This window comes from Myxine glutinosa, chromosome 8 (assembly GCF_964187855.1).
Source record: "Myxine glutinosa chromosome 8, kmMyxGlut1.1, whole genome shotgun sequence".
NCBI classification, from domain to species: Eukaryota; Metazoa; Chordata; class Myxini; order Myxiniformes; family Myxinidae; genus Myxine; species Myxine glutinosa.
In genome coordinates this window covers 29425876-29559085 of record NC_136268.1, presented here as the reverse complement: position 1 = coordinate 29559085, position 133210 = coordinate 29425876, and the positions used below count along the sequence as shown (strand labels likewise).

General features: G+C 46.4%; 4 protein-coding genes across 16 annotated transcripts in view; 2 read left to right on the top strand and 2 right to left on the bottom strand.

The window, feature by feature from the left end:
• Positions 1–12792: 12792 nt before the first annotated feature.
• Positions 12793–64234, top strand: ATIC (5-aminoimidazole-4-carboxamide ribonucleotide formyltransferase/IMP cyclohydrolase). Its single transcript, XM_068124173.2, has 16 exons — positions 12793–12854; positions 30658–30784; positions 31668–31744; positions 34547–34613; positions 35543–35631; positions 35989–36140; positions 38619–38775; positions 38875–39000; positions 39202–39306; positions 43625–43710; positions 49432–49521; positions 49612–49737; positions 52429–52521; positions 58147–58320; positions 58602–58757; positions 63702–64234. The coding sequence occupies exons 1-16, from the start codon at positions 12845–12847 to the stop codon at positions 63819–63821; spliced, it is 1755 nt and encodes a 584-aa protein (XP_067980274.1). The 5' UTR covers positions 12793–12844; the 3' UTR covers positions 63822–64234.
• Positions 64235–68880: 4646 nt separating this feature from the next.
• On the bottom strand, positions 68881–82082 carry LOC137432337 (centriolar satellite-associated tubulin polyglutamylase complex regulator 1). 2 transcript variants are annotated; one of them, XM_078783068.1, is made up of 8 exons: positions 81669–82082; positions 80960–81062; positions 70801–70931; positions 70434–70518; positions 70095–70180; positions 69727–69988; positions 69509–69618; positions 68881–69323 (listed from the first exon to the last, which is right to left on the bottom strand). In XM_078783068.1, the coding sequence occupies exons 1-8, from the start codon at positions 81709–81711 to the stop codon at positions 69250–69252; spliced, it is 894 nt and encodes a 297-aa protein (XP_078639194.1). In that variant the 5' UTR covers positions 81712–82082; the 3' UTR covers positions 68881–69249. The 2 variants fall into 2 exon arrangements, with proteins under 2 accessions (XP_078639194.1, XP_078639195.1); XM_078783069.1 differs by lacking the exons at positions 80960–81062; positions 81669–82082 and adding an exon at positions 80285–80448 and having other exon boundaries at positions 69111–69323.
• A 1332-nt stretch (positions 82083–83414) lies between these two features.
• Positions 83415–121039, top strand: LOC137432342 (EF-hand calcium-binding domain-containing protein 4A). Of its 12 annotated transcripts, XM_078783058.1 has the most exons (13): positions 83430–83510; positions 88304–88652; positions 89849–89981; positions 92260–92409; positions 99296–99386; positions 99501–99569; positions 100597–100787; positions 106829–106903; positions 110267–110333; positions 117261–119140; positions 119217–119242; positions 119413–119450; positions 119485–121039. In XM_078783058.1, exons 2-10 carry the CDS (start codon positions 88424–88426, stop codon positions 117309–117311), a joined length of 1056 nt encoding a protein of 351 aa, XP_078639184.1. In that variant the 5' UTR covers positions 83430–83510; positions 88304–88423; the 3' UTR covers positions 117312–119140; positions 119217–119242; positions 119413–119450; positions 119485–121039. The 12 variants fall into 12 exon arrangements, with proteins under 12 accessions (XP_078639188.1, XP_078639184.1, XP_078639190.1 ...); XM_078783064.1 differs by lacking the exon at positions 119217–119242 and having other exon boundaries at positions 119349–119418; positions 119571–121039; XM_078783062.1 differs by lacking the exons at positions 119217–119242; positions 119413–119450 and having other exon boundaries at positions 83415–83485; positions 119469–121039.
• Positions 121040–123259: 2220 nt separating this feature from the next.
• Positions 123260–133210, bottom strand: part of RPS13 (ribosomal protein S13) — an 11268-nt gene continuing 1317 nt past the window's right edge. Inside the window, exons 2-6 of the mRNA XM_068124183.2 lie at positions 125412–125460; positions 124131–124209; positions 123731–123900; positions 123542–123642; positions 123260–123389 (exon numbers count right to left, since the gene is read on the bottom strand). Coding sequence (XP_067980284.1) covers positions 123356–123389; positions 123542–123642; positions 123731–123900; positions 124131–124209; positions 125412–125460 — 433 coding nt within the window. The 3' untranslated portion in view covers positions 123260–123355. The remainder of the gene's footprint in view (positions 123390–123541; positions 123643–123730; positions 123901–124130; positions 124210–125411; positions 125461–133210) is intronic.

Here is a 133210-nt window from a genome sequence, read left to right as displayed (position 1 = left end):
TGTTGTATTTTCTCTTCCAATGTATCCTGAGATGACGCTCAAGAAATTTCATCTTGATGGGATGAACTTTTGTACTTGTCGAATTATGACATCATAGTGGAGGCACCTATGACATTACCATTAACACATGTTAATCCCCATTGAGAGTTCTTTACAATGAGCCGTATCTCAATTTTTTATTTCTTGTATACAAGATCGAGGCTCGTGTAAGAGCTAACATTAATCCCCCACAAAAAAAAATTGACAAACAAAACATACAATAAAGGGAGCGGGAGACAAGATGGGGAGAGAGAGAGGGAAGCACACAAGCACAACAGCAGAGAACAGGGACATCGGGAGATCTGTGGGCGGGAGAGGGCTTGAGGGGAGGAAGCATGGGAAGGCGTTTGAGGTATAAATGGACACTGCTAGAACTTCCAGGAAAGGATTTGGTATTTCAAAAAAGTGGATCTGGGGTGAATTAACGGGGGTCGAAGAGATCAAGGTTTTGGATGGGGGAAGATAAGAGATGGTGGTGAACAGCTGTTTTAAAGACCTGGAGGGAGGAGTGGTATTGAAGAGAGTGAGGGAGTTTGTTCCAGTGGCGGGAGAAAAGAGGAATGAAAGAGTGAAGGTGAATAGAGAGTGTTGATTTTGGCAGTTTAACCATAAGAGGATTGCAGGCAGATCTTGTGCGACATGTAGGAATATTTCGGGGACAGAGCACAGAGAGAGCTGGGGGAGCAAGGCCGGATAGGAGTCGGTCGAAAACAAAAAGACCACCAACCTGCCTGCGATGAGTGAGTGAAGCCCTCGGAGTTAGCTTCATCGCGGGAGACACCAATGATTCTGAAAGCTTTGGTTTCAACAGCGTGAAGACGAGCCAGGCGTGAGGCGGGAGCACCAGCCCAGAGGGGGGAGCAGTATTCCATTGAGCTGCAGAGGAAAGCCTTGGATGTGGGGAGGAGCTCAGGTGTGCCAAGGAAGGACTTCGTTCGACGGAGGATGCCCAGTCGGCGACTGGCTTTGGAGGCCAGCTTGGAAATGTGGTTTTCACAGGAAAGATCATGGTAGATAGTGAGACCCGAAAGCTTGAATGGCAGAACTTTTTAAAGAGGATTGTTCAGAAAGTAGATGGGAGGGTTGTCCAGACAGTCTTTTTCGGAGAGACATCGTAAGAGTGTGAGATTTGTCAGGATTGAAAGACATGTTCCACTTGTTTGACCAGTCTGATTTTGTCCAGGTCTGGAGAGAGAGAGAGAGAGAGGAGGCTGCAGACTGCTGATCTGAGGGATGAGGAATGGAGCAGCAGAGAGTGGAGTCATCAGCAAAGAGGTAGAGAGGATTTTCCAGAGAGTCGGAGAGATCATTGATGAAGACCAGAAAAAAGCACAGGGCCCAGAACACTGCCTTGGGGAACTCTAGCCTGAACAGGAAGGGGAGATGAGAGAAATCCATTCAGGGCCACACGCTGACTACGACCAGAGAGGAAGTCCGCAAGCCATGCATGGAGATTTCCATGGATACCATAGGAGGAGAGTTTGGTGAGTAGAGTGGGGTGCCAGACCGTATTGAAGGCACGTGATATGTCAAGGGAGACAACTCTGATTTCCTGTTCGGCATTGAGGACCTCCATCCATTGTTGAGACCGCAGAAGGAGCATGTCCAGAGTAGAGTGACCTGGTCTGAAACCAAATTGATGATCAGAGATCAAGCCATTGGAGAAGAGGAAGGATTTGATGTCAGAAGCGATGATGGAATCCATGAATTTTCTGATTATTGAGAGCAGGCTGATTGGTCTGTTGTTCCAAGGATCTGTTTTTGCACTTCCTTGTGTAAAGCGGTAATATTGGCTGATTTCCAAGCAGATGGCAGATGACCTTGAGCAAAAGAGAGGGTGAAGAGAACAGAGAGAGGGAGTGAAAGAGCGGAAGAGCAGGATTTTTGGACCTTTGGGCTCATGCCGTCTGGTCCAGTTGCAGAATCAGAGTCGAGGTTTGACAGAAACTTCTCCACCTTGTCAGGAGAGAAGGACACAGAGTCCAGGAACAGGTGGGTTCGACTGGGTAAGGTGGGTACAGAGACGGATGGATGGGTTTGGGACACAAGATTTTGAGGCAAACACAGAGTTGAGGCATTCGGCTTTGTCACGTGAGGTGTCAACTGTGTAGCCATTTGAGGTAAGGGAGGGGATGGAGGGGGAACAAACAGGTTTAAGGGTTTGAACTATTTACATGAGATGTTATAACTCGCGGCTGAAACTCACGAGATGTTTTAACATTTCGTTTAATTTTGAAGACCATTAGACATGGCCGGACTAAAACACCCATGGGGCCTGGGCCTGCATCTCTAAAGGCCCCTTTCCTTTCCCTTGATCCTTGCACAATGTACATGCATGCACAGTGTGATCTCAACATACTCTAGAACTCCGAGAAACCATCTCTGATGGATTGAAACATTTACAATACCACCTTGTCGCTTAATATTTAAACCTACAGCTTCATGGGGTTTCGCCCTCTGACACTTGACCCCTACAACGAGCGCTGCCCCTGCACCCCACAAGGGAGCTTACGGTGACCCCATTTAGGGGGTAGTGACGGGGGAGAGGTTAGTGAAGGGGGAGGGGGTGAAGTGTGGTGCTGCGCACACACAACTTGCTTACCAAAGAGGTAGGCCACAACGCGTTTGTTAAAACAAAAGTCTGAAGGAACTGCGCTCCAACGCGAGTCGAAAGAATTGACGCGACCAAAGACGGAATTCGTCCGAGTTGCTTTATTGAAACAAAACAGCTCAGGTATTCTGACAAGCCCGTTTATCGGGCAGCAATATATATACACATTTATGTCGGGAAGTTTGCCCGGCAAAAGCTATACCGGGCATGCCCAGGTGTCAAGGGCGAGCCTTGGAAAGGCGAGTCTGGACCTGCCCGGGCGTGTTTGGCTGCGGCCTGGCAAGTCGAGGCTGGGCGTGCCCGGGCGCTCTGGGCGAGCCCTGGAAAGGCGATAGCGGGCATGCCCGGATGCTCTGGGCGAGCCCTGGAAAGGCGATAGCGGGCATGCCCGGACGCTCTGGGCGAGCCCTGGAAAGGCGATAGCGGGCATGCCCGGACGCTCTGGGCGAGCCCTGGAAAGGCGATAGCGGGCATGCCCGGACGCTCTGGGCGAGCCCTGGAAAGGCGAGAGCGGGCATGCCCGGGAAAGACGAGACCGGGCGTGCCCGGGAGGTTCGGGCGTGCCCGGGAACAGTGAGTCCGGGCATGCCCGGGAGAGGCGCGTCTGGCCGTGTTCTGGCCGGTGCAAGGCGATTGTGTGCATCCAGCGGGAACCGCTACACACGCCCCTCCAGAATCGACCTGCACCGGCAGGGTAAATTTAAGGGGGGTCCGGATGACCCAGCCGAAGCGACCCCTGGAGGGTCGTGGGGAGGGGTCCGACGTGGTGGTGGGTGGTCGAGCGGGGGGAACTGTGGACGGGGGGCGGCCTCGCCGCGGAGGAAGGGCCAACCGTGGTGGTCGGTCGACGTCCATGTGCGCCGGTTTGAGGCGGTCCACAGAAATCCGGTCCGGCCGGCCGCCGAAGTCGACGATGAAAGACTTGTCGCCCCATCGCAGGACCCGGAAGGGCCCGTCATACGGCGGCCGGAGTGGCCCCCGGTGCGCGTCATGACGCACAAAGACGTACTCCGCTGTGCGAAGCGCCGGGGGGACGTAGGACTGGGGGCCACCGTGGCGGGACGTCGGCACGGGGGCAAATCGTCGGGCGGCCTCCTGGAGGTCCGAGCGCTGGCGAGCGGCGGACCAGGGACTGGTAGCGTCGGGCACGAATTCGCCTGGGACGCGGAGCGGCTGGCCGTAGACGAGCTCGGCGGCGGATGCCTGGAGGTCTTCCTTGGGGGCCGTGCGAAGGCCCAAAAGGACCCACGGCAGCCGGTCGGCCCAACCGTCGTCCTGAAGGCCGGCCATGAGTGCGGCCTTCATGGAGCGGTGAAACCGCTCGCACAACCCGTTGGCTTGGGGGTGGTAGGCCGTGGTGCGGTGCAGCGTGACCCCCAACGAACGGGCGACCGCGCCCCAAAGCTCAGACGTGAACTGTGGGCCGCGGCCGGACGAGATGTCCGCTGGTGCGCCGAAGCGCGCGACCCAGGTGGCGATGAACGCCTGCGCCACGTCGGCGGTGGTGGTGGAGGCGAGGGGCACGGCCTCCGGCCACCTGGTGGTCCTGTCCACCATGATGAGCAGGTGGGTGAACCCCCGCGAGGGGGGCAGGGGACCCACCAGGTCCACGTGGACGTGGTCGAAACGCCGTTCAGGCACGGCGAAAGGTGCCAGCGGGGCCTGGGTGTGGCGGTGGACCTTGACCCGCTGGCAGGCCGTGCAGGCGTTGGCCCAGTCGCGGATGTTTCGTCGAAGGCCGTGCCAGACGAAACGCGCCGACACCAGCTTCTGAGAAGCTTTCCGGCCCGGGTGAGAAAGGCCGTGGATGGAGGCGAAGATGCGGCGCTGCCAGGAAACCGGCACGATGGGGCGAGGCTGGCCCTGGGAGACGTCGCAGAGCAGGACGGTGCCCGCGAAGGGAATGTCGGCCAGGCGGAGGCCCGTGTCCGCCGCACGGAGTGCCTGCACCGAGGCGTCGGTGGTCTGGTCGGCCGCCATGAGCGCGAAGTCCACGCCGAGGTGGACCGCATTCGCGCTGGCCCGAGAAAGACAGTCGGCCACGGCGTTGTCTTTGCCGGCAACGTGCCGGATGTCCGTGGTGAACTCCGACACGGCGGAGAGGTGGCGCTGCTGGCGGGCCGACCACGGCTCCATGACCTTAGCCATTGCGTAGACCAACGGCTTGTGGTCGACGAAAGCCGTGAACGGGCGGCCCTCCAGGAGGTGTCGGAAATGGCGAACGGCCAGGAATAGCCCGAGCAGCTCGCGGTCGAACGTGCTGTAGTTTAACTCGTTCGGCCGGAGTTGCCGGCTGAAAAAAGCGAGTGGCTGCCAAACCCCGTCCACCCATTGCTCATGGACGGCGCCCACCGCGTAGTTGAAGGCGTCCGTAGTGAGGGCGATGGGCGCGTTGAGCACCAGGTGAGCCAGCAGCGTTGCGTCGGCGAGGGCCCGTTTGGCGCTGGCGAAGGCCGCATCCATGGCCGCGGACCAAACAATGTCATGCTTGGCCGGCTTGCCCCGGAGGGCCTCGTAAAGGGGCCGCATGAGCTGAGCAGCGCGGGGCACGAATCGGTGATAAAAATTCACCATGCCGAGGAACTCTTGGAGGGCCTTGATGGAACGGGGACGCGGGAACGTGGTGATGGCCTCGACCTTGGTCGGCAGCGGCACGGCCCCGGTCTTGGTGATGCGGTGGCCCAAAAAGTCAACGGTCGTCGCGCCGAAGTGGCATTTGACCGGGTTGACAATTAAGCCATGCTCGCTGAGGCGACCGAACAGTGTTCGGAGGTGGAGGAGGTGCTCGGCGCGGGACGTGCTGGCGACGAGGATATCGTCCAGATAGACGAAAAGAAACGGCAGGTCGCGCAGCACGCCGTCCATCAAGCGCTGGAACGCCTGGGCCGCGTTCTTGAGGCCAAACGGCATCCGCAAAAATTCGAACAGGCCGAACGGCGTGATGACGACCGTCTTCGGGATGTCGGCCGCCCGGACAGGTACCTGGTGGTAGCCCCGTATCAGGTCAATTTTCGAAAAGATGACCCGTCCCGCCAAACGGGCGGAAAAGTCCTGAATATGCGGGATCGGGTACCTGTCGGGGGTGGTAGCGTCGTTGAGACGGCGGTAGTCGCCACACGGGCGCCATCCACCCCCCGGCTTTGGCACGATGTGCAGTGGCGAGGCCCACGCGCTATCGGAGCGCCGCACGATGCCGAGGTGCTCCAACGCGTCGAACTCGGCCTTCGCCACGGCGAGCTTGGCCGGGTCGAGGCGGCGGGCCCTGGCATAGACCGGCGGGCCCGTAGTGGGTATGTGGTGCTCGATCCCGTGCCGCACCGCGACGGCCGAAAACGTCGGCCGCGTGAGGGCCGGGAATTCCGCGAGCAGGCGAGCGAACTCGTTCGCTGCCGGGAGGGCGCACGCCAGTTCGGTCGGCGCGGAGCTGCTCATCGTGCACGCCAGGGAGCTGAAGGTCTCGGCGTTGACAAGGTGACGACGTTTGACGTCGACCAGCAGCCCGTGCGCGCAGAGGAAGTCGGCGCCCAGCAAAGCCATGGGGACGCAGGCGTTCACAAAAGTCCATTGAAAACGCTGGCTGCCGAAGCAGAGGGTGACGACGCGTGGGCCGAAAGTGCGTATGGCCGAGCCATTAGCAGCGACCAAAGAGGGGCCGCAAACGGCGTCCTGCCTGTCCTGCTCGGAGGCGGGTATGACGCTCAGTTGGGCGCCGGTGTCACACAGGAAACGCCGCCCAGACGCTTTGTCCCGAATAAACAGCAAGTTGCCCGAGTGGCCGGCGCTCATGGCTGGGAATGAACGCCGGCCCGGCCGTTTCCCGAACTGCCGAAAGTGCACGGGGGCCGGCACGTCCGAGCCTTGTGTCCGAACCTGGCGTGGTAATAACACCACGCCCGGTCAGGTGGAGGCCCCGGCCGTCGTGTCGGAAGCGGGCGGTGCGGCGTGGCGGCCGCCAGTCGCACCGGCAGTTCGGCCTCCAACCGCGCAGGGTGCTCGGGTGTCGTGGGCGTCGCCTCGGACGGCGGCGGGCTCCAGGTAACCGCGCCGATGTGCTGGCCCGCCGAGGAGATCTTATCGGCTTCCCTGGCGAGGGCGCGGGAATCCGTGATCAACGTGCCAGCCAGGGCGAGGCGTACCGGGTGAGGCAGCTGGCGAAGGAACAGCTCGCGGAACAGAAAATCCAGAGAGTGCTCACCAAGCAACGAGAGCATATAGTCCATGCGCTCGGACGGGCGCGTGTCGCCGAGCTCGGGCAGAGCGAGCAGGCGCTGTGCGCGTGCTGCCGGTGAGAGGGCGAAAGCGTCGAGGAGGAGTGTCTTCAGCGCGTCGTATTTGTCAGCAGCCGGCGGGTGCTCGAGGAGGCTCAAGGCGCGGGCCGCGGTGGCGGAACCGAGCGCCGCCACAACATGGTGGAAGCGGGTGTCGTCCGCGGTGATGCCTCGCAGGGCGAACTGAGAGTCCGCCTGAGCGAACCAAACAGCCGCGTGAGCCTCCCAGAAGGTAGGCAGTTTAACCGTCACTGCCGTATCCATGTCGGTAGGTCACCAATGAAGGAACTGCGCTCCAACGTGAGTCGAAAGAATTGACGCGACCAAAGACGGAATTCGTCCGAGTTGCTTTATTGAAACAAAACAGCTCAGGTATTCTGACAAGCCCGTTTATCGGGCAGCAATATATATACACATTTATGTCGGGAAGTTTGCCCGGCAAAAGCTATACCGGGCATGCCCGGGTGTCAAGGGCGAGCCTTGGAAAGGCGAGTCTGGACCTGCCCGGGCGTGTTTGGCTGCGGCCTGGCAAGTCGAGGCTGGGCGTGCCCGGGCGCTCTGGGCGAGCCCTGGAAAGGCGATAGCGGGCATGCCCGGACGCTCTGGGCGAGCCCTGGAAAGGCGAGAGCGGGCATGCCCGGGAAAGACGAGACCAGGCGTGCCCGGGAGGTTCGGGCGTGCCCGGGAACAGTGAGTCCGGGCATGCCCGGGAGAGGCGCGTCTGGCCGTGTTCTGGCCGGTGCAAGGCAATTGTGTGCATCCAGCGGGAACCGCTACAAGTCTTTATTTCGAAAGCTCGAACTGCAGCACTGAGCGGGCTCGAGCTTAGAGCCCGCATATATGTGCCGAGGCCACGCCTAGACCCCGGGCGTGGCCGATCGGTCGAAGGGCGGGGCATGTGCCATCGGTCCCCGCCTGGGCGCTCGCGCCACCCACTGGTGCGCGGCATTATTACCCCTTGTGCCCGCCACACGCGCCCCCCCCAGAATTCCCGCGCACCTGAAGGGTGAGTTTGCGGGGAAGCCGGATGACCCGGCCGAAACGCCCCCTGGCGATGGGTGCAGGGCTGGGGGGTAGCGGGCCGGCGGAGCTAGGGGGTGCCGGGGGTCCGACCGCCGGGGGGCGGCCTCGACGCGGAGGCAGAGCTGCTGGTGGGGGTGCCGGGGGTCCGACCGCCGGGGGGCGGCCTCGACGCGGAGGCAGAGCTGCTGGTGGGGGGTGGTCCGGATCGAGGTGGGCCGGCTTGAGGCGGTCCACGGAAATGCGATCCGGGGCACCGCCGATGTCGACCGTGAAAAATTTGTCCCCGGTCTCCAGCACGCGGAAGGGCCCGTCGTACGGGGGCCGTAGCGGTGCCCGGTGGGCGTCGTGCCGGATGAACACGTACTTTGCCGTGCGAAGCTCCGGGGCGACGTGGGAAGGCGGGCAACCGTGGTGTGCCGTTGGCACCGGGGCGAACCTCCGGGCGGTCTCCTGAAGGGCAGAGCACTGTTGCGCCGCTGACCAAGGAGCCGTGGAGTCGGGGATAAATTCACCCGGTACCCGCAGTGGTTGCCCGAAGACCAGCTCCGCCGAGGACGCGCGCAGGTCGTCCTTGGGCGCTGTCCTGAGGCCCAGCAGGACCCAGGCGAGTCTGTCGACCCAGCCGCCGTCACGGAGGCTGGCCCGGAGCACGGCCTTCATGGAGCGATGAAAGCGCTCGCACAGGCCATTGGCCTGGGGGTGGTTGGGCGTGGTGCGGTGTAGTTTCACCCCGAGCCCTTGCGCCACCACGGCCCAGAGCTCCGAGGTGAACTGGGGGCCGCGGTCGGACGAGATGTCCGAGGGGGCACCGAACCGGGCAACCCAAGTGGCGATAAAGGCTTGCGCCACCTCAGCCGCAGACGTCGCCACCAATGGGACGGCCTCCGGCCACCGTGTGGTGCGGTCAACCATGGTGAGTAGGTGGGTGAACCCTCGCGAGGGGGGCAGAGGTCCCACCAAGTCGACGTGCACATGGTCGAACCGCCGCTCGGGCACCGTAAACGGGGCCAACCGTGCCTGGGTGTGGCGGTGGACCTTTGCGTGCTGGCACACGAGGCACGTCCTGGCCCAGTCACGGACGTCCTTCCTGAGGCCATGCCAGACGAACTTCGCCCCGACGAGTTTCTGGGATGCCTTCGTGCCAGGGTGGACAGGCCGTGGATGGCATCGAACATTGGGCGCCGCCAGCCAGCGGGCACGATGGGGCGAGGCCGGCCGAGGGAGACGTCGCATAGGAGGGCCGTGCCCGCAGCTTCGAACGGCACCTCGGTGACACGGAGGCCCGTGACGGCGGTCCGCAAGGCCTGGACGCCGGGGTCGGCGGTCTGGGCTTCCGCCATCCGGGCATAGTCGACCCCGAGGTGGACCGCGTGCACGACGGACCGGGAAAGGCAATCCGCCACCGGGTTGTCCTTACCCGCCATGTGACGGATGTCCGTCGTGTACTCGGACACGGCAGAGAGGTGGCGCTGCTGCCGTGCCGACCATGGCTCGGCGACATTGGCCATCGCGAACACAAGGGGCTTGTGGTCAACGAAGGCCGTGAACGGGCGGCCCTCCAGCAGGTGGCAGAAGTGTCGCACCGCCAGTTGGAGCCCGAGCAACTCACGGTTGAAGGTGCTGTACCGGCGTTCGTGCGGGCGAATTTGCCGGCTAAAAAATGCCAGCGGTTGCCAAGCAACACGCACCCATTGCTCGTGCACCGCACCCACCGCGTAATCCGACGCGTCGGTGGTGAGGGCGATCGGTGCATTGGGCGCCGGGTGCGCCAGCATGGTGGCGTCGGCCAGAGCCAGATTTGTGCCCGTGAACGCCGCGGGCATCGGCTCCGACCGTGCGATGTCACCTTTGCCCGGCTTGCCCCGAAGGGCCTTGTGCAAGGGGCGGAGGAGCCGGGCGATGTGGGGCACGAAGCGGTGGTAAAAGTTTACCATGCCCAGGAACTCCTGGAGCCCCTTGAACGTGCGGGGCCACGGGAAATCCCTGACCGCCTCCACCTTGGCCGGTAAAGGGACGGCCCCGTGCTCGGTGATGCGGTGCCCCAAAAAGTCGATGGTGGCGACGCCGAAACGGCACTTGGCGGGGTTGATGATTAGGCCATGCTGGCCGAGGCGTTCGAAAAGCGTGCGGAGGTGGAGCAGGTGCTCCTCCCGGGACGCGCTCGTGACTAGGATGTCGTCCAGGTAGACAAACAGGAAAGGTAAGTCGTGCAAGACGCTATACATAAGCCGCTGGAACGCCAGGGCCGCATTCTTCAACCCGAAGGGCATCCTTAGGAATTCAAAGAGTCCGAAAGTGGTGATGACGGCCGTCTTTGGGACGTCGTCCGGTTGGACAGGGACCTGATGGTAGCCCCGGATGAGGTCCACCTTAGAAAACACAGTCGTGTTGGCCAACCGGGCGGAAAAGTCCTGAATGTGTGGGACCGGGTAGCGGTCGGGGGTGGTGGCATCATTGAGCCGGCGGTAGTCCCCGCACGGCCGCCATCCCCCGCCGGGCTTCGGCACAATGTGCAGCGGAGAAGCCCAAGCGCTGTTGGAGCGCCGTACGATCCCCAGCCGCTCCAGCGTGGCGAACCCCGCTTTTGCCACGGCGAGCTTCGTGGGCTCCAGTCGGCATACCCGGGCATAGACCGGCGGCCCGGAAGTGGGGATGTGGTGCTCCACCCCGTGTATAACGGCCACCGCTGAGAAGGTGGGCCGCGTGAGGGCCGGGAAACTGGCGAGGAGGCGGGTAAATTCGTCCGCTGTCGGAAGCGTGCAAACTAAACTTGCCGGGACGGAACCTTCCAGCAAGCCGCTTGGCAAGCCACTCGGTGAGCCGCTCAGTGAGCCGCTCAACGAGCCGCTCAGCGAACAAGCGAGCGAGCTAAAGGTTTCGGCCTGGACGAGCCGTCTGCGCTTCACGTCGTCCAACAACCCATTCGCACATAGGAAGTCCGCACCAAGCAATGCCATTGGCACGCTGGAGGTCACGAACGACCATTGAAAGCGCTGCCCTCCGAACCACAGGGAGAGGCAGCGCTTCCCGAAGGTGCGGATGGGTGTACCGTTGGCGGCAAGCAACGCGGGGCCCCGGACCACGGTTCGCTTGTCGGACGTGGAGGCGGGGATGACGCTTACCTGCGCTCCTGTATCGCAGAGGAAACGGTGCCCGGACAAGGTGTCCGTAATGAACAGGAGGCTGCCGGAATGGCCGACGCTCAGGGCCGCTAATGAGCGCCGGCCCGGTCGTTTCCCGACTTGTCAAAAGAGCATGGCGGGCAACACGTCTTAGCCTTGTGGCCGAACCTGGCGTGGTAATAGCACCAGGTTTGCGGCGGCGGGGGCGGCGGTGGCCACGGCGGCCGCGGTGTTCTCGGTGGCGGTGGTGGTGGGCGGGGCGCGGCAGCGGCCACGGGGGACGGTGTAGCCTCTGCCCCGGGATCCACGACGGCAGCACCATAACTCGACCGCGTGTCGCAAGCCGCGAAAAACTTGTCGGCCTCTACGGCCAGGGCGCGGGGTTCCTTTATTGTGGAACCGGCCAGCGCGAGGCGTACCTGGAGAGGTACCTGGCGTAGGAAAAGCGCCCGGAATAAGAAATCCGGGGCTTGGTCACCCAGCAGCGACAGCATAAAATCCATCCGCATGGATGGTCGTGTGTCGCCGAGTTCGGGAAGGTCCAGGAGGCGGTCGGCCCGTTCGATCTCCGTGAGGCCGAACGTGGCGATGAGGAGACGTTTGAGCGCCTCGTACTTGCGGTCGCCCGGCGGGTACCGCAGGATGGACACAACTCGGGCGGCAGTGCCGGGCCCGAGGGCGGCGACCATGTGGTAGTAACGGGTCTCGTCCGCCGTTATGCCTCGAAGCTGAAATTGGGCTTCGGCCTGCACGAACCACACGTCGGCCTGTGCTTCCCAAAACTCTTGAGTTTTACTGCGACGGCGTTGGTGGCCATGGTGTGTTTGGTGGTCAGCAACGGCTGAACCAATCGGGTCACCAGTGAAGTGTGGTGCTGCGCACACACAACTTGCTTGCCAAAGAGGTAGGCCACAACGCGTTTGTTAAAACAAAAGTCTTTATTTCGAAATGTCGAACTGCAGCACTGAGCGGGCTCGAGCTTTGAGCCGGCATATATGTGCCGAGGTCACGCCTAGTCCCCGGGCGTGGCCGATCGGTCGTTAGGGCGGGGCATGTGCCATCGGTCCCCGCCTGGGCGCTCGCGCCACCCACTGGTGCGTGGAATTATTACCCCTTGTGCCCGCCACAGGGGTGAGTTAGGGGTTCGTGAAGGGGCAGGGGGTGAGTTAAGGGTTACCCCACAAGGGGGCTTACAGTGACCCCTTGACCCCTGCCCGAGTGTCCATTTTGCTATTTGCACGAGCTGTTGACATAGTACAGGGTACTGTGTAGCTACATTGTAAACCTTTTGTTTGAATCATATTAATGTCGCAATGCTTCATATTTGGAATTATTATTTTATTTTAGAAGATCAATTTTTGCAATCTTTATTCAACGTACTTTATGGAAACATAAATAACGGTCTATAATATGATGGTGTATAACAGGCTACGCAATGCTTTCCTCCCACACACCTCAGTCGCCTTCGATGGGTAACTTCATTTTGTAAATACCGAAAAGTAAATTAACTATAGCATGAGTTATCTTGTATGACATGTGCTGTTCATTAACTTAAACGTTTCGAAATTTAAACGAAGACTAAATATAAAAATGAAAAAGAGGAATAAATAGCGGTTCCTTTACAACAAACAGGTCGAAACGAAACGTTAATTGGAAATCAAAGCATAAATATGGTGTATTTACGAGATAAAGTACTGTATTCACAAAAGCCCTTTTGTAATTAGAGGAGGAGGAAGAAGAACAGGTCGGTCACGGCGATCACGTGGCTCTGCGGTGGCAGCATGGAGCTCGGTGAGGTTTTCATTGAGGGGAGCGCGAAGTTGACGGAAAGAGAAAGTGAGGAGGAAGAGAGTGAAAGAGGAGTTAGTGAGGGGGTGAGTTAGGGGGAGCGGGTGAGTTAAGGGTCAGTGCAGGGGAAGGGGGTGAGTTAGGGGTTAGTGCATGGGGAGGGGTGAATCAGGGGTTAGTGAAGGGGGAGAGGGTGAATTAGGGGTTCGTGAAAGGAGGGGTGAGAAAGGGGTTGGTGAAGGGGTTGAGTTAGTTGTTAGTTGTTAGTGAAGGTGAAGGGGGAGGGGGTGAGTTAGGGGTTAGTGAAGGCGGTTGAGGGGTTTGTGAAGGGAGAGGGGGTGAGTTAGGTGTTCGTGAAGTGTGATGGGGTGAGTTACTGTTAGGGGTTAGTGCACGGGGAGGGGATGACAGAGGGGTTAATGAAGGGGGAGCGGTGAGAAAGGGGCTAGTGAAGGGGGAAGGGGTGAGTTAGGTGTTAGTGTATGGGGAGGGGGTGACAGAGGGGTTAATGAAGGGGGAGCGGTGAGAAAGGGGCTAGTGAAGCCGAAGGGGGAGGGGGTGAGTGAGGGGTAGTGAAGGGGGAGGGGGTGAGTTAGGGGTTCGTGAAGGGGGAGGGGGTGAGTTAGGGGTTAGTGAAGGGGGTGTGGGTGAGAGAGGGGTTAGTGGAGGAGGTGTGGGTGAGAGAGGGGTTAGTGGAGAAGATGTGGTTGAGAGGGGGGTTAGTGGAGGAGGTGTGGGTGAGAGAGGGGTTAGTGGAGGAGGGGGTGAGTTGGAGGGCCAGTGAAGGGGGAGTGGGTGAGATGGGGGTGAGTGAGTATGTGTGTTGAATTCTCGATGTTGAAGTGTACCATGTAGCGCCACCTGGTGGCGGCGGCGGTGGCAGAGGGTATTACAATGACCTTTTTTTTTTTTTTTTTTACTGGGGTAACTGAGGGCAAAGCACTCTTCACAGATGTCAATTTGTCCTCCTTCCCTTCCCTGCCCCCCCCCCCCCTAAATGGAGGGGACTGTAAACCACCACCCAAAAGACTGTAAACCCCTATATATATATATATATGTATATGTATATATATACATATATATATATATATATATATATATATATATATATATATATATATATATATATATATATATATATATATATATATATATATATATATATATATATACACAGGGTGAGTCAAAAGTAGTGCCCGATTTCTGTTTATATATATACATATATACAGTAATACCCTGGCCTACGTCATTAGTTGGTTCCATAAGCTGTGACGTAACTCGGTTTTTGACGTAAACCGGGCGTAATGTCTTAAAAATGCCTTAAAATGAAGACGAACACCGTAAAACTAGAGTAAATAACTGGAGGAGGCTGCGGCTTCGCCCTGAATCTTTGCCGCTCCCCGTCGGGAGTCCCTCCGTTGTTTTCTATCAGTCGGGTCTTCTCGAACGGGGTGACCGGCACGGACGTGTCGACCGTGAGCTGGCTTGTGTGCCGAGTGGCTCCGGCCCGCTTCACCACGGCGTGCTTTACCCAACGTGTCCGAGCAGTTTCACCGGTGGTCGTGTTGTGTCGTCTGTGACGAACGAACGAGCTCAGGGTTCCGTGAACCCAGCCCCCCCGGGGATCGACGCTCACCTCCGAGTCGTAGGCGTGCCCCGTCTTTCCTCGAGCGACCGAAGTTGCTTGCTTGCTTTATTTTTGGACGATGCGATATACGCAGAAACGTCGACGTACAGGCAGGCATTTGCAAATCCATGCACATGTGCACATGCACACGTCGATCGGTTCGTCGACGCCGGATGCCGGCGAGGTGCCCGGCGAGGCAACCCGGCTCAAGGCTCGTTTCACATGCGCCATGGGCCATGGGGCCTGACCTCGTCGCGGACATTGCACACTCTGCACGGTGACGTGACGTGACGTCTGCCACGGACGGTCACCCGAGCCGGCATCGTCATGTTTCGCTGTTGCCATGTTACGTTGGTTGTTTTACACAGTAAAGGAACCTTCACAGAGTTAAGGAATAATGACAAAAATACCAGCGAAAGGCCAAGCAAGCACGCGACCGCAGCACAGGACAAAATGCATATGGCGTCGCCTTTGTTTTGAATGAGAACCAGCAGCTACGCGTACGTACAGTATACTGCACGTACATTTTTAAAATATTTTTTAATATGCTTTTTATTGTATTAAAATTTTTTTTAGCTTCTTTTATTGTTAATTTATGCACTATTTTATTTACTTTAAATATATTTTTAAGGAAAAATTTAATTTTTTTCACGTCCTTAGGAGTGACGTAAAGTCGCACATAATGACGTTCGCTGAACTGAAATTTACTCCAGAAGAGTGGCATAAAGTCGGATTTGACGGAGGTCGAAATGGCGTAAAACGGGGTATGACTATATATATTTCTTTCAGGTGATTGTTTGTTTGACATTTGTATTAGTGAAAAAGAAGGGGTTGGCAGAGGGTATAAATACATGATTTTTTTTTTCTTGTATACAGAATCAAGGCTCTTGAAAGAACTAACATTTATCACACAAACAAATCAAACAGACAAACAAAATATATAACAAGAGGGAGCAGTAGACAAGATGGGGAGAGAAGGGGAAGCACACAAACACAACATTTGAGAGCAGGGACATCGGGAGATGTGTGGGAGGGAGAGGGCTTGGGGGGAGGAGGTGTGGGAAGGGGGGGGGGTGGGGGGAGAAGTATTAAACACAAGGATACCAAGGACTTCCAGGAAAGAAGTTGGCGTTTCAAAAAAGTGGAGTTAGGGTGAAATTAGCGGGGGTAGAAAATATCAAGGTTTTGGATGGGGGAAGATAAGAGATGGTGGTGAACAGCTGTTTTCAAGGCCTCGAGGGAGGAGTGGGATTGAAGAGAGTGAGGGAGTTTGTTCCAGAGGCGGGAGAAAAGAGGAATGAAGGAGTGAAGGTGAGCAGAGAGTCTTGATTTTGGCAGTTTAACCATGAGAGGGTTGCAGGCAGATCTTGTGTGACCTGTAGGAATATTTGGGGGACAGAGCCCAGAGAGAGCTGGGGGGGCAAGGCCGGAGAGGAGTCAGTAGAAGACGGAAAGACCACCAACCTGCCTGTGGTGAGTGAGTGAAAGGCCCTCGGAGTTAGCTTCATCGCGGGAGCTTCCAATGATTCTGAACGCTTTGGTTTCAACACCGTGAAGATGAGCTCGGTGTGAGGCAGGAGCACCAGCCCAGAGGGGAGAGCAGTATTCCATTGAGCTGTGGATGAAAGCCTTGTATGTGGTGAGGAGCTCAGGTGTGCCAAGGAAGGGCTTCGCACGACGGAGGATGCCCAGTCGGCGACTGGCTTTGGAGGCCAGATTTGAAATGTGGTTTTCCCAGGAAAGATCATGGCAGATAGTGAGACCCAAAAGATTGAGTGACAGAACGTCTTGGAGAGGATTATTCAGAAAGTGGATGGGAGGGTTGTCCAGTCGGTCTTCTCAGAGAGACATCGTGAGAGTGTGAGATTTGTCAGGATTGAAAGACATGTTCCATTTGTTTGCCCAGTCCGATTTTGTCCAGGTCTGCAGAGAGTGAGGAGGCTGCAGACTGCCGAACTGAGGGATGAGGAATGGAGCGGCAGAGAGTGGAGTCATCAGCAAAGAGATAGAGAGGATTTTCAAGAGGGTCAGAGAGATCATTGATGAAGACCAGAAAAAGCACAAGGCCCAGAACACTGCCTTGGGGAACTCCAGCCTGAACAGGAAGAGGAGATGAGAGAAACCCATTCAGGGCCACACGCTGACGACGACTAGAGAGGAGGTCCGCCAGCCATGCGTGGAGATTTCCATGGATACCAAAGGAGGAGAGTTTGGTGAGCAGAGCGGGGTGCCAGACCGTATCGAAGGCACGTGATATGTCAAGGGAGACAGCTTTAATTTCCTGTTTGGCATTGAGGACCTCTATCCATTGTTGAGAAAGCAGAAGCAGCATGTCCAGAGTAGAGTGACCTGGTCTGAAACCAAATTGATGATCAGAGATCAAGCCATTGGAGAAGAGGAAAGATTTCATATCCAAAGCAATGATGGATTCCATGACTTTGCTGATAATTGGGAGAAGGCTGATTGGTCTGTCGTTGCTAGGATCTGTTTTTGCACATTTTTTGTGCAAAGTTGTGATGTTGGCTGATTTCCAAGCAGATGGCAGATGACCTTGAGCAAAAGAGAGGGTGAAGAGAACAGAGAGAGGGAGTGAAAGAGCGGAAGAACAGGATTTTAGGACCCGTGGGCTGATGCCGTCAGGTCCAGTTGCAGAATCAGAGTCAAGGGTTGACAGAAACTTTTCCACCCTGTCAGGAGGAAAGGACACAGAGTCCAGGAGCAGCTGGGTATGACTGGGTACGGTGGGTACAGAGAGGGATGGGTTTGGGACACAAGATTTAGAGGCAAACACAGAGCTGAGGCATTCAGCTTTTTCACATGCGGAGTCAGCTGTGTTGCCATTTGAGGTGAGGGAGGGGATGGAGGGGGAACAAACACCAGAAACAGAATTGACCAGACGCCACCAGGATTTGGAAGAGGGAGACAGATAAGAGAGTTTGGTCTTGAGAACGGAGAGATATTGTTTCCTGGCTCTCCTGAGGGTGGACACACACTTGTTTTGGGCTTTGTGAAAGGAAATGAGATTTCCTTCCGTTGGATTTGCTTTCCAGGAGCCGAAGGCAAGTTGTTTCTGGGCAACAGCCTCACCACAAGATTCCGTGTACCATGGATGGGAGGAAGGGTATGACAACTGAAGACGAGATGGGATAAATCTGTGCATGAGAGAGGGCTATTTCCTTTGGAAGAATTCCCAGGATGAGTTGATGTCAGAGGCGGTGGAGATGGGAGACCAGTCCAGATGATTGATGGCTGCTTGAAGACCGTGCCAGTTGGCTTGAGTGAAATGCCAGACTCGTCGACGCTGAGGAGGCTCTCTGAGAATGGTCAGAGAGATGTCCACTTTAACAAGCACATGATTAGATGAGCCGATTGGAGCAGAAGAAGAGCAGCAGACATTTTCAGGGAAGTTCGTCATAACCAAGTCCAGAAGAGAAGATGTTTCGTTGACTGAGATCCGGGTCGGGAAATTGACAGATTGTGTCAGTCCCAGTGAGTCGCAGAAGTCCTTTGCTGAGGAGCCATGGCTTGTGAGAGAGGTACCCACACCCAGCCAACTGGCATGGTGACAATTGAAATCACCACATATGAGGAAGAGAGAGTTGGGATGGGTAGATAGAAGTTGGTCCATATCAGACAGCGAGATGTAGATGGAGTCATCACTGTTTGGTGGACGGTAGAACACACATATGAACAAAAGGTGGGAGCGAAGGGGAAGCTGCAGCCAGAGGTATTCCTGGGGGTGAGGGCAGTGCAGGGCGAGTGAGGAAGAGTTTTTGATAAAGATAGCAACCCCACCTCCAGGACAAGGCTCAGGTCTATCATACCGGAGGAGGGAGTAACCTGGGAGAGACACCAAGGAATGAGAGACATCATGAAGGAGGAAAGTTTCTGTTGAGCAGATCACGTCTGGTTTGTCAGAAGCAACCTGTATGGAGAGATCAGTCAAGTTTGAGCGAAGGCCCCGGATGTTTGAGGTCCATACCGTTAATGAAGAGGAAGGGGGAGCATCGGCTACAGAACAGGGGGGGGGTGGGGGGGGGAGGGTAGGGTAATATGTGGAAGAGAAGGAAGAGGAGGAAGAGGTCGGGAGAGCTGTTGAATGTGTCAGACTTCAGAATAGCTTGGAGAAAGGGAAGGATGGGGCGGACAAAAGGTTTGATGGTGATTGGGTGAGGTACAGTGAGGTGATATTTGAGGAGGGGGAAGAGCGAGGCAGAAGGTTGGGGGAGATGAAGGTGAGAGTTGGAAGGGGGAAGAAGCGGGGAGGATGCTTTGAGGAGGAGGAGGGGTGAGAGGGGAGTCTAGGAGGGGAGGGGTGAGGGAGAGTCTAGGAGGGGAGGGGTGAGGGAGAGTCTAGGAGGGGAAGGGTGTGGGGGAGTCTAGGAGGGGAAGGGTGTGGGGGAGTCTGGGAGGGGAAGGGTGTGGGGGAGTCTGGGAGGGGAAGGGTGTGGGGGGAGTTTAGGAGGGAAGGGGCATGGAGGAAGATTTGAAAGAGATGGGTGATGGGGAAGATTTGGAGGGGAGGGGCAAGGGGGTATATTTGGAGGGGAGGGGTGATGGGGAAGATTTGGAGGGGAGGGGTGATGTGGAAGATTTGGAGGGGAGGGGTGATGTGGAAGATTTGGAGGGGAGGGGTGATGGGGAAGATTTGGAGGCGAGGGGAGAGATTGGATTTTAGAAAGTGTACGATTAATGCAAAACGAACATTTATTGCAAAAGGAGTTTCTTGTGACCTTCGATTTAAAAATACGTTTGAGGACGCTGGAGGAGGGGTGGAGTGCAGGAGAGTTTCGGGAATGTAGAAAAGAGGGAACTGTAAGAGATGGATTTTTTTTTTGGAATGAATAGATTTGGTGAGCAAGTCAAAAGCATCCTTTTATAGAAGAAGAAGAAAAAGGTGTTATAATATACGACAGAATACAGTACTTCAGGGGAAAGTTTCAACATTTTTAAATTGAGCAGTGAAAACTATCTGGGGAAATGGAAAATGGAAATGGGGGTGAAATACGTGATCGAAGAACGAACGAACAAATAAGAACAACGAATAAACGAAGAAGAACAATGAATACTGTTGCGAATATGGAATTTGGCCTCCATATCCGCTTGTAAATATTCCCCTATTTTCTCCAATACTCTCCAACTTTCCCCAATCCCCCATTCCCTAGTCCCATTGCATGTAAATAACAATCAGTAGAGCCGACCTTCCCCTTATTCCCCCATTAAATGTCGTGCCCAGGTCCACCGCACCACACGTAGCCAACTTTCGGACATCTTCCTAGTTATTCTTAATCTATGTCAGTTAAGGCCTCGTTTCCATTAATTATGACTCTTCGTTGCACCAGAATGTGATTATATGGCATCAGTAGTGAGTTTAGGACCTTTCCCATACCTCCTCCCATCTTCTTCCCCAAACAACAACAATAACAACTACAACAACAATTACAACTACAACTACGACTACAACAACAGAGGGGCGGGGAGTGTGCGTCCTCACACCGGCTCGGTTACCCGCCATGACCATACGCTCCACGGCGTTACCCCGAAGGGGCTGGCTGTCAGCTCCTCGTCAGGGGCGGAGCCAGTAACCCCCCCGCACGCACCCAATGAGAAGCAACGTGCCGATTCCACGAGGCGGAGCTAACGAGCCGAGGGCGTGTCACTCCCCGCCGGATATACGCGGCCCCGCGCCGGATGTGACGTCAGATGCGCCCCCAGCCTGGAGAGAGAAGTCGCCACCCCTCGAGCGCTGCAATACCTCCACCGCATCTCTTAAACTGGACCGTACGTGATCCTGCCCTGAGCCCAGGTGCACCTGGAGCGATCGCTACCCGCTTTCGTTGCAATCAAACCCCGTGTGAGTGAGCCTTGTCCCGTTTATTTGTCGTCTGTTGGGGTTAATATAAGTGTGTTTAAGTGCCCACCTTCCTATGTTTCCCTCTTGTCCCTGTAATCTAAACCTTCCGCATTATTGTAATAACAACCTTTGAGAACCGTATCCCTGGTGTCGTGTCGTATTAATTCCAGCCGTGTGTCTTCTTTTTCCTTCATTGGTCTAGCATAGCGCGATTCGTCAACGTTCGGGCACAATCGGGTAACTTGTGCAGACGTGGTCATACCATAAAACCGCTCGGTACATAACATCCAAGCCACGTCTGTAACAATACGAACAGAGAAGGAAATTTTTTTTTCTTTTTGAGTTGAGATTTTAAACAAGGAAGTATGGGGTGAAAGACTGGGACAAAAACAGAGAACGAAAGTAATTGCAGCACAATCGACAGACCGCTGAGAGAAAAACAAAGCCTCAGGGTAGGACACGGTGGCCTTCAAGGCCTCAAAAGACGTGACACGAATTAACCGACTATTTTGTATACAGGTATGAAAAATTAACACCGAGAATCTTCCTGAGGACACACTATAGGTACACACACCGAAAGATAAGTACATTTTCGACAAAAACGCAATTGTGAAAAATTACTTAACTTCGAAAGCGTGAGCGTATGGACAGCTTCGAAAAGACGTGACCTCGCCGACAAAGATCTCGCGAGATCTCCAAAGGCAAGATGAGAATGACGTTTTTCTAACCATTTCGACGTTACACTCCCCAGACGCTTATTTATAATGCTCCTTATAACGCTTAAGACTCCTTATAACGCTCCCCAGATCTTACACCGCCAGATTTCTTTCTTTGGGGGCTCATGAAAGACCTTGTTTATCATGAAAAGCCTCGTACCATTCAGGAATTGAAGGCTCAAATCACTGCAAAGTTTGAGGAAATTGATATCGAACTCTGCAAGCGTGTGTGCCACTCTGCCTGCTCGACTGCAATTGTGCATCGATCACGAGGGAGGGCACTTTGAAAATTTCAAGTAAAACAGCTTGGTAAACTTCCGTAATAATCTTCCCCCGAATAAATGGTTAGATAAACAGGTCATTCATTTATTTATAACTTCTTGTACACTGTAATGCAAATGTCAAACAATCAACTGACAGAAATATATATATATATATATATATATATATATATATATATATATATATATATATATATATATATATATATACATACACAGAAATCGGGCGCTACTTTTGACACTCACCGTGTGTGTATATATCTATATATGTACACACACAATATCTCTCCCCTGTCCTTTCTCCCCTTGCCCACTCAATCTACACATTCTTTCCCCTTTCCCCCCACCTCCTCTCTCTCTTTCATCCCCCTTACCCCTCCCCTCTCCCCTACCCCTCCCTCTCCACTACCTCTCTCCATTCCCCCTATCCCTCCCCATACTCTTCCCCTTGTCTTCCCCCCCCCCCCCAGTCCTTTTGTTCAGGCTACCTGAGCTACAGAGTGGCGACGAGTCCCTATGCACACAGTTAGAATTTAAGTAGAATTTATCTGTGTGCCCCCCTCCATTTTCCACACAAATTTGAATTTTTCTCCATGTTCTTCTAGATATCTTCTTCCATGTTGAGGGTTGGAGGTCATAAAAGCAGCCCCTGACAGCTGTTTTGAAGTCTTCAACTGTTGTTAGGTGGAGATGAGAAATTTCCTCTTTCACAATGCCCTCAAGCGAGTTGTCACATGTTGTTACATCCGGACTTCGAGGAGGCCACACTATCTTGGATCCACATCCAATCCATTGCCCACTGAATTTGTCGTCGAGATATTCTCTAACTGCGAGAGCATAATGTGCCGGTGCACGATCTTGTTGCAGGATAACTGTTGCCTCAAGGCCTCTCACGCAGCTGTGCAACAAACCACGTCTGAAGCATGTTCAAATAAGCAGTGTGATTGACACTTGTATCGAACATATATGGCCCGATGAAGTGATCTTCTGAAATTTCTGCCCACATCATGACATGAAGAGGATGCTGTTCAATTCCCTCATAAAAGTGTGGATTTTCTTTGCACCAAACATAAACATTCCTGGATCGATCAGGAAATTGCTGCAGAAGAGTCTTGCTCTAAATCAAGTCAAAGCAAGGACATTCTCTGTTGAAAAAGCCTTCTTCTCCCATGCCTGCATCGTGTCGTGCGTCGGAGCTGGCTTATTTAACCCTGCGAAAATCTTGTCCTTATGTCTTCAAAACTTGCTCCTTTTCACACGTGGATGTGAACCCAAACACAAGTAATCAGTTTTTCTTCTATCTTGTACTCACTGGTGTCCGTCATGCTGAAGACGTACCTGGAAAATAAATATAAAAAATAAGTAACAGACAACAACAACAACAACATGCATTATAAGGCCATTTTCCCTGCTAGAGCGGGGGTTAGCCTTGCGGTCCCCATGACAATCTTCTCCATTTTGCCCTATTTTCTGCATCTCTCCTTGTTAACCCCCTTGCCCGCATTTCTTCTTCCACCATCTTTAGCCAAGTCTTTCTCGGTCTTCCCCGTCCTCTTCTTCCTTCTACATTCATTTCCATCACTCTTCTCAACCAGTCACTTTCATCCTTCCTCAACACATGACCAAACCACCTCAACCTGTTCCTCTTCACAGCATCAATCACAGGCTCTATTCCCATCATCTTTCGCAACTCGTCATTTGTCTTCCTCTCTCTCAACGATACTCTGCACATCCACCGAACCATTCGCATTTCCACCCTTTCCAGCCTTCGTTGCTGCTCTACATTCATAACCCATGTCTCGCTCCCATAAATCATAACACTTCTCACATGCAGCATGCACCTTTCTCTTCAGCTTCAACGACACTCCCCTCCTCATCAGCACGCCACTCAGTTCCCGAAACTTCTTCCACGCACATCTCGCTCCAGCAACCGTTGCCGAGTCTGATACACCTTCTCCATTCCGCATGTCTCCGAGGTAGCAAAATGTTTTCACACCTTCCAGCTTCACGCCGTCTCCAAGATCCAACTCAACATTTCCTCCATCTGCAGCTCCCTCTGTGCACACCTTACATTTGAATGTAGCTGTCACACTGGTTAATGACCCAATGACATTGTACATTGAATGGAGTTCACTCCGACACCCTTCCTGCACACAGCACATGGCCACTTCCCAGTTCTTGCCACCTCACCACATGCTTTGCCACTTGCCATCACCTTCGTCTTTCCGATATACACCTTCAGACCTTTTGTCTCCATACATTCCTTCCACTTGTTCATCTTTTCCTTCAGCCCATCCATACTTTCTGAAATCAACACCAGATCATCTGCATACAACAACTCCCACGGTAAACCCTCCTTTACGTTCTGAGCCAGCACCTCCATCACAGCTACAAATAGTATTGGACTTAGTACCGACCCCTGATGCACTCCCACCTTCACATCAAACTTACCACTGTTCCCGTCCTTCGTCCTTACAGCTGTGCGCGCTCTTTTGTACATTGCCATCACTACTCTGATCAACCATTCCTCCACTCCTAACTTCCTCGATGCCCATGTCAATACTTCGCATGGAACCCTATCGAATGCTTTCTCCAGATCAACAAACCCAAGAAAAAACTTCTTCCTCTTCTCCATGTACTTCTCCTACAACTGCCTCACAATAAAGAGCGCGTCTGTCATTCCTCTTCCTGGCATAAATCCAAACTGCATTTCGTCGATCTTCACCTTCTTCCTTATCCTCCTATCCAACACCCTTTCCAATACCTTCATTCCATGCTCCAATAACTTTATCGCTCGATACGAGCCACACTCCAGAAGGTCACCTTTCCCCTTGTATAGAGGGACGAGGGTACTCAGTTCCCAATCCGCTGGAATGTGGCCTTCTTTCACCACCAGATTACAGATCTCTGTCATTCTCTTCCCACCCCTTCACAAATAAGTAACAGAGGACACACTTATGCATAGGGACTTTGTGGCCACTCTGAACATAGCCTTTACTTACACTGACCGTCTGAAAGACTTCGGTATTTAAAAAAACTGTCAACAAGTTGTCACAGACAACAGAACAACAGAACGACAGAACAACAGAAACCTGTCTGTCACAGACAACAGAACTGTCACAGACAACAGAAAAACTGTCAACAGACAAACTGTCAACTGCTCTTCCTACATCCCCCTCTCACCCTTCATCTGACCCTACCCCTCCCCTCCCCTGTCCTGCACCCGATGCTCCCCCTCTCTCCTCACTAACGGTATGGACCTCAAACATCCGGGGCCTTCGCTCAAACCTGATTGATCTCTCCATTCAGGTTGCTTCTGAAAATCCAGACTTGATCTGCTTAACAGAAACTTTCCTCCTTCAAGATGTCTCTGATTCCTTAATATCTCTTCCTGGTTACTCCCTCCTCCGGTACGATAGACCTGATCCTCGTCCTGGTGGTGGGGTGGCTATCTTTATCAAAAACTCTCTTCCTCACTCTCACTGCACTGCCCTCTCTCCACCCCACCCACAGGAGTACCTCTGGCTACGGCTTCCTCTCCGCTCCCACCTTTTGTTCATATGTGTTCTGTACAGTCCTCCAAACAGTGATGACTCCATTTACATTTCTCTGTCGGACAACATGGGCCAACTTCTATCAACTCATCCAAACTCTCTCTTCCTCATATGTGGCGACTTCAACTGTCATCATGCCAGCTGGCTGGGTGTGGGTTCATCTCTCACCAGCCATGGCACCTCAGCAAAGGACTTCTGCGACTCATTGGGACTGACACAATCTGTCAATTTCCCGACCCGGATCTCAGTCAATGGAGTATCTTCTCTTCTGGACTTGGTTATGACTAACTTCCCTGCAAATGTCTGCTGCTCTTCTTCTGCCCCAATCGGTTCTTCTGATCATGTGCTTGTTAAAGTGGACATCTCACTGGCCATTCTCAGAGAGCCTCCTCGGCGCCGACGGGTCTGGCATTTCACTCAGGCCGACTGGCACGGTCTGCAAGCAGCCATCAATCAACTGGACTGGTCTCCCATCTCTAATGCCTCTGACATCAATTCTTCCTGGGAATTCTTCCAAAGCAAACTGCTCTCTCTCATGCACAGATTTATCCCATCTCGTCTTCAGTTGTCTTACCCTTCCTCCCGTCCATGGTACACTGAATCTTGTGGTGAGGCAGTTGCCCTGAAACAGCTTGCCTTTGCGTCTTGGAAGGCAAATCCAACTGAAGGCAATCTCAGTTCCTTCCACCAAGCTCAAAACAAGTGTGTTTCTACCCTCAGGAGTGCCAGGAAGCACTATCTCTCCACACTCAAGATTGAACTCTCAAACCTGTCTTCTTCCTCCAAATCCTGGTGGCGTCTGGTCAAATCCGTTTCTGGTGTTTGTTCCCCCTCCATCCCCTCCCTTACCTCAAATGGCTACACAGTTGACACCGCACGTGACAAAGCCGAATGCCTCAACTCTGTGTTTGCCTCAAAATCTTGTGTCCCAAACCCATCTCTCTCTGTTCCCACCTTTCCCAGTCGAACCCAACTGCTCCTGGACTCTGTGTCCTTCTCTCCTGACAAGGTGGAGAAGTTTTTATCAAACCTCGACTCTGATTCTGCAACTGGACCAGATGGCATCAGCCCTCGGGTCCTAAAATCCTGCTCTGCCGCTCTATCTCACCCTCTCTATGTTCTTTTCGCCCTCTCTTTTGCTCAAGGTCATCTGCCAGCATCTTGGAAATCAGCAAACATTACCGCTTTACACAAAAAAGGTGCAAAAACAGATCCTTGCAACTACAGACCAATCAGCCTGCTCCCAATTATCAGCAGAGTCATGGAATCCATCATTGCTTCAGATATCAAATCCTTCCTCTTCTCCAATGGCTTGATCTCTGATCATCAATTTGGATTCAGACCAGGTCATTCTACTCTGGACATGTTGCTTCTGCTGTCTCAACAATGGATGGAGGTCCTCAATGCCAAACAGGAAATCAGAGCTGTGTCACTTGACATATCACGTGCCTTCGATACGGTCTGGCACCCAGCTCTGCTCACCAAACTCACCTCCTATGGTATTCAGGGAAATCTCCACTCATGGCTTGCGGATTTCCTCTCTGGTCGCAGGCAACGTGTGGCCCTGAATGGATTTCTCTCATCTCCCCTTCCTGTTCTGGCTGGAGTTCCCCAAGGCAGTGTTCTGGGCCCTGTGCTATTTCTGGTCTTCATCAATGATCTCTCCGACTCTCTGGAAAATCCTCTCTATCTCTTTGCTGATGACTCCACTATCTGCCGCTCCATTCCTCATCCCTCAGATCGGCAGTCTGCAGCCTCCTCACTCTCTGCAGACCTGGACAACATCACAGACTGGTCAAACAAGTGGAACATGTCTTTCAATCCTGACAAATCTCACACTCTTACAACGTCTCTCCGAAAGGACCGACTGGACAACCCTCCCATCTACTTTCTCAACAATCCTCTCCAAGAAGTTCTGTCGCTCAAGCTTTTGGGTCTCACTATCTGCCATGATCTTTCTTGGGAAAACCACATTTCCAAGCTGGCCTCCAAAGCCAGTCGCCGACTGGGCATCCTCCGTCGTGCGAAGTCCTTCCTTGGCACACCTGAGCTCCTCACCACATACAAGGCTTTCATCCGCAGCTCAATGGAATACCGTTCCCCCCTCTGGGCTGGTGCTCCTGCCTCACACCTTGCTCGGCTTCACGCTGTTGAGGCCAAAGCTTTCAGAATCATTGGAATCTCCTGCGATGTAGTCAACTCCGAGGGCCTTTCACTCACTCACCGCAGGCAGGTTGGTGGTCTTTCTGTCTTCTACCGACTCCTCTCCGGCCTTGTTCCCCCAGCTCTCTCTGTGCTCTGTCCCCCCAATATTCCTTCAGGTCGCACAAGATCTGCCTGCAACCCTCTTATGGTTAAACTGCCAAAGTCTAGGCTCTCTGCTCACCTTCACTCTTTCATTCCCCTTTTCTCCCGCCTCTGGAACAAACTCCCCCACTCCCTTCAATCCCACTCCTCCCTCCAGGTCTTTAAAACAGCTGTTCACCACCATCTCTTATCTTCCCCCCATCGAAAACCTTGATCTTTTCTACCCCCGGTAATTCACCCCAGAGTCCTTGCAGTGTTCATATGTTTTATTCCTCTCCGACCTCCCCCCAAGTCCTCCCGATGTCCCTGCCCTCAAATGTTGTGTTTGTGTCCTTCCCCCTCTCTCCCCATCTTGTCTGCCGCTCCCCTTGTTTTTTGTGTTTTGTGTGTCGGTTTGTCTTTTTGTGTGATTAATGTTAGCTCTTTCACGAGCGTCGATCTTGTATACAAAAAAAAACAAAACAAAAAACACGACCAGGTTGAAAGAAAAATTACTTGCTTATTTTCCTGACATCCAAGAACAGTTTTAAGGGAGAAATACCATTCTTATATTGAAAGATGGTCTGGGAATTTCATTAAGGGATGCGATGAAAAAAACGTCATTATGATGAAGATGCTCGAGTCCTGGCAAATGCTGCCAAAATCGTCCGTCATGACATGTTTCACCTGAAGTTTCCAAGTTTGCTGGCCACTTCCGACCAGGATCAGCATGACTCTGTTTCATCCAGCCTGGTGTCCTTATCAAGTTTGTCTCACGACATGTCGAACTATTTTGTACAACACAAAGAAAGCAACAGAGTCCTCCTTATTTTCCAAACACTCTCAGGAAGGTGAGCCACCACTACCAATCTACACCGGTATTAACATCCATGCACTGACGAGAAGCAAAGGTATCATTCAGCGCTTCTGGGATGGGTCTATTTCCGATGAACCTGATTAAAATATGACGAAAGTAGTACCTGTAGTTTCAGAGTCTAAAGTAGTGATCTTCTCGTGTGTCGTACTGTGCAAAAGTAATAAAAAATATAGCACTTCATGTTCATGGAAATACAGTGACTTATTACATGTCTACATCACAGTAAGAACTTGTACTGTATCCAGATTACCTTCAATAATTACATCCACCACCCAATGGATGGAGGGTTATGTTTTCACCCCTGTTTGTCTGTCTGTTTGTTTGTTGTCTGCTTGTTGTTTTTGAACAAGATGTCTCAAAAAGCTCGTCTTCACGCTGTTGAAACCAAAGCGTTCAGAATCATTGGAATCTCCCGCGATGACGCTATCTCCGAGGGCCTTTCAGTCACCGCAGGCAGGTTGGTGGTCTTTCTGTCATCCACCGACTCCTCTCCGGCCTTGCTCCCCCAGCTCTCTCTGGGCTCTGTCCCCCAAATATTCCTGCAGGTCGCACAAGATCTGCCTGCAACCCTCTTATGGTTAAACTGCCAAAATCAAGACTCTCTGCTCACCTTCACTCCTTCATTCCTCTTTTCTCCCACCTCTGGAACAAACTCCCTCACTCTCTTCAATCCCACTCCTCCCTCCAGGTCTTTAAAACGGCTGTTCACCACCATCTCTTATCTTCCCCCATCCAAAACCTTGATCTTTTCTACCCCCGCTAATTTCACCCCAAATCCACTTTTTTGAGGTGACTTTTGTCTTCTTTCCTGGAAGTCCTTGGTGTCCTTGCGTTTTATACCTATCCTGCCTCCCCCCAGGCCCTCTCCCTCCCACACATCTCCCGATGTCCCTGCTCTCAAATGTTGTGTTTGTGTGCTTCCTCCCCTTCTCTCCCCATCTTGTCGACCGCTCCCCTTTTTATATACTTTGCTTGCTTGTTTGTTTGATTTGTTTGTTTGATAAATGTTAGCTCTTTCACGAGCCTCGACTCTGTATACAAAATTGGGCGGAGAGCTAGCGTATGTGCTTCCTATTTACAGCCATCACACATATGAAGCATTATATACTGTCTTTTTTTTATTTAAAGTGAATAAATATCCAGATGATGTCTATATCATTTTAATTCTATGCAATTTTGACTGATTGGTGTTTTTTTTTTTTTTTCCAATAACTTATAAAAAAGACCTACTGAGGACATATATCATATCTGTGGGTAATATCACATGTTGAATTTCAGTTTCCCCGACTCAGGTGTCATTGTGTAATTTCAGAAGGGGAGCCTACCAGAAATAGATCATTGTAACGTGAGGAACATTCATGGAACATTTAGTACTTTTGGCCAACCAGTGAGGGTATATCCAAAATATTTCATGATGCCACCTTACTATGTTTCACATTATCCGGAATGAAAAGGCTGGTGTTGGCTTAATGGTGAAGCCAACACCATCATACCCCGTTTACGCCATTTTAACACCAGGTGGATTGACTCAGCCTGTTATCCTTCCGAGGTTGGCAAAATGAGTACCAGCTGACTGGTAATAAGGGGAACTGCATCAGCGGGACAGCCAAACCCACAGACAATTCTGCAGCCAAGCAGCCTCAGGCTGCATATGAACCACCACCACCAGGAATGAACATCCTTGGCTGAATTGCTTCAGTACTGTTCATCTCAAACAGCTCATATCACCATGTTCTGTGATAGTTGTATTATTTATTTGGTTTTAAAATAAATTATTTTGTGTGCATATATATCTTTACAATTATTGAATTCTAGCTTTGGTTTCCCATCCACTTCTGCACACACACACACACGCACACGCGCACGCACGCACGCTATTAGCCCATTCCCCCACGCAGAGGAAATCCGTCATGACGGACACATGACGGATTTGAACTAAATTTGGTGGACAGGTTGTGTGTGTGACGAGGAATAATTGATTAGATTTTGGTGAAGATCTGACGATGGATTCGGATATGAGAATTATTTAATTTTTTAAGTGATTCTTCACCATTGGGAGGGAGATCGGGCCAAAAACAATACAGAGCAGGATATCAAAAATTGTATTCACTTATGTGTGTGTGTCTGTCTATGCCGTAACGTTTTACCATTGAGGTTTTGTCATCAAATTTTAAACATACCTTTGTTATGAGAATATGGAGAAGACTAATTAATAAGTGGGTTAATAGGGCAAAGTCACAATGAGTGTAACTAGGGCTTCCAGCCCGTCCATCCCTGCTCAGCGTGAAATGTTCGGGTTTTGTTGTCATTGCCTCGTTTGTTTATTTATTTATTTATTTACCATTGAGCGACAGTGTGTGTCTGTCCAGGCCATAACTTTTTTTTTTTTAACCAATTGAGCTTTTGTCATCAGATTTTCGACAAACCTTTATTTTGAGAATATGAAGAACACTGGAAATTAATAAAATTGGCATTTTTGAGCTCATGTCTTCGCCAAGTTTAGTTCGAGTACAAAGTGGACATCGATGGGCTTTGCATTTTGAGATGCTTTCTAGTAATTGTACTGATTAGTTATTTGTGTTACTATTACTTGTGTTGTCAACATCCACAGCTCTTTTGTCAGTGTCTGACAAGTCAGGCTTGGTCGAATTTGCAAAACAGCTTCAGGCCATGGGACTCGATCTGGTGGCTTCTGGAGGGACCTTGAGATCGCTCCAGGACTGTGGGGTGCAAGCGCGGTATGAACTCCCTTTTTGTGCTCGGTCGTTTACCGTCTCCACATTTTCAATCACTGTTATGACTGTTTCACCGCTGATAGGCTTGAGATGCGGTAGCCTGTCGGCCCCAATGTAAAAGCTTTTATGCTTGTGCTTAAGGGGACCGAAAAACAACAACAACCACGGTTCCCGAAAAAGGCCAATCCCCGCTTTGCGGGGAAAAATGGCCTCTAAAGGTGGTTATTATTATTATTATTTTTAAGCATGGGGGTTTGCTCACATGTTTGTGTGACGTGATGCATTTGGCAAACAGAACGACTTTTTACATTGCACTGTATTTTTAATTGAACCCAGATGTCGTACACATGTCTATGTTAAACACAGCATTGCATCACAATCGGCGAGAAGCGAAAACTCCATTTAAGATATGAAGTTTTTAACATTTTGGTCTCTGGAATCAAATCGGTGCAAATTTGTATCCTCCTTGTTTAACATTTTACAAATCTCATCTTTACTTCTGAACAGTCCTTATGGACTTTCCATCTGATGGTTATGCCTTTGTAGCCAAAGGTTGGAGGTATTATGTTTTTGGGATAATAAAAAAAAACAAAAAAAAAAACACCTTTAGAGGCCATTTTTTTTGAGGCCTTTAGAGGTTTTTGGGATAATTGATATAAATTATTTAATTTACTTCTATCGAACTAATTTTTCTTTTACGCAAAATTGGGATAATTTTCTGAGCTACTACGGCAACACTTAGAGTTGTAGGCATTGCTACTTCATCGTCTTTCATCGCTTCTTAAACAAACCGTACTGCCTGCCTGACCTGTAGATGAGCTCCGTTCTGGATTTGTAATTGCCTTGGCTCGAGTCATTACCGATCTACCCGTTTCCATTTGTACAGGGACGTGTCTGAGCTCACGGGCTTTCCTGAAATGCTCGGGGGCCGTGTGAAGACTCTTCACCCTGCTGTCCATGCAGGTAAACAGCTCTAGCTAGTACATGAGGTGATTTAAAATCCTTGTTACACATTTTATTTGGGATGATAAATGCCGTTGGCAAATGTTGTGTTACTTTTACTATTTTGTTTGGTGGTTGTAAAATATTTCTGAAAATTTGTTGGAATTTTTTATTTCATTGGTACTTGTGTGTAGCAACCTCACCTATTCAATGTTAGCAGCAGTTGATAAACAAGTTTGTAATAGTACCGGTATCCCATAAAACAAGCAGCCTGTCAAGAACCTCTGCACAGATGCTCGTTTCACCTTTTTCTTTGCACACGCGCTTTCCCCGGGCTCGAGAACAAACGCTGCAGAAGGCTCTCCCAGCCTTCCACATGTATGCGCCAAACCGCTGCGCTGCCATTGAGGGGTGAAAGGAAAGATGTAGGATTGAGACTAGAGAGATAAGATTGGAGGTTGTTATAATCGTTACTTGGATTGGCATCAATTCTCCTAGGCTGCTGTGCCCCCTGTCGGCTAGAGCAGGAATTTCAAGTTGGTCTGGGTGCCAGTGATAGCTTGTCTACTCTTCATGAAGGACACCTTGGGATCAACAAACTGCAATTGTAGATTCCATGTTCTTGATTATAATTGAAAGAAAGCGAAGAGGCCTGTAGTTAAAAGGACGGGCGCCAGGGGAGGGGGGCACAATTGGGAGGGGGGGGGGGGGGGCGGTGCTCCCGTGTCGGGGAGCAGATGCATGGGCAAGCTATGAGTATCTCTGGCTGAGCAACATAAAAACTGCAAGGTTCTGGGAAACCAGCCAACACATTCAAACAGAGGAAGTGAGTGAAACAAAATGAACAAGAAAAAGAGCAATCAGAGCTTGCAAACCCTCACCAGGATGTATTTTCAGTGATTTTTAAGGCTTTTGTGTTAAAACAAGTATGGCGGCCGAACCACGTGACCGATGAAGTCATCATTATTTTTTTTTTTCTCCACCAATTTATGCCTACATGACACAAGAAATTTTATCTTGATAGGATGAAGTTTTGTACTTGTCGAATTATGATGTCATAATGGAGGCACCTATGACATCAGCATTAACATATTTTATTCCCCATGGAGAGTTCTTTACAATGCGCCATATCTCAATTTTTTCTATTCAGTGCTTTCCAAGATATAGAGGTGCAAAGTTTTTCGATTTTTCCAAGGTGGCGGCCGAACCACGTGACCTATGACGTCATAATTATCACAAAAAATTCTACAGGTGGAGTTGCACCTTTGGTGAAAATTTCCTGTCAATCCGACCAACGGTTGCATAGAAAATCATATTTATTCTGTGCGGACAAACAAACAGACAAATGAAAAATCGGTCAGAGACCGAGGACTTGCTGGAATGTACTTTTTTAGCGGCCATTTTGGACAAATATGGTGGCCGAACCACGTGACTGACGTCATCATTATTTGTTTTCTAAACTAATTTATTCCTTGATGCTCAAGAAATTTCATCTTGATCGGATGAAGTTTTGTACTTGTCGAATTATGACGCCATAATGGAGGCACCTATGACCATCATTAACATATTTTATTCCCCATGGAGAGTTATTTACAATGAGCCATGTCTCAATTTTTTCTATTCAGCACTTTCAGAGATAGAGGTGCAAATTTTTCCGTTTTTCCAAGATGGCGGCCGAACCACGTGACCGATTACATCATCATTAACATATTTTATTCCCCATGGAGAGTTCTTTACAATGAGCCATGTCTCAATTTTTTCTATTCAGCACTTTCAGAGATAGAGGTGCAAATTTTTCCGTTTTTCCAAGATGGCGGCCGAACCACGTGACCGATTACATCATCATTAACATATTTTATTCCCCATGGAGAGTTCTTTACAATGAGTCATGTCTCAATTTTTTCTATTCAGCTCTTTTGGAGATATAGAGGTGACAAGTTTTTCGGTTTTTCCAAGATGGCGGCCGAATCACGTGACCGATGACGTCATCAATTGGGCACGGTCTATTCCAGGGCAAGACAAATGTGTGTGTAAAGTTTGGCGATTCTACGTGCAACGGTGTAGACGTAGTGCTACAGACAGACAGACAGACAAACCAACCGATCAACATGCTTGCCGGAATATTTTCCGGCAAGTAACAAACGGACTCAAATGCAATACCCTCTCCTCTGGCGAGGGTAATGAATGAATGAAGTGAAAATAAGTGAGAGTGATTTCCTGACCAATTTTACCCAAAAGCTCAATTGCTCATTGCATGTGTAATTTGATAATCATGGAAATTTATTTATTTAAGGAGGATAACAAACAAATTGTGAAAATGGGCAATGCGAAAGGAAAGAATTTTGATACTTTTCAATTCTGCCTTTGGAAATTGTAGAAAAATGACAAAAGTCTTAGAAACCAGTAATTATTGGTAAAGTGTCCCAAAAGTGCTTTGCACCAGAAACCCGTAATTGTATAACTTGTGTGTGACGCTTCTTAGAAGAATTACCAGGCTGTGAAAGTGGGTTTGTGAGTGGAAGCACGGCTCGCATACACACATATCCACCTTTTACGACACAAGTGATTTTGACCACCTTTTTGGTGGATTGGCTTGTGTCCCCCTTTCCCGCACACCCTCCTCCATTTCCCACACACCCTCCTCCATTTCCCGCACACCCTCCTCCATTTCCTGCACACCCTCCTCCATTTCCCACACACCCTCCTCCATTTCCCACACACCCTCCTCCATTTCCCGCACACCCTCCTCCATTTCCCACACACCCTCCTCCATTTCCCACACACCCTCCTCCATTTCCCACACACCCTCCTCCATTTCCCCAGGTATTCTTGCAAGGGCCAACGCTGAGGATGAAGCTGATATCGTGAAACACGACTTTCAGATGATCAGGTAATTTTCCTCTATTTATCACAAGAACTTCACATCAGCATTTGTTGGGCTTTGGTTGTACCCTGTTGATGGTTGTACTCTGAGTGTGCAAGAGAAGGAGGGGAGGGGGGAGAGAATTATTGTCCCGGGGGTTCAGCATGGGGGGAGGATCCCATTTTTCTCTGTTTAAATATGTATGGTATAGCGATGCTCCCGGTGGAGGGGATATTACAAGTTGTAACACTTCAATTCTGGCTTAAGTATCCCGTCCATGCAGAAAAGTTATTCACTAGTTAGGAATATTGATGAAGGAATTAAACATTCCTGGTGATTGCATTGGCTTTACAAAATAGCATTCGCTCTCATCTTGGAAATGATATATCCAAGCCTGTTTCATTTATTTATTTATTTTTACTGCAATGTGTGTGCTAACAAAGTCGTACACGTACTTTCAATGTTTTTTTTTTCTTTCTTTCTTTCTGTAATCTAAATTTTGGTTTAAAAAAGATACACTAGAATGCAGTGCAGTTATTCACAGTATGTTTTCAAAACTTTTCTGGGGGAACATTCCCCTGGACCCTTTTAGCATGCCCACCCCCTTTGGGGTCCACATGACGACAGCAGTTCATGTTGCATGATGAGCTAACTTTTCTTTACCCCATGTGCGAAGTGAAAAGCGATGTTGCGCAATTGGTCAAGAAAAACTCCTTGGGGGGGAGGGGGGGAAATTAAGTCGCTACAACCTCCATCATGTGACCCTTAATTCTTCCTGTCAAGTTTGGTTGAGATTGCATAAGTAACGACCGAATGTATCGTGGTCAGACAGCCAGACACCAAATTGTGTATTTTGGTACCGTTGTTGATTTATGAATATTTGAAGTGTAAGATTGTTGTTTGTACCATGGAATGAATGGTTCCTGTAGAACCTGTGATGCATTTACTGTGTGCAGAGTCGTGGTTTGCAACCTGTACCAGTTCCAGGATACCGTCTCGTCTGAAAACGTCACGTTAGCTGAGGCTGTGGAGCAGATTGATATTGGTGCGCAAGTGGGGGTGGATCAATGAATGACATGCTGATTGAGACCTAATGGGACTAGTTGTGGTCGAGGTCGAGACGGGGCAGCATTTTAATTGTGGTGGTTTCATTGCAGCAATTTAAGTTTCTTTCAAGCAAATTCGGCTATTTAAAGTTTTATTTTATTTTTCCATTTTGTGTGTTGTTGCTTCTGGGTTAAAGATGATTTGTTCATTCATCATAAAGGCTGCTTGAATGAAACCCCAACCATTAGCACACTGATGTGTGTGTCTTCATTTGGAATGTTAATGATTACACTTGTGTGAATAACACAGGACGGGCCTCGCTTGAGCATACATGACCGGTGATATTTGCACACAGGTGGTGTGACGTTGCTTCGAGCTGCAGCGAAAAACCACAAGCGTGTGACTGTGGTGTGTGACCCTGCGGATTACAAGTGGATTGCAGATGAAATGGAGGCCTCACCCCAAAAGGACACCTTGCTGAGCACCCGCCAGTCTTTAGCGCTGAAGGTTTTCTTTGTACCTTTTTAATGGGGATGGGGTGGGAAGGAGGCAGATTTGAGTATTCTATAGGATTCCTCCACACTAGGATTATAATCTGTAGGTTCTAACACTTCTCCTTGTCTTCCTTTTGTAAGGGGTGAGGTGAGGTCCCAGCGGTACTAAGCTGCTGCCCTGCCTCGACCACAATACTCCACTTCCCCCTGTCCTCAGCCATCTCTCTCCACTCTAACCACCTCCACCTTATTGATATCTCCCCATCTCGACCTCAGTCTACCTCTTTTCCTCCTACCTTGCTCCCTCAACCTATCCGCTCTCTTTGCCATTTTCTCTTCCCCCATCCACACCGAGTGACCAACCGGCTTTTTACCAATCTCCCCATCAAGCTCATCTGCAGTTCATCCAGTCTCCTCGTTCAGTTCATCCATCTTCCTTATATCCACCCTCTTCACTCCCATAATCCTCCTCACCCAATTGTTTTCAAAAAACATGCAGCCTCTGTTGTTGTCTCTCTGTCAGTGCCACCGTTTCCAGAGCATAGGTAGGTTGGCATCACACAAGTAACCGAAACTTTCCCTTTCAATTTTCTTGATGTATTTATCTCTGCCACCAAAGGTGGATGGAGGTTATGTTTTCACCCCTGTAGTTTGTCTGTCTGTGAACAGGATATCTCAAAGTTGTGGACAGATTTGAACTAAATTTGGTGGACAGGTTGTGTGTGTGACGAGGAATAATTGATTAGATTTTGGTGAAGACCTGACGATGGATTTGGATATGAGAATTATTTAATTTTTTAAGTGATTCTTCACCATTGGGAGGGAGATCGGGCCAAAAACGATGCGGAGCAGGATATCAAAAATTTATGGATAGATTTGGACGAAACTCTAGATGAGTTTGGTAGGCGACAAGAACGAGCCAATTCGATTTTGGTTCAGGTCTGGACCCAGATCCAGCCTGTCAGTGGGATAACAAAAAAGTAAACTGTTCAGCCTGGTGGAGGTATGCGCTTGGTTGAGTGCCGCTCTAGTTCAGACTGCTTTTGCTTCCCAAAACAATGTTCACTGCAGTGTTGTTTTATGGGCAATGATAAGGTACCCAGATTGTGCAGTTCATGGAGAGACCTCCTTCAGGTCATGACCTTTGTTCCCTCATACATGCACTATATGCCCAAAAGTATGTGGACACCCCTTCTAATTAGTGGATTTAGCTATTTCAACCACACCCATTGCTGACAGGTATATATAATGAAGCACACAGCCATGCAATCTCCATAGACAAACATTGGCAGTAGAATGGGCCGAACTGAAGAGCTCAGTGACTTTCAACGTGGCACCGTCAAAGGATGCCACCTTTCCAACAATTCAGTTCGTCAAATTTCTGCCCTTCTAGAGCTGCCCCGGTCAATTAAGTGCTGTTATTGTGAAGTGGAAACGTTTCGGAGCAACAACAGCTCAGCCGTGAAGTGGTAGGCCACACAAGCTCGCATAACGGGACCGCCGAGTGCCGCCAACTGACTTGGACCTCGCTCCCAGCAACTTTCACATCTGTACACACCTCGTTGATGCCTAGCACTCTTTTCTGCTTCATCCTCTTTACTGCTGTCCTCACCTCCTCCTCCGTGATCTCCACTAAATCCACTTTCCCCTCTACATCAAACGGAAGCAGCAGCTCGTTGTTGCTTCCTCCCCGGTTCAACAGCTCCTTAAAATATCATTCCCATACCTTCAATACTGCCCCCTCTTTGTCACTGGCCTCCCGCTTCCATCCTTAACCATCGTCCTCCCTTTCCCCCTTCACGTCCTCACTATCATCATCCCTGTCATGAGGCAATTTATAAATCCTTATCTTACCACCATCCTCTTCCAACTTGTTGTACACCTCTGCCACATAATTCCTCGCCTTATCCACAGCTCTCCTTGCTTCTTTCACATTTTGTCCATGCAAGTGCATCAGCCCTGCATCTGGTCTTGCCTCCTCTATCCTTGATGTTTCTCTATCCTCTTCCAATCTTTTCCCCAATTGCCTTCGCTACTTCCTACACCCACCATACCTGATTTCTGCCCCAAATCGATGATGTACTCTTTCTTGATGTCCTTCCACACAAAACTTCTGCAGTTCCCGTCAACATATCTCCGTACACTTCGCTCTCATGAGATTATCATCTTGAGGTTTTTCATTCTCTCTCCTCTTTTCTAGTCCTCGTTCCAGCTTGTTCATTTTCCAGATTATTTATTTGCTTTAATTGTGATTTTTATTTATATATATTTTTTGTTAGAAATGTTTCCAGAAGCTTCTTTTATGCATGTTATTTCCAGTTGCTCTTAACTTGCTTGTTTGCCTGTTATTTTACAAAGCGCATGCTAACAACCTCCAGTGACATGTTTTCTGCTTAAAAATAATTATCTGAATGAAATTTATGACTGCAAAGAATGCAGAAAGAAAGGATTTGTGTTTCCGCCTCAGCCATTGTGGGTGTTTCTCTTTCAGATCTTTACACACACTGCCCAGTATGATGACGCCATTGCGGACTACTTTCGCAAAGAGTACGGCCGTGGCACGAGCCAGCTGCCGCTCCGTTATGGCATGAACCCACACCAGTGCCCTGCACAGCTCTACTGCCTGCAGCCAAAGCTGCCTCTGTGTGGTATGTGTGGTGCACACTTGACAATATATCCTTCTATTTGTATTCCTGTTACTGAACCCTTGATATATCGAGGAAAACCTGCCCATGAATCTGCTGCAGTGCTGAATGGATCTCCTGGTTTCATAAACCTTTGCGATGCCCTAAATGCCTGGCAACTGGTGTCAGAAATGAAGGCAGCTCTTGCTCTTCCTGCTGCTGCTTCATTCAAACATGTCAGCCCTGCAGGTATTTTGCTGGACAATGAGAGAGAAGCATTGCCCGCAGTAAGCCACGTTTACCCATTTTCTTTTATTTTCATCTGCCCTTCCCCTATTTGAAACACTATCTGTGACTCTTTTGATTAAACTATAATGCACTTCTCTTTGCCAGTTGTACATTTTGTCCTGATTATGATGATGCAATCGTGAGTGACTGTATTGCACTCAGGAGCGGCGGTGGCGGTACCGCTGAGTGACGATGAGGCCCGTGCCTGCATGGTGCACGATTTGGGAGAGCTCTCAGATTTGGCCACGGCTTATGCACGTGCTCGAGGTATGGGCTTCATTCGTTGTTGTGGGTCTTCAAGGTACAGAACCTGTGTTTTCTGTTATTCTCAAAGTTGTTTTTATTACTTGTGCATTGTTGGTGGTGTTGTTGTTGTTTTGTTGATACAGGGTACAAATACTTTCAGGGGATGCATATTGGCTTGTTTGGATGCATTTCAATCACTTTCTTACTTAGCACGTTTCATTCCAAAGTAAAACTCAGTGATTCACAAAGAAGGAAGAGGAAAGAGAAGAGATGTGAAAATTGGGAAAAATAAATGATTTTTAAAAAATGGGATTTTATCATTAATTTATAAACCTGATAGTTCAGTTGAGTGAGCTGTTGAAGACAGAGTGTGCCACGGTTGAGGAGAAAATCTGAATACCGGATCACGTTCATCCTCGAGGAACTAGCAGGAGATTTCTGTCGTTAGAGTGCAGCTTGCAGGTGTGTAAGTTGTGATTAGATGAAAGATTAGGGTTTTACCAATCAGTTTGGATTTAAAAGATCAGCGAAAATGTAAAATCTACATGTACAAAGGTCCAGTGAAGAGTTTTCACGGTTGCAGTGATTTGATCAAATTCCTGAGGTTGAATTATGAACCTGGCAGCCATATTCTGGACTAGCAGAAGTACCCGGCATTGCCGGGCGGTGGAGAGGAGGGGGAAGGGGAGGGGAACGGGGGGGGGGAGGGGAGGAGAGGGTGGGGAGGGGCGAAGAGGGGGGGAGGGGAGAAGAGGGGTGAGGGAGAGGGGGGGGATGGGAAGAGGGGGGGATGGGGAGGGTGAGGGGGAGGGGTGGAGGGTGAGGGGGGAAAAGGGGGTGGGGGAGGGGGAGGGGGAAAGGGGAGGGGGGGAGTGGGAGGGGGAGGGGGGAGTCAAGTCGGAAGTCATTGTCGTCAATTGAATGTCGCATTTATTTTTTATTCCCTGTCAAATGGCATTGGTCCCGCATTCAGAACCCGGAAGTCGGAAGTCATTGTCGTCAAATAAATGTAGCATGTATGTTTCACTGTCTGTCACATGCCGTTGGTCCCATGTCAATCGGATGAAGTTGAAAAATTAACGTTACGAAGTTTCTCTGGGAATTTCCGAATATTAAGTTCAAAAATTAACGTTCCGAAATACGCTGATGACGTCATAATTTAAAAACGCGAAGTTTTTTTAAATTTTAAGGTGTGCTGTAGTTGCTCTGAGACGTACTGATTCCGAATATGCCTTTGGTTTTGCTCTGCGATGAGTAGTTCTCGAGTTATAAGAGGACAAACAAACAAACAAACATACTTTACTGCTTTATATAAATAGATGTGCTATAAGGTCTCCAGAGAAGTGTCAAGTAAATCTGCCAACAGTGATTTGCAGTAATCCAAGCATGACGTTGTTGTGCAAACACGAACTACCATATTTTTCAGCGTAGAAGTTGATACTTCTTTTCCTGGAAGTTTGAGCCTCGACTTCTACTCAGAATCGACTTATTGATGTTTTGAGACACTGATTTGCACAAATGAAAGAAAATTGCAAAGTGTGATATTTTCTGACATAAATTGTACAATTGTTAATGTGAAACAAACTATAGTAAGTTTCCACTTAACGTCATGGATGCGTTCCTACAAAGTGCAATGTTGGATGGAGCATAACGACGTTGAGCAGATGAGATATTCCCATGGACGTAGTGCTATAATGGGAGATTCGTTCCCAGGGCACATTTTCGGACACCCGAATGTAACTTTAACCACGTATTAGAGACGAATATTAAATAAATCTATAAAGAACACAAATTAATTTTACAAACGGACAATTACATGGAGTTGCAGGGTTACTTGCTAAAATGTAGCACCGATATTACTTATCGGGGTGGGAGAGGTGCAGGTGTGGAGTGAAGGGGTTTCAGGGAGGGAGAGGCAGGCCTTCATATCTCAGGTGGGCTGGGAAGGTAAATGGGATGTCAGGCTGGAGCGAAACAGCGCTCCCCTCGCCCCGATTGGGCTTTTGGGTGAGTCACGTGGTGAATCTGGAATCGAGAAATCGCCAATCAAACAGCTACGGGATGAATCTGGATTGGAGGAAGTTGTCGCTGAGGTGCCGTGTGATGGTGCGATTAGAGTGCTGGAGAAATAGGAACATTTGTACGAAGACTAATCTTGCGTTTCGAAGGAAAGAGTACTTGAAAATTTTAACGTAAAATTTTTGTACACTGTACTGTGCACAAATCATTGTCTGGAGCGTTTGTCGATTGAGCCAGCAATTAAACGTTAACTTCTCACTGATGCATGCAATATTATCCCATCAATATGTGAATCGTATTCGGGACTGGCGTAAAGTGAAGGATACGTCGCAGACTACCAAAGATTCCAATCAAAGCTGCAAAGCTAGGTGGACGAACATTGAGGATAGGTTGGAGGGACCTATTTACATTCATAATTTATCCGATCCCACAAAGTAGTTCAAATAATATTACCCTGGAAGTTCCGTAGCTAGTGATGCATTGAGTGTCGGGGAGGAATTAACACCTCTATTGTTCTGACTGACAATTTTGCTTCGTCGTGTACTCCAAATCAACTTATCGATGAATGAAGGAAAGAAAAATAGGGAAATAAACCAATTCGATTTATACCCCACTTAGACTTGTAGGCCAAAATCTATGGTTCTTAGAATTTTCCTCTGATTTCGGCATGTATCCATGTGGACAATATTGTGCAGAGGGATGAAAACATACTCGCACATTTTGGCAATTTGTGTGGATTATACAAACACTTGGGTCCATTGTACTGCTTGAAGGTGGTTAAAAAGCTAATGGAACAGATAAAACACCGGGAGTTGTTTGCGATGTTTTTTTGCCACAACGGCACAGATGTAAACAAAAAAGAGCAATCGGAGATTGCAGACCATCGGCAGGATGTTTTCAGTGGTTTTTAAGGCTTTTGTGTTAAAAACAAATCTGGCGGCTGAACCACGTGACCGATGACGTCATTTTTTTTTTTTTTTCCACCAATTTATCCCAAGATGACGCTCAAGAAATTTCATCTTGATCGGATGAAGTTTTGTACTTTTCGAATTATTACATCATCATTAACATATTTCATTCCCCAGACTCCTGAGAGTTCTTTACAATGAGCCAATGAGCCATGTCTCAATTTTTTCTATGCAGCACTTTTAGAGATATAAAGGTGCAATTTTTTTGGGGTTTTTTCCAAGATGGCGCCCATACCACGTGACCTATGATGTCATAATTATCATTAAAAATGATACAGGCGGAGTTGCACCTATGGTGGAAATTTCCTGTCAATCGGACCAACGGTTGCCGAGAGTCATATTTATTCTGTGCGGACAAACGGACAAACGGACCCGAATGCAATACCCTCTCCTCCTGCGAGGGAGGTTAACTATAACGGCACTCGGTGGAGTGCGTACCTCCGGCAGGCTGAACAGTTTCCATTGTGTATCCCACTGGTAGGCCGTATCTGCATCCAGACCTTAACCAAAATCGAGTTGGCTTGTTCTTGGCATCTATCCAACTCGACAACAAAGTTTAGTCTGAATCCATCCCCAGCTTTTTGAGATATCCTGTACACACACACACACACACACACACACACACACACACACCCCCACACACCACACACCACACACCATACACCACACACCATACACCACACACCATACACCACACACCATACACCACACACCATACACCCCACACCATACACCACACACCATACACCACACACACACACACCCGGCCACCTTAGGTGCTGGAGGTAAGTGCAGAGCATTTTACATTTGGTATACACATATTCCATTAAAATCAATAATGCATGGGAAGGATAAAATGATTGCAAAAAGGTACACTGAACCCTCATTGGATGGAAGAAACAGATCGTTGATTGAGGTATGCTAATGTTCTGTTCATTCCATGCATTGTTCCACCTGTCTGCCGATGCTTAGCGACACAACTTCATGAGAAGACTATTCAACCCTGGCCCTCACTCTATCAGGATCTGATATGTGAAAAATGCTAATGATGGGAATAAAATGGAAACATTCAAGTGAACTGGGATCAGTAGGTGTGTGCGTGGAGCCGGTGGAGATCTGGTGTAATTAATGAGATTAAGTCACGTCTGGCATAGCCGCACAAAATGACTTACGAGACCTTTTGACCTTTCTCGCAACGAAGTTCAGGCCACCACTAAAGCCAACTCGTTTCTCAGTTCCCAAATCGTCTGGTGTGCATAAGGTCCATATGAATGTGTTAATGGACCATTGTACAGAGATGTTGCTGACGTATTGTTTTTTCTGTGGTGGAGCTGATGTCGTTTCTCTTGTAGGTGCTGATCGCATGTCCTCATTTGGTGACTTTGTTGCTCTTTCTGATAAGTGTGACGTTTCTGCAGCGAGGATAATTTCTCGAGAGGTATGACCTTGTTTTCAGGTTTCCTTGCTATGTGTGTTTTGGCAAACCTAAATCGGAACAACCCATTTCAGCAAAGTATATGATCGATGCATTAAAACTGAACCATTCCAATAGGTATAGATGTAATCTATCCTTATTGGTGTTTTAGGTACTAGGGCATGCCCGTACTATATATATATCTAAAATTATATACCCCCCCTCTATTTACATGAAATGGTTTGGTCCATTCGCAAAGCCAAAGCGAACGGCTTGCGAGTACGGTGACAATCCCCCCCCCTCTATTTACATGAAATGGTTTGGTCCATTCGCAAAGCCAAAGCGAACGGCTTGCGAGTACGGTGACAATCCCCCCCCTCTATTTACATGAAATGGTTTGGTCCAAAGCGAACGGCTTGCGGAGTTTGGTAAATAAATCGCCATAGCTCGGTAACTACTTCTCCGATTAATATGAAACCTTGAAAAGGCACATCCTCAGGTCCCCAGCAATATACCTGGCAAGTTTCAAGTATATCGGACCCGTGGTTGTCGAGAAACAGCGGTCACAGACACACAGACATACACACACACATACACACACACACACACAGATTACTGGAATTATAGATAGATGTGATGCTGGTACCTGTACTTCAGCTTGTAATGTAGATTATTAACATGTAGCAACATTTATCAATATTGCATTGTATCACAAGTATCCGTCCCATGTTGCGGGAAAAGCTTGACTTGGTGGTGTTGAGAATAAACCACAGAGGATGACAGTCAGGCAGTTGTCTGGGGATATTCAATATATCCTGTGGAGCTCGACTTCACCAAAGGTTGCGCTATTCAAACCAACTAACAGTGACGAAGTATACTCCATCATTTATCCTGGTGGCCGAAAGCCGCGAACCCCGCTAAAACCTGGCCGGTACAATCTTTTACCTCTTTGCCAAATTTGGTCCAAATCTATCCAGAGGTGTAGGAGTGTGTAGGCAACACACAGACAGACAGATCAATATTTGTAGTTATAGATAAAGCAATTCTCTCTGTTTATATGTCTAAAAATGACAGGAAAAAAAACCGGAATGGCCGATCTCCACTAAATTTTGTATACATGCTGTGGGTACCAAGGGTCAGGTCACGTGTACAAAATAATCCTCCCCTCCACCTCCTGATGAGAATGAAAACATTACTTACGATTTTCACCTGTACAATGAGGATAGTGCAAATGGTTTAACAATGAACCCCTGCTGGAGGGAGGGTGTATTGTCACCATATATTGCTCCCAGAGAGAATGAGTATTGTTGGTTAAATCAGTCAGGGTTTTCCACTTGGTTTCACTGGGGGAGGAGGGAGGCCACAGGGACATAACTAGTTTTCAATGCAAATAAAATTAATAGTTTTACTATTTTTTTTTATTGCAACTCAAGACAATAAAAAAGAATATTTGGAATCTTTGGACCTATTTAATCATCATTTTTAGAATAATTCTTCCAAACTATTGTAATTAACAAGGTATGTGGTATTCAATATTCACTTGTGTATGATAACAAAACCATCTGAAAATATACTTCCCAGCACTGGATGGATGTCCTGGAGAAATAAAAAAATTCTTCCCCCAAATACCACTTTCTTAGTTTTTAGTTACATTCTGGACAGCATCAACAAAATATATATTTTGACGTTGATCTTTCAAAATTTTCTGGAGAGGCTTGTCCCCAAACCCCCTTGTAAGGAGTCGTCTTACTCTGTACTTCCCTTTTCATATTTCTTTAAAATCCTGTTGTTTCACCCTTTGAAGACTAGACACGTGGGGTGTCGCTGAACTTAACTGCTGCACAAGCTGAACAGCCTCATGGAATGGCAGAATCGCGCTGGAGTGATGACTAGATGCTACATTGGGGAGTGGGGTGGGTGGGGGGGGGGGGGGGTGTGGGAGAAGGGAGTGGGGGTTATAAAGGGGAAGGGGAAGTGAAGCTATTACAAACTAATATCATTGTTCAAACAGGAAAACTGACTCCATTTAATGGCTGGTTAATATGATGTGTGCGTGTGTGTGTGTGTGTGCGTGTGTGTGTGTGTGTATCCTGTTGTGTGTATATATATATATATAGTTACGGTTTTGGAATAAAGGCTAATCCCCCTCGTAGGTAGATGCACCACAACATGAAGCCTCATGATAGTTCAGTTATTTCTTCGTGAATGTAAGTGTAGTCCTTTCCTGTGTTAGTTTTGCGTTGAGCAGGCCCGTGAGTAGCGCTCTTTTGGCGCTGAAATGCCACGTGGCAGGCCTGAACAAGTCTGGCCAGGCCGAAGGGAGGAGCTGCAGTGGGAGTGGCCGGTAAGCGACGAGCCGCCAATCGGGGCTCGAGGGGAGTGGCTAACCACGGCGATGAGAGGTGGGGCTTGGAACATTCGAGTAAGGCCGGGGTGGAACCATAAAACCCTGCTCCGAGCCCCCACCCGAGTTATTGAGAGTCGCGCAGCCCATGAGTTCAGTTCTCAGTTGAGAGTTCGGAGTTCGGAGTTCGGAGTTCGGAGTTCGGAGTTCGGAGTTCGGAGTTCGGAGTTCGGAGTTCGGAGTTCTCAGTCGGAGTTCGGGTCGAGGCATTGATTGAGTCAGAGAGAGAGAGAGAACGCGCAAGAGAACGAGTCAATCGCATTGCCGGTTATCGTGATTGTACACGAACTTGCCCCGTGCCACGTGCCCTGCGCTCTGCGCTGTATTAATCGCGCGTTCGAGAAGACGACCGTTCTGGGTTACAAACGCGCGATTTCCTCCTGCCTGCCTTCTCCTGCATATGTGCCGTGACCGCCAGAGGGCCACGCCGAGCGAGCTGTCCCGGAGCGGCCAACGGCAAAGCGCGTTTGGCACGCGAACTTCTTCTCTTCTTCTCCCCGTGTGCGTGAGTGGGCCCTGTGTCTGGGGATAAGTTAACCTTGGTTAAGTCCCTGCTCTGTGTCTCTGCGAATCATTGTACATTGTGTAAATAAATCGTGTTCTTCCTCTTCAATTTGATCGTTCCCGTCCCTTCCATCCATTGGCCTCGCATGGTACGAATAGAACCGCTCGAATCGGGTTCCATAAAAGTAACGGCACGAGTCACGTGATACGCATACCGCTCAGGCGTACTCGATTAAGCGTGGCTCTCGTGCGAGGTCCGGTCCCCGCTTTCGTGGCAGCGTGGGTTAAAGGTACGTGCGGCATCGACCCGATACCCTTTTTCACACTTGCTGCGGAAGTGGCGATTCGGCCTCGTGGACACGAAGACCCAGGGGGAAAAAAGGGGTTTAATCCCCCCCTTGTAACGTGGAATGGGCTTCGGGAGATCCGCAACAATATATATATATATGTATATATATATATAATGTATTTGTGTGTATATATTTTTTGTATGTGTGTGGTTGGTTATCTCCATAATTTGGGTTTTTGAAGGTGGGACAGAATCCTTCCAGGACTCAAGTTTCGATGAAGGATTGTGATTCATGGGTTAAGTTGTGAAGTTTTGTTGTCCTCAGAATTTTGTTCCAAGGGCTCTTTTCAGGATTGTCACTGAGCTCCGTACAGCCTCCAACTGTAGTTCATTTGTGGTAATGCTCCCAGGGATGGTTTTTAAAATCTCTAACGTTCTTCTTTATCATTCCTGTAGCCCCAATTATCACTGGTACAATTCCGGTGCTCTTCAGCTTCCAGGATCTTTTCACTTCATTCTTGAGGTGTTGGTATTTGGTCATTTTCTTGATTTCTGCTTTATTTAGGCCAAAATCGTGGAGTACTGATATCTCAATCAGCAATGCTGTATTTTACTTTGTGTTCCTGAGTACTATGTCCCCCCCCCCCCCCACCCCCCTGTCAATCAAGAGCCCTCCTGTCAATCAAGAGCCCTCCTGAGCATGGCTATTGCCTGCCTTGCACGATGTTTGTCGCCATGGTGGCGTACTGCCTGGCCGCTGCCTTAGTTTTTCTGGTCAGTTCTTATGGTCAGTCATTGTAAGGGGGGGGATTTAATTAGTGTGTTCACTAAGGGCCTATCTAATGTCTACAAGAGTGCATTGCTATAAGGGACACAGGTATGATCACCAGGTCTGACACACAGGGGAATTATCTTAGTCCCTAGAACTATTTAACACACGAACATCCTTGTATGATCATAGATATACACTTGATCCGACAAACCGGGCTAAACACAGAACTTATTACAGGTGAGGTTCCCTATCACGACAGACGAAGCATGATACCTATTCAGATCTACCTAAATCTATATATGTCTACCCCAAAATTCATAACAGTATGTTATCCAGTCTTCAATATCACCATGTACAATAGCCCATGTATTAGTGGTGCTGGAGATATGGTCCTTAAAAATTGCTGAATTGCCAAAAAGCAGCTTTTTGGACCCAAGGAGGAAACCAACACCCCACAGCGCCATGTTGTACGGATATTTCATGCAGAACTTTATACCCAGAGTCCACCATATAGTTGTCTTTACATATGCAAAATTTTAAGTTGCACCTCAAACATGAAACGAAAACAGATTTCCAGGTGCTATTTCCACCTGTTGCACATGGCCTACAGCTAAAAAAATAATAAAACGAGAAGATGTCATGCAGAGCACGACACTTGCAAAATCCACCCCCTCCCAAATAAAATGTTGCCATGGATACATCAAATTGGCCATTTCATCAAGATTAAAATTGACGATCTTGATCAAAGCTCGGGTCAATGGGATGTAAAGTGACGATTTTTCAGATTAAAAATGATGATTTTAGAAGTTTAACCTTGAGTTGGCCTTTGACCTTAAGAATAGTTTGTTACCCAATTCAGTGAGGCACTATGCAAATGCTGTTCAATTTTCAAGTCAATCGGATGAAAATTGGCAATTTTAGACATTTGACCTCCAGATGACCTTTGACCTCAAAATCAATAGGCTTCTCAATTGTGAGACCTCCACAACTTGGTGAAGCTTCATGGCAATCGGTTTCGAATTGTGAACTGTAGGCCGGTGACAAACGAACAAACAGACAGAATAACAAACGCAAACGACCAATATACTTGAAAAATCTTTGATTTCATCTGATTGACTTGAAAATTGAACAGCATTTGCATAGTGCCTCACTGAAAATCTTTGATTTTTCAAGTAACAAGAAGACGTCATGGAGAGCACGATGCTTGCAAAATCCGCCCCCCCCCCGAAATGGTTTCCATTGATGCAACAAATTGGCCATTTCATCAAGATTAAAATTGACGATCTTGATCAAAGCTTGGGTCAATTGGATGAAAAGTGACGATTTTTCAGATGAAAAATGATGATTTTAGAAGCTTGACCTTGAGTTCACCTTTGACCTCAAAATAGTTGGTTTTCCAATTTAATGACGCACTACACAAATGCTATTCAATTTTCAAGTCAATCCGAGGAAAAATGGCGATTTTAGAAATTCGACCTCTAGATGACCTTTGACCTCAAAATCAATAGGCTTCTCAATTGTGACGACCTCGACAACTTGAAGTTTCGTGACGATCGGTTTAGAATTGGAACCTGTAGGTCGGTGACAAACAGACAAACAGACAAACAGAAAGAATAACAAACGCAACCGACGAATATACTTGAAAATTTTGGATTTTGTAAATAATAAATTTGCAAGAAATAGCCTTTCACAGCTGCCAGGTGCAGTGCGCCAAGTAGCGATGGTGGTGCAAACCCACCTTTGTGGTATCCGTTCTGAAGGGTTGCTGTGCTTCAGGTGTCTGACGGAATCATCGCTCCGTGCTACGAGAAAGAGGCTTTGGAACTCTTGTCGAAGAAGAAAAGCGGTGCTTACTGCATTTTGCAAGTACGTTTTGATCAGTGGTTTGATTGTGTTCGGTGGTCAGTTTAACATTGTTCTTGTCGTAGTGATGGGTGTGTGTGTGTGTGTGTGTAGGTCGATGAAACCTACAAACCTCCTCCCATGGAAACAAAGACCCTGTTCGGCCTGATGCTTCAGCAGAAGCGGAATGACGCTGTCATAGACAGCTCCACGTTTGTGAATGTTGTCACTTCACACAAGGTAAACGTACATGTTGATCGACTGTTGCGGTGACTCGTTCAGTTGCCGATGCTCTTGTGACGCTCACAGTCAATTTTTCACACTCGTAATCAATCTTGACACTGATTAATCAAGGTGTGTTTTATTAAAGAAAATCAGCAGGCATCTGTTTTGGAATGCTTTCCTGTAATTTCTGGAGAAATTCCATTGTGAGGTGACATTCAATGTGTCCAATAATTTGTCTTTTGATTTTGGTTGTTTTTTGTTTTGCTTCCTGTCCAAGTCTTGGGCGACCACAGGTTTCTCACTAATTTGTAATTTCTCTCTTGCAGCTGATGTAAAGCCACACTATGCCCATGATAACCCATGATTTCAAACTCGGCGAGGCTCACAATAATGGTGAAGCATCAACGGCTCAACTCGTGTCAAGAATCACGACGACCCTGAAGCTTTAAATAAACCAAACGGGTTTATTCCCGAACAACCGACAAGCAGGGAAAATACAATCAATTATAACTATATACAATGAGCTAGACAAGGGTGAAATAAATCCTATTAAAAACTAAGGTGCCTCTCCAGTCACATTCACAGACTGGGTGGGGTGGACAAAATTGGGCGACATATCTCTGGTGTGGGAGCGGGAAGATGGGCACGGAGCTGGGGTTGAGATGGGCAACGTGAGGTGACAGCTCGACGACAAAAAGGTGACGAGGATTCGGGCAGGACGATGACAGGCAATCGGGTAGGACGAAGACTGCGCAAGGGACCAAGGCAGGTGGGCAGGATGGCCTCCTCAAAACTCTACTCCTTCCAATTATCCTCACAACTCCTTCAGCTCTCTTCACAAAACGCTGTGAGGGCCACCATTTCCCTCACACACCTTGATTCTCCTCACTCTCTGAGAGCTCCTCTCACACACTTCCAGCCTGCCCCGGCTCCTCCCCCTTCTCGGCCTCTCAGACCCAGCTGGGACGGAGGGGAAAACCATAGTCCACCTTTCGCTCCGCGGTGCGACGGGGGACAATAAGGTAATCGGTGTGTTATTGTCCCCCGTCGCACCGCGGTGCGAAAGGTGGACTATGGTTTTCCCGTGCGTCCGTGCGTGCGTAAGCGAAGGACCGAATTCTAATTTGGTGTGTGGGTGCGACCCACGTCAAAATCCAAGATGGCCGCCGCCATGTATGTCTGATGCCATGTATGTCTGAAACCTTGTGAGAGGAATATCTTGCAAAATAAGCGAAGTACCAACTTCTAATCTGGTGTGTGGGTGTATCTACGCATAAGGGAGAACACTATTGAAAATTGAGTCGCCATGTCAAAATCCAAGATGGCCGCCGCCATGTATATCTGAACCTTGTGAGCGGAATATCTTGAAAAATAAGCGAAGTACCAACTTCTAATCTGGTGTGTGGGTGCAACCCACGTCAAAATCCAAGATGGCCGCCGCCATGTATGTCTGACGCCGTGTATGTCTGAAACCTTGTGAGAGGAATATCTTGCAAAATAAGCGAAGTACCAACTTCTAATCTGGTGTGTGCGTGTATCTAGGCATAAGGGAGAACACTATTGAAAATTGGGTCGCCACGTCAAAATCCAAGATGGCCGCCTTGCGTCTTCCACTTTGTCAACTCGCATCACTTCAACGACGGGGGACCGAGGCGTAACGCTTGTTTTCAATGATCCCCCATGCTTGTCTTGGGAAGAATTTTTTCCATATTTGCTCAGAATGCCTCTCGGAGCCTCCAAAAGCCTGAGGGTACACGAGTTACATTTGTTGAACGATTATTGCACAACAAAATGACATTACGTGCAAACTTGCACCCGGGTGTCCGACACATTCCTCGTGTCAAAAAGGCACTTGGAATGAATGCTGGAACCATTCCCTCAGCAATTCCATTAAATGTTCTCCATGTTCGTTTTGATTTTGGTGGAGAGTGTATATATTACACCCACTCGAAGAACATAGAATTTGGAATATTCCTTTCGTTTTTTACAAAGTGTCACATTTATAAAAACCAACATTAATTATTAGCTCAACTGGACTTTAGTCTGGCGAGCTTATGCAGAGCAGTGTCAGTGAGTGAGTGACTCTGCAAACACTTCAGTCATTATCTCTCCAACTACACACACAATTTTGGTGAAACTTGGCCACAAGCTTCATATCTGATGCCTAACGAAGGTGTATTAACCGCATCGAAATCTGCGCACATTAAGGAGGTCTATGGGGAAGGGTGGTTTGACCCCTCCAAAATAAGTATGTGCTCTCTTCTCCGAAACTACACACACTATTTCAATGAAACCTGATCACAACCTTCATCGCCCATGATTTAGCAAAGTTTGTTCACAGCGTTAAAAATATCAGGGTCTGTGGGAGTTTGTTTTGTTTGAATGACTTGCTCCTGATCCAGGTGAGCTTCAGGACCTGTGGTCCTATTTTTATGATTGTAGTAAACCTGTCGACCTCAATTTAACTGCTTTGGTGAATTTTCATTTTGTGTAAAATTCCGTATCTTTTTGTATTTTATACGAAACGTCACAAATGAATGGGGTTGATCATCAATAGTAAGTGTGCACACAAGTACTCCGAGGAAATGAAACCACACCTGTTAATGTGTAAATGCTCCAAGCCTTGACAGCACTAATCGTTATGGTTGTATAAACAGGTAGTCTATGATTTGATGTCGACTAAACATTGGTATTTTGTTCCTCCAGCTTTCACAAGAAGCAATTCGAGATTTGACGGTGGCCACGATTGCGGTGAAATACACGCAGTCAAACTCCGTGTGTTATGCTAAGAATGGACAGGTATGCCATTTGAACTACACAAGGAACCACACCCCCCTCTTCTCTCTCCCCTCCCCCCTCCCTCTCTCCCCACATTATGACAGACCAGATACAATCCAAATGGCATTTAAATTATCTCCCTCCACCCCCGTCCTCCCCAGTCTCCCTTCCCCACCTCCACTCCGCCTCTCCACATTGCACCAGACCAGATGCATTCTAAACGGCTACTAAAATGCTCCCCTCCCCCCCCCCCCCCTTTCCTTCTGCCCTCTCCTTATTATGCTTACTAGGGCATGCCCGTACTATATATATATCTAAAATTATATCCCCCCCCTCTATTTACATGAAATGGTTTGGTCCAAAGCGAACGGCTTGCGAGTACGGTGTTTTTTATCGGACCCGTGGAATTATAGATAGTAGTTTTAATTAGTTTTAAAACATAGTTTAACGGCAACATAGTTTTCCAACGTGAAATAAATGAATACGCTCTCAAATGTGCCGTCCGAGGCAGAGTCTGTTCGCCACGTTCGGCACACGTGATAGCTCGCTGCTCTCTGATTGGTTGAATCTTTTTTTGGACATAGCTCGGTAACTACTTGTCCGATTAATATGAAACCTTGAAAAGGCACATCCTCGGGTCCCCAGCAATATACCTGGCAAGTTTAAAGTATATCGGACCCGTGGTTGTCGAGAAACAGCGGTCACAGACATACAAACATACAAACATACAAACATACAAACATACACACAGAGATTACTGGAATTATAGATAGACTAGGGCATGCCCGTACGTGGGTGCAATGCCCGTACGTGGGTACGTGGGTGCGAGTACGGTGACAATCCCCCCCCCCCTCTATTTACATGAAATGGTTTGGTCCATGAAATGTTTTGGTCCATTCGCAACGCCAAAGCGAACGGCGAACGGCTTGCGAGTACAGTGACAATCCCCCCCCTCTATTTACATGAAATGGTTTGGTCCATTCGCAACGACCACAGAACCCCCCCCCCCCCTCTATTTACATGAAATGGTTTGGTCCATTCGCAACGCCAAAGCGAACGGCGAACGGCTAAATCGCCATAGCTCGGTAACTACTTGTCCGATTAATTTCAAACCTTGAAAAGGCACATCCTCGGGTCCCCAGCAATATACCTGGCAAGTTTAAAGTATATCGGACCCGTGGTTGTCGAGAAACAGCGGTCACAGACATACAAACATACAAACATACAAACATACAAACATACACACAGAGATTACTGGAATTATAGATAGATAAAGGTGAAAGATAATTCTTACATCGATCATTACATATTTAATATAGTGTCACCACAATCACCGTGTTTGAAGTTTTATTACTCGGAACCTTCTTGTCATTACCCATCAATAAAGAACTAACTCGGTAATCTGTTGTATTTTGTCACTTTCAATCTCACTAAAAGTAAATAAATTAAAAAAAACCCACTTCCCCCAACCGTATAATCACTGGTCGATTCACCTTTTATTTTTATTTTTTTCTTCTTTTTCTCCTTTTTTCCTTTTTATTTTTCCTTTTCTTCTTCTTTCTTTTTCCTTTCTTCTTCTTTCTTCTTCTTTTTCTTTTTTTCTTCTTTTTCTTTCTTCTTCTTTTTCTTTTCTTCTTCTTCATAAGTCCCATTTCTCCAGCAACAAACATTTCATATAACTAAAGAACACAGCAATGATCAATGAGTAAATCAAAAAGAAGAATGACAAATATTGTATTTCATCATCCACGTATTCAATTTATTACGTGCAAAGTTTTTCGAAGTATTGTTTAAATATATACAGTATTTGGAAGAGATATTATTATAAGAGAATTGTAGAGAATATTTATAATATTATTATAATACACAGAAGTATTATAAGAAAACCTGGTGTGTACCCCGGTTTAAAATAGGTGCACCGCATCCCTGCGTGTCGTAAAAGGCGACGAAAAGGGTTGGCGTCAGGAAGGGCATCCGGCCATAAAAACATTGCCTCAAAAAGAGAACCATGACAATTACGACTACATATGGGCAGGGTACAGCCCGAAGTACCCCGTAGGGGACCTCACTCACTCTCGTCAAAAATCAAGGTGGGGAACCCGATCGAAGCGAGGGTGCAAATCACTCGATTTATGACGGCGAAACGTCTGATGCCCCACGTGGAGATCGGTTTCTGAGGTTTGGGACATGGAATGTAAGGACAATGACAGGGAGATCAGGAGAAGTGGTGGAAGTATTGGTCAGAAGAAGAGTGGACATATGTTGTGTGCAGGAGACGAGATGGAAGGGAAGTGGTGTGAGAATGGTGAAGGGTAGGCAGGGACAGAAATACGAGTTTGTGTGGCAAGGGTACCCAGAAGGCGTGAATGATGTTGGTGTCCTGTTTTCTGAGGAGTTTGTAGACAGTGTGGTGAGTGTGACTGGAGTGAGTGAAAGGTTGATGGTGAAAATGATTATTGGAAAGCTTTTGGTGAACGTCATCTCAGGCTTTCCTCCGCAGGTTGGTCGGAGCGATGAAGAGAAGGACAAGTTCTGGTGTGTGATAGAGAAGCTGATGGAAAACGTGAAAGACAAGGAAGTTGCTGTGGTAGGAGGAGACCTAAATGGACATGTGGGAAGGAGTATGGACGGTTTTGAGGGAGTTCATAGGGGTTACCGATATGGTGTGAGGAATGGAGAAGGTGAAAGGATTTTGGAGTTTGCTGATGGAGCTGGTTTGTTGATTTGTCATACTCGGTTCCAGAAAGAGGATAATAAGCTTGTTACATACATGTCAGGTGGGTCGACGACAACCGTTGATTACCTGATGGTGCGTAGGCGAGATAGGGGGCACCTCCGGGACACAAAGGTGATCCCGGGGGAGGAGGCTGTTTCACAGCACCACCTGGTTGTCTGCGACATAAGGGTGAAAGGTGCGAGAAGAGCTCGGCGGGTGAAGTACCAACCGAGAATGAAGGTGTGGAGGTTGAAAGAGGTGACAGTGAGGGAGGCATTAAAAGAGAGGCCGAGTATGGTCGAGGATGATGTGGTTGAGCTTGAAAGATAGTCTGTTGGGAGCCGTTGGTGAGGTACGTGGATGGTCTAAAGGATCACCGAGGCACACGGAAACATGGTGTTGGGATGATGAAGTTGGAAAGAGGATTGATGAGAAGAGAAAGAAGTTCAAGGAGTGGCAGAAGGTGAAGGGTACGGGGGCAGAAAAGGCAGATCATGAAAGTTATAAGGCAGCCAAGAAGGCTGCAAAGAAAGAGGTAGCAAAGGCGCAGGAGGCATGCAGGAAAATGTTCGGAGAACGCTTAGATTTGGAAGAGGGTCAGAGAGCGGTATTCAGGATTGCAAAGCAGATAGCGAAAGAGAGGTGTGGTGTGATGGGGGGTGAGTTGCTTGAAGGATGGATGAAGTGGGATAAATCGTTGTGGACTCAGATGGAATTAAAGGAAGATGGAAGAGATATATGGAAATGCTGTTGAATACAGAGAATGAATGGGATGGCAACATAGAGAGTCACCCAGTTTTAGGACCAGCAGAGAAGATAACTGAGAAGGAAGTTGAGGAAGCGATAAAAGCAATGAAGAGTAGAAAAGCAGGAGGGCCGACGGGAGTTGTGGGAGATATGTTGAAGGCAGCGGGAATTTGGGGTGTGAAGAGAATGACAGAGATCTGTAATCTGGTGGTGAAAGAAGGCCGCATTCCAGTGGATTGGGAACCGAGTACACTCGTCCCTCTATACAAGGGGAAAGGTGACCCTCTGGACTATGGCTCGTATTGAGCGATGAAGTTATTGGAGCATGGAATGAAGGTATTGGAAAGGGTGTTGGAGAGGAGGATAAGGAAGAAAGTGAGTGAATATCAACAAAATGCAGTTTGGATTTATGCCAGGAAGAGGAACGACAGACGCACTTTTTATTGTAAGTCAGTTGCAGGAGAAGTACATGGAGAAGAGGAAGAAGTTGTTCCTTGGGTTTGTTGATCTGGAGAAAGCATTCGATGGGGTTCCATGCGAAGTCGTGACACGGGCATTGAGGAAGTTAGGAGTGGAGGAATGGTTGATCAGAGTAGTGATGGCAATGTACGAGAGAGCGCACACAGCTGTAAGGACGAAGGACGGGAACAGTGGTGAGTTTGAGGTGAAGGTGGGAGTGCATCAGGGGTCTGTACTAAGTCCTCTACTATTTGTAGCTGTGATGGAGGTGCTGGCTCAGAACGTGAAGGAGGGTTTACCATGGGAGTTGTTGTATGCAGATGATCTGGTGTTGATTGCGGAAAGTATGGATGGACTGAAGGAGAAGATGAACAAGTGGAAGGAATGTATGGAGACAAAAGGTCTGAAGGTGAATATAGGAAAAAACGAAGGTGATGGCAAGTGGTAAACCATGTGCTGAGGTGTAAAGAACTGGGAAGCTGAAGGGAAAGGTGTATGGTGCATGTGTGAGAAGTGTTATGATTTACGGGAGCGAGACATGGGTAATGAACGTAGAGCAGCAACGAAGGCTGGAAAGTGTGGAAATGCGAATGGTTCGACGGATGTGCGGAGTATCGTTGAGAGAGAGGAAGACAAATAATGAATTGCGAAAGATGATGGGAATAGAGCCTGTGATTGATGCTGTGAAGAGAAACAGGTTGAGATGGTTTGGTCATGTGTTGAGGAAGGATGAAAGTGACTGGTTGAGAAGAGTGATGGAAATGAATGTAGTAGGAAGTAGAGGACTGGGAAGGCCGAGAAAGACTTAGCTAAAGGTGATGGAAGAAGAAATGCGGGCAAGGGGGTCAACAAGGGGAGATGTAGAAAACAAGGTAAAATGGAGAAGATTGTCATGGGGCCCGCAGGGCTCACCCCCGCTCTGGCAGACAAAATGGCCTTAAAATGCCTGTTGTTGTTTGTTGTCGTATTTGGAAGAGAGTTAACTCACTTTAAATAAACTCTTCAGATTTTCCCTGGGAATATGAAAATATAATTGGACCGCAGTTCGATCTGTAACTTCGGTTTTCAGTCTCGAAGAGCTTTTAATTTCAAGCACGTAATGAAATGCATCATATTTGCTTGAAAATATTATTATAGAACCATTTATTTGTAAAAATCTATCACGGCTTATGCAGCATCGAGGCCGAAAACCAAGTAAAAGTTTTAGGCATTCGTAAAAACAAGATCCGAGGCCCCGCAAACACGCCACTTGCATTAATCTTATCGGGTAATGCTCGTCTCCAAATATACACACGTACACGCACTCACGTAAACACAGCACCGACGCAGGCACCTTTCCATGGTTCATGTACACCAGAGGCCTGTGAAGCTTGAGAACCAATATGAGGCAAACAAAATGGTGGGAATTTGATATTTGAAGCCCCACCCTGAATGGGGGAAGCCCCACCCTGGACGGACGGACAGACCGACAGACTGGAGGAGAGTATTATAGTGTAGATGTAGATGGATGTGGATGCATGTTACTTTTGCCGAGTATTTTATTTATTTTTTTACATCGAGAGGTTGTTTTTGGTCTTGTTTAACATCGGGAAGTCTTGGCTCTGAGCAAAGATGGAATTGGTCAACATACCACATTGAGAAGGCACCAATGTTAAATCGAGCAGTTGAGTATTTATTGTTTGAGCGGTATATTTCACTTCAGCTGTACATTTTTTTTTTTTCAGGTGATTGGTGTTGGTGCCGGGCAGCAGTCTCGGATCCACTGCACCCGTCTTGCGGGGGAGAAAGCGCAGAACTGGTGGCTCAGGCAGCACCCACGTGTCCTCTCCATGAAGTTTGCAACGGGAGTGAAACGTGCAGAGAAGGCCAATGCCATTGACCTGTTTGTTTCAGGCCTTGTGAGTTGTGCTTGTGCTTCAGATATTAATTTATTTGAGGTTACCACAAAAGTCTTTGAGATTATTTTGCACGACTTATTAGTGTTTGTACCAAGATCTCGACTGAATGCACCAATTTATTTTTGTTGTCGGTCTTTGTGGTATGGGTTACCTGTCCATCGATCGCAATGGTTGCAGTGTTGCACCTGTTTTTACCTCAAACACTAACTGTCGGGACGCTCTCGGTGCTCTGAACAGTGGGCATGTGTGAGGGCACTTTTCTTGGATGTTTTCGCCCCCAGAATGCTGATGATTCCACATGGAGAATGCTGTTTGAAGACGTGCCAGAGCCACTTTCTGTAAATGAGAGAAGCGAATGGTTGCAGCGTCTGTGCGGAGTCTCTCTCAGTTCTGATGCTTTCATCCCTTTCCGTGATAACATCGATTGTGCAAAACAGGTGAGAATTGTGGAGTCCATTGCAGTTATATAACGGGCACCTGAAGTTGAAGGTTGTATGATCGGCTACATTCGTGGTTTAGAATGGCGTAGCAGTACAATTGATGGAGGATGATCGGTTGGAGTGGTTGTTAAAGAATGGTACTTTGGTGGTTGTGAAAAGTGTGGGTGCGTTCGTGTATTTTAAATGTGCAAGTGTTTATGGTATGAAACTACTAGAACTGTCTTGGTGAGGTTTGTTAATGGATGATAACGTCCTGAGTCATGTGTACATTTGGTTTCAAGTGGCAAACGGACACACCGTGTTGCATGTGATTGAAATGGTTGGTTGGCGATTATTAGCTGGGGATTTGCAATCACGTGTGTCTGTGTGTGTGTCTGTGTGTGTGTCTGTGTGTGTGTGTGTGTTTGTGTGTCTGTGTCTGTGTCTGTGTGTGCCTGTCTGTCCAGGCTGGAACTTTTTTTTTAACCATTTGAGCCTTTGTTATCAAATTTTACACAAAGCTTTATTGTGAGAATATGGAGAAGATAAATTCATAATTTGCATCGTCACATATAATCGTCAATTTTCATGTAATTGATGTGAAATTTTAAGAATGTGCATATTTGGTCACTGAAAAGGCCCACCATTCAAAAAGAAGCCGATTGTTTTTGTTTTATTTATTTTTACATTTTTTTTTAGATCAAGAGGTCAAAGCTCAAGGTCAACTAAAATCGTCAACTTTTTTTTTTTTTTTCTTCTGTATTTTCTGTATAAGAAGTCCGAATACAAAGCGGACACGGATGGGCTTTGCATTTTCAGATGCTTTTTAGTTCGCATTATTGGGCTACCGAAAGCCTTACAGGCTGTGGTACCCGATTGTTTCTGTTCTGATTATTTTCATATTTTTATTTACTATTCTTCGTTCCCCACCCCCACCCCCACCCCCCCCCCCCCTCGTTTATTTTAATTTTTTGCTCTATTTTCTTTTTTTTTTTAATCCTCAACCGCTTGTCCGATTGACACACCTTTCAGCGTAGGAGCGATCCCCATGGAGAATTCTATGATAATTGTGACGTCATAGGTCACTTGGTATTTAATTTTGGATTAAGGGAAAAACTTTGGACATCTATGAAACTGCTAAAAAAAAAATATTGAAACTTGGCACGTGTCATCTACTACTAATAGTGAATAAAGCTCGATAATTGTCATTAGGGAGGTGGTTTGCCAGCCGTAATTGTTTTAATCGAAATCGTTATCCTAAAAATCTGGAACTTCATACATCTGATCTATGAAACAATTGCATTGAAATATTAAATTTATGATGTCATCTATCACGTGGTTTGGCAGCCATATCCTTTTCAAGAATAAACACTTCAGATATTATCTTCTCCAGAACCGCTTTAGAGATTGAAGTGAAACTCCACAAAAATGATCGACTAACGATGGCAAATAAATTTTGATAACTATGACGTCATAGGTCACATTGTGTGACAGCCACATTGGATCCCAAACCACCGAACCAATCAACGCAAAACTTTTTCTTCTTATCGACTGGGCATTGTGATTTGAGGTTGGGATAGTGAGCTATAAAGGAATTTAAGGTGGGATACTGACTCGTAAAGGAATTGAAGGTGGGCTGGTGACCCGTGAAGGAATTGAAGGCCTTAACTTCAGCTAAACGAGCCATGTGTTTCTTGTATATGCCAGCTCTATGAAGCTCCTCATGCTGCTGCTGCTGCTCACAAAATGCCTGTGCCATTCCTCCACCACATGCTTGTGCTGCATGTGGAGAGCTTCCATCCATCCCACTCTTGCTGCCTTTGCACTCTTTCCCATATTGCTTCTGCCTCCTCCTTACAAATAACAAAACCCCTAATGTTGTTGCATATCGTTTAAGAAGTACAATGTTGTTTTCTTATGGCAATTTTATCATCCGGTTATCCACTCTGGCCGTGATTTTTTTTTTGTGAGCTTGGGGTGCAAAATGCGGATGCTTGCATCCAGCTGAAACTACCCCCTTCCATGCAGATCACTCGCCCCTCACCTCACATTGTTAGGCACTCCCCCCCTCTCCCCCCTTCCTTCCTCCCATGCTGAGCCCCCTCAAATTCCCCCCCTCCCTCCCTTCAACTTTTTCCCCCACTCACTCTCCCCCTCCCTTGGGCTGAGACTCCCCCAGGGTCTCTTCATCCTCTCTCCATCACTCCGTGGGTCTTTGACATAAGAGAGCCTCAAGCTAATTTCTCGGATCTGTCCAAGTCGTGTCTGCATCCCTGCATTATCTGATTCGTAGAAACCTTTCCCACATTGGATGTTCCCGATTCATCGTCCTCCATCGCTGCCTACCCCTTACTTCTCTTTGACAGACCCAGCTCACATTTTTGTGGTGATGGTGTTGTAGTTTGTTCATAACCTCCTTGCTTCTACCTGATCCCTTCCCACCTCCATGGAGTATTTTGGGTTTATTTCCTCCATCCGTAACATGTTGTTTGTGTGTGGTCTAACATCCTTTCCCTCCCCCCACCCCCTCTCCCTCCCGCTCTGAGCTTTGACGACTCCATCTACGAGGCTTTACTTCAGACATGGATACTCTACTATCCACCAATCCGTTTGTTCTTTCTTTTCTGGAGAGACTTAATTTGCCACCATGTCAGTTAGCTGGGAGTCAGTCCACAAACAACCATCTGCAGTATTGTAACCGAGGCCTTTTGTGATACAGCTGCTATGATTGTTACCTTTCTTCCTCACATTTCTCCAAATTGCAGTCATTCTTCCCCTCCACCCTGTACTGCTCCTCTTGGCTCTTCTGACCATGCCCTTTGAAAGTGTTTGTTTCCTTGGTGTCTGAAACACATCTGTCACTAATAGCTATTGACCAATCATGTGGCCAGTAAGGCATCTCAACACAGCTTTAAAAAAAAAAGAATGCTTCAGGGTCTGGTTGGTTACATTGTCTTAGCCATTTCTAAGGTTTCATTTTAAACTTACAAGACACACACACACACACACACACACACACACACATACACATACACATACACATACACATACACATATACATACACATACAGTCACGTGAAAAAGTAAGTACACCCCATGTAAAGTTTTGACTTTTTCAACATATTTCAACAAACAGCTATTTGATCTTCATTTCAACAATATTGATAGATAAAGGTGATATGATATAACAAATATCATGAAACATTTACATTTTGTAGTCCATTGTATAATTTAAATAAACATAAATGCAAATTTCGCATGTGGAAAAAGTAAGTACACCCCTACATTTATCACTACTTCAAATACCTAAAATTAGAATCAGGTGCACCAGCTCAGGTGCAAATGATTAGAACATCGTTAGAGAGGATCTTGGAGGAACCTGTCTTATTTAAACCTCAGACATTTAGTTTGGTTTGCTCTTTGTTGTTGAAGTGTGCGGCGTCACCATGCCGAGATCAAAAGAGCTCTCTGAGGCCTTCAGAAAGAAGGTTATAGATGCCTGAGTCTGGGAAGGGATTTAAAAAGATCTCCAAACAATTTGAAATCAATCATTCGACTGTCCGGAAGATCATCTACAAGTGGAGAAGATTCCAAACAACTGCCAACTTGTTCAGGCCTGGCCACCCCAGCAAGTTCAGCCTGAGAGCAAACCGCAAGATGCTGAAAGAAGTCTCTAAGAACTCCAGAATGTCATCACGGGACCTGCAGGTAGCTCTTGCCACTGTTGATGTCAAAGTGCACGAGTCTACCATTAGAAAGAGGCTGCACAAATTTGATCTACATGGGAGGTGTGCCAGGAGGAAACCTTTGCTGTCCAGAAAGAACATCAGGGCAAGACTAAAGTTTGCCAATGAACACATAGGCAAAGACCAGCACTTCTGGAACAATGTGCTCTGGACAGATGAGTCAAAGGGCGAGCTATTTGGCCACAGTACCAGAAGACATGTTTGGCGAAAACCAAAGACAGCATTTGACCACAAGAACCTGATATCAACTGTAAAGCATGGTGGTGGAAATATTATGGTTTGGGGCAGCTTTGCTGCATCAGGGCCTGGGCAGCTCACAATCATAGAATCCACTATGAATTCTTCATTGTACCAGAGGGTGCTTGAGGATAATGTGAGGCCATCTGTCGGAAAGTTGAAGCTCAACCGAAAGTGGACCTTGCAACATGACGATGACCCTAAACATACCAGTAAATCCACCAAGGAATGGCTGAAAAGAAAGAAATGGAGGGTTCTGGAATGGCCAGGTCAAAGCCCAGATCTAAATCCCATCGAGATGTTGTGGGGGGGATTTGAAACGAGCTGTGCATGCAAGAAACCCCTCGCACATCGCACAGCTGAAAAAATTCTGCATGGAGGAGTGGGCAAAAATTTCTCCCAGTCGATGTCAGAGACTGGTAAACAGTTATAAGAAACGCCTACTTGAGGTTGTTTCGGCCAAAGGGGGCAATACCACCTATTAGAGCCAAGGGTGTACTTACTTTTTCCACATGCGAAATTTGCATTTATGTTTATTTAAATTATACAATGGACTACAAAATGTAAATGTTTCATGATATTTGTTATATTATATCACCCTTATCTATCAATATTGTTGAAAGGAAGATCAAATAGCTGTATGTTGAAATATGTTGAAAAAGTCAAAACTTTACATGGGGTGTACTTACTTTTTCACATGACTGCACACACACGCACACGCACACGCGTGCACATGCTCATACATAAACATACACTCATGAGGGTGGATACTTTGAGACCTGGGAGGGCTCCGTTCCATCTTCTGAAACCTGCATATGGAGATCACAAACGACAACATACACACGCACATGCACACACACCCACGGTTTGGTTGCATGATGATTATTTGGAGATCTGGCATATTTAGCCATTTCCTTTGTTTGTGATGCAGTTGTATAATAGTACTCTCAAGAAGCTGATTCTTTGACTGTTTTTGCAGAATGGAGTGCAGTTTGTCGTGGCCCCCGTAGGCTCTGTGGCCGACAAAGCAATTGTACAGGCTTGTGAGGAACAGGGCTTGGCGCTCGTCCACACCAACCTACGTCTTTTCCATCACTGATGGTGCACTGCTTGGGGATGTCTGCTTTGTAATCGACTTGAAGTATTTTCTTTCAGGGGCCATCTGAGCCCAGTGCTGTTCATGACTACTCTGTAATCCAAAATGTGACCAAAATTTCCTACAAAGCAAAACAAACTTTTTTCACAGCAAGGTGTCTGCTGTTGTTTCTACCCGCAAAGAGGGCCAAATGTGCTGGGCTTGTTTTTTCAATGGATACTTTCAAGGAACCTTGCGAATGATGTGAGTAAACTTTCATTTTGAAGGCTTTAGAAATTAGTAAATTCTCTATTTAGTGATTTCCCTTCTATCGTCTTTCTTTCCAATGACAAATGTTTGTGGAAGTGCCTTGTTGGGTGTAATCTGCCCAAAAGTTCAATAAAGCCTCCTGCAGCATTGCAGAGTCTGAATCTGAACACACGACTGCTTTTGTAAAACAGAAGACTGTTTCTGTTATATATATATATATATATATATATATATATATATATATATATATATATATATATATATATATATATATATATATATATTTATATATATATATATATATGCAAAGATTTGCGGTTGGGAGTAAATCCAAATGACTCCATGGTAAGATCTCCAACCTTTAATTGAACAAACAATGACAACGTTTCGATTAACAACATGTGACAAAGCCACATGCCTTCATTAATCTTCCTCAAGAGTGATAAAATCATCTCAACATCCCCTTATATGCAAAGTGGGTGGGGTATAATGTATATGCAAAGTGGGGTGGGCAAAGCTGGACAGCCAATTAAACCGTATCACACCGCTCTCGTGAACGGAGAACATTACTGACCAAATTCAAAAATCAACCGCATATTAACGGCTCAAAATAATCCTGTAAGTAATGCTGGATTATAAATCTGGATTAAAAAGTGTTTAGAAAATCCGGAACAATCATTACATTTAATTAGAAGTTAAACTTGTAAATAATTAAATTGTAAATTCAATGAAAACTGTAAATATGTTGAAGCAAAAATTTTTAAGATAAAATAAAATTGCCATAATATCAAGCCTATCACATGTGGCCCTATGCGGTCAAGGGAAATGCGGGTCGGTGGGCGCCATAGGGGGGGATAAAAATGTGGGGGGGGGGGGGGGGGGAACCGGAGGGGGGCGGAAGCAGATGGGGGATTTGGGAGAGGCGTGTTTGGGGAGGGGGAAGGGGGGGGGGGGCAAATTGTCCGAATAAAATTCTTGTGTGACATATTATGTGGACTCGTTGTTCAAAGTATGGAATGCCTGCTTCGTTTACACAAGAGTGGGTCAAACGCTACCGGTAAGTCAAGCACCTCTTGTGTGATCGAGGTAACAGTTTCTTCTGTGTGCCAAGCCTCCAAAACACGTCTTCTCTTTCTGTTAGGTGTGGAACCCAAAATATTAAGGTGTCCATTTGCCCTCAACACATTTTGAAGATGGTCCACCTCACTCATCTTGCCTTCAAAGGTAGATGGTAACTCACATGCTGTTTTTGAGAGGGTGTGCACAACCGATCGTTTGTGTTCCATTGGATGGCAAGAATCGAAATCAAGGTAGCGATCAGTGTGTGTTGGTTATACAATATATATATATTGCTGTTTTGGAAAACCACTAAAAAGTAATGGCAACCACCATGCAGGTCCCTTAGAATAGTTATTTCATCGCAGACCATTATCTTAGCCCTTCCCCTTATTTCGGGTTAGTACGTCAATCATGTGTTGGGGAAGGGAAAGATAGGCCCTCCACTCATAAGGGATAATTTGCCAGGCAATGCACACAGGCTCAAAGGCACATCATCCAAGCACCAGGTAAAAGTCCCTTTGAGCGGATTTGTGGGGGCAGGGGAAGCGACACTCCACCAATCAGGGCCTGAGGAACTTCAGGGGAGCTTGTGGTGGCGGAGTGGTGGGCTCCACCAACCGGGAGCCCGGACACCCTCAAACAGCCCTCCCCCCACCCCTGGCAAGGGCTGGACAAAAGCCTTGTACACGTGCATTCTCTGGCTTTTTCTCTTGGCTTTCGGACTTTGTTGGCAGTACACGTGTGATCCTTTCTTGGTCGGACCCTATCACAGGCCTCAGTACTTGCCTGCATTACTCTTCATCTTGGATTCCATTGGTTGTACACGTGTTTTTGGAGTCTCTCTTCGGCCTGGGACATTGTTCACCTTGCCTCTGCACGTGATTCCCTCGCTTGGCCGGTTTCATTCTTGCACATGTGCAGTGTGCACGACACTCGCTTTACCTTGCACGAGATCACGACGTCCCTGGCACTCATTCTGCATGGTTCCCTGGCACTCACTCTACATGGTTCCCGACACTTCTCACCTACTCGTGTTCTTGCTGTGGATCACCTTTACCTGCTCGAGTTCAGGACTGCCGTTTGCCGGCCAGGTGCTCGTTGGTGAGGTCGAGACAAAAGGTGTCGCCAGGAAAAGCATCTGCTAACATCGTGGCCATTTTGATGACAGGTTCCCAACGTTTGTTCGCCCTCCCCTCCCCTGTGAATGTGTGCTGGCACCTTGTTGTGTTTATTCGTAGTGATCGTAATAAGGCGTAGAATAAGCTAAGTTTCTGCCTCTTGTCCTTTTTTTCTTTCCTATTGAAAAATGACACTGTAAATACTTGTAAATAAAACAAATCGTTACATGTTTCCTTTTCTCTCTGTCCATGAGTCTTTTCTTCCATTGGTCTGCCATTGCTCGCACCCAGAGTGCGATCGGCCATAAAAAAATTAGCATTAGCTCGGTGGGTACCAACTGTTGCTCGGCCGTCTAAATTTCAATCCAGGAACAAACGAAAGTGTTACACTGCCGGAGGGTACGGTACGTTTCACCGTAACTATATGTATATATATATATATATATATATATATATATATATATATATATATATATATATAGTTTTGGGTCTACTAAGAGGGGGCTATCCTCGGTTCCCCTGAGACCGGGCCTGAGGCTACCACGCACGAATAACTTCCGATCAATTTATCCCTAGATCATGCACACAAAATTTCATACTGATCAGATCTAGCATTCTATTTGTCAATTTATGATGTAATAATGAAGGCACCTTTGACATCATTAACATATGTTGGTCCCCATGGGGAGTACTTTACAATGAGCCACCGTTCAATTTTTTCCACTGAGCAGTTTTGGAGATAAAGGTGCAAAGTTTTTCGGTTTTTCCAAGATGGCGCCCACACCACGTGACCTATGACATCATAATTTTAATTTAAAAATTCTACAAAGAGTCGCCGCTCTTATAGTGAAAATATCGTGTCAATCGGACCCCAACGGTTGCAGAGAAAACGAAATTTAAATGGAATAAACCCACAAAATGCGGGCGGAAGGGACATACATACATACATATATACCAGAGGGACAGACAAATGCTGTTCCAGATGGCATTGCCCTACTGGCTATGATGTAAAAACAAAATTGTACAGAAGAAATGGCATCTTCACACATATGAAGTGCACAGAGTGTATCCTTTAGAACCGAGAAGCTCCCCGGTCGATGGATTGGATGTGGTGGGGCAGTCCCATGGCCTCCACAGTCTCCCGATGTGACTCCCTTAAACTTAATCTTGTGGGGGAATGTCAAAGATTGTTTTCCAAACCTCTGTTGCTGACATTGAAACATTGTACAACGATAACCAATCGCATCAGTGGTGTGACCAGGGATATGTTGGCCAACACGTGGATTGAAGTGTATTATCGCTTGGATATGCTACGTGTCACTAAAGGTGCACATGTTGAGGTGCACTGAAGAACACAAGAAACTTTATGAATTCTTTGACAAAATGCAAAAAAGAAAACGCATTTTATATTGGTTATAAATTCACGCAATCCTGCTCATGAGCATGGAAATGTGCCCTTTCATATTCTGACTTTGTGTTCAGATTCAGGCTCATGTATCATGAGTCAGATTTGGAATCGCAGAACTGCGGCCTAACATTCTATAATCTTTCCAATTTTTATTTATTTATTTTACTTGAGATGTTCATGGAACTTTCTTACTGGATGCCATCAAATATCTTACATTTGAAATGCGGTCAGCTTGCTGGTGACCTGTTAACGACCTATTCTGGCTTTGCCTGGTTGAGTGAAGAAAGGTTCTTCACACCTATTTGTATATTTTTCGAGAGCCATTGGTGCCTTTGAAAATGAGAGTTCATGGAACACCGAATCCCACAGTCTTGAGAAAAAGGATATTTTTAACGTATTGCTTGTTGCATTTCCAAGCGTGATCTATTTCCTTCAAACCGCCGTTTTATCTGAATCTCCATTATTCCCCAACATTGAGATCTGGTGTTGGCTTCGCGGTTAGGGTGCCGGCTTGGGATCCTAGGATCCTGGGTTTGAATCCCGGTCGATCGCTAAATTAACAACAGGGGGGTTGACTCAGCCTGTCATCCTTCCGAGGTCGGCAAATTGAGCACCAGCTTGCTGGGATGAATGATCCCGGTGTGTACCCCGATTAGAATAGGTACACCGTATCCCTGCGCATCGAAGAGCGTGACTAAGGGTTGGTGCCAGGAAGGGCATCCGGCCATAAAAACATTGCCTCAAACAGGGAACCATGATTGTCATGGGGCCCGCAAGGCTAACCCCTGCTCTAGCGGGGAAAATGGCCTTAAAACGATCATTCATTCATTCATTCATTCACTGAGATCGAGTGGCAAATTTGATTGGTCGTGATGATGTAAAATGTCGTAATATTTTGCCCAAGTACTGCTAAACGGAGGGGTTTTGAAAGCGCCAAGAATGCGATTTGTGTTCTCGTGTTCAACTGCCCTTTCTACTGTATTCAAAATATAAAATCCAATTTGAATCGAGTAGTTCCTCGAGGATAGACTGACGTCTGCAGACAAAGTGAACCAATTGCTTCACCTTGCTCTGCGCTTCGCATGCTTGGGGTCGTTAGTAGGCCATTGCCTGCTGGTACCTGGCACGATTTTTAATTATCGCTCTAAACTATGAGAGCACCAAATTGGCAGCATGGGTACACATGCATGGCGATGTAACCATCAAACGGTACAAGATCAGACGGATAAACATTGTTTTCACATATCTTGTATTTTCCAAAGCAATGACATGAAGTTACAGGTTTAATGAAACTAAAGCCGCTGTCACACCTTGACGTTTTAGCCAGCGTATGCCGACGTATGAAAAATTTGGCTACGTTAAGAGCACGCTGAAGCACGCTGGCATACGTCGTAGTACGCCGAGCTCGTCGACAAATTTTGTGCATGCACAAAATTTGTCGACGTATGCCAGCGTATGACTCACACCAGCACTCAATTTTGATACGTCGGCATACGCTGGCTAAATCGTCAAGGTGTGACGGGCTTAAGCAATATCTTGCAGAACCACAAGTCTATGAGAGCGGCCTGTATAGCCTCAGTAAAACGAATACAACTCATCACAGATCCTTGCTTTTGGGCCTTCTGCTTGCTGCAGCAATGCTGTGGACGATGAGTTTGTTGGGGAGGATACCTGTAATGGGAAAAGAAAAACGGGCGATTGGACAATATAGACAAATAACGTGAACCTATGGAGGAGTTGCATAACGCCGATCGAGGTTTGCTAACCGCCAAGGTACTCAAGAAGCTGATGTTTCAGGCACTGATGCTTAGTCAGAACAGGATTAATATTGTGATTGCGGTTTGTACATTCCCTACCGATGTGGTTGTTGATACCGTCGTGTTTGGAAAGTGCGACGACGAAGTTGTCGAATGTGATGCGATCAACTTTGGAGAGGATGTCACGGAGGACTGGTCCAGGAGGACAACTGTGGGCATAGAGTCGCTCACTATGTGCACTTCCAATGCACACCTCCGGTTTGCACACTACTCAAAAACTACCGTCGGCAACTTACAGAGGAAACGATCACGCTTGCCTGATGTGATGATTTTCTGATTTCAGCAAGTCGCGTAGCAACTGGCTTCCCAAGATGCTGCCTGGGCCCTCGTTCGCTGGTGACCCGACCAGTGACTCGTGTTCCGGGTCACCGGACCCCACTTGCTGCCGTTCCATACGTGATGCATCTTCTGAAGCACCGGTGATGCTGCTGGCACCAAGCTGGCACCGATTGTCTGTCCTACAGGAGTTTCTCCCTGTTGCTGACCGTTCGTAAGTCTTGGCCACAACCTGCAGAAACTCTTGTTGCAAAAAAACAACATGCGTGCAGTCATTGTGCATTGTTTATCGAAACGAGCAAACTTAAGCACATTTCAATTTCAAAGCAATATTTGATGCGTGGAGTACCATTGAAATAAAACTGGAGTTGGAAAGCGAACAGAAAGTCAGAGAATCGTACAAGGTAGTCATTCACCTGTCCCTGGAATGTGATTCTGCAAAACAATGTGGTTTGGCTATCATTGTGAGGGGGAAAAGCGATTTGGTATTCAACTTGAACCTTCAGATTGAGGTTCTTAAAGTGAAAGTCTCCACAGCAGGAGCAACCATCTGTTCCGTCAACAAAAAGCTCAGTAATGAAGCAAAACGAAGGCAGAGAATGCAAGAGGTAAAGCTGTAATTTCCTGATACGTTGACCCATACAGCACGAGACATTAATGGCATTATCATGGGCTGGGAAGTCCGTGCCTGGCTGCATCAAGAACCAGTTGCCTGGGGAAGTCTGCGCAGAGAAGCTGCACCAGGGAGTGCAAGTCCCACGTACTGAGGAACTCTGCAGCAGCCACCGACAAGGAAAGTGGGTAAGCAGCAGGGCAATCGGCATTCTTCAATAAGTATTATACAATCCCACAATGCCACGCTTCCTGGTCCCACCAGCCAGCTTTGCTTCTGTCCCGAGATTCTTATTTTGAGAGTGAAAGCAATGTGGACGTTAAACAGTCGATTACTCAAAATCACAAGAAAGTCTCCAACCTTTAATCGGCTGGCTCGTTTTGATGGACAGGCGTTACTTTACTCACAAGGACAATCGGCTCTCAATTATCAAGTTATTCACCCGTTTCCTTCAAAAGGTTCTTGTAGCATTTCCAGAAATTGTGCAGGAACGATGCTCGATTGTACGCAGTGGCCGAGACAAAGGAGTATTCTCTGAAGAGTGTGTGAGTCCGTGCACACACATCACGGAAACTGTGTAAAGAGCGAATGGTTACACAGCTAGTCAATCCACATGGACTAGAGCTTCAATTGGGCAAAGATCCACGTGATTGTTAATGGGAATGAAAATGTATGAACACTAGTAATAGGTGCCCACAACCATCCTCGACCATGTTGGCCAAGGCTCTCACTGTTTTTGTTTTTTTTATCCTCGCTTTTTCACATTTATTCGCTTTTAAATTCGCCTTTGCCGCAACCGCTCAACAACATTTTCAATATAAGAGCGCCGACCCATGGATAATTTTTTTTTAAACAAAGTTGCATGATGATTGTATGGAAAATGTGGCCGGCGTTCCAAAAAGTCAGTTTTTTGTCGGCATGGGTTGCAGGGTCTTTCCTGTATCGCGAGTAAATTGACTTGACCCCTCTTCGCTCAGCCTCGGCCGAATTAGGCAAAAACTGAAAATCAAAATGAGATTCAGTGTTAAAACTCCAATCTGTGTTGAAATTAAGTGTTAAAACTCCAATCGGTGTTAAAATGAAGCGTTAAATTCCAATCGGTGTTAAAATTAAGTGTTGAAAACTCCAATCGGTGTTGAAATGAAGTGTTAAAACTCCAATCGGTGTTAAAATTTCGTGTTAAAACTCCAATCGGTGTTAAAATGAACTTAAATATTCCAATCGGGGTTAAAATGAAGTGTTAAATTCCAATCGGTGTTAAAATTGTGTTAAAACTCCAATCGGTGTTTAAATTAAGTGTTAAAACTCCAATTGGTGTTAAAAATTCAGTGTTAAAACTCCAATCGGTGTTAAAAATTCAGTGTTAAATTCCAATCGGTGTTAAAATGAAGCGTTAAATTCCAATCGGTGTTAAAATTACGTGTTGAAAACTCCAATCGGTGTTGAAATTAAGTGTTAAAACTCCAATCGGTGTTAAAATTTCGTGTTAAAACTCCAATCGGTGTTAAAATGAACTTAAATATTCCAATCGGGGTTAAAATGAAGTGTTAAATTCCAATCGGTGTTAAAATTGTGTTAAAACTCCAATCGGTGTTTAAATTAAGTGTTAAAACTCCAATCGGTGTTAAAAATTCAGTGTTAAGACTCCAATCGGTGTTAAAAATTCAGTGTTAAATTCCAATCAGTGTTAAAATGAAGCGTTAAATTCCAATCGGTGTTAAAATTATGTGTTGAAACTCCGATCGGTGTTAAAAATTCAGTGTTAAATTCCAATCGGTGTTAAAATGAAGCATTAAATTCCAATCGGTGTTAAAATTATGTGTTACAACTCCAATCGGTGTTAAAATTGAGAGTTAAAACCCCAATTGGTGTTAAAATGATGTGTTAAAACTCCAATCCGGGTTAAAAGTAAGTGTTAAACTCCAATCAATGTTAAAATTGAGTGTTAACTCGAATCAGACTCATAACCATGAACCTTTCTCTTCTGAAGGAAGAAACAAACGTCATCTCAATGTGAACCCGATCTTGAAACCAGGCCTGCTTCCTGTTTATAATCAAAACGATATTGTTTCAAAAATCCGGTATTTAACTCGTACCTTTAAACTGAACTTGTGTAATGAATGTTGTGGTTAGTCATTATTGTCAGAAGGGAAATAAAAGTAAAACAATATTTATTATCATTTAAACATGATATCCATTTACATGAGATGTTATAGTGATGGCAGGAGTAGTGAAGAGGAAGGAGTAAGAGATATCGAAGGATGGTGATTATAACATCATATCAGGCCATGGCAGGAAATGGTCGGAGTACATGGCAGAGAAAATTATGTCGGAGGATTAAAAAATTGCTGCAAGTTATTGGGTCGCAAACTGAAAGCAGAGGATTATAAGGTAATATGTCGACTGAGAGTAATAGGAGCGGGAATCAAACTTATGAGAAAAGTAATCTGATTATCAACCAATGATTGGTACACAACAGTGTATTAGGGAAGGTTGGGAACCTTTGGGAATTTAGGAAACTATGGGAATCATTTTGTAGGTGAAAGGAACATTTCCAGAATGATGACCACGGGCTAAACAGAAAGGGGACATCAACGTTTTCAATGGGAATACAGCACTTTCAAAACGGTGTACGATTGCTAAATGAGGCCTTTTGCGCATGCTGCATGTGTGTTTACAATGAATCGGTTCTGCTAGCGTGGGCTTGCATCTTTTTTAACCTGCCGTTGCTATGGAAAATGAGCAATTCATATACAGACTTGGCATTTAATATGGAATATTTTTTTTGTGGCGGTGAACGTACTTTTAAAGATGTCTTAGAACCAAAAGTTCATTGGAATTATGTTGAAATTATTCTAGCTTTTGTTAATGTGACCTTTAAAAGAAACAAAAACCACATTTGACATTTCGAAACAAATAAATTGATCCTTGAAAGTGATGTAAACTGATATCGAACTCAATTCACAGACAGTACTGTGTTAAACTTCTGTACGTTTTCCAGAAGTATCTCTTTATTTTGCACATTAGCCAAAAAATTTTTAAACAAAAACAAAAGTTAAATTACGACTGGGATTACGGACAGTAAAATTACAGTTCAGTACTTCGTGTAACCCCCACGAGCATTCAGGAGAGCACGTACACGTTGAGGCATGCTGTTCACGAGATTTGCCAAGGTTTGGACAGGAATCGCTTGCCATGCAGTGACAATAGCCTGCTGCAATTCACGCACAGAGGTCGGCTGCTGGTCCAAGTTGTCGATTTGACGCGATAATTCTGCCCACAAGTTCTCTATCGGATTCATATCCGGGGACATGGCAGGCCACTCCATATGCTCTACACCACGGTCAGCAAGAAAGTGTTGGATCATGCGAGCACGATGAGGCCGTGCATTGTCATCTTGGAAGACAAAGTTTCCTCGAAAGGCTGCACGAGCAAATGGAAGCAATGTTTCTTCCAGAATGGCCCTGTACTTGAACTGGTTCAGGTTTCCATTCAGAACAACCAGGTCAGTTTTTCCCCCTGCATGAAAAGCAGCCCAAACGGTCACCCCACCACCTCCAGCTTGGACTCTTGGCACTATACAATCTTTGTTCTAGGCTTCATGCACTTGTCTGCGCACTCGGACGTGGCCATCTTGACGATAGACCAGAAATCTAGACTCGTCACTGAAGATCACGTGATTCCAGTGTCCTGGCTGCCATTGACGGTGCTCTCTGGCCCACTGCAATCGGCACTGGCGGTGTTGTCTGGTCAGGCGTGGCTTTCTCAGGGGATGCCTGGCACGATAGCCTGCTGGAACCAGTCGTTGGTTGACTAGCCTTCTGGATACAGACACATTTGTCAGTTGCTGCCACTCAGCCCTAAGCCGATTAGCTGACTTGGTACGGCCATTGCGGACTAACCGGTGCAGCTGGCGATCATCCCTCCTTGTGGTTCTGCGAGGACGTCCTGGCCTCGGTATTGGAGTAGGGACACCCCTCTGAGCATTTCGTTTCAGGATCTTTGACACCTGACCTTGAGTGATGCCATACTGCCGAGCAATAGCTCGCTGTTTCATGCCGTAATTTCGTAAAGCCACCACTCCATGACAAACAGCATTGTCGAGTTGACGGACCATCTCCAGAGGAAACGGCAATAACTTTTGGAGACGTGCAGCAGTTGTTTTCCACTAATACAGAACGCAACAACCCTTGTATACCCGACTGTGAAGCCAATCATCAAATGCACCTGTCCGTACATTTTGCCATGCCACCTGTGATATAATCCTGTTGTTGACTTCTTGCTGCGACAGACAATCAGTGACATGGTTCTTTTTACAAATAAATCACCAAAGTGTAAAAGAAACTCACCAGATTGATATACTGAGTTAAGAAAGTAAACCCAAGTCAAGAAAAAAATATATTCCATATTAAATGCCAAGTCTGTAGTTTTTTTTTTAAGCATAATTTTCAGAATATAAGGGAAAAAATGGTAAGTGAAAATGCTCAACCGTAATTGTGTTCGTCAAGGCAAATCGGACTCGCGGAAATATTAGAAATATCCGTGGATGTGAGGTGTCGAGTTCCTACCATTTCCTATTGATACAAGTGAGTGGCGACAAACACACACACACACACACACACACACACATTTTAGCAATAGTTGCAAAAATCTAGTATAATTTCTCTTTTGGCCTGGAACCAAAACAAATACTATATTTCCAAGCTCCCACTGTCCCCCACCCTCCTTCACCCCAACATGATTAACCGTTTGAGTGTTGTTGGCCACAGTTTCGTGCACATCATTGTTCAACAATCTCTATTTTGTTCCAATTTAAGTGTTTGTTTTCCAATGGTTGCCTTTGTGGAAAGAATCGAGGCTCGTGTAAGAGCTAACACATTGAACATGAAAACGTGCACAGACACATAAAACATACAATGAAGGGAGCGAGAGACAAGAGTGGGAGAGAGGGCAAAGCACACAAGCACAACAACAGTAGAGAACAAGGACGTCGGTAGATCTGTGAAAGGGGGAGGGCTTGGGGGAAGGGGGCATGGTAATGGAGGGGACATGGGAAGGGGGGGGGGGAGGGTGTGAGAGGTAAAAAAAAACACATGGACACTGCAGAGACTTCCAGGAAAGAAGTCGGTATTTCAAAAAAGTCGATCTGGGGTGAATTAGCAGGGGTAGAAGGATGGGGGAAGATAAGAGATGGTGGTGAACAGCTGTTTTAAACACCTGGAGGGAGGAGTGGGATTGAAGAGAGTGAGGGAGTTTGTTCCAAAGGCAGGAAAAAAGGGGAATGAAAGAGTGAAGGTGAGCAGAGAGTCTTCATTTTAGCAGTTTCACCATAAGAGGGTTGCTGGCAGATCTTGTGCGACCTGTAGGAATATTTGGGGGACAGAGCCCAGACAGCTGGGGGAGCAAGGCCGGAGAGGAGTCGGTAGAAGACAGAAAGACCACCTACCTGCCTGCGGTGAGAGTGAAAAGCCCTCAGAATTAGCTTCATCGTGGGAGATTCCAATGATTCTGAAAGCTTTGGTTTCAGCAGCGTGAAGCTGAGCTAGGTGTGAGGCAGGAGCACCGGCCCAGAGGGGGGAACAGTATTCCATTGAGCTGCGGATGAAAGCCTTGTATGTGGTGAGGAGCTCAGGTGTGCCAAGGAAGGACTTCGCACGACGGAGGATGCCCAGTCGGTGACTGGCTTTGTAGGCCTGATTGGAAATGTGGTTTTCCCAGGAAAGATCATGGCAGATAGTGAGACCCATCGTAAGAGTGTGAGATTTGTCAGGATTGAAAGACATGTTCCACTTGTTTGACCAATCTGTGATTTTGTCCAGATCTGCAGAGAGTGAGGAGGCTGCAGACTGCCGATCTGCGGGATGAGGAATGGAGCGGCAGAGAGTGGAGTCATCAGCAAAGAGATAGAGAGGATTTTCCAGAGAGTCGGAGAGATCATTGATGAAGACCAGAAAAAGCACAGGTCCCAGAACACTGCCTTGGGGAACTCCAGCCTGAACAGGAAGGGGGAGATGAGAGAAACCCATTGAGGTGCCATGAAACCAAAGCCTTTGCTGAGGTGCCATGGCTGGTGAGAGAGGTACCCACACCCAGCCAGCTGGCATGACGACAGTTGAAGTCGCCACATTTGAGGATAGAAGTTGGTCCATGTTGTCAGACAGCGAAATGTAAATGGAGTCATCACTGTTTGGAGGATGGTGCAGAACACATACGAACAAAAGGTGGGAGTGGAGGTGAAGCTGTAGTCAGAGGTACTCCTGAGGGTGGGGTGGAGAGAGGGCAGTGCAAGGGGAGTGAGGAAGAGAGTTTTTGATAAAGATAGCCACCCCACCACCAGGATGAGGCTCAGGTCTATCATACCAGGGAGGAGGGAGTAACCAGGAAGAGATATAAAGGAATCGGAGACATCTTGAAGGAGGAAAGTTTCTTTTAAGCAGATTACGTCTGCTTTGTCAGAAGCAACCTGTGTGGAGAGATCAATCAGGTTTGAGCGAAGGTCCCGGATGTTTGAGGTCCATTCCGTTACGGAAGAGGGAGGGGGAGCATCGGGTACAGGACAGGGGAGGGGTAGGCTAAGATGTGGGGTGAGAGGGGGAGGTAGGGAGAGTTGTTGATAGTGTGTCAGAGATGATTGTTTTGCAGACACGATCTGCAAAACATTGCAGATCTGCAAGATTGTTGCAGACATTGCAGATCTGCAAGATTGTTGCAGACATTGCAGATCATGTGTCAGAGATGCCTCATAAACAATAGACATTTTATTCGGATCGCCTGAAAAATTACCATCTTTTCTTATTGCATACCGGAAACGTCAGCACTCAAACAGTTAATAATGGATATTCATCATATTTTAAGTTTATTTTAAACTTGCCCAGTGCTTTCCCAAGCCGCAGATATGACCTATGCATCGGCATTCAGAAGCGCCCAAACCGGATACAATAAGTCATTGCTTAACATCGTCCCGGTTAACATTGTTCCGCTATTAAGTCGCTGATCTGTTGGAGAACATGCTCGTTTAAAGCCATTCGCCATTGTTAGAAAGTCGTTTTACCTCTAATTTAGTACCGAAACTAATGGTTTTCCTCATTTTAATAAAGCTACAATATAAACCACACCGTAAATACTGCTGTCTAAACCGAACTGTAAATACTGGTGTATAAGCCCACCCAGATACAGTATAGGCCTTATATACACTGGGCAGTGCATCAAAAGCATCGGTGGCTCCTGGGCTGAAGTTGTACTCAGGTGCGCATGACTGGTGTGTGGACGAAGTTGTGGCCTGAATGTGTCAATGACTTGAATGGATTTAAAGATGGCGTCCCCGCTATGAAGAATGTTATCCTCGGCTTGGCCGTTCATTTCCCTCCACACCCCCCGTATTTACATTTATTATTATTATAGGGAAATTATGTTCGCGTGAAGCAGCTTCAGTTAATGTCACACTTTTCAAGAACGTATCTACAATGTTAAACAAGAAAGAGCAATCGGAGATTGCAAACCCTTGCCAGAATGTGTTTTCAGTGGTTTTTAAGGCTTTTGTGTTAAAACAAATATGGCGGTCGAACCACGTGACTGATGACGTCATCATCTTTTTTTTTCTAAACTAATTTATTCCCAGATTATGCTGAAGAAATTTCATCTTGATCGGATGAAGTTTTGTACTTGTCGAATTATGACGTCATAATGGAGGCACCTATGACATCATCATCATTAACATTTTATTCCCCATGGAGAGTTCTTTACAATGAACCATGTCTCAATTTTTTCTATTCAGCACTTTCAGAGATACAGAGGTGCAAAGTTTTTCGGTTTTTCCAAGATGGCGACCGAACCACGTGACCGATGACATCTATTATTTTTTTCTCCACCAGTTTATGCCGACATGGCGCTCAAGAAATTTCATCTTGATAGGATGAAGTTTTGTACTTGTCGAATTATGACGTCATAATGGAGGCACCTATGACATCATCATTAACATCTTTTATTCCACATGGAGAGTTCTTTACAATGAGCCATGTCTCAATTTTTTCTATTCAGCACTTTCGGAGATATCGAGGTGCAAAGTTTTTCGGTTTTTCCAAGATGGCGACCGAACCACGTGACCGATGACATCTATTATTTTTTTCTCCACCAGTTTGTCGACATAGCGCTCAAGAAATTTCATCTTGATAGGATGAAGTTTTGAACTTGTCGAATTATGATGTCATAATGGAGGCACCTATGACATCATCATTAACATATTTTATTCCCCATGGAGAGTTCTTTACAATGAGCCATGTCTCAATTTCTCCTATTCAGCGCTTTCGGAGATATATAGGTGCAAAGTTTTTCGATTTTTCCAAGATGGCGGCCGAACCACGTGACCTATGACGTTATAATTATCATTAAAAAAATTATACAGGTGGAGTTGCACCTATGGTGAAAATTTCCTGTCATTCGGACCAACGGTTGCAGAGAAAATCATATTTATTCTGTGCGGACAAACAAACAAACGGATTCAAATGCAATACCCTCTCCTCTGGCGAGGGTAACGAGGACTGACAGTACAAATAGTTTCCGACTCTGCTTTTGGTGGTGTTGTTGTACTGCTTTTTGTGTACTTGAACAGCCCTCCGATTTTATTGCCGAATAATAGCGAAAAATACCGCATTCACAAAATAACACGTCTCAAAGTTTTTAATAGATTTTCATATTGTGACCAGGTTTGTCGTGCTTCGTGTGTAAATTCATCAGGAAAGCATTATTATTCTGCTTCAAGTTTAAATACGAGAATGTCCAAATTTAAGGTAACTAGGGCATGCCCGTACTATATATATATCTAAAATTATATCCCCCCCCTCTATTTACATGAAATGGTTTGGTCCATTCGCAAAGCCAAAGCGAACGGCTTGCGAGTACGGTGACAATCCCCCCCCTCTATTTACATGAAATGGTTTGGTCCAAAGCGAACGGCTTGCGAGTACGGTGACAATCCCCCCCCCCCCCCCCCCTCTATTTACATGAAATGGTTTGGTCCAAAGCGAACGGCTTGCGAGTACGGTGACAATCCCCCCCCTCTATTTACATGAAATGGTTTGGTCCAAAGCGAACGGCTTGCGGAGTTTGGTAAAGAAATCGCCATAGCGTGCACAAACGCGCAGGAAAGCGAAAGAATCGCAAATTAGTTTTAATTAGTTTTAAAACATAGTTTAACGCCAACATAGTTTGCCAACGTGAAATAAATGAATACGCTCTCAAATGTGCCGTCCGAGGCAGAGTCTGTTCGCCACGTTCGGCACACGTGATAGCTCGCTGCTCTCTGATTGGTTGAATCGTTTTTTGGACATAGCTCGCTAACTACTTGTCCGATTAATATGAAACCTTGAAAAGGCACATCCTCGGGTCCCCAGCAATATACCTGGCAAGTTTCAAGTATATCGGACCCGTGGTTGTCGAGAAACAGCGGTCACAGACAGACACACAGAGATTACTGGCATTATAGATAGATAAATGTCCAAATTTAAGCTTAAAATTACAAAATTTCCTTATCTGGAGAGGAATAACACTTCCCCCTCCACGACACCCCCTCCTCTCTTGGCCACTTCACTCCCTCGCACCATGGATCCTTTCCATCCCACAGCTTTTTCTGCTCAATGTTTGTTGGCAACTCTGGCTGCGGTGTGTCACTTCAACTCTTTTGTTGTGCAGAGGTACACCCCAGCTTTCTATCAGGTGCTTTTCCAAGTATTTTCAGCTTCAATGGAAGCTTTCTGAGTCGTTTTAAGTAACAATCCTTATCATGCATGTGTGATAGTTCACATGCTCCGAAGATCGCTATTTCTAAGGGGTTTCTGTGCATGTACACTGAGCATTATTGGGTGGATTTCATCATTTTGAAAGTCTCATATTGAGATTTTAAATGGCATTAACCATTACGGCCTTTTTACCTGCGACATGTTGCACGTCCACAAGAGCTCCACATGATTGTTGTTGCTGTTGGTGTGGTGCTTGTGGGGAGTCGATTTTTGAAATGTGCATCCATTGGTTGGACAGCTGCCGGACCACACCCACATTTGTCGTTAACTCCAACCACCACGGCATCCAGACAATAATATGGCCTCCAGCTTGGTTTTCTGGTGGGCTGAAGACATCAGGCCTGTAGGCTTCTGCTGATTATAAACGAACTGGGTTTGTTTCATCAGATTTCCATTGGCAATTTGTTTGGGTTGAATGTTGTGATGAAGGAGGGTGTTGAAAAAAATCTAATCAATGACGAACAAAATTATTAGCAAGGTTTAATAAAACCCGTCAGCACGGCTGCCCTAAAAATATTGTTACACACTTTTTGAACGGACCCATATTGGGTTAAAAAATCAGTGACCGTGTGATTAATTAGCTCGTTGTGATATAACCGTGGCGGAGAGTGACATGGATGAGAGGTGTCGAGTTAATTTTTTAATAGCGCATTAAATGTGTGTTTCCCAAATGAGTCATTACCGGATATTGTCGCAGGTTGTGACCACAGTGTGATCATTCTTGTTTAGGCTACAAAAGGGGTTAACATGGAGGAACTGCAATTGATAACATGATTTGTAAAGGCAGGAAGGAAAAGGTCACTGAACTAGTGTGCGAGGAAATCCACAGCCTGAAGGTTCGGGCGCTTGCTTTGAACGGCCCCGAACCGCGCTGCGGCGTCAGACAGGTACAGGACGAGTCCATGTCGATCTGCACGCACACATATACACACACGCATGCACAGACACACGCACACACATATAGATGCACGCATCCACACACATGGACACACACGCACACACATATAAACACACATGCACACACACATACAGACACGCACACGCACATATAGACATTGATACACATGCATACACACACACACGGACACACACATGCACACACACACACATATATAGACACACACACGTATAGACACATGCATACACACACGCATGTACGCACGCACGCACACACACGCATACATACACACGCACACATATAGACACACACGGGCACACACACAGGCACACATATGGACACACACACACACACACATATAGACACACACATACACACACAGGCACACATATACACACACACACACCGACACGCACACATATAGACACACACGGACACGCACACACACGCATACATACATACACACACGGACACATATAGACACACACGGACACGCACACACACGCATACATACATACACACACATACACACACGGACACACATATAAACACGCACAAACTCAGAATAAATAAATGCGATACACAAAACGCTCCGTTAATCCCCACATTAGCATTTACCGAAATACTCCTGCGTCGTCATGGAGAACGTGTCCATGTTCATGTGGTGAGAACGAGAATGGGACGAACAGTCCAGAGCAGAGGTTCGAGCATCAACCGGTCTCTAACCGATTACATTCAACCTTTTCCAGTCGTTCATTAAAATCCACAAGATCAGTCGTTAAAAGAGAGGAAGACGCAGCGTGCAGGATGGAGGATGGCCGAGTGATCGATGAATGTCGGACATGGAAGGGATACCGGAGGGATCATTGAAGAGCATTGAATGAGGAGACGTGAAGGAGAAATGTGAAGAATGATCAAGACGTGAAGGAAACGTGAGGAATGATTAATTGGAGATGTGAAGGAGAAATGTGAATAATGATTATCGGAGACGTGAAAGAAAATGTGAAGAATGATTTTATCGGAGACGTGAAGGAAAAATGTGAGGAATGATTATCGGAGACGTGAAGGAGAAACGTGAGGAATGATTATATTAGACGTGGAGGAGAAATGTGAAGAATGATTTATCTTAGACATGAAGGAGAAATGTGAAGAATGATTAGAGACGTGAAGGATAAATGTGAGGAATGATTATCGGAGACGTGAATGAGAAATGTGAGGAATGATTATATTAGAGGTGAAGGAGAAATGTGAGGAATGACTATAGGAGACGTGAATGAGAAATGTGAGGAATGATTATATTAGAGGTGAAGGAGAAATGTGAAGAATGATTAGAGACATGAAGGAAAAGTGTGAGGAATGATTATCGGAGACGTGAAGGAGAAACGTGAGGAATGATTATATTAAACGTGTAGGAGAAATGTGAGGAATGATTCGAGACGTGAAGGAAAAGTGTGAGGAATGATTAGAGACGTGAAGGAAAAATGTGAGGAATGATTAGAGATGACGATGTGAATGAGAAATGTGAGGAATGACTATATTATACGTGGAGGAGAATTGTACCGGTAAGGAATGATTATTTATCGGAGACGTGAAGGAGAAACGTGAGGAATGATTATACATTAGACGTGGAGGAGAAATGTGAGGAATGATTAGAGACGTGAAGGAAAAGTGTGAGGAATGATTAGAGACGTGAAGGAAAAATGTGAGGATGATTAGAGACGTGAAGGAGAAATGTGAGGATGATTAGAGACGTGAAGGAAACGTGTGAGAAATGATTAGAGACGTGAAGGAAAAGTGTGAGGAATGATTAGAGACGTGAAGGAAAAATGTGAGGATGATTAGAGACGTGAAGGAGAAATGTGAGGATGATTAGAGACGTGAAGGAAACGTGTGAGGAATGATTAGAGACGTGAAGGAAAAGTGTGAGGAATGATTGGAGACGTGAAGGAGAAATGTGAGGATGATTAGAGACGTGAAGGATAAATGTGAGGAATGACTATATTATACATGAAGGAGAATTGTAAGGAATGATTAATCGGAGACGTGAAGGATAAATGTGAGGAATGATGTAATTATGAACGATTATTTAGCAAGAATAATGAATACTGGAATTCGGAGTGCTTCGAAGACGTGAAGGATGAAATATATACATTCAGGAGCGATTCACACACGTCAACGATGAAGGAATAATGCATTAGGATTGAATATCGACGTGACGGATGGATATAATGTTGGGAGCGAATGGAGGAAGTGAATGATAAAATAATTATGCGAGGAGAGTAAAGGAATGACTGAATTGAGGTGTGGAGCGAAAAGTGAACTGGAAAGGGGATTAAGGACTGACGTCACCGTCACACGGACGATGACGCGGGTAAAGGTGAGGCGGAGTAAGTGACGTGGTTAAAAGGTGTTTTATGGTGACGTGGTATGTAAAGGTGAGACAGTGTCAGTGTGTAAAAGGTGAGGCCGGTGTAAGTAAATGTGTATAACTAAGGTTTATGGGTGTGTAAATGTATATCGCCTCGGGCAAAGACTAAAGAGGTGTGTAAATGTGTATTGGGTGAGGCAGTGTTGCTGTGTATCAGGTAAAGTGGTGTGTAAATGTGTATCATGTAAAGTGGTGTGTAAATGTGTATCAGGTAAAGAGGTGTGTAAATGTGTATTGGGTGAGGCAGTGTCGGTGTGTATCAGGTAAAGAGGTGTGTAAATGTGTATCAGGTAAAGAGGTGTGTAAATGTGTATCAGGTAAAGGTGTGTACATTTTATCAGGTAAAGAGGTGTGTAAATGTGTATCAGGTAAAGAGGTGTGTAAATGTGTAACAGGTAAAGAGGTGTGTAAATGTGTATTGGGTGAGGCAGTGTCGGTGTGTAAATGTGTATTGGGTGAGGCAGTGTCGGTGTGTATCAGGTAAAGAGGTGTGTAATTGTGTATCAGGTAAAGAGGTGTGTAAATGTGTATCAGGTAGCGATGTGTGTAAATGTGTATTGGGTGAGGCAGTGTCGGTGTGTATCAGGTAAAGTGGTGTGTAAATGTGTATCAGATAAAGAGGTGTGTAAATGTGTATCAGATAAAGAGGTGTGTAAATGTGTATCAGGTAAAGAGGTGTGTAAATGTGTATCAGGTAAAGAGGTGTGTAAATGTGTATCAGGTAAAGAGGTGTGTGCATATTGGGTGAGGCAGTGTTGCTGTGTATCAGGTAAAGAGGTGTGTAAATATGTATCATGTAAAGGCGTGTAAATGTGTATCAGGTAAAGAGGTGTGTAAATGTGCATCAGGCAAAGAGGTGTGTAAATGTGTATCAGGTAAAGAGGTGTGTAAATGTGTATTGGGTGAGGCAGTGTCGGTGTGTATCAGGTAAAGAGGTGTGTAATTGTGTATCAGGTAAAGGGGTGTGTAAATGTGTATCAGGTAAAGAGGTGTGTAAATGTGTATTGGGTGAGGCAGTGTCGGTGTGTATCAGGTAAAGTGGTGTGTAAATGTGCATCAGGTAAAGAGGTGTGTAAATGTGCATCAGGTAAAGAGGTGTGTAAATGTGCATCAGGCAAAGAGGTGTGTAAATGTGTATCAGGTAAAGAGGTGTGTAAATGTGTATCAGGTAAAGAGGTGTGTAAATGTGTATTGGGTGAGGCAGTGTCGGTGTGCATCAGGTAAAGAGGTGTGTAAATGTGTATTGGGTGAGGCAGTGTCGGTGTGTATCAGGTAAAGAGGTGTGTAAATGTGTATCAGGTAAAGAGGTGTGTAAATGTGTATTGGGTAAAGAGGTGTGTAAATGTGTATTGGGTGAGGCAGTGTCGGTGTGTATCAGGTAAAGAGGTGTGTAAATGTGTATCAGGTAGAGGTGTGTAAATGTGTATTGGGTGAGGCAGTGTCGGTGTGTATCAGGTAAAGAGGTGTGTAAATGTGTATCGGGTAAAGAGGTGTGTAAATGTGTATCAGGTAAAGAGGTGTGTAAATGTGTATCAGGTAAAGAGGTGTGTAAATGTGTATCAGGTAAAGAGGTGTGTAAATGTGTATCAGGTAAAGAGGTGTGTAAATGTGTATCAAGTAAAGAGGTGTGTAAATGTGTATTGGGTGAGGCAGTGTCGGTGTGTATCAGGTAAAGTGGTGTGTAAATGTGTATTGGGTGAGGCAGTGTTGGTGTGTATCAGGTAATGTGGTGTGTAAATGCGTATTGGGTGAGGCAGTGTTGGTGTGTATCAGGTAAAGAGGTGTGTAAATGTGTATCAGGTAAAGTGGTGTGTAAATGTGTATCAGGTAAAGAGGTGTGTAAATGTGTATCAAGTAAAGAGGTGTGTAAATGTGTATTGGGTGAGGCAGTGTCGGTGTGTATCAGGTAAAGTGGTGTGTAAATGTGTATCAGGTAAAGAGGTGTGTAAATGTGTATCAGGTAAAGTGGTGTGTAAATGTGTATCAGGTAAAGGTGTGTAAATTTTATCAGGTAAAGAGGTGTGTAAATGTGTATCAGGTAAAGAGGTGTGTAAATGTGTAACAGGTAAAGAGGTGTGTAAATGTGTATTGGGTGAGGCAGTGCCGGTGTGTAAATGTGTATTGGGTGAGGCAGTGTCGGTGTGTATCAGGTAAAGAGGTGTGTAATTGTGTATCAGGTAAAGAGGTGTGTAAATGTGTATCAGGTAAAGAGGTGTGTAAATGTGTATCAAGTAAAGAGGTGTGTAAATGTGTATTGGGTGAGGCAGTGTTGGTGTGTATCAGGTAAAGAGGTGTGTAAATGTGTATCAGGTAAAGTGGTGTGTAAATGTGTATCAGGTAAAGAGGTGTGTAAATGTGTATCAAGTAAAGAGGTGTGTAAATGTGTATCAGGTAAAGAGGTGTGTAAATGTGTATTGGGTAAAGAGGTGTGTAAATGTGTATTGGGTGAGGCAGTGTCGGTGTGTATCGGGTAAAGAGGTGTGTATCAGGTAGAGGTGTGTCAATGTGTATTGGGTGAGGCAGTGTCGGTGTGTATCAGGTAAAGAGGTGTGTAAATGTGTATCGGGTAAAGAGGTGTGTAAATGTGTATCAGGTAAAGAGGTGTGTAAATGTGTATCAGGTAAAGAGGTGTGTAAATGTGTATCAGGTAAAGAGGTGTGTAAATGTGTATCAGGTAAAGAGGTGTGTAAATGTGTATCAGGTATAGAGGTGTGTAAATGTGTATTGGGTGAGGCAGTGTCGGTGTGTATCAGGTAAAGTGGTGTGTAAATGTGTATTGGGTGAGGCAGTGTCGGTGTGTATCAGGTAAAGTGGTGTGTAAATGCGTATTGGGTGAGGCAGTGTTGGTGTGTATCAGGTAAAGAGGTGTGTAAATGTGTATCAGGTAAAGTGGTGTGTAAATGTGTATCAGGTAAAGAGGTGTGTAAATGTGTATCAAGTAAAGAGGTGTGTAAATGTGTATTGGGTGAGGCAGTGTCGGTGTGTATCAGGTAAAGTGGTGTGTAAATGTGTATTGGGTGAGGCAGTGTCGGTGTGTATCAGGTAAAGTGGTGTGTAAATGCGTATTGGGTGAGGCAGTGTCGGTGTGTATCAGGTAAAGTGGTGTGTAAATGCGTATTGGGTGAGGCAGTGTTGGTGTGTATCAGGTAAAGAGGTGTGTAAATGTGTATCAGGTAAAGTGGTGTGTAAATGTGTACAGAAGTTTAAGGTTTTTTTCATGGGTGTAAGAAAGTGACGTCTTCACCACAACCGATAATAAAGGTAAAGTAGAACGTCACTCGGTAGAGTGAATACCTCCTCCAGGCTGAACAGTTTACGTTTTGTCTCCACTGATCGAACCAAAATCGATTCGTCTTGTTCTTCTCACCAACAACAATGTTTTAGCTCTTACACGAGCCTCAACTTGGTATTTATATAAAAAATAAACAAACAAACAACACTTCCACCTCGTTTTGTCATAAGTGGTGCACAACCTTTTGAGGTATCGTGCTATACAGGTATATCGTTTTAGTCCCTATCTCTCAATGGTGAAGATTTCTCTTTTAAAAAAAAAAAGTCTCAGATCCAGATCCGGATTTTCACTTTTCAACTTTCACCACAACTTTTTGAGATTTGCTGTTCACAGACAGACAGATAGACAGACAGACAAACAGGAATGAAAACATTGTGTCGCCTCACTGACGCAGGACTATTATAGGCATACGTGTTTTGCCAACTATTTTCCTTCTCTCTCTTTTCGTTAACAACATGACATGCATGGTACATGGTCGAAGTCATTTTTAGCTCACCTGGAACGAAATTCAGAGTTTATGCGATGGCGCGTTGTTTGTCTGTCTCTGTCTGTCTGTGTGTGTCCGTCAGTCCGTAAACACTTGAAACTTCTCCGAAATCGCTGATGGGATTGCGACCAAATTTCGCACAAATGATATTTGTTGTGTTTTGACTAAACTTTGTTCACAGCATTAAAAAAAAAAAATCGGGATCTAAGGAGGTCGATCGGGGGTGAAAAGGGGTCCAGGTTTGACCCCCCCAAAATAGGAATTTGCTTTTTCCTCTGAAACTACACAAACTATTTCGATGAAACTTGACCACAACCTTCATCACCCGTGATGTACCGAAGTTAGTTCATGGCATGAAGAAAACCGAAGTTTAAAGGGGTCTATGGGGGGTCAAAGTGGGTCCAGGTTTTTAACCCCCCCCCCCCCCCCCAAAAAAAATAGGTATTTGCTTTATTTTCTGAAACTACTTACGCAATTTTGATGAAACTTGACCACAATCTTCACCACCCATGCTGTACTAAAGTTTGTTCACGGCAGTAAAAAAAAAAATCGGCCTCTTTGGGGGTCTATGGGTTGGGGGGGGGGGTGGTTGCCCCCCAAAATAGGTATTTGCTCTCTTCTCAGAAACTACACATGCAATTCTGATGAACCCTCACGACACCTTAATCACCCATGATGTACCAATGTTTGTTCAAGGCATTAGAAAAATTGGGGTCTTAGGAGGTATTGGGGGAGCAGGAGTTGCCCCCCAGAATCGGTATTTTTTTGTTTGTTTCTTTAAAGTCTTATGATTATGTTGGTATGATTCTACATCCTGCCCTGTCATCTAGCAACCACTGAAATTGGTTTAAAATACCTTTAGTCAGTGCAGTGTACTGTTTATTCTACCAGGTGAGCACCAGGGGTGTTGCCCCTATTTTTTTTAAGGCACATTATTTGATGTTTTTTAAACGTGGCTCTTGTATTGCATCAAAGTTTCACTAGTTTTGCACTGTGGCATGTATGTTTGCATATCCTATAGCCCTGCCATCCGTCCCATCCCACAGTGAGCACAAGGGCCGATGGAGGCGCGGTGGCAAGAACCACACGGCTGGAGTGAACTAGGCGATGATCAAGGTGCACGGCACGCCGCTCGGATGAGCTTTTGATTGGAAAACGGACCAAGCATGGACGCGATGGCTGCTGCTGAGTTTGATGATGCAGACTTGTTGCATCGTGCTCGGGAGCTTTTTAAGTTGTGTGACACCGAGGAGAAGGGTTTTGTGACGAAGCATGACATGCAACGTTTCCACGGAGAGCTAAACCTCAGCCAAGAGCAGCTTGATGCTGCCTTTGACAGCTTGGATGTCAACGGGCACGGTTTCCTCACCTTGAAAGAGTTCACATCGAGTCTAGGTATGTTGACTCTTTCTAATGTGCCTCCACACTCCAGAATTCCCTCATATTCTGCCCATGGAGCAGACCCGAGCACCTGCATGTTCTCGGGCCATACGAAGTGCTTCCTACCACTTTAGTACAGGACTACAGGTGGAACTAGAACGGTACTAGATAGAGCGCATACCTCCACCTGGCTGAACAGGTTACGTGTTGTATTCCACTGATAGGCCGGATTATTGATCTTCACCAAAATGTCCACCAAGTTTCGTCCTTATCCGTCCATAACCTTTGGAGATATCCTGCTCAAAATAAACAAACGGTGACAGACGGGGGCGAAAACATAATCTCCTCCACCTTCGGTGGCGGACGTAATGACGGAGCTTGCAAGTGCATTTTGAATTTGTGGAGGAGTGGGGTATAAAGCAGAAAAAGGAGGGCTGATTTTTTTTTTTTTTGGAGTGCCTGCTCCTGCTCAATTGGTGGCACCGGTTTTATTTTCCCCCGTCGCACCGCGGAGCGAAAGGGCGACCATGGTTTTCCCCTCCGTCCGTGTGTGCGGACGTGCGCGCGTGCGTAAGCGAAGGACCGAATTCTAATCTGGTGTGTGGGTGTATCTAGGCATAAGGAAGAACGCTATTGAAAATTGGGTCGCCACGTCAAAATCCAAGATGGCCGCCACCATATATGTGTCTGAACCTTGAGCGAAATATCTTGAAAAATAAACCAACTACCAACTTCTAATCTGGTGTGTGGGTGTATCTACGCATAAGGAAGAACGCTATTGAAAATTGGGTCGCCACGTCAAAATCCAAGATGGCCGCCTTGCGTCTTCCACTTTGTCGACTCACATCACTTCACCGACGGGAGACCGAGCTGTAACGCTTGTTTATCTTTTGCTTTCCAATGAAATCCCTGCAGGATCTGTGATCATTGAGTTATTTACTGCTGCTTCATGTGTCTTTCAATTAACCCAAACTCGTAAGTCAAATCTGGTAGATATATTTTGATGATTATGATCTTGATGATGCCCCAAAGTGATGATTAAAAAAAAAGAAAAAAAAAAGTGTAATGACGATGCTAATGCTTTAAAAGGACTTCCCTGAGTATCATTTCTTCCAGATTGAAGGCTCACCTCACATTGAGAGTTTGATCTTGGGTTCTATCATCTCTTGCCCATGTGTAAAAATCTTTGTAATCTGTATGCCTTCCTTTAGGGAGACTAATGAACAATGTGCCTTTTGAAGAAGAAGAAGAAGAAGAAGAAGAAGAAGAGTGTGGGGGTGATGAGAATCACGATGATGGCTTTAAATCCATGATTGAGCACATTGGAGGAGATTTGCTCGATGAGTGAGTTTCTGCTGTTTGGTTGAATTATTTATAGTGGCTTTTTCTCCATTTTGTTTCTGAATTGTAAAATGAAAGGAAAGACTGCCAGACATGTCGGCCATTCAGTGTGACGAGCCTCAATGTGTAACTGACAATGGTTTGTGTCTGGCACTGGAACTTCACCCATCGGTCACCTCGTGTTCACCTCAGGAAGGAAAAACTGGAAATTTAGGTGGGGTGTGGGGTACGGTTTAACGGGTGGAGAAAATATCATGGTTTTGGATGTGGGATGATCTGAGGTGGTGGTGAACAGGTGTCTTGAAGACCTGGAGGGAAGAAAGATTGAAGAGAATGTGTTAGTTGGTTCCACAGGGGGGGGAAAAACAGGAATAAATGAGTGTCGGTGGGCAGCGATCTGTGATTTCGGTAGTTTCACTGCAAGGGGGTTGATGGTGGAGCACGTGAACCGTGAAGTTATCTGAAGTGGGACAAAGCACAGATAGGAGAGGGTGCAAGAGCTGAAAGGAAGCGGAAGAAGACAGAGAGACCACCGACCTGTCTCTGATGAGAAAGTGATAGGCCCATAGATTCAGCTTCATCGTGGGAGATTCCAATAATCTTGAAGGCCTTGGTTTCCACGGCGTCACGCTGAGCAAGATGTGAGGCAGGGCAAACAGCCCGGAGGGGAGAGCAGTACTCCATCAAGCTGCGGATGAAGGCCTTTGCAGGTGGATAGGTCAGGTGTGCCAAGGAAGGATTTTGCACGACAGAGGATGCCCAGTTGGCATCTGGATTTGGAGGCCAACTTTGAAATGTGCTTTGACCAAGAAAGATCCTGGCTGATTGTGAGACCCATGTGTTGGATTGACTGAACCTCTTCGAGAAGATTGGAATATAGATAGGAGGGTTTGCCAGACGGCCCTTTCGGAGGAACATTGAGGGAGAGTTTGCCGGATTGTCCTTGTGGAGGAAGATTGAGGGAGTTTGCCGGATGGTCCTTGTGGAGGAAGATTGAGGGAGAGTTTGCCGGATGGTCCTTGTGGAGGAAGATTGAGGGAGAGTTTGCCGGATGGTCCTTGTGGAGGAAGATTGAGGGAGAGTTTGCTGGATGGTCCTTGTGGAGGACGATTGAGGGAGTTTGCCGGATGGTCCTTGTGGAGGAAGATTGAGGGAGAGTTTGCCAGATGGTCCTTGTGGAGGAAGATTGAGGGAGAGTTTGCTGGACGGTCCTTGTGGAGGAAGATTGAGGGAGTTTGCTGGACGGTCCTTGTGGAGGAAGATTGAGGGAGAGTTTGCCGGACGGTCCTTGTGGAGGAAGATTGAGGGAGAGTTTGCCAGACGGTCCTTGTGGAGGAAGATTGAGGGAGAGTTTGCCGGATGGTCCTTGTGGAGGAAGATTGAGGGAGAGTTTGCCGGACGGTCCTTGTGGAGGAAGATTGAGGGAGAGTTTGCCAGACGGTCCTTGTGGAGGAAGATTGAGGGAGAGTTTGCCGGATGGTCCTTGTGGAGGAAGATTGAGGGAGAGTTTGCCAGACGGTCCTTGTGGAGGAAGATTGAGGGAGAGTTTGCCAGACGGTCCTTGTGGAGGAAGATTGAGGGAGAGTTTGCTGGACGGTCCTTGTGGAGGAAGATTGAGGGAGAGTTTGCCGGATGGTCCTTGTGGAGGAAGATTGAGGGAGAGTTTGCCGGATGGTCCTTGTGGAGGAAGATTGAGGGAGAGTTTGCCGGACGGTCCTTGTGGAGGAAGATTGAGGGAGAGTTTGATGGTTCTTCTTGACAGAGATTGACATCACAACCTTTTCCCCAAAACATTCTGTACATTTGACACTTCCTTCGGATGGCTTTGCAGAGTTGTCTAGTGTCCACTTTGTAAACATCAGCAAAATATATGGATTTGGTCTATTTTTCAATTCAATTTTTAAAAACGCATGAAATCGTCTCCGTTGCTTTGTAAGTTTGCCCTGAAAGTGCCGGGGGTTGATGTAGGTTCCATTGAATGGTCATTGTCACATGAGTGTGTTAATCATCTGAGAATAATATTATTTACTTGGATTCAAATGGATGAATTGGTTTGGTATGGATTGCCTTTAGGAATGCTATTTTACATCTTTAAAAAATCCCAGCAAAGAAAACATCAATAAAACAGTCTTCCCAGGTGGAGTTGGTTAATGTCTGTATTGTGTGAACTCATCATTACTGGTAACCTTGTTTCGATGTCTTGTTGTGCAGAATATTTTTTTTCATTCATGTGATTCTTACTCTCTTTGATTGACCGACTTCTTACCGTCTCATCCTTCAGCAACGTTGCAGTAATGAGGAAGCTGTGGAACAACCTGCAGGCACAGGGGCCCGATGAGCTGTCGTGCCTGGAGCACGTCATAACGCAGATGGCGGGCAAAGTGTGTGAGGCACAGAATGAGAGACGGATGACGGAAGAGGCCATGAGCAGGTGAGAGGACTGAAGGTACAAACTCCACAAAAAAAAAAAAAAAATGTTGGCTGCCTCGTTTGAAGGCAAATCTTTTGTGACTGATTATTTCTCAAAGTGTACAATTTACAGTCACGTGAAAAAGTAAGTAGACCCCATGTAAAGTTTTGACTTTTTCAAAATATTTCAACAAACAGCTATTTGATCTTCATTTCAACAATATTGATAGATAAAGGTGATATAATATAACAAATATCATGAAACATTTACATTTTGTAGTCCATTGTATAATTTAAATAAACATAAATGCAAATTTCGCATGTGGAAAAAGTAAGTACACCCCCACATTTATCACTACTTCAAATACGTAAATTAGAATCAGGTGCACCAGCTCAGGTGCAAATGATTAGAACATCGTTAGAGAGGATCTTGGAGGAACCTGTTTTAATTAAACCTCAGACATTTAGTTTGGTTTGCTCTTTGTTGTTGAAGTGTTGAAGTTGTTGAAGTGTGTGGCATCACCATGCCAAGATCAAAAGAGCTCTCTGAGGCCTTCAAAAAGAAGGTTATAGATGCCTACGAGTCTGGGAAGGGATTTAAAAAGATCTCCAAACAATTTGAAATCAATCATTCGACTGCCCGGAAGATCATCTACAAGTGGAGAAGATTCCAAACAACTGCCAACTTGTTCAAGCGAGGCCGCCCCAGCAAGTTCAGTCCGAGAGCAGACCGCAAGATGCTGAAAGAAGTCTCTAAGAACCCCAGAATGTCATCACAGGACCTACAGGTAGCTCTTGCCACTGGTGATGTCAAAGTGCACGAGTCTACCATTAGAAAGAGGCTGCACAAATTTGATGGCCTACGTGCACGGCAACCTTTGCGTGCGGCAACCTTTGCCTTTGCTTTGCCAGGAGGAAACCTTTGCTGTCCAGAAAGAACATCAGGGCAAGACTCAAGTTTGCCAATGAACACCTAGGCAAAGACCAGCACTTCTGGAACAATGTGCTCTGGACAGATGAGTCAAAGGTAGAGATATTTGGCCACAGTATCAGAAGACATGTTTGGCGAAAACCAAAGACAGCATTTGACCACAAGAACCTGATACCAACTGTAAATCATGGTGGTGGAAATATTATGGTTGGGGCAGCTTTGCTGCATCAGGGCCTGGGCATCTCACCATCATAGAATCCACTACGAATTCTTCATTGTACCAGAGAGTGCTTGAGGTTAATGTGAGGCCATCTGTCGGAAAGTTGAAGCTCAACCGAAGGTGGACCTTGCAACATGACAATGACCCTAAACATACCAGTAAATCCACCAACGAATGGCTGAAAAGAAAGAAATGGAGGGTTCTGGAATGGCCAAGTCAAAGCCCGGATCTAAATCCCATCAAGATGTTGTGGGGGGATTTGAAACGAGCTGTGCATGCAAGAAACCCCTCAAACATCGCACAGCTGAAATAATTCTGCATGGAGGAGTGGGCAAAAATTTCTCCCAGTCGAAGTCAGAGACTGGTAGACAGTTAGAAGAAACGCCTACTTGAGGTTGTTTCTGCCAAAGGGGGCAATACCACCTATTAGAGCCAAGGGTGTACTTACTTTTTCCACATGCGAAATTTGCATTTGTTTATTTAAATTATACAATGGACTACAAAATGTAAATGTTTCATGATATTTGTTATATTATATCACCTTCATCTATCAATATTGTTGAAATGATGATCAAATAACTATGTTGAAATATGTTGAAAAAGTCAAAACTTTACATGGGGTGTACTTACTTTTTCACGTGACTATGTTTGGTGACATTCTCTCTCTATTGCGTACCTACATATTCCAGGCTAGAGTCCCTGTATATAGAGTTGTGTCAACTCAAATTTGGACGCCATTTTGTGTCTGTGTGTCGGATTAGATATACATGTACATTCGCGATATGGGGTGATATATTCTAAACCTGCTAAAAAAAAATTTACTACACATATTTAGTCTTATTATTACATACAGGTGATATTTGTTTTGTCAAAAACTCAGCTATTGCCGTGAAAAAGAGCTGTGTGGTGATATTAAAAGTGGTATGGCAATGCATATTACAAGCCAACACTGCATATAAGAGCTAACATTATAAGTAAGACAAACCAATGCTGTCGTTCTCTGAATTTTAATAACTTTTAGAAAGGAGTGTGGGCATATCCAATATTTTTAAAAGGGTGCCGAGAGCAATTCCGGTGTAGGACTTCCAGCCGACATATAGTCTAACACACTTAAAACAAATTCTGTACGTGGTATTGTCATATTTCTATAGTGTACAACTTTAGTTTTACCGACATTTATATTCAATTTCCATTGTAATGATTTAACAAGCTGCAAGTCAGCTTCTGTCTCTGACATAAGGAAAACGTCATCGGCATCTAGTAAGATTGAAACGTTCATTTATTACGACACCCTTGCCCAGAACTCTGATGGATATTGCCTGATCGATTAATATGTTTCATAGCTGGCGACTTAATTAACACTTAATTTTCGACTGCGCCAAGCCGTAATTAAACAGAGAAAAAACTTTAAAAAATACCTGCAGTGTGCACGGTTCGTCGAGTCGAACAGATATGGAAAAGCACAGATACGACGTCGTATTCACCATAACTTGTTTAATTTCACCAGGAACACGATGAGGCCAACACAGTAAACATTCAGCACAAAACTTGGTTCATACATTCAGTACAGAACATGATTCATACATTCAGACCGTAAGAAAACTCTGCCCGTAATACAACACTCTGACCAGACCAACACTTCATCCCACTACGTTCACTCCTCACAAGTGAAACTCATCACTACTCCGTTCACTCCTCACAAGTGAGACTCATCACTACTCCGTTCACTCCTCACAAGTGAGACTCATCACTACTCCGTTCACTCCTCACAAGTGAGACTCATCACTACTCCGTTCACTCCTCACAAGTGAGACACCATCACTACTCCGTTCACTCCTCACAAGTGACTCATCACTGCTCCGTTCATTCCTCACAAGTGAGACTCATCACTACTCCGTTCACTCCTCACAAGTGAGACTCATCACTACTCCGTTCACTCCTCACAAGTGAAACTCATCACTACTCCGTTCACTCCTCACAAGTGAGACACCATCACTACTCCGTTCACTCCTCACAAGTGACTCATCACTGCTCCGTTCATTCCTCACAAGTGAGACTCATCACTACTCCGTTCACTCCTCACAAGTGAAACTCATCACTACTCCGTTCACTCCTCACAAGTGAAACTCATCACTACTCCGTTCACTCCTCACAAGTGAGACTCATCACTACTCCGTTCACTCCTCACAAGTGACTCATCACTACTCCGTTCATTCCTCACAAGTGAGACTCATCACTACTCCGTTCTGACTTTATCACTTGGAAATCTATACATCTTGTATTTCCCAGATTGGTTTGAACAACCAGTCATTTTGTTTGGCAATAAACAACATTCCCGTACCAAGCTGACGTTCACGCACGGTGAAGTTAGACACAAAATGGCGCCACGAAATCACGTGACCAGAAATCTCGGGTCAGCGCATGGCGCAACTCTCTTTATACAGGGACTCTATTCCAGGCCTGTATGATGTCTTTGTCCTTGGATGCCTTTTACTCTGTGCACGCGAAACGAAAAGCGTGGTTAAGCTATTGGTTCAATTCTGTTGTCCGTCTGTCCTATCTCTAAACGTCAGTTGATGATTGAGGAACAACTCGATTTCAATTGAATGTTATATTTTGAACATTAATCGGAAAACGCACCTGTAATTTAGAAGTAATTTCGCTCTGAATTTGGCCCGATTGCACATGCACAGAGAGGAGAGGGATATTTTAAAGCAGTGAAGCCACTTCAATATTTGGCTATGTCCGTCCATCCGTCAAAAAATGAAGAAGAAGAACCTTTCTAACCCTCCGTGTTTAATTCTATAGGGTAATTCTAATGGGTTCTACAGGGTTTGAAAGGGTAATTCTGCAGGGTTCTAAAGGGTTTCGTTCATTTCTCGGCTTTGCATATTTCATATTAACCCTTTGAGTACGGATGACATCCAGTGCTGCAACCCGCGAAAAGGTTTTGTGTACGGATGACGTTACTACTTGTCATCGACTATACCTATAAATAGATCGTCAGTACGTGGTTGCATTCCCGTACCAAAATGCCAAATTAATCCCGTACCGGGGGTATTTTTATCAAAAAAAAAAATCCCGTACTCAGGGTTAAAAATGCCAAACTGAACCGCTTCCTTTGGCCACAGGTGCGATTTATTTTACTCTGTCTGCCTGTCTGGTCGTCAAACAAAATGGAAAATCATTCCAAAGAAGAAACTGTTTTTAAGGACGCCATAAAGAGCATAAACAACAGGCACAAATAACTAAAGCAACATATTGTTACGTTTATGGGGGTAGGTGAAAGGATAACGTAGGGAAGGTGGATTGTATAATTGTAGCATGGACTGTGGACGCGTAGGCGAAACCTCGATGCACTTGAGTCGGGAAACTGTAGCTTAAGATTGTTTGTGTCTTCACACGGAGGGGGGAGGGGAGGGGGTGAAGCAGTGCTAATTAGCTATAGGGATTAAGACTAATTTTTCCCCGGTATGTGATTTTCCCCTCTGCAATTTTCTCCTCACGTTTTTGTTGACACGGCCGGAAATAAAAGCCACCGTTAAATGACAACACCCATGCTGGCAAGAGGCGAGGAAGAGCTGATCGGACTAAGTCCCGCCTCTAAAGGACTTGATAGGAAACAGGCCATGCCCCTAAAGGACATGATTAGCCCAGAGGATGTGGGTGGGGCGAACTGGGAGGGACATTTGGTGATTGGCTCATGAGTAAAGAAGAAGAGTGCACTTTTTGCCATGGCTTGAGAAGAAGCTGGCCATTTTTTAAGGGAGATCAATTGAGTGCTCTTTTGAGGAGTGCTTTCTCGTGGTGATCACGGAGCATTGACTGTTGGCTCACAAGGGAGATGGAGGCCACATTGCCCTCCATAATAGATGGTGGAGAATGCTAAGGAGGCCGTCCTGTCTGCTGGCCTCACACCGGTGGCGACTTTGAGCACGGCGCTGCCGCCATTTTGAGCGCTTCCTGCATGGGTGGCTCAAGGCTCCCACAGCCACCAACTTGGAAAAAGGGCCCATTTTTTACCAAAGATAAGTGCTGGCCGGCCAAGAGAGATTTTGATTTTATTATTCTTTCCCCCTGTTGTGTTGTGAATCTGTGTGGAGGATCCTCACGTTAGGAAATCAATTTGCCTCGGTTTTTATTTCGATATTTTCATTCCTTCGTTTATTTTCATTAAATTTATATTTGTTGAATTTACTGTCATGTTTCTTTGTTCGTGGGTTCGGGAATAAACCCGTGTTGCTTTCATTCTATTCAGGTCAACGTCTTGCAGCCTCCATCTTGCGTCCGTCATAACCGCCAAAAATTCGGAAGGTCACCTCGGGAGTAAAAAAACCATCGGCTATTCGTCATCCTGTGGTCTTAATCGCTGGTGACAAGACAATATTAAATAAGGTGGTGTAAAAGACACTATCAATGGCGGTGAACTTCCGAATTTTTTTTCTACAACCTTTAAAGTCTTCATTTTATTTCAATTTAATTTTATACTTGAGCACTGTAGAACACAAATTGCCTTTTTGTCACTTTCAAAAACCTGTTTAGCAGGACTTCAAAAAAAATATTCATGCTCAAAGGGCAGAATAACTATGCGAAAATCTATGAAAATCAGTATGCACACCATCATGCCTTGAGGGCAGAATAACTTTCAGATTCAGCATTCTGAAAAATATGGCAGCGCATTGTGCTGTATGGTTACCATCACGCCTGTTATGCAAGGTTCACGAACATAGATTGTGCTTGGTAATGCAAAGCAAGTTTTTTACATATCTTTTTTCAACTGAGTTCCTCTATAAACTATGTACAATTAGAATGCGAGTACGTTTATAAAGTATGTACACTTAGAATGTGAGTGCATCTATAAAGTATGTACACTTAGAATGTGAGTGCGTCTATAAAGTATGTACAATTAGAATGCGAGTACGTCTATAACGTATGTACAATTAAAATGCGAGTACGTCGATAAAATATGTACACTTAGAATGTGAGTACGTCTATAAAGTATGTACAATTAGAATGCGAGTACGTCTATAAACTATGTACACTTGGAATGTGAGTACGTCCATAAAGTATGTACACTTAGAATGTGAGTGCGTCCATAAAGTATGTACAATTAGAATGTGAGTGCGTCTATAAAGTATCTGCAATTAGAATGCGAGTACGTCTATAAAGTATGTACAATTAGAATGCGAGTACGTCGATAAAATATGTACACTTAAAATGTGAGTGCGTCTATAAAGTATCTACAATTAGAATGCGAGTACGTCTATAAAGTAGGTACACTTAGAATGTGAGTACGTCTATAAAGTATGTACAATTAAAATGCGAGTACGTCGATAAAATATGTACACTTAGAATGTGAGTACACCTATAAAGTATGTACAATTAAAATGCGAGTACGTCTATAAACTATGTACAAATAGAATGCGAGTACGTCGATAAAATATGTACACTTAGAATGTAAGTACGTCTATAAAGTATGTACAATTGGAATGCGAGTACGTCGATAAAGTATGTACACTTAGAATGTGAGTGCGTCCATAAAGTATGTACAATTAGAATGTGAGTGCGTCTAAAGTATGTACAATTAGAATGCGAGTACGTCTATAAAGTATGTACACTTAGAATGTGAGTGCGTCCATAAAGTATGTACACTTAGAATGTGAGTGCATCCGTAAAGTATGTACAATTAGAATGTGAGTGCGTCTATAAAGTATTTAATTGACTTCACGGACATGCACTTTACCCCCATGTGATCAGGAGCAAGGTGGAACATGCACGTGATGTACACCGGTTGTACGACGAGATGGAACAGCAGATTAGTGCTGAGCAGAACAAGATGCAGGGCCAGGTGAGGACATGTACCTTCCTACACCATCCGTCACTAGAGACTGTACGTTGTACTTGGATTGTCAATAGACACAAGTGATGTATGTGGTGTATAATGATAGTGTGGGAACCACAGGGTCCTACAGCAAGAGGAGAGAAGCATCAAGAAATGGAGAACCTTGAGCTTGAGCTGAAGCTGAGGCAGGTGAGCAGCTTCCTCCAAAAATGCAAGGAAACTCCAACAGAAAAAGCCATTTGGCCCATCATAAATGTGTCACAAAATGTGTGATTTATGTACACAGATATCCTCTGTTTTGGTGGTGGTGGTGGTGGTGGTTTGTAAGCAGCCTGTGGCTGCATCATTTTCTGGGGGTGTGGCTCTACCACTAATAGTGTTATTACCAGTAAGCTGGGACTCGTTTTGCCAACCTCAGAAGGTGACTGCCTGAGTCAATCCACCTGGTGTTATTTCAACGGCGCAACAGTAGCTCGAATTCAGGACCCTAAGATCTTAAGGCAGCCACCTTAACCGCCAAGCCACCACAAGGCTTTCTCTTTTGGTGATCCTTAATAATCTTTACATTACTGTACTTGATTTAAGGTGAACATTGAGCACTTTACCAATGTAGCATGCTCTTTATTTTGAGTTTGGTGTCCTCTCTGTTGTTGGGATTACCTCGTCTGTCAGTCTGTTCTCAATGTAGTTTTGATTAAATCAGCACCTCCATCCCCATCCCTACTTCATTGTGTGCACTTGTCTTGTTTTCCTCACTCCAGCTTAGTGGGATCACCAGCCAATGTAACCTAATGACTGACATTGTTCTATCTACATGTGAATTTTACCTGCCTACTTGCCACATGCCCTGCATTAGGGGTTATGGTTATAGCCGCATTATTTTCCATGCCTTTCCTTTGGAACTTTCTGTTCTATACTTGCACATTGCAAGGTTTGTTAAGATTCTGCTTTTGTATTTAGGGGTTCCACAACACCAAAATTGTTTCCTTTCCAATCACTCGATGAGGATGTTGCTAAATTGACTTCATTTAGCAAATGTCCTTCACCCCGATAATTTAATTAGGCCACAGCAATTTATGGCTTGCACTTTTGATAGCATTTGCTATGGGACTGCGAACTCTCTCCATAAGGATCGCAGGAAAAAGATAGGATAAAAAAGGTGGAGGGTGAACGCAAGTTTGTCCATTTGAATGTTATCTCCGGTTTGTGGTTGCAGCTGGAGCGGAGCCTGGCCGAGATGAGCATGGCGAACAGCGTAGCTCACAAACACAGCCAACAGCTCATGAAGGTAAACCAGCAGCTTCACGATGAGCTCAAGCAAAGCCAGGATGAGGTTCTCGCTCTGCAGGAGTGCGCGCCACCTCGGCCCAACGTGCAGCGCCTGGACGAGGGACGCCGCACAATACGGTGAGCGGACATCCTGGATAGGATCGTGCTATTGCACTGGTCAAGGTTGGCCTGACGCCAAAGCCAATTTGATTGTGTATAGACTTTCGTCAGTGACACGACCTGTCTGTGCTTCATTTTCGGTCGGAGATTAAAACCATCGTCACAACCAGGAGTACACTGGATGGTTTGCTTCTGCCCTCCGAGCAGGGTGGTATTTTTCCATAGAATGCTTTTTAAATCAATAAGTTTGTGACTTTTGTATCTTTGAATTGTTGGGAAGATTGTGGATAAAAAAGGTTGTTAATTTTGAAAGTCAGCATTTTGTTTTAAGCCAAAAACTTACTGATCACCCCTAAGTCACTGGGTAGGTGTGGTAGCAACGTTATTGTGTTAGCTGGGGGTGCTCTGTCAGAATCGTACCAATTGCATTTAAATATTTATATTTCGTATGCAGAATGGAAATTAATATATTGTTACGTTTATGGGGGTAGATGAAAGGATACCTTTGGGAAGGTAGCACTGTATAGGAAGTAGCATGGACCATGGACGTGTAGGAGAAATCTCGATGCACCTAAGTAGCGAGACTGTAGCATTGTCGCGTGTTTCCCCTCGGTGAAGACCGGGAAATCACGAATAGTAACAGAGCTTTGCTTCGAGGCGTTGTCCAATAGCGGATTTATCTACGCGTGAAGGAAGAGAGAAGAAGAAGAAGCTGGCAGATTTTACCTGATGCGATCCCGAAGCAGTCTTCGACCTGCAAAAAGTAACAAATGAAACCCGAAGTAAAATGTACAGAGAAAATAACAAAGGATTTATTATTAGCATATTGGGGACAGGAAAAATGCGATGATAAATACTATATTCCTAATTTGGGATCCCACACACCAGACTTGCACACAGACACAGGGGAATAGAAAAGAAAATAATGGTGTGTGGTTTTATTGTGGGGACTTAGCTCAACTCGGCTGGTGTGTCAAGGATCGTCAGGCCCCAAGCACGCAGTCCCGACGCGGCTCCGGTTGGCGGGAAAACCGCCCGACGTTGGCGCGAAAACAGGCCTCGCTGCATGGTCCGTCTAACGCCACAGCACTCGTACTCTCGTCAGCACACACTCGCACGCAGGCACCAGAAGCAAGAGTCGAGGGCAGAGGTGACGAGAGGAGCAAGAGGTCGTGGGCAAAGGAATCCAGGAGGCAGCAGAGGGAAGAGGTCCAGGCACGAAGGGATCCAAAACGAGAAGAAGAAAATGCCGGCCAGCCAGTTTTTATTGGCCGTCTCGTGACGTCAGCTGTCCTCTCCACCAATCAGCGTGCCACTTCTTACTTGCCCCTGACGTCATCGGTGGTACCTGGCCAATCGGCGCTCTGCTTCCCCCTCGGCCTTCCTTCCACCAATCAGTGGCCAGCTTCTTGCCCCTGCCTTGACAAATCACGAGTCCCTCCTTACCCTGGCCTTCCCGTTGGTCGACACCTGGCCGATAGTGAGTCCTTCTTAGGCGTGGCTCCCGACCTGCCTGAACAATGTTTTATCGCAATGTTGGCGCAATGCGTGGGCGCTTCCTGCCTGCACTTCCTGTTAGTTTTTTACTCTTTATTATCGTTTATTAATTAGTGTACTTATGGGCCGAACTAACTAGTGTCAAAGTGCAGTGCCAAACGGGACGAAGGATAATTCACAAGGTCTCACGAACCGGGGAATTAACATAATCCTTACTCTAATTAACACAAGGCCATCCTTGTATGACCACAAATATACAAGCTTAAACTGACATCTGGGCTAAACAGGTCCTCTACTTATTACATGGGGTGATTCTTCTTCTTCACGACAGTCGAAGCATGATACCGACACAGATCTACCTGATCTATATATCACTCTACACCAAAATTCATAACAATATTATGTTTATGGGGGTAGATAAAAGGATACCTTAGGGAAAGTAGCACTGTATAGGAAGTAGCATGGACCGTGGATGCATAGGAGAAATCTCGATGTACCTAAGTAGCGAGACTGTAGCTTAAGATTGTTTACGTGTACACCACATGGGTGGGGGGTGGTGTTGTGCTAATTAGTATAGGGATTAAGGCCAATTTTCTAAGCTAAGGATTAAGGCTAAGTGTAAGGATTAAGTGCATGATTTTCCCTCTAATTCTCCCTTGAGTTTTGCTGTAAAAAAAAAAAAACTCCATTAAACAACAACAACCATGCCGACAAAATCCAAGCGGAACCGATCTGATTAAACCCTGCCTCTAAAGGACCTAATTGGAAACAGGCCATGCCACTGAAGGTCATGATTGGCTGAGAGGACCATGGGGGTGATTCGGAAAGAGCTTTGCCATTGGCCGGTGTGAGATCATCAAGAAGCTTCCAGAAAAGAAGAGCAGTTCTCGCTCTTGGCTCAGGCAGGAAGGCTGGCCATTTTGGTGCTGGTGCAATTTCTGTGCTTGTGCTATGTGGACTTTTGACACTTTGGATGAGGAGGCTGTTGCGGCCGTTAAGGAGGAGCTGGAGGCCACGTTGTCCCTCCCCGACAGTGGAGAAAAAATTGTCTTTGGGACTCGCCTCCTGCCTGTGGAGCCGAATGCGCTCAGTGCTTTTGGGCCATCGCCATCTTTGGAGCGCTTCCCACGCGAGTGGCTACATTGAGCTTCAACAGCCGCCAATCTCCTAAAATAACTCGTTGGGACAAGCTAAGTGCACGGACATTTTATTTCATTTTATCTTTCCTCTTGTCTGTTTTTTTTGTGTCTGAGTAGAGGATCCTCAAAGTAGGAATTTCAATTAGTTTACCTAAACATTTATTTCACCCCCTTGCTTTATTTTCATTAAATCATATTTGTTGAATTCACTGTCATGTTTACTTGTTTGTGGTTTCGGAACAAACCCGTGTTTCTTTTGATTCAGCTAAACATCTCGCATCCCGTCATTCCTGCACATGTAAAAATAACCACCATTTTTGGCTGCTCGCCTCAGGAGTAATAAAGCTGGTTTGGCTAATTGCTGGTTAGCTGGTCAAGGCTGATTTTAATTGCTACGGACAGGACAATATCAAAGGTTGACAGTCATGCGGGACTACACAGAGTGTGGCGAGTAGTCACACAATCTTGCACATCCTTCAATGAGGAAATGAACCACTTGACCATCATTGCCATGTTGCACTCCTGAGTTAGTTTTTGCTGCAGCTTTAAACAATCCTCTTAATATTTTACTAAAGTCTAAGAGTAACCCGATATTGAAAGGGTGACCTAACGTGTATTGATATATGAGCCCCAGTGGTATACGTCACTCATCCAAATCAGTGTATGAAAGCGAATGCATTCTACCCTTGTGTGTAGTAATCCTTTGGGCCACCATTTTCCATCACAAATGTTTGTTTGTTTTTCCCCACTCCGAGTTGGCTCAACGGATCCTTTTGAAACTTGGAATGATTATTCATGATGCTGTGAATGCGCAAAAACGAATGGAGCCCTTTTTAATTCCATCCAGGTGGTGAGATAATTGGCTAATTAACTCGATATGTAATCGATGTTTGTATGTCCATCACATATCGCGAGGTTCAGTCATCTTACGAGATTGTAAATGAAATTTAAAACTAGAACAATGCGACTGTCGCCAATATGCCTCCGCATAGTCCCACAGCGGGTAGATGTCATCACTCTGCATATGTATGGGTAGTTGATCACGTTTGTGAAGTTTCGTGTTGATCGGATAAGGTTCGTTTTCTATCAAAGATGGCTGCCAAACCATGTGACCTACAACATCATCATTTTCAAACTACAGACTTGGCATTTAATGTGGAATATTTTTTTTGTGGGGGTGAACTTACTTTTCAAGATGTCTTAGAACCAAAAGTTCATTGGAATTATGTTGAAATTATTCTAGATTTTGTTAATGTGACCTTAAAAAGAAACAAAAACCACATTTGACATTTCGAAACAAAGAAATTGATCTTTGAAAGTGATGTAAACTGATATCGAACTCAATTCATGGACAGTACTGTGTTAAACTTCTGTACATTTTCCAGAAGTATCTCTATTTTGCACATTAGCCAAAATTTTTTTTAACAAAAACAAAAGTTAAATTACGACTGGGATTACGGACAGTAAAATTACAGTTCAGTACTTCGTGTAACCCCCACGAGCATTCAGGAGAGCACGTACACATTGAGGCAATGAGGCATGCTGTTCATGAGATTTGCCAAGGTTTGGACAGGAATCGGCTGCCATGCAGTGACAATAGCCTGCTGCAATTCACGCACAGAGGTCGGCTGCTGGTCCAAGTCGTCGATTTGACGCATTAATTCTGCCCACAAGTTCTCTATCGGATTCATATCTGGGGACATGGCAGGCCACTCAATATGCTCTACACCACGGTCAGCAAGAAAGTGTTGGATCATGCGAGCACGATGAGGCCGTGCATTGTCATCTTGGAAGACAAAGTTTCCTCGAAAGGCTGCATGAGCAAATGGAAGCAATGTTTCTTCCAGAATGACCCTGTACTTGAACTGGTTCAGGTTTCCATTCAGAACAACCAAGTCAGTTTTGCCCCCTGCATGAAAAGCAGCCCAAACGGTCACCCCACCACCTCCAGCTTGGACTCTTGGCACTATACAATCTTTGTTGTAGGCTTCATGCACTTGTCTGCGCACTCGGACGCGGCCATCTTGACGATAGACCAGAAATCTAGACTCGTCACTGAAGATCACGTGATTCCAGTGTCCTGGCTGCCATTGACGGTGCTCTCTGGCCCACTGCAATCGGCGCTGGCGGTGTTGTCTGGTCAGGCGTGGCTTTCTCAGGGGACGCCTGGCATGATAGCCTGCTTGAACCAGTCGTTGGTTGACTAGCCTTCTGGATACAGGCACATTTGTCAGTTGCTGCCACTCAGCCCTAAGCCGATTAGCTGACCTGGTACGGCCATTGCGGACTAACCGGTGCAGCTGGCGATCATCCCTCCTTGTGGTTCTGTGGGGATGTCCTGGCCTCGGTATTGGAGTAGGGACACCCCTCTGAGCATTTCGTTTCAGGATCTTTGACACCTGACCTTGAGTGATGCCATACTGCCGAGCAATAGCACGCTGTTTCATGCCGTAATTTCGTAAAGCCACCACTCCATGACAAACAGCATTGTCAAGTTGACGGTCCATCTCCAGAGGAAGCGGCAATAACTTTTGGAGACATGCAGCAGTTGTTTTCCACTAATACAGAACGCAACAACCCTTGTATACCCGACTGTGAAGCCAATCATCAAATGCACCTGTCCGTACATTTTGCCATGCCACCTGTGATATAATCCTGTTGTTGACTTCTTGCTGCGACAGACAATCAGTGACATGGTTCTTTTAACAAATAAATCACCAAAGTGTGAAAGAAACTCACCAGATTGATATACTGAGTTAAGAAAGTAAACCAAGTCAAGAAAAAAAAAAAATTCCATATTAAATGCCAAGTCTGTATATGCAACAATGCTGTTAGATGATATTTGTAAAATTTTGCATCGATAGGGTGAGCGGTTTCAGAGATATAATTATTTAATATTTAATTAGCGATTCTGTGCCTCTCCACTTTTTTCGCCATATTTTGGCAGATTTTTTTTTTTCTCGCGCTGAGCTTTGTGGCACGTATCTCAACATTTGTAACATGTGACTTTGCCTGAAATACATTCAAACTAGAAAATGTGCAAAATTTGTAACGAGAAAATGTGTGAATATGTCGTGAGCTAATAACGAAAAAATTCCTGAGTATGATGATTAAACTTTACAAGTTTACAGACATGTTCACCATGACATCTACATGTGTGACAATTTTAAAATGATTTTTCACCTTGCGGCAAATCCTGGGAGGGGGTGGCTTTCAGAAGGAACTAAAAGAACCCGGCCTGATTAGGGTTAAGATGAAAACTTTAGGAGAAAACTGCATCACACAATCACACAGCATGAATGTAGCACAGAAAGGAGTCAAGATGTGTTTATGGCGATGTACACGAGTGTTACATAAATGTTGAGTACAAGGTTGATTACGATTGATTTGTACATGAACCGTGCAAACCATGTGCATTTGCAGACATGATGTGGAGCATGTGTTGCTTTTCGCACAAAGAGAACGAGACACACTGGTGCAGCATTTACAAACGCTCCGGTGAGACTTATTTGAATTGTGTCCTCATATGTTTGAACTCCCCGTTGTGCACCTGTACATAAGGAGTGCCCTCCCCCACCCCCCCAACTCCATCTACCCTTGTGTGGAATGGGGAGAAATTGATACAGGTAGGAAGGAAGCGAGGTAACTGGAATGGAAGGGAGAACAACCACAGGCAACATGTAAGACAAAAGTGTGTGGAATGGAAAAGAAAATCCACCCTCAATGCACATGTAGTACACGAGGGGGTTGGGGAAAGAGGGCAGGATGGCCTAGAGGTACGTACACGTATCACCTGGGTTCGAATTTTGCCTCGGCTATAAACTGTCATCCAGGTGTTTTACAGGTGGGGTGATTCATTCTTCGGTGTGTGTGCCATCCCTCGGATGGACGTTAAACTGGGCATCCCGACTACCAGCATGAGTTGGTGGACGTTAAAGATCCCACGGTGTCCTTCGTGAAGAGTAGGCAAGCTATCGCCGGCCCCCTGAACAAATGACAAATTCCTGCCCGACCTACTGCTGGGAAGGCAATGGTAAACCAGCCAGTATAACACTTGCCAAGAAAATACTTCGGCAGAACAAACACTCTAAAAATATGTGGTACATCAGAGGGGATGTAGGCCTGGTGTTGGCTTAGCGGTTAGAGTTCTGGCTTGGGATCCTAGGATCCTGGGTTCGACTCCCGGTCAATCTGACTCAGCCTGTCATCCTTCCGAGGTCGGCAAATCGAGTACCAGTTCACTGGTAATTCTCTGTGCGTCGCAAGAGGCGGCGAACAGGCCTGGCGGCAGGAAGAGCATCCGGCCATAAAACATTGCTCCAAAAAGGGGACCACGGTGCCCGAAAAAGGCTCAACCCCTGCTCTGCGGGGAAAAATGGCTTCGAAAGGCGGTTCAGAGGGGATTACCGCAGCATTCAAATGCAGGAAGAGCTTCTTTTGTTTTAAATATTTTTTGACTTAAGAGTTTATATTAATAAATAACAGCAAATTGCTTCCACACCATTCATTTGCTTTCAGGCTGCATTAATAAATTGATTATTACACAAGAAATTTTGAAATTTTCTTCTTTAATGGGAAAGAAAAGTATGTGAAATCATTGTATTATCTTCAAACTTGTGTGCATCCCCAAAAACTGAGTATTTGTATGAAAGCCCTCCGGAACAAGCCATTGTCTTCGATATTAATATTTGAAAGTGGAAAAAAATAAATAACTAACTCCTTCAGTCGACAATCTCACAGGATGATGTTGTGTCTCACATCCATGTGAGATTATTACCTTTGGAAGAGAGTTCATCAGATGGGGTGTGACTTTCAGTAAATTATGACACAGAAGATTCGACAACAATCGTGTATCTTACTCTAATTCACCAAATGTCCGTCCGTCCGTTCCCAGGTACCGCAAAAACGGCTGAACCGATCGCAACGATATTTTGGGTGGGTATTCCTGGGACCCCTGGAGCAAAATAGGCTATATTGTTTTTCCAAGTTTTCCAATTTTTCCAAACACAATGAAATAATATTTACTGATATGAACAGTGATGTGGCTTTTGTTGAAATTCTACGTACCAGGAGAGAGTAGATCGACTCCTGACGAACTCTTCCTATATAAACGTGCGGCTCCGAAGTAACACGGCGGCGTGTGCAAAGCGACTGAGAAACAGGTGTAGCGGCCGCTTCCGTGTTAGATTCTGCGCACACTCTTCACACATAAACTTGCGACTGAGAAAGACGTGTAGCAGCCGCTTCCGTTTTGCAGAATTCAATCTTTTTTTCAAAATGGGCGCCATGTACTGTTTAGATTTTGATGATTTGCATGTGATATGATTCAACGGATGTTCATATAAATCGTTTAAAATAAAAAAAAGCTTTCAATTTCTGATATTTTGCCTTTTCATTTGGGCTTCCCAAATGAAGCCCCGCCCGTAGGGTGGGTACCGTTGCTAGTATGGAGTAATGCAACACACAATGACCATTACACAGCTGTTTCACTCATACTAGCGCACTCTTGATAGTCATCAAACACCTTGATGTGCAGAAGCCATGACGGCATTACGTGGAATTCTAAGGACGGAATAGACCAAGCCGGAGAAGCTTCCAACAGACCAAGCCAGAGAAGCTTCCAGCAGCAACGGAAAATATGCAAGCCCTAATCGGTATGTAAAGAAAAAGAAGAAATCCAGCTGTGGTGTCCTCAAAGGCATTGAGATAGCACTCTCTGTCCAAGCATGGTCTCAATCCAGCATGCTTCTTCTTCCTCTGTTGTGAACCATGCCTTGTAGTAATATCTTCTGGTAAAAATCCAGGGCATAATAAGAGGCAAACTAATGGAAATCTAGCTCACCTGCAGCCTGACCCTTCAGCACGAGTCGCTGGAGGCTTGGCCCTCCTGCGCAAGTTGCGAGTGACCTGGTACTTCAGCACGAGTCGCTGGAGGCTTGGCCCTCCTGTGCAAGAAGCCGGCATCCTGGTAATCCTACACGAATCGCACGTGACCTGGCCCTCCTGCACAAATAATCACGGGCTGGGCCTTTCTATGCAAATCATCGTTTTCCTGGTCCTTGAGGAACCTGGTGCGTTTTATTTATTTATTTTAACTTGGTTATGTGACCAACTTAATTTTGCCCTTTCAATGTTTGGCCATCAATGCCATAATCCACGGAGATGGGTTTTCAAGGCATTTTTCATTAACATTCTCCATATTTTAATGATTTTAGACCTGCCACTCTATGAACGATTGCTCAATTTCATTATCGACTCTGCATTGTGTTAAAATGTGTTAATCCGTGGACAACCGGCAGTTTAAGAATATTCGTGTTAAGTCACTGTGCCCTATGAACATGATTTAAAATCAATGTTAACTGTTAAGAACACCACTGTATTTAAACTCACTGGTACACCCTGCTGCCGTAGTCATGTTATTATCCTATTTGGGGTATATAAATGATAGTAGATCCAGGCTCGGGCCCGTTAGCATGTAATGCCTCAAGAATGTCGGGTTACCTCCCTTTCGGTTTCGTGTTAAACAGCAGTAGCAACTGTTTAAAAAGGTAATCATACATGGTTGTGGTTTACAATTTATTTTTTTAACCTCTGGTAGTGGTACCCCACGGAACAGGACACCATGCTAAGCTATTATACATGTTAATACAGCACTTGTTCCTTGGGGAGGGGGGGGGGGGGAAATTAAGTCGCCCCAGCCTCCATCATGGGATCTTTCGTCCTCTTGGCAAGTTTGGTTGAATTTGGATAAGTAACGACCGAATGTATCAGTCAAAAAAGAGCCAGACAAACTAAATTGCATATTTCAGGACAGCATGATGAGGTGCAAGAGTTGCTGCAATGCTTTTTAATGTTTTCCAGAACCATCAAGCAATGCCTGCAGGATGAGAAAGATACCTTTGAGATCTTCGACACGGTAAATATTGATGTAGGTCGTTCTCTCCTCATTGATGAATTATTCAGACCAAATGTATTTTGATTACTGCTACTGGATGGAGTATGGTTCATTTGAACAATTATAACAGACATTGCTGTGTGCCTTTTCTGGGGTTTGTTATACTCATGAAGTGAGCACTGATCACATATGCTGGGAAAGATTTAGGTTTGATTCTAAAATCGTGTTTGTATGTATATATATATTGTTACGGACATGCGGATTAAGATGTTATGATGGGCCGAGCGGAATGGCCGCCGTGTTCGCACAGTTTACCCGATTCCACCCGACGTTGACCAAATCGCGCTATGCTAAATCAATGAAGGAAAGGACACAACGGCTGGGATAAATGAAACGACACAAGGGGTACAGTTCTCAAGACCTCCGGAGGAGGATATAATTGGTGGTGCAGAAAAGGGGTAGATTACAAGGTAAGAGGTAAAGCACAGAAGAGATAGGCACTTAGACACAATCTTATCTATCCCAGACAGACCACAGACAAACGGAACAAGACTGACTTACACAGGGATTGATGGCAGGGAAGGACAGGCAGTCGATAGCACAAGGTGCACCTTGGCTCAGGGGCAGAATCAAGCACGGTCCAGTCCAGAGATGCGGGGAGGTATTGCAGCGCTCGGAGGTGGCGTCTCTCTTCCTTCAAGTCCAGCGCGCATCTGACGTCACCTCCCTCTTCCTGCGCATGCTCAGCGGGGAGTGACACGCCCTCGGCTCGTTAGCTCCGCCCCAGATGGGATCGGTCCGCCGCTTCTATTGGGTGCGGGGGGTTACCGGGCTCCGCCCTTGACGAGGAGCTGACAGCGAGCCCCTACGTGGTAACGCCGTCGAGCACATGCTCGATGGCGGCTCGTTGGAAAGGCTTGGTGCCCTTTCAACACCCCCTACCAACCAAGCCGGAGTGAGGACGCACACTCCCCGCGCCGCCGCCGCTGTTGTTGTTGTTGTTGTTGTACCATGAGGAAGAGCTGCGGGGAGGTATTGGGAGGTCCTAAACTTCCTAACGGTGCCATACAATCACATTCTGGTGCAACGAAGAGTCAGAATTAATGGAAACGAGTCCTTAACTGACATAGACTAAGAATAACTAGCAAGATGTCCTATAGTTGTCTACGTGAGATGCGGTGGACCTGGATGCGACATTTAATGGGGGAAATAGGGGGAGGTCGGGTCTACAGAGTGTTGTTTACAGAAAATGGGACTAGGGAATGGGGGATTGGGGATAGTTGGGAAGGATGGAGGAAATAGGGGAATATTTACAAGCGGATATGGATGGATGCCAATCTCATATCCGCAACATTGCACCCTTCTCTACCTCGGGGCGTCCCGACCCGATAAATTTTTACCTACGTTAGTGTGGCACTCAGATGTAGTTCCCTCTACTATTAACTCAACCCTGAGTGCGACAGTTTTACAGATGTTCACAAATGAGTGAATATGTCCCCCTGCGACGTTGCACCCTTCTCCTCACAGAAACACACCCACAGGATAACCGAATCGCGGAAAGCATCCTCAAACTAAACATACAGCCGGTAGGGAGCATCATTTATACAAGACTACACTGATATTTACACTACGATCCAGGACCTGTTCTTTGAGGAACACATGCAGATGTTATGCATAGAGAGAGAGCACGCATGCCAGCATCGATACACCAACCCACGAGTGCCCTTTGGCCCTACGGCCTTTAATAATGTGCAGAGCACCCCGTCCAAGCACCAAAAGCACCACCCCATACACACAGTCAGCACCATCCGGTGCACCAATAAAGTGTTCATAGTCACCGGTGGTGTCGCAGCCGGCCGATGTTCTGCCGCTGGTCTTGCCTTCTTGAAGTGCACTTGGCCTTCTGGCTTCTTTAAAAATAAAGAAAGGCGCCAACCGCGTCCATTTCTAAATTGTGGCCGTCAGGGGGGCCAACTATAAGTGGTTCACCTGTATGGCATAGGTGCCACGTTGACCCAGAGGTCCATCAACGGGTGGTGCTTGCCCGCAAAAGAACTGCGGTCCATTGTGGGCGGCCACAAAAACTTGCGGTCCATATGGTGTATCGATCCAGGCAGCAAGCAGCGAAAGTACAGGCCCACAACTGCAGAGCCAGCACCTCTCTCTGCCCCAAAGCCAGATCCTCGGAGGTGGGAGACAAAAGAAGACAAGTGAGCAAGGTGGTAAGGGCGCAAAAGTGCACGCAATTCAAGGTAATGCACACTGGGGGCACATGGGAACCAGGTGAGACAGGTACGTTCCTACCGTACGCCCCCCCCCCCCACCAGGTAACCTACATTGCCCCTCCCTTACCCCTTACTGTATCCACAAAACACAACACTACCCATAAACATCTACTTTACACATCAACAAACGTCCCTACTGTCTTCCCCGTTCCTCCCATAAACCAAATTCGTCTTCTCTCCCTCCTAACCAATCAAATTTGCCATTTCCAATTCTCATCAAAATTTGCCATCTCCAACTCAACATCAAAATTTGCCATCACCAATTCATCATCAGTCCCTCCTAAGGAGGGAGAGATGGAATCACCCCAATGTCTCATCCACGTCGTGATGCGTCTCACAAATCCACACAGCAATTCTCCCTTCCTGCAACACAGAACAAAGAAAACACAGGTGTGGAGTCATCATCACCACAGGTAAGTGGCTGCGTATGGTGCGACAGGTTCATCAATCCTAACTATTTCCTAAATGACTTTAACAACTTTACATTACCCGGGGTCTTTCCCTGCCAATCCATTGGCCAACTTACACTATGGGTTCTAAAAACCAATTCCCATTGACCAAACTGTGGTGCTTCTCAATTTGGGGTCTCACTCCCCCGATTCAACACTCGGTGCCCTCGCACAATTTCTGGGCTGTGACGTGTAGCTCTCCCAGCAGGTCTACCCACCTGCACACCTCCACCACTGTAGTTGCCACCCGAGCTTACCTGCTCCTCACCCTAACCTAACTAACTGGGGAAGGCCCTCTCCTGGCTCTGTCACCCCTTGGTGCCCTCTGGCACTGGGCTACCCGGGTCCGTCCTCCGGATCCTCGGGCCCCATCCACAACTACCGGCTCCCGGAGCCCACCTGCGGCCTCACCTGGCCGACATCCTCACAGTGGTGGAGTGCCCAACCAACTACACACACTAACAGGCTACACGCCCAGCCATTTCCACAACACTAATGCACCCATCCAAAGACCATTCTTTCACCCGCACCACAGATGCCAATATCCAACCACAATTTACCTATACCCTCTACCTAACACTTACACTACCCGCCCCGGGTACTCGTGAAAGGGGTCCACTCTTCCCCCATCCACACCTTCGCACCATGCACACCACTCCGTACCACTTACTCCATGTATTCCACACACCTGTACTTGCACACCTGTGCTCTCATACTTGGTGCCGCCTGCACCCTTCTCTCCCCCAAGCGCATTCGCGCTGATCCACAACACTCACTACTCATCCACTGCTCCACACACCTGTCCAGTTCTCACACAGCATCATCTCATCTAACTACTCCCCTCTGAAACTTGCGCTTCCCAGTCGTCCCTTTAAACTATTGCGCTCCCTCGTCATTATCATCCACTCTCATCTACCTGCGTCCCCACTACAGGTATCAGTCACTAACTAAACCTTAACGTTACCTAATGTCATCTTCGCTAGATCCCTACACCCAATATAACCTAACCCACCCGGGCTAGTTTTCACTGCCATACACCCCATAAGCTAGTGCTCCTTTGCCCCCACTCATGGGAAGGGTGGCAGGGATGCCACCCTTACCCACCGTCATACGGCGCGAGTGGGACCTTGTGGGACCACCTCGTATGCGAGTCGTTGCCCGCCTGCCGGACCCCGTGCGTCGCCCCTTGCGGGGTCAGCGCGGGGCCGAACCGGCCGGGCCCCCACAGTACATTACCCCCAAGGGGCTCCCGTGCCTCCCCTGTCCCTCTAAAAACTACCCCTGTTGGTGTCGATGCATGGGTCACACTTCCGCAACCCGCTACCCATTCCATACCACCACAACCTTGCTCACTCACACCTCGCACCTCTCCCATCACCGGACCCTCTCGCTCGCACCCTCGTTCCATACCCTCCGGACCAGCCATACACCTCACTCTCGGCCTCTCACGAACATCCGGGTCTATCTCGACCCCCAAGCTTATTAAATCACCTGGCGCATCATACGCACGACCATATTGGTCACCACTTACACCGGGTCCTCTTTCTCTTCGCTTCTCCTCCATCACCTGCGAATCCCTCATCCGGTTAATGAGCACATCATCACGATCCGAACACAGACTTTGGACCAATTCTTTTACTTCCTCCTTTATCTCTTTCTTATCCTCTCTCCGTCGCTTCTTAATTTCGCTCACCCCTTCTTCCACTTCTTCTAATTTCTGCTTCACCTCCTTCATCTCCTCGTGCGCCCCCTTAAGTTCTTCCTCTAACTCCACCTTATTTCTTTCTATGTGCTCCCGCACCTCCCGCTCTTTAACCTCCATCACCTCTACCACCTTGTTCATTTTCCTCGTCAGGTCCTCATGTACCGTCTGACACTCTTTTTTAATTACCCCTACGTCCTTTTTCATCTCCTTCTGTGTCGATTTTAAACCCTCTATTACCGCTGTGTTCTTCTTTACCTGGTCCCCCAACTCCTTTTGTCCCACTGTCAGTTGTTCTACTCCCAGCGTCAACTCCTCTATACCCCCTTGCAATTTTACAGTCCCCTTTCTCACCTCCTTCTCCATGCGCTCCTTACAGTGCCTCACCTCCTCGCGCACTCCTCCGACCTCCTCACTCACACCTCTTCTGATCTCCTCTCCCATCACTTGCATCTCCTGCCCAGATGCCACCCTCATCTGCTCCATTTCCTCCCTGTGAGCATCCAATTTAGTTTCTACCCCCATTCTGACCCCCTCTATCTGCTGCCCCATTTTTTAAACTTCCCTTTCCGCTTGGTCCCTCATGTCCCTCAATTTGCCTTCCATACTGTTTTCTAACCCCTCTAACCCCTTTTGCATCCCTTCCATTTGATTCTCTTGAGCGGCCATTCTGTTTTCTACCCCCATTAACCCCTCCTGTATTTCCCCTAATCTATTGTCTAATCCCTCTATTCTACTCCCTAACCCTCCGATCTGGGCCCCCATCCTTTGTTCTAACCCCTCACCGGTACCCCTCGCTTCGTCCCTCATTATCCCCATTTGGCCCTCCAATCGCTCACCCAATCGCTCACTATCAGCCCTCATTTGCTCACTATTAGCCCTCATATCGTCCTTCTGCAGGTTGAGGGACGCCTGCATTTGCGCCATAAATTGCTCCATGAGGGCCTGCATTTGGGCCATCCCTCCCACTTGTGCAGCGGGCGCGGCCGCCGTAGCAATGTGCGAGGCGCCATTTTGCGCGCCCGCAACCTCGTGCGCGAGGACGCCATTTTGCGAACCTGCCGCCCTCACTGCTTCGCTCTCCTCATGTCCCTCAATTTGGTCCTGGATCGACCCTGCCTCACTCTCCTCTACCGGAACCCAGCCGTCTTGATCTGCCATAGCGCGACTTTCAAAATTCGGGTTTTTATTTTTGTAAAACAAAATCAAATTTCGCCGTTAATAATTTCGAGCGCGTGAAGCGCGCTTCGGGTCCAATCCCACTTCCCGACACCAATTGTTACGGATCGCGGTTTAAGATGTTATGATGGGCCGAGCGGAATGGCCACCGTGTTCGCACAGTTTACCCGATTCCACCCGACGTTGACCAAATCGCGCTATGCTAAATCAATGAAGGAAAGGACACAACGGCTGGGATAAATGAAACGACACAAGGGGTACAGTTCTCAAGACCTCCGGAGGAGGATATAATTGGTGGTGCAGAAAAGGGGTAGATTACAAGGTAAGAGGTAAAGCACAGAAGAGATAGGCACTTAGACACAATCTTATCTATCCCAGACAGACCACAGACAAACGGAACAAGACTGACTTACACAGGGATTGATGGCAGGGAAGGACAGGCAGTCGATAGCACAAGGTGCACCTTGGCTCAGGGGCAGAATCAAGCACGGTCCAGTCCAGAGATGCGGGGAGGTATTGCAGCGCTCGGAGGTGGCGTCTCTCTTCCTTCAAGTCCAGCGCGCATCTGACGTCACCTCCCTCTTCCTGCGCATGCTCAGCGGGGAGTGACACGCCCTCGGCTCGTTAGCTCCGCCCCAGATGGGATCGGTCCGCCGCTTCTATTGGGTGCGGGGGGTTACCGGGCTCCGCCCTTGACGAGGAGCTGACAGCGAGCCCCTACGTGGTAACCCCGTCGAGCACATGCTCGATGGCGGCTCGTTGGAAAGGCTTGGTGCCCTTTCAACACCCCCTACCAACCAAGCCGGAGTGAGGACGCACACTCCCCGTGCCGCCGCCGCTGTTGTTGTTGTTGTACCATGAGGAAGAGCTGCGGGGAGGTATTGGGAGGTCCTAAACTTCCTAACGGTGCCATACAATCACATTCTGGTGCAACGAAGAGTCAGAATTAATGGAAACGAGTCCTTAACTGACATAGACTAAGAATAACTAGCAAGCTGTCCTATAGTTGTCTACGTGAGATGCGGTGGACCTGGATGCGACATTTAATGGGGGAAATAGGGGGAGGTCGGGTCTACAGAGTGTTGTTTACAGAAAATGGGACTAGGGAATGGGGGATTGGGGATAGTTGGGAAGGATGGAGGAAATAGGGGAATATTTACAAGCGGATATGGATGGATGCCAATCTCATATCCGCAACAATATATATATATATATATATATATATATATGTTTTTTCGACATTCTTCATGTGATGTTTGTCAGAGTGAGTGTTAATTATTGTTTTGTAAAACTTACAACAGTGACTAATTATAGATATTAATTGTATTTTTCTGATTTATTTTAGAAAAACCATAACCCAGGAGGAAGACGAAGAGCCAAGGGTCGGCCCTTGTGAAGAACTGCCAGTGATTGATCAAGGCATTCACTCACCCTTTCCTTTTATTGTCTTTGTCTGACATGGGTGGGAGGGGGAGGGACCCTGATGAGCTTTGTTTTATAGATTTATTTGCATATTTGGGGACATGTACAAGGAAGAGTTAATGGTATTGGCATTAAAGGCATAATGGTTGAATGTTATTTAGGGAGTGCACTGGCCTCGCAGGATAGTCTAGACTTGGTTTGTACACTCATATTTGAGCTGTCGAGCCCGAGTTCAAATCGTGATCCAGCTCCATTATAAACTCTCATCCAGGTGTCACAAAAGACACCATGGGATCTTTAGCATCCGCCAACAAATGCACACTGATGCCTGCGCAAGACCTGGATACCACCATCCAGGTGTTGCGCAGGCATCAGTGTGCATTTGTTGGCGGATGCTAAAGATCCCATGGTGTCTTTTGTGAAGAGTAGGTAAGCCATCTCCGGCACCCCAACCAAATTCCTGTTCAAACCTACAGTGGGCGCTGCACAGTAGCACCACCAGAAATGATCCACTCTCACCAATGTGCCTGATACTCAAGTAGTTCATTCAACCATGGTCACCCTGCAGGGGTGGTGCTTCATGGCCACTGGATCATTTTGAACACCGTTCACCATGTTCTTGGCAAGGGATCTCTAAAAGGAATCGACGGCCAAGAAAGGGAAGTGTGCAAGCTGCTAGCATTTAAAGCTCGTCACAATACTGAAAATCAACAAGAGGCAAGAATTTGACCACATGATTCAAGTATATAATGACCTCTTTACGACACAATCTGTTACTAGCCACGATTAATTGCAAGTGGACAAAGGATACAATTTCAACCAAAAGGAGGGTTGTTTTCCTGGCTTCAGAATCAAAAACACTTCTGTCCCAATGGTATCAGGTAACTAATTCACTGCCGAGAAGAATGTGACAGGCTGGAAGCTCAAAGGATGAATCTCGACGCTCCGGATGATTGATATCCGCATGGTTGAGGCCATAAGTTTTGTAGGCACATTCCACATGGTTGAGGAAAATCTTTTTGATTCCCCTTTCACCCATACGTCCAACATACGAGTTAAAGGCGTGAAGTACATGGTCATTCTTCATTTTTCCTTTGACAGACATGTACATGATGGTTTATTAATATGGTGTGGTTGCGTATTCTAATAGTGGGATTGGAGGCATACATGTAACTGGGCATTAAAATCAAAAAATATAAAGCAAGAGTGAGAATTGCTTTGTAATTCATGTTTTTGAAGTTCAAAAAGGGCATAACTGTGGAAAAATTGACGAAACGCCCTGAAACTCAAACTGGTTCTGCAACTTGTCATAATGAAGCCATGCACGAAGTTTCGGTTGAATATGTCAAAGGGTAAGAGTGGAAAGTCTGCAAAACCACAGGTGGGATGGAGGAAGAGCAAACCATCTGGGCTGGGTATGTTTCTAGGTATATCACAGTGAGGCCTTTGGAGGAAAGCTTTGATACACTGGCAGTCCAGCATCCCATTGTGCTTACCAAGACCACCATCGTCCCTCGCTCTACTTCCTCCACACGTGCAATCACTGAACAAGATCCCTTTTTATATACAATGCCAAGGCTCATGGAGGAACGAGAAATAGGATCGACTAGGATGGAGCAAAATGAAGATAACAGTAGCAAGGAATGGGATGGGGGAGACAAACAGCAAGGTCAAGGGACAAAAATATAGGGAGACTTAGGACATGGGGAAGAATGAGAAAAATGGGGTGAACAAGATGGATACAGCTACAAAACTCAAGGTCCACCAAAGTGGCAGTGCCAAGAGAGAGAGAGAGAGAGAGAGGTAGGTAGAGAGAGAGAGAGAGAGGTAGGTAGAGATTGAGAGAGAGAGAGAGGTAGGTAGAGATAGAGAGAGAGAGAAGTAGGTAGAGAGAGAGAGAGAGAGGTAGAGAGAGAGGTAGAGAGAGAGAGAGAGGTAGGTAGAGATAGAGAGAGAGAGAGAGGTAGGTAGAGATAGAGAGAGAGAGAGAGAGAGAGAGAGAGAGAGAGAGAGAGAGAGAGAGGTAGGTAGAGATTGAGAGAGAGGTAGGTAGGTAGAGATTGAGAGAGAGAGAGAGGTAGGTAGAGATAGAGAGAGAGAGAGAGAGAGGTAGGTAGAGATAGAGAGAGAGAGAGAGAGAGAGGTAGGTAGAGATTGAGAGAGAGAGAGGTAGGTAGGTAGAGATTGAGAGAGAGAGAGGTAGGTAGGTAGAGATTGAGAGAGAGAGAGGTAGGCTACCCAGAGTCGAGTGACCAGGTCTGAATCCGAACAGAGTTTGACATGAAGCTGATGGAGAAAATGAAGGATTTCATATCAACTGCAATGATGGATTCCATGACCTTGTGGAGGAAGTAAGCTGATAGGTCTGTGGGAAAGCTGTCAAGGGATTGGATTTTGCACCTTGTTTATGCAATGTCGTGATGTTGGTGGACTTCCAAGCAGAAGGAAAACGACCAAGGGCAGATGACAGGGCTAATACAGCAGAGAGCGGACGTGCAAGAGCAGCAGAGCAAGTTTTTGGACACATGAGCCAACGCCGTCCAGTTTCAGAAATCAGTCGAGTGTTACCAGAAACCTCTCCCCACCTTCATAGTTGCAAAAGGCACGAGGCCAGGAGGTGCGACTGGGTAGGGTGGGTACAGAGAGTGAGGGTGTCGGGACAAGATTTGGAAGCAAAGACAGAATTTGAGGCATTCGGCCTTCTCATCAGCAGAGCCAGCTGGGTGCCATTTGGAGTGAGGAAGGGATTGAAGGGGAGCATACACCAGACAGACTGAACAAGGAGCCACCTGGCTTTAGAAGAGGGAGACGTGTTTGAAAGTACAGTGAAGGTTGACCAGATGATGTTTTGTGGCTCACTTGAGAGTGGACACACACTTTTTGCTGTCTTTGTGGAATTATCTGAAGTTGCCTTCAGTTCGATTTGCCTTCGAGGAAGAGAAGGTAAGTTGGGGTTGAGTCTTCACAAAGAAAGGTTGGGGTTGAGTTTCATACCGTTAATGGACACAAAGGGGAGTTGGTCATGTGCAGGGAACCATTGCGGACCGGACTTCTCATCATCCGTAATTCAGACATGCAAAGAGAGATATATCACGATGGTGTATTGAAGGCACGGAGGAAAGTCGTCCTGTAGGTACGTCGGGATGGTCAATGGACCGAGCATTTGAAGGTTCAACAGGTTTGGGGAAAAATTAAGTGGAGGAGGAGGAGGAGAAGGAATATATCGAGCTGAAGAAGAACACTTGGGGTGTTTCTGAGGGAGAGATAGGGCAAATGAAACATTTAAACGAGAACAATGCGACTGTGTCGCCAATATGTCTCCGCATAGTCCCACAACGGGTAGATGCCATCACTCTGCATTTGTATGGGCAGTGAATCACGTTTGTGGTTTCGTGTTGATCAGATAAGGTTTGTTTTTCTATCCAAGATGGCTGCCAAACCATGTGACCGATGACAGCATCATTTTCAAACTATATGCAACAGTGCTGTTAGATGATATTTGTAAAATTTCACATCGAGAGGGTGAGTGGTTTCAGAGATATTATTATTTAATATTTTCCTTCAATCCAAAATGGCTGCCAAACCATGTGACCTATGTCATAAATTTAATATTTCAATACAAATGGGTCATAGATCATGTGCATGCAATTTCAGATTTTTAGCATAAGGAATTCGATTAAAACATTTTTGGCTGGTATACCACTTCACCTGTGATGTCATCAATATCATGCTTTTGTTCCCCATTGGGAGTACTTGTCAATGTGCTAAGTTTAAAATTTTTCCATTCAGCGGTTTCCGAGAAATAATAATTATTTGCTTTTAATCCAAGATGGCTGTCATAACACGTGACATGACGTCACAATTATCATAAAAACATTCGGCATGGGTGTCACTCCTACCCTGAAAGTTTCGTCTCAATCGGACATGTGGTTGCTGAGAAAAACGAGGTTTAGCCCGTACGGACGGACAACCCCAAAACATAATGCCTCCGGTGACTTTGTTGGCGGAGGCATAAAAATGTTGTTTTTGAAGGAGACATTTGGTTCAACTTGTAGGAATGTTAGTTCAATTGGGAGGTAGGGATATAGAATGAACGAAGGAAGAAAGTGACAGGCAGAATGAGTTCATGATTATTTTTTTTCGAGTTAGATGGGAATTTTTTTGAAGTGAAGAGGGGAAAAGAAAATAAAGTTGAGGAGCGTGAAGGGAGAACATTTCGTACAAGTAAAATCCGAATGAGGCACGTGTCAGATTAGAGACAGAATGTGCATGCTCACGAGCTGCAGCCTTGGGAGGTAGGCCAGACATCCACAAGGACGCAAATTCGATAATACACCCCAACAATGTACGCTTAACTCAGAAATTGTATGAAAACATGATGAACGACAACAGAAAGACACGATGGATCTGATCTGGAAAACCCAGCTATGAGACTGCAAGGAGGCACAATGAACCAACATCCAACACACTCAGATCCGAACCTGGCACCCCTCAGCTTCAAACTGCCCATTTCACACTCGTCAGGAACCTTGGTATTTCATTTGACCTCGAGATGCCGAAATGTAATCAGTTCAGGTTTGCATCAGGATATACACTTGTACCAAGTTTGGTGAAAATCCCACCAGTGGTTCACAATCGAGCGCGTTAACAGAATTTTTACCGAACAGGATCTGACTTTTTGACCCTGTAATCTAATCAGCTCATCTTTACCTGAAGATAGGGCCTACATATTTGTATCAAGCTCAACTTGGACCCCTTCAGCCGTTCTTAAGTTATCACGGCAATGAAAACCTATCACTGGAAGGAGGACCCAAAAACATAATGCCTCTGGCATAAAAAGCAATTTTTTACAGGCTCGATCAACCTGTACGAGTATCACATGGAGGACAAGTGAAGGCCATGAGGAGACTATGGGCAATTGATGGGAGGGAGGATTTAAACTTGTGATCCCACCATTGATAAGTCCACCATTCGTATATTTATTGCCAGTTAAGAAAATAGCCCAAGTTAACCAATCCTGAACACGACATGCATAGAAACTTTTCTTCATTTTCTGTAGACCTGGATAAAATCACAAACTGGTCAAACAAGTGGAACATGTCTTTCAATCCTGACAAATCTCACTCTTACTATGTCTCTCTGAAAAGACCATCTGGACAACCCTCCCATCCACTTTCTGAACAATCCTCTTGAAGTTCTGTCACTCAAACTTTTGGGTCTCACTATCTGCCATGATCTTTCCTGGGAAAACCACATTTCCAGGCTGGCCTCCAAAGCCAGTCGCCGACTGGGCATCCTCCGTCATGCGAAGTCCTTTCTGGGCACCTCTGAGCTCCTCACCACATACAAGGCTTTCATCCGCAGCTCAATGGAATACTGCTCCCCCCTCCGGGCCGGTGCTCCTGCCTCACACCTAGCTCGGCTTCACGCTGTTGAAACCAAAGCTTTCAGAATCATTGGAATCTCCCACGATGAAGCTAACTCCGAGGGCCTTTCACTCACTCACCGCAGGCAGGTTGGTGGTCTTTCTTCTTCCGACTCCTCTCTGGCCTTGCTCCCGCAGCTTTTTCGCCCAAATATTCCTGCAGGACACACAAGATCTGCCAGCAACCCTCTTCTGGTTAAACTGCCAAAATCAAGACTCTCTGCTCACTTTCACTCTTTTATTCCTCTTCTCTCCCGCCTCTGGAACAAACTCCCTCACTCTCTGCAATCGCACTCCTCCCTCCAGGTCTTCAAGGCAGCTGTTCACCACCATTTCTTATCCAAAACCCACATCCAAAACGTTGATCTTTTCTACCCTCGTTAAAACACCCGAAATCCACCTCTTTCAATCTCCGCGACTTCTTTTCTGAAATTCCGAGCAGTGCTCATTTGTTTTATACCGTATATATATATATATATATAAACCAAAAACAAAAATGAGAGAGATTAAAATTTATTAATATCATGACAAAAACCAAACCGTGTTCATCACTGTGCAGAGACGCAAGCAGAACGAGGAACAGTTATTAAGCTTCATGCAACCATTGCAGACGCCGTAGAGGATTCACTAGTGGTGGTTTGAGGGAGGAGGATGGTGGAAGAACAAAATTACAAAATGCTTTCAAAAAACAAATTGATACAAAAAAAAGCAAACTCATTCATCCACCAATTCAAACCGGTCTCTCCCAAAGATCAAACCTCCGACTCCACAGAACTCACTATTTCCAGTTTGGTGGCAGGACCTGCGTGGTCTTGTAGTAGCGAGCAAGGCGGTGGATACGAGACTCGATGAGAATCAGACGAAACTTTCCATCCTTGTCCTGGGTGAGAGATCAAAATCAAAACGAGCAAGGTCCACCGAATTTTAGAAAACGTTCCTACCGAGCTGTGCGGTTTCTGCTGGCCTACCTTGCGGTTCCTCTCCAGGTGTTTACGCACTGCGACAGCCTTCTTGATGAGGTGGTACAGATCCTCTGGCAGGTCTGGTGAAAGGCCCTTTGCCTTCAGGATACGTAGGATCTTATTTCCACTCACAAAGCGCACTTGGGCAACGCCGTGAGAGTCACGAAGAATCACACCTGACACGTGTGATAACACAAACAATGTAATTATGTATAGTTGCATCTGGAGCATCAAAATACCCATTTTACCAACTACAGCACAATTTAGTGGTTAAACAAAATCATCCGGAGCAATATAAAAGGTGAGTGGGTAAATGTTGAAGTTTGTTTAAACGTTTGTTTAAACTCTTCAAAACAGTTTAGCTGCTCCAAGATTCCCACAAATCACATTTGCACCACTAACTCACCAATTTGTGATGGGGTCAGCCCTTTCTTGGCCAACTTGTAAATCTGCTCCTTGACGTCATCTGCTGATAGTTTCAGCCACTGCATCACATGACACATTCAATCAAGGGGAGGGTGGGGCAGGTGCAGGTGAAACAGACTTGAACACAGGTTCAGGATGGTGCAGCCAACCCCTCCGACAAATGTGGAGGGAGACAACTTCCTCAGGCGAGATGAAAAGGGGTTACCACCGTCTCGGCCAATAAAGCCGGGGACCAGGCACAAAATGGCATCAGATCCCAAAGAAGCAAAGCAACATTGATATTTCAATATCAGCCTGAGGTTTGGCATCACCAAGCCAAATAAAGTAAGTAGAGGGAAGATATATCTGAACATAACTAGGTTTGGTGGGTAGATATGCAACTGGTAGGATAAACATTTTCACTGCATAACAGGGGATCTTGTTAGTTTTGCCCAAGACAAACGATATACGTAGTGTGTTCAAAAAGTATCCGACCTTTATTTTTCGTGCGTAAAAAAGAAGAAGCTAGGGAGGCGTTGATTGGTGCACGTATGTAGGCGATCCTAATGCACACGCATGAATTTTTTCACACCTGCAGAAGCTGTCATTCGACGGCAGACCGCCGATGAGTGAGGAAATGTAAGTGAGCGCCGTCGGATTTTCGTTTTTGACAAAATGACGGAAAAACTTGAACAACGCTACTGCATCAAATTTTGTGTTTCATCAAACTTGCATCAAAACTGCAACTTGGTTTCTGGGTCGTACCCATAAACCCAGGACTCATCGCCAGTGATCACTGTGTTGAGGAAGCTGGGATCGCTGTTCACAGTCTCCAGCATGTCCTGTGCGATCTCCAAACGGAGTTGCTTCAGCTCAATCGTTAGCAGCTTTGGTACGAACTTCGCTGAGATTCTCCTGAAGCCCAAATCCTCCTTCATAATGGAATGAACAGTGTTGAATCTTGCGGATCGTTTCCACTTGGGAATCGCCAAGGTTTACACAAAATTTGATGCAGTAGCGTTGTTCAAGTTTTCCCGTCATTTTGTCAAAAACGAAAATCCGACGGCGCTCACTTACATTTCCTCACTCATCGGCGGTCTGCCGTCGAATGACAGCTTCTGCAGGTGTGAAAAAATTCACGCGTGTGCATTAGGATCGCCTACATACGTGCACCAATCAACGCCTCCCTAGCTTCTTTTTTTTTACGCACGAAAAATAAAGGTCGGATACTTTTTTAACACAGTAGTAGTGATCAAATGGGAGTGAGAGAATGCTGGCTCACCGTCGGGACACTGCGGCGGTACGGAAGGGCTGACTGGGACAGACCCTTTCTGTAAAGACAAACGATGCATGAGAGACAAAGGCACAAATTAAAACCCATCACAAACATGGGAAAGATCAACAATATACAAGTTACAAACAGTTACGCAATGGCCCTCCATTAACCTTTCATTGATACAAGGAAATTAAGATACCAAACCAGTAAAATTACATGCACTATTTAATTTATATCAAAATTAATACAGTTTGAGCAAACTACATAAACTCTCTGTCTGTCTCTCGCCTCCACCTCCACCTACCTCTCCCTCTCCCCCCCCCCCCCCCCACACTATATCTACCTCTATCTGCCCCCCCTCTCTTTCCATCTCTACCTACCTCTCTCTCTCTCAATCTCTACCTACCTCTCTCTCTCTCTCTCAATCTCTACCTACCTCTCTCTCTCAATCTCTACCTACCTCTCTCTCTCAATCTCTACCTACCTCTCTCTCTCTCTCAATCTCTACCTACCTCTCTCTCTCTCTCAATCTCTACCTACCTCTCTCTCTCTCAATCTCTACCTACCTCTCTCTCTCTCTCAATCTCTACCTACCTCTCTCTCTCTCTCAATCTCTACCTACCTCTCTCTCTCTCTCAATCTCTACCTACCTCTCTCTCTCTCTACCTACCTCTCTCTCTCTCTCAATCTCTACCTACCTCTCTCTCTCTCTCAATCTCTACCTACCTCTCTCTCTCTCTACCTACCTCTCTCTCTCTCAATCTCTACCTACCTCTCTCTCTCAACCTACCTCTCTACCTACCCCTCTCTCTCTCTCTCAATCTCTACCTACCCCTCTCTCAATCTCTACCTACCTCTCTCTCTCTCTCTCAATCTCTACCTACCTCTCTCTCAATCTCTACCTACCTCTCTCTCTCTCAACCTACCTCTCTCTCAACCTACCTCTCTACCTACCCATCTCTCTCTCTCAATCTCTACCTACCTCTCTCTCTCATTCTCTACATCTCTACCTACCTACATATCTCTCTCTCTCTCGATAACCCCCTCTCTCTACCTGTACCTCTACCTACCCCTCTCCCTCTACCTAAACGACCTACCTACCAGGCACATAGGACATCGACCGTGATAAAGCTCACAGTGTTAGTGTGAGAAACTCCTGATGTTAGGTTATCCCGAAGACCCAATAGCTCAGAGGGCTATCACCACATTAGTGACGAGGTCCTGGTCCTTGGGTTCACGTCCCGGGTGGAGTCAGCACTTTTTCACACCAGCCCCACACACAAATTTATTCATTTACTAAATTATAAGTAATATATACATATTACACCAAGATAATTAAACACTCTTCCCACAACCACCATAAATAAACCCATTGTGACTATGACTGACTTATCTACTGCAGTCCTCAACACAAGTAGTCGATTAGCATCTGGGTAATGTATAAATAAATTCACTTGGTTTTAAATTGCAATACAAACTCTATGCACATCCCCACAGAGGAAGCTGTTAGGCCGCATTATATTTGATCCCTTATACAAAACCAAAACAAGAAAGAGCAATCAGAGATTGCAAACCCTTGCCAGGATGTATTTTCAGTGGTTTTTAAGGCTTTTGTGTTAAAACAAATATGGCGGCCGAACCACGTGACCATGACGTCATTATTTTTGCTCAAAACTAATTTATTCCAAGATTATGCTCCGATCCCTCGATCGGAGTCACAATGGATCCAAGACTTCCGGTCCCTCGAGCGACGGGGCTTGCTTCGATCTCTCCACGGCATCAAAGTTTGAGTGTTTTCCCGTTCGTTTCTTTGTCAAATTTCCGCTGCGTATTTTGTTGTGTATGTGTTATTGTGTGTTTCTATTTGGTTTTGGTTTTGTAGTTTTGCAAATTTGTGTGTAATTAGTCATTTCATTGTTCGCGCCTCGTGTGGCCTGGTGTCTCGTGCAGCCTCCTCGTCTCGACTTGTGCCCCGCCCCCTATATCTCGTTTTTCTTTCACCTCTGCTCCTGCTTTCTCAAATCCACGTTCTCACTAAGAGACTTTTCCCAGATTGTTTTTCATGGTTTTGTTTAAATATTTATTTGAATATGTTTAAACCGCAGCCGTGATGCTGACGCCCCCCCCCCCCCCCCACCCCCCAGAATTTCCATGTTTTAAACGTTTCCCAGTGTGTACCCTGGATAAGAATAGGTACGCCGTATCCCTGCGTGTCGTAAGAGGCGACAGAGGGTTGGCGTCAGGAAGGGCATCCGGCCATAAAAACATTGCCTCAAAAAGAGAACCATGATAATTACAACTACATGTGGGCAGGGTACAGCCCGAAGTGGAGATCGGTTTCTGTGGTTTGGGACAGGGAATGTAGGGACAATGACAGGGAGATCAGGAGAAGTGGTGGAAGTATTGGTCAGAAGAAGAGTGGACAAATGTTGTGTGCAAGAGGCGAGATGGAAGGGAAGGGGTGTGAGAATGGTGAAGGGTAGGCAGGGACAGAAATACAAGTTTGTGTGGCAAGGGTGCCCGGAGGGCGGGAATGGTGTTGGTGTCCTGTTTTCTGAGGAGTTTGTAGACAGTGTGGTGAGTGTGACTAGAGTGAGTGATAGGTTGATGATGGTGAAAATGATGATTGGAAAGCTCTTGGTGAACGTCATCTCGGGATATGCTCCGCAGGTTGGTCGAAGCGATGAAGAGAAGGACAAGTTCTGGTGTGCGATAGAGAAGCTGATGGAAAACGTGAAAGATGAGGAAGTTGTTGTGGTAGGAGGAGACCTAAATGGACATGTGGGAAGGAGTATGGATGGTTTTGACGGAGTTCATGGGGGTTACGGATATGGTGTGAGAAATGGAGAAGGTGAAAGGATTTTAGAGTTTGCTGATGGAGCTGATTTGTTGATTTGTAATACTCAGTTCCAGAAAGAGGATAATAAGCTTGTTACATACACGTCAGGTGGGTCGACGACAACCGTTGACTACCTGATGGTGCGTAGGCGAGATAGGGGGCACCTCCGGGACACAAAGGTGATCCCGGGGGAGGAGGCTGTTTCACAGCACCACTTGGTTGTCTGCGACAAGGGTGAAAGGTGCGAGGAGAGCTCGGCGGGTGAAGTACCAACCGAGAATGAAGGTGTGGAGGTTGAAAGAGGTGACAGTAAGGGAGGCATTAAAAGAGAGGCTGAGTAGGGTCGAGGATGATGTGGTTGAGCTTGAAAGTGGTTGGATGTCAATGAAAGCTAGTCTGTTGGGAGCCGTTGGTGAGGTATGTGGCTGGACAAAAGGACCACCGAGGCACTCGGAAACATGGTGGTGGGATGATGAAGTTGGAAAGAGGATTGACGAGAAGAGGAAGAAGTTCAAGGAGTGGCAGAAGACGAAGGGTACGGGAGCAGAAACAGCAGAGCATGAAAGTTATAAGGCAGCCAGGAAGGCTGCAAAGAAAGAGGTAGCAAAGGCGCAGGAGGCATGTAGGAAAATGTTCGGAGAACGCTTGGATTCGGAAGAGGGTCAGAAAGCAGTATTCAGGATTGCAAAGCAGATAGCGAAAGAGAGGTGTGATGTGATGGAGGTGAGTTGCTTGAAGGATGAAGTGGGACAAATTGTTGTCGACCCAGATGGAATTAAAGGAAGATGGAAAAGATATATGGAAATGCTGTTGAATACAGAGAATGAATGGGATGGCAACATAGAGAGTAACCCAGTTTTAGGACCGGCAGAGAAGATAACTGAGAAGGAAGTTGAGGAAGCGATAAAAGCAATGAAGGGTAGAAAAGCGGGAGGGCCGACGGGAGTTGTGGGAGATATGTTGAAGGCAGCAGGAAGTTGGGGTGTGAAGAGAATGACAGAGATCTGTAATCTGGTGGTGAAAGAAGGCCGCATTCCAGTGGTTTGGGAACTGAGTTCCCTCGTCCCTCTATACAAGGGGAAAGGTGACCCTCTGGAGTGTGGCTCGTACCGAGCGATAAAGTTATTGGAGCATGGAATGAAGGTATTGGAAAGGGTGTTGGAGAGGAGGATAAGGAAGAAAGTGAAGATCGATGAAAGGCAGTTTGGATTCATGCCAGGAAGAGGAACGACAGACGCGCTTTTCATTGTGAGGCAGTTGCAGGAGAAGTACATGGAGAAGAGGAAGAAGTTGTTTCTTGGGTTTGTTGATCTGGAGAAAGCATTCGATCGGGTTCCACGCAAAGTATTGACATGGGCATTGAGGAAGTTAGGAGTGGAGGAATGGTTGATCAGAGTAGTGATGGCAATGTACAAAAGAGCGCGCACAGCTGTAAGGACGAAGGACGGGAACAGTGGTGAGTTTGAGGTGAAGGTGGGAGTGCATCAGGGGTCGGTACTAAGTCCACTACAATTTGTAGCTGTGATGGAGGTGCTGGCTCAGAACGTAAAGGAGGGTTTACCGTGGGAGTTGTTGTATGCAGATGATCTGGTGTTGATTGCGGAAAGTATGGATGGACTGAAGGAAAAGATGAACACGTGGAAGGAATGTATGGAGACAAAAGGTCTGAAGGTGAATATCGGAAAGACGAAGGTGATGGCAAGTGGTAAAGCATGTGGTGAGGTGGAAAGAACTGGAAAGTGGCCCTGTGCTGTGTGTAGGAAGGGTGTCGGAGTGAACTCCATTCAGTGTACAATGTGCGCTGAGTGGGTTCATCAAAAATGTAGTGGTCTGAGAGGGTCATTAACCAGCGTGGCAGCTACATTCAAGTGTAAGGTGTGCACAGAGGGAGCTGCAGATGGAGGAAATGTTGAGTTGGATCTTGGAGACGGTGTGAAGCTGGAAGGTGTGAAAACATTTTGCTACTGAGGAGACATGCTGAATGGAGAAGGTGGATCAGACTCGGCAACGGTTGCTAGAGTGAGATGTGCATGGAAGAAGTTTCGGGAACTGAGTGGCGTGCTGATGATGAGGGGAGTGTCGTTGAAGCTGAAGGGAAAGGTGTGTGCTGCATGTGTGAGAAGTGTTATGATTTATGGGAGCGAGACATGGGTGATGAACGTAGAGCAGCAACGAAGGTTGGAAAGGGTGGAAATGCGAATGGTTCGACGGATGTGCGGAGTATCGTTGAGAGAGAGGAAGACAAATGATGAATTGCGAAAGATGATGGGAATAGAGCCTGTGATTGATGCTGTGAAGAGGAACAGGTTGAGATGGTTTGGTCATGTGTTGAGGAAGGATGAAAGTGACTGGTTGAGAAGAGTGATGGAAATGAATGTAGAAAGAAGTATAAGATGGGGAAGACCGAGAAAGACTTGGCTAAAGATGGTGGAAGAAGAAATGCGGGCAAGGGGGTTAACAAGGAGAGATGCAGAAAATAGGGCAAAATGGAGAAGATTGTCATGGGGACCGCAAGGCTAACCCCCGCTCTTGCAGGGAAAATGGCCTTTTAAAATGCATGTTGTTGTTGTTTGTATTATGCTCAAGAAATTTCATCTTGATCGGATGAAGTTTTGTACTTGTCGAATTATGATGTCATAATGGAGGCACCTATGACATCATCATTAACATCTTTTATTCCCCATGGAGAGTTCTTTACAATGAGCCATTTCTCAATTTTTTCTATTCACCACTTTTGGAGATATAGAGGTGCAAATTCTTTCGGTTTTTCCAAGATGGCGGCCGAACCACGTGACCTATGACATCATAATTATCATAAAAACATTCTGCAGGTGGGGTTGCACCTATGGTGAAAATTTCCTGCCGATCAACGATTGCAGAGAAAATCATATTTATTCTGTGCGGACAGACAAACAAACAAACGGACTCAAATGCAATACGCTCTCCTCTGGCTGGGGAGGGTAAAAAAACAAACACTTCCTGGATTTATTCATACTTTGTAGAAGGGACCCCAAATAACTTCGGGACTGCCCTTCAAATAAAATAAGCAAGTCACAGGTAACTGTGTGGAGGAATGGAACAGGATGGCCGACACTGAACTCCCGTTTAGGTCAATGTGGACACAACATGTGCCACGGTTTGATTGAACGCAGTGGCAGTGTCTTGGTTATGACACAAACAGCGCTACGACAGCTTGAGCAACTCCACAGGAAGATGCGCCAATAACTAGTTGGTGTTTCACAACAAAATGGCAGGTGTGTACCCATGCACCAATCTTCGAGGTTTCTCAAACGCCAGTCAGTGCGTGTAATGGATGTGCTTGCTTGCAGCTTGGTGCAGGGAAGTTTTCTCATATCAAGATGGAACACCTGTCGGACGACATTGCACTACCAGGAGATGAAATGACCACCAAGATTAGAGCGAATCCGTTCACAACTTTTTGACATATCCTTTTCTCGGTCCACCACCGATGGTGGTGAAGGTATTTATACCAGATTTTTGCATCCATTAGTAAAGAGTGTGGGTACGTGTGTCATTGATTGCCATCTCCATATGTCGGTTTCAGAAGGGGGAATGGAGCCCTCCCAGGTCTCAAAGTATCCATCTCCATGCTCCCTGCGTTAGCACATATATTATATATATATATATATATATACTGAAAATCACAAGAAACTTATCACAGCACCGTGTCCCTCGGATGAACGTTAGACTGCGTCGTGTCCCTCGGATGAACGTTACACAGCGCCGTGTCCCTCGGATGAACGTTAGACTGCGTCGTGTCCCTCGGATGAACGTTACACAGCGCCGTGTCCCTCGGATGAACGTTAGACAGCGCCGTGTCCCTCGGGTGAACGTTAAACTGCGTCGCGTCCCTCGGATGAACGTTAGTCAGCGCCGTGTCCCTCGGATGAACGTTAGACAGCGCCGTGTCCCTCGGATGAACGTTAGACAGCGCCGGGTGCCTCGAATGAACGTTAGACAGCGCCGGGTGCCTCGAATGAACGTTAGACAGCGCCGGGTGCCTCGAATGAACGTTAGACAGCGCTGTGTCCCTCGGATGAACGTTAGACAGCGCCGTGTCCCTCGGATGAACGTTAGACAGCGCCGTGTCCCTCGGATGAACGTTAGACAGCGCCGTGTCCCTCGGGTGAACGTTAAACTGCGTCGTGTCCCTCGGGTGAACGTTAAACTGCGTCGTGTCCCACGAATGAACGTTAGACAGCGCAGTGTCCCTCGGATGAACGTTAAACTACGTCGTGTCCCTCGGATGAATGTTAGACAGCGCCGTGTCCCTCGGGTGAACGTTAAACTGCGTCGTGTCCCACGAATGAACGTTAGACAGCGCCGGATGCCTCGAATGAACGTTAGATAGCGCCGTGTCCCTCGGGTGAACGTTAAACTGCGTCGTGTCCCACGAATGAACGTTAGACAGCGCAGTGTCCCTCGGGTGAACGTTAAACTGCGCCGTGTCCCTCGGATGAATGTTAGACAGCACCGGGTGCCTCGGATGAACGTTAGACAGCGCTGTGTCCCTCGGATGAACGTTAGACAGCGCCGGGTGCCTCGAATGAACGTTAGACAGCGCCGGGTGCCACGAATGAACGTTAGATAGCGCCGTGTCCCTCGGGTGAACGTTAGACAGCGCTGTGTCCCTCGGATGAACGTTAGACAGCGCCGTGTCCCTCGGATGAACGTTAGACAGCGCCGTGTCCCTCGGGTGAACGTTAAACTGCGTCGTGTCCCTCGAATGAACGTTAGACAGCGCAGTGTCCCTCGGATGAACGTTAAACTACGTCGTGTCCCTCGGATGAATGTTAGACAGCGTCGTGTCCCTCGGATGAATGTTAGACAGCGTCGTGTCCCTCGGATGAACGTTAAACTGCGCCGCGTCCCTCGGGTGAACGTTAAACTGCGTCGTGTCCCTCGGATGAACGTTAGACAGCGCAGTGTCCCTCGGATGAACGTT

Coding starts and splice junctions, on each gene's coding strand:
- LOC137432342 (XM_078783062.1), top strand. CDS start 88,424: ATGGACGCGATGGCTGCTGCTGAGTTTGATGATGCAGACTTGTTGCAT. Junction 92,410..99,295: donor ACGGAAGAGGCCATGAGCAG/GTGAGAGGACTG, acceptor CCATGTGATCAG/GAGCAAGGTGGAACATGCAC. Junction 99,570..100,596: donor TTGAGCTGAAGCTGAGGCAG/GTGAGCAGCTTC, acceptor TTGTGGTTGCAG/CTGGAGCGGAGCCTGGCCGA.
- LOC137432337 (XM_078783068.1), bottom strand. CDS start 81,711: ATGAACATGGACACGTTCTCCATGACGACGCAGGAGTATTTCG. Junction 70,181..70,433: donor CTGGTTCTTGATGCAGCCAG/GCACGGACTTCC, acceptor ATTGTTTTGCAG/AATCACATTCCAGGGACAGG. Junction 69,989..70,094: donor ACTCCAGTTTTATTTCAATG/GTACTCCACGCA, acceptor TTTTGCAACAAG/AGTTTCTGCAGGTTGTGGCC.
- ATIC (XM_068124173.2), top strand. Junction 49,522..49,611: donor GTGCTTACTGCATTTTGCAA/GTACGTTTTGAT, acceptor GTGTGTGTGTAG/GTCGATGAAACCTACAAACC. Junction 58,321..58,601: donor ACCTGTTTGTTTCAGGCCTT/GTGAGTTGTGCT, acceptor TTTCGCCCCCAG/AATGCTGATGATTCCACATG.